At 46.3% G+C, this 144,179-nt stretch overlaps 1 protein-coding gene across 1 annotated transcript; it reads left to right on the forward strand.

Moving 5' to 3' along the window:
- The first annotated feature begins 46,493 nt into the window (after positions 1-46,493).
- On the forward strand, positions 46,494-100,122 carry LOC146813235 (olfactory receptor 2AP1-like). Its single transcript, XM_085615326.1, has 5 exons — positions 46,494-46,604; positions 46,712-46,954; positions 50,672-50,741; positions 51,917-52,158; positions 99,193-100,122. The coding sequence occupies exons 1-5, from the start codon at positions 46,494-46,496 to the stop codon at positions 100,120-100,122; spliced, it is 1,596 nt and encodes a 531-aa protein (XP_085471452.1).
- The last annotated feature ends 44,057 nt before the right edge of the window (positions 100,123-144,179 follow it).

Below are 144,179 nucleotides of genomic sequence, written 5' to 3' on the forward strand. Positions count from 1 at the left end.
AATTATGTGGTATGTTGTGCAGTGAAATTATGTGGATAGAAAGTATGTGGTAATTAGTGTATAGGAATTATGTAGAGTGGGATTATGTGTTATGGAGAGTAATTGTATGGTATGGTAGTCTGTGTTATGGAGTGGTAACCTCAGGTTGAGTCCTCCTTGTGTCCATACAAGCTAAACTATAAACTCAATGAGGTGAAAAAAAGAAGGAATCACTTAGGAGCACTTTTGGACATGAGCAGGGCCACTGGAAATATGTGAATGTTTGGCTGCACCAACTTTTGCACAATTATACATTTTACACATTTGCCACATAATCCATCATCTGCTGTCTAATCTGCAGATTTGAAAAAAAAAACTTGTTTCTAGTCAAACGGCTCAAACGTTACCCAAAAGGCAGCGACAAGTGTTACAGTGTGGAGAAAGGCCCTTTGCAAACCTAGAATGGTCACCTCTTATTTATTAGTAAATGTGGGTATTAAATTGGTACTAATGGTGTGTAAACCACTCTTGCTTCTTTCTGCACCTCTCATGCCTTTTTCTGCACTTCTGTTGCCTCATTCTGCTCATATCTTGTACTTATTGCACCTCTCTTGCCTCTTTCTGCACATCTGTTGCCTCTTTGTGCACCTCATTTGCTTCTTTCTGGACCCCTCTTTCCTATTTCTGCACCCTTCTTCCCTCTTTTGCCTCTTTTGGGTACCCCTATTCCCTTTTTCTGTACCTCATCTGCATGTTTCTGCACCCCTCTTGCCTCTTTCTGCACCTCTCTTGCTTCTTTCTGCACCTCTGTTGCTTATTTCTGCATCACCCTTGCATCTTTCTGCACCCTTCTTCCCTCCTTGTGCAACCCTCTTGCTTCTTTCTAGACCTCTCTTCCCTCTTTCTGCACCCCTCTTGCAAATGTATTCACCCCTCTTGCTTCTTTCTGCGCGCCTCTTCCCACATTCCATACTTCGCTTACTTCTGTCTGCAAACCTGTTCTCTCCTTCTGCACCTATTTGGCCTGTGTTAGAAATGGGGGTCTCTAGTTGGCAAGGGCTTGCACCATTGTCCAAATAGGGACCCTTCTTCCTAGTCAGGATAAGGGACTTACACTCCTAAAGTAACCCCTGCTCATCCCCTTGGTAGCTTGGCACAAGCAGTCAAGCTAATCTTAGAGGCAGTGTGTAAAGCATTTACACATAACCAACAGTAATACAGTGTAAGCACTAAAAAAGGACATCACACCAGTTTAGAAAAATATTCAATATTTTTATATACTTAAGACAAGACCAAAAACAATAAAAATGTACAATACAGTATTAAAAATTTTCAGGTATCAAAATAAGCTTGTAAAACAGTTCCTTGATGTCGATAGCTCCATCCGGGGCTATCACGGCATCATGAGCAAACAAATCCAAACAGTTCTGGCTGATCGCGGCGTCGCAGGCCAGCTACGGTGTTGGGAAGACCCGTAAACAGTACCTTTCAGAAATGCAGGGCGTCGATGACCTCTCGTTGAGCTTCGAAAGACACTGCATCTGAAGGCGTCGGTTCCGGAGGTCGGTGCAGGACTCGTCGGGCCCTCGAAGTCACACGCGTTGGGGGTCGATCTCCTCTTTGTTGAAGTCAGTAGCGTTGGCGTCAGCCGGTGTTGGGTACTGCGGAGCAAAGTGCTGCGGTGCAGCGTGCGTCGCCCTCAGGTCGCGGTGCGAGCAACAGCTGTAGGAGAGTAGGATCTGCTTCACATGGGTACCCCCACTTTTTGCTGGTGTTTCACTGTTTTTCAACATTAGTCTGGCTGTGGCCCTGCTAATCAGGACCCCTGCCTGGCTGCTTCCTCTCGAAAATGGTTTCCATGTACATTAGGTACATTTCTAATTGGATTCTGGAGTGCTTTATAAGCCCCTAGTATATGGTATACTGTGTACCAAGGGCATAGGTACCTCAGAGGCCTACCAGGGGCTGAAGCATGTATTATGCCACCCCTGGGAAGCACTCCAAAATGACACCACAGGTCTGCTACTGCAGCCCGGGTAAGGAGGTGCCTGCACCCCTTACTGTGGTATAGGCTACCTATATCACTACCATTGCGCACACATATAAAACCTATAAGTCACTCCTATGGCAGGCCTTAACAATCCTGAAGGCAGAGTGCTTGGTTTTTAAGTGAGAGGTGCCCCTGCATGAGCATAGCCCCACTGCAGCGTTTGGAGTACCTCCTCTGATGCTGTTTGTGGTCAGCCTGACCATATACTCTTAAGTGCATTATAACCTCACGGTAAATGCTACCTTTGGGATGGCTGCACGGAAACATGTTGTGTTTGGTGTCAAACACCTTGGAATCATACCCCCACACCAGTAACTGGTGTGGGAGTATTGTGGTAAATAATTTAATTACCGGGACTTAATTTGATACAGAACATAATAAAAATAGCTCAGTAAATAAGAGGCAGAATCCGTGGTATTAGAGGTTCGGAATGGGCTTTATTCTAATGGACGATTTCGAAATCGTGGCCTCCAAGTTCCATCACCACGGAGGTTCAGGAAGTGAAGTACACACATTATTGATAATTAATTACTTTTATACAATAGGCATTACAGTGAGGCAAAGGCAAGAGGCGTAACAATTGATAGTAAAGATAACATTTCACATGCGTAGCTGAAGGAGGCGTAATTGGGAGTAACAAGAAAACGTCATTGGTTGTGATGTCACATATGGGTGGATCTATGAAATAATTTCGCAATGTCAGCAGAAATACTTGGCAGAAATGCGCACGCAGCAGCATGACGTGTGATTGACGTGCAGCTAGGGGGTGGAGGGGACTTGACATTTAGCTCTACATGTGGCGACAGATGTCTGGAGGGTCAAGTCAACCTAATCCCAAATCATATCTAACATCCTATGTTTAAAGAACTATGTTATCCAAAAGAGAGGCCTTCTTGGAGTAGAATCTTATTCTATACTGACTATACTGACTGTTAGTGCGTGTACAAGCGTCTAAGTGTCTACACTAGATGCGAGGGCAGGAATCTTCCATAGTAACAGGACTATGAATTACTTGTATAAAGACAGAGAAGCCGGGCCTTTGCTCGGTAGCTGGCAGAATGTTTACTTAAGCTACTAGACAGGAATGCATTGGGCAGGGATCGGAGCAGATAATTTCGAAGGTGAAATACAGTTCTTGGCAGGCAGCAAGCTGATGTCAGGCATCGTGAGCCGCGCAGAGGATGAGACAAAGTTCATGGTCACAGATGCAGGCTCGGACTGGAGCTTCAGAGACAGAAAGCAAGAAAAGCTTGATGACAGAATCAGGGCCTACTTGCCTGGACTGAAAAATAGCATAAGTGAACCATATAAAGCCGGTGGCCTTTCGTACTTAGGAATGGAATATCCGGCCCATTCATGGCGGATCTGAAAGAGGACATGTTAACGGTGGACGCACATGTATTTGCGTCTTCATAACTGGAACTGGAGGGAACATACATGTACTTGTAACATGCACATAGAACCGTTGGGGTCCAAGATAGGGGACATAACTGACCAAGAAATCCATATTTCCACAGTATGATCCCACCCTTCTAGAGGGAGAGACATGACAGAACTGGTATATCCGGTAGAAACTAAATAGAGCCCTGGCATCACAAAATGAATGCTGCAGCCACGGACACAGGTCTGGCCTCCTGCTGCTGACCAAAACTCTGGCAGGAAAGGCCTGAACAATAGGTTTCCTGTCACAGGGGGGTGTGACCACCTCCCAGACAGGCTTATGCGTACTGGGCTGGGTGGGAGCACTCTCTGAGTGCTTTGCAGTCCTGCACTGGGGGCACATTTGGTGTCCCTGTGCATAGTCCAGCTCAAACGGGTTCAGGGGCTTCCAGCCCCTGCTCTGGCATGAAACTGGACAAAGGAAATGGGTGCAGCCACCCCTCTTTCCAAACCCTCCCATAGGTGGGTCCCCAGAGCTAGTCCAACCCCCTACCTTATTATAAGTATGGGATCCCAGTCCTTAGGACTTTAGATTACCCTGGATGAAACTCTGAAGATGAATCCTGGACCTTCAACGCTCTGATCAAGACCAGAGGACTGAAGAAATCTCCCTTGGGGTCAAGGAGTGACTCCCCTGCTTGGCAGGCACCAATGAAGCAATTTGCCAGTCTGCATCATCGAAGCTCCCGTCGGACTCCGAAGTATTTGCAGCCCAGGAAGAGGATTTCCAGATGTCGCAGAGGCAGACCTGAGTCCCCAGCAAGCTGAGACCCGCAGCCCTCGTGAGTAGCGTGGAAATGGAACTCCTGGTAACCGTGCATTTCTGCAAGTGCATTAACTTCTCGGCATCTCTTAAAGTCGTGCTTGGGTTGACTTGTAGCCCTCACCTCGAGCACTGAATCTTCTGAAGATTGTCAGCCTGGTCATTCCGAGTGACCCGTGGGCTGCCATTTTGTGCTTTGTCTCGAGGTCCCTTTGCGATCCCTGGTCCATTGAGTGGTGAGTCCCTGAGGGGATAACTGTGCATTCCCTTGGACTTTCCTGGTTGATCAATATGTGCCCTGACTCCCAACCAAGTGGTGAGTCCCACAGACCTTGCTGGTCTGCACCAAAGCATCTTTCTTGCTTCTGCGTGGGTTGCCATTGCCAAGGCTTGTTGTGTCCAATCCGGGCACCCATGCTGCAGCACTCGACATCCTTTGTGGGACAGCTCAAATACAGCTCCTGGTCATCCTCGACGCCTACTGGACCTCGTGGCTGAAGAGTCAAGCTTCACCTCTTACACCTGAAATCACCCAACATCTGTGGCCATCTGCTCATCGCCTTCCTGGTCAATGTGACCCAGACTCTGTCCCCTCTGCTTTCAGGTTCTTCTCATCTTTGATCCTGGCTTGGATCTCTTCGGACACTTTGCGTCTTCACGGCAGCAGCACTTCTTCGCCAGCTCTCATTGAAATCAACGACGCGACCCGATACCAAAAGACACCTATGCACTCGGTTCCCCTGTGTGAGGTAACATGAGTACTCCAGTGCTTCTGTGGGTGCTAGCCCTAGAACTTCCTAAGTCCAAAATGTTTTGGCCCTGACTCATATATAAGTGTCCCTAATCTTTAAAAATCTAACCACGACTTTCCCCATAGAAGCTAACAGGAGCTTGCGGCTGTGTTCACACGCTGCACATGGCCCCCGTGGGTCCCCTGTGTCACTACCTTGGGTGGGTCCTTGGGGCCCCAGTGATTATACAGGCTCTAGGCCTTGTGTCTAGTTAAGTCGTGGTTCTTATACCACTATATTAGTATATGGTTTGGCTAGCCCCTGGGCCTGACATGTATTTGTGCTATTTTACTGTGATTATTGAAGTGTAACTTATGTGTTTTGAACTCAAGAGATTATAGACTAGTAAAACAAGCTGTTTTACATTCCTTCAAGACTTAGCCTGAATGCTGCTCTCCATAGCTACCACTAGGATAGCTTTCAATAAAGGTTGTCTTTAACCTGTAGCCAATAAGGTGTTGTTTGGACTGATACAAGGTGCCCACTATAACTAGTGGAGAGCATATATCAGGCCAACTTCTCACATGACACATAAATCAAATAGGTCAATCATGGAAACTCCAATCCATAACAAATTTTACTACAGAAGCACATGCACTTTATCACTGATCAGCAGTGAGAAAAGTGTGCAGAATCATTACACCAGCAAAAACAGTGTCAAAATCGGGAGGTCAGAAAGCAAAAACTCAGTGGAAACACGCCAAAAGATGCTAAGTCTAACAGCCTGTTTCTGCAACTTTCTTGTCCCTTTCTGCAGTTCTTATGCCTCCTTCTGCACCTCTGTTGCTTCTTGGTGTACTATTTTTGCCTCTTTCTGCACCTTTCTTGCTTCTTTCTGCACCCCTGTTGTTTCTTTCTGCACTTGTCTTCCCTCTTTCTGCCGCTCTCTTGCTTCTTTCTGCACCCTTCTTCCCTTATTTGAAGTCCTCTTGCCTATTTCTGCAGTTCTCTTGTCATTTTCTGCACCTTGCTTGCCTTTTTCTGCAACTCACTTGCAGCTTTCTGCACTTCTCTTCCTTCTTTTTACACCTCTGTTGCTTCTTTCAGCAACTTCCTTGCTGTTTCTGCACCTCATGTGTGCCTTTCTGAACCTCTGTTGCCTCTTTCTGCACCTCACCTGCTTCTTTCTGCACCCCCTTGCCTCTTTTCGCACCCCTCTTTCCTCTTTCTGCACCTCTCTTTCCTCTTTCTGCACCCCTGTTCCCTCTTTCTGCAATTTTCCTGCCTGTTTCTGCACCTCTCTTGCCTCCTTCTGTACCTCTGTTGCTTCTTTCTGCACTCCTCTTGCTTTATTCTGGACCCATCTTCCTTTTTCTGTACCCCTTTTGCCTCTTTGTGCACCTCCCCTACCTCTTTCTCCACCCCTCTTGCCTGTTTTTTCACCGCTGTTGGTTCTTTCTGCACTGCTCTTGCTTCTTTCTGCACCTCTTTTGCAAATCTCTGCATCCCTCGTGCCTCTTTTTGCACCCCTCTTCCCTATTTCTCTACCTCTTTTGCTTCTTTCTGTACTTCTCTTGCTTCTTTCTGCACTGCTCTTGCTTCTTTCTGCACCTCACTTGCAAATGTATGTATCCCACGTGCCTCTTTATGCACCCCTGTTCCCTCTCTCTGCACCTTTCTTGACTGTTTCTGCACCTATCTTGCCTCTTTCGGCTCCTCTGTTCCTTCTTTCTGCACTTCTCTTGCCTCTTACTGCACCCCTCTTGCCTCTTTCAGCACCTCTGTTGCTTATTTCTACACCCCTCTTGCCTCTTTCTGTACCCCCTTAGCCTCTTTGAGCACTTTTCCTGCATCTTTGTGCACCTCTCCTGCCTTTTTCGAAGTTATCTTGACTCGTTCTGTACCTCTTTTGCTTCTTCCTGCACTTTCTGCACCTCTCTTGCAAATTTCTGTATCCCTCTTGACTGTTTCTGTACCCCTCTTCCCTTTTTCTGTACCTCTCTTGCCTCTGTCTGCACACCTGTTCCCTCTTTCTGCACCCCTTTTGCCTGTTTCTGCAACTCTTTTTCCTCTTTCTGTAGTTCTCCTTTCTCCCTCTGCACCTCACTTGCCTCTTGCTGCACTTATCTTGCTTCTTTCTGCACCTTTCTTCCCTTTTTCTGCCCATCTCTTGCCTCTTTCTGCACCTCTCTTGCCTCTTTCTGCACATCTCTTGGTTATTTCTGCACTGCTATTGCCTCTTTCTGCACCCCTCTTGCCTCTTTGTTTACCACTTTTCCATTCTTTCTTCACTTTTCCTTCATCTTTCTGCACCCCTCTTGCCTCTTTCTGTACCTCTGTTACTTCTTTCTGCACTTCTCTTGCTTCATTCCGCAACCTGCATCCCTTTTTCTGCACATCTCTTGGCTATTTCTGCACATCACTTGGTTCTTTCTGCATTGCTCTTGCCTCTTTCTTCATCCCTCTTGCCTCTATCTACACCTATTTTGCTTCTTTCTGTACTTCTCTCCCATCTTTCTGCACCCATCTTGCCCCTCTTTCCTCTTTCTGTAGTTCTCTTGCCTCTCTCTACACCTCACTTGCCACTTGCTGCACTGCTCTTGCCTCTTTCTGTACCCATCTTCCCTCTTTCTGCAATTCTCTTGCCTCTGTCTGTACCCCTGTTCCCTCTTTCTGTACCTCCTTTGTCTATTTCTGCAACTTTCTTGCCTCTTTGTGCAGCTCAATTGCCTCTTTCTGCACCTTGTTGCCTCTTTCTGCACATCTCCTACCTCTTTCTGCACCTTTCCTGCCTGTTTCTGAACCTCTCTTGGTTCTTTCTGCACTGTTCTAGCTTTTTTCTGCACTGTTCTTGGTTCTTTTTGCACCTCTCTTGCAGATGTATGTATCCCTCTTACCTCCTTATGCATCCCTGTTCCCTCTTTCTGCAAATTTCTTGACTGTTTCTGCACCTCTCTTGCCTTTTTCAGCACCTCTGCTGCTTCTTTCTGCACTCCTCTTGCTTTTTTCTGGACTTATCTTTCCTCTTTCTGAACCCCTTTTGCCTCTTTGTGCACCTCTCCTGCCTATTTCTGTAGCTCTCTTGCCTTTTTCTGCAGTTCTCTTGCCTCCTTCTGCACCTCACTTGCTCCTTCCTTCACCCTGTTCCCTCTTTCTGCACCTTTCCTGTCTGTTTCTTTACCTCTCTTGCCATTGTCTGCACCTCTGCTGCTTCTTTCTGCACTTCTCTTGCTTCTTTCCGCAGCATTCTTTCCTTTTGCTGTACATCTCTTGGCTCTTTCTGCACATCACTTGGTTCTTTCTGCCCTGCTCTTGCCTCTTTCTTCACCCCTTTCTGTACTTCTCTCTCATCTTTCTGCACCCCTCTTGCCCCCTTTCCTCTTTCTGTAGTTCTCTTGCTTCCCTCTGTACCTCAATTGCTTCTTGCTGCACTGCTCTTGCTTCCTTCTGCACCCCTCTTCCCTCTTTCTGGAAATCTCATGCCTCTGTCTGCACACCTGTTTCCTCTTCCTGCACCTCTTTTTTCTTTTTTTTGCAACTCTCTTGCCTCTTTGGGCAGTTCTCTTGCCTCCTTCAGCACCCTCTTGCCTCTTTCTGCACCTCTGTTGCTTCTTTCTCCACTGCTCTTGCATCTTTCTGTACCTCTCTTGCCTCTTTCTGCACCCATCTTCCCTCTTTCTGCAATTCCCTTGCCACTATCTGCACCCTTGTTCCCTCTTTATGTACCTCTTTTGTCTGTTTCTGAAACTTTCTTGCCTCTTTGTGCAGTTCAATTGCCTTCTTCTGCAACTCTGTTGCCTCTTTCTGCACATCTCCTACCTCTTTCTGCACCTTTCCTGCATGTTTCTGCACCTCTCTTGGTTCTTTCTGCACTGTTCTAGCTTATTTCTGCACTGTTCTTGGTTCTTTCTGCACCACTCTTGAAAATGTATGTATTCCTCTTACCTCCTTATGCACCCCTGTTCCCTCTTTCTGCACCTTTGTCGACTGTTTCTGTACCCCTCTTGCCCCTTTCAGAACCTCTGTTGCTTCTTTCTGCATTCCTCTTGCTTTATTCTGGACCCATCTTGCCTTTTTCTGTACCCCTTTTGCCTCTTTGTGCACCTCCCCTGCTTCTTTTTGTACCTCTCCTGCCTTGTTCTGCAGTTCTCTTGCCTCTTATTGCACCTCACTTGCTTCTTCCTTCACCCTGTTCCCTCTTTCTGCACCTTTCCTGTCTGTTTCTGTACATCTTTTGCCTCTGTCTGTACCTCTGTTGCTTCTTTCTACAGTTTTCTTGCCTCTTTCTGCACCCTTTGTGCTTCTGTTGCTTCTTTTTGCACTTCTCCATCTTCTTTCTGTATCCTGACTGCTTCTTTATGTACCCATCTTACCTCTTTGTGCACCTCTCCTACCGCTTTCTGCAACCCTCTTGCCTCTTTTTGCACCTCTGTTGGTTCTTTCTGTACTGCTCTTGCTTCTTTCTGCACTCCTTTTGCAAATTTCTGCATACATCTTGGCTCTTTCTGAACACCTGTTCCCTATTTCTCCATTTCTCTTAGTTCTTTCTGCTCTTCTCTTGCTTCTTTCTGGAGCTCTCTTGCAAATTTATGTATCCCTCTGTGAGAAGTTGGCCTGGTATATGCTGGCCACCTTGCACCAGTACAATTTGACTCTTATGGTATATAGGCTTAAGACAACCTTTTGAAGAAAGCTATCCTAGTGGTAGCTGTGGAGAGCAGCCTTCAGGCTAAGTCTCTGAGGAATGTAAAGCAGCTTGTTTTACCTTATAATCTCTTGAATTACCAAATGAAAGGACACCACACAGGTATATATATAAAATATATATGTATTTATTTCTAGACACACTCTACTAATCTCTTTATGAGATTAGAAGTCAGGAACATATGCACAAATCAATGTTTCACAACAAATTAATCACTTATGTGGCTGGGGCCCTAGGGGCGTACCAGACCATATACTAAAAAAGAGGTATAAGAAGAACGACTTGAGAAGGGAGAAGGCCTCGGGCCTTCAGAAGCGCTGGGGCCTCACTAATCCACTAAAAGGTAGGTAAGTAAAGGACTCACGGGAGATGCATGCAGTGTGAGAACACAGCCGCGCATCCCAATAGACTTCAATGGAGCAAGTCACGGATGGAATTTTAAAGTTTTAGGATACGTCGGGAGAGTCTACAAGCAAGTCACTTACAGGGTAAGTAGTTTTAGAGCCAACACACACAGGGACACCGGAGTGCACGAGTTACCTCATCCAGGGAAGCCGGGTGCATAGGTGTCTTTTGGTGTTGGGTCGCGGCGTCGTTTTTAATGGGAGCCAAAGAAGACTTGCTGCTTGTGAAGACAGAAGAAGTGTCTGGTGGAATACAAGGCTGGATTCAGAAGAAAGAAGACCTGAAAGCAGAGGAGACAGTGTTCAAAGTCACTTGCCAGTGACCCGGGCCCAGGAAGATGGATGCCCACAGTCATCGGGTGATTTCAGGTGATCACGGGTGTCTTGACTCTTCAGCCACGAGGTTCAGGAGGTGTCGACGATGACCAGGAGCTGGATTCGGATTGTCCCACAAAGTCTGCAGCTTTCTGACGTGTCGACAGCCGGAGTGGAGCCAACAAGCCTTAACAACAGCAAGTCTTGTGAAAAGGGAAGAATGTCAGCGGTGCAGGTCAGCAAGGTCTGAGGGACTCACCCAGCAAGGGTAAGTCAGGGCAGGCCTGGGGAACCCAGGGGAGCCCTTTGGTTTGATAGAAAAGTCTTCAGGGGATCCACAAGCCAGCCTGCAGGGGATCGCGAAGATGCCTTGGGAGGATTCACTTCACAGGAGCCCCCAGTCACTCTGGATGAGGTAGGCCTCTGATGTTCAGGGGAAATTCTGCTGGAGGTTTGGACCACACATGGTCCAATGCACAAGTTCGTAGAACATCGTGAAGGGGTTGCACTTGAAAATAGTGCACTGTACCCGGGTATTGCTGTTCCTCATCACTCGTGGGGTCCACTTGCCTCAGCTCTGCTGGGGACTCATGATGGCTGTCGATAAGTCAGGAAATCTACTTCTGGGGCTGCAGGGACTTCGGACTCCGGCGGGAGCGGGAAAGTTTGCGACCGTTGATTCAAAGTGTTGGTGCCTGCCAAGCAGGGGAGTCACTCCTTGATTCCAAGGGAGATTCTTCAGTCTTCCAAAGGTAGTGAACGGTGAAGGTCCAGGATTCTTCTTCAGAGCATCATCCAGGGATATCTAGGTTGCAATGGCAAGGGTTCCCTATCTTATACTAAACGAAAGAGAGGGACTAGCTCTATGAGCCCTCCTATGGAAGGGTCAGGGAAGTGGGTGGTTACACCCACTTCCCTTTGTTCAGTTTCGCACCAGAGCAGGGGCAGGTAGCCCCTGAACCGGTTTGAGCTGGCGTATACACAGAGGAGCCTACTGCTCCCCCAGTGCAGGACTTCAAAGCACTCTAGGAGTGCAACCACCCAGCCCCAATACACTAAATCCTGTCTGGAAGGTGGTGACACCTCCCTGTGACAGGATGCCTACTATTGGGCCTCCTCCACTGCGAGTTTTGGTCAGCAGCAGGAGGGCAGCCCAGTGTCTGTGCTGGTGGCTTCCATTTGTGATGCTAGGGCTCTTTCAGGATTCTACGGTGTTTCCACAGTAGGTACATGTCTATCCCTCTAGAAGGGTGGGATCATACTCCCACACCAGTTACGGGTGTGGGGGTATGATTCCAAGGCGTTTGACACCAAACACGACATATTATAATGCACTTAAGAGTATATGGTTTAACCGTATACACAAACAGCCACAGAGAATAGACTCTGAGAGCTGCAGAGGGGCCCTGCTCAAAAACCAAGCACCCTGCCCTCAGGATTGATAGAGCCTTCCTTAGGGGTGACTGATAGGCTTATATGTGTGTGTAAGGTGAGATATAGGGACCTATATCTCAGTGAGGAGTGATAACACTACCTCACCCAGGCTGCAGTAGCAGGCCTGTGGTGTCAGATTTAGTCTGCTTCCCAGGGGTGGCATAATACATGCTTCAGCCGCTGGTAGGCCTGTGAAGTACCTATGCCCTTGGTACCTAAGGTACCATATACTAGGAGCTCATAAGGTACCACAGTATCCAATCACTAGTGCATCTAATTTGCACTCCAAATTGTTTAGAGAGAACAGAGAGACTGGGGCCCTGATTAGCAGGGACCCAGCCAGAATATAGCCAGAAACCAGTGTTAACATCAGAAAAAAAGTGGGGGCAACATAAGTGCAGATCCTACTCTCTTACACCCTCCTACCGCTTTATGTACCCCTTTCCCTCTTTATGCATCTTTCTTGCCTGCTTCTGCACCGCTTTTGCCTCTTTTGACACCTACGTTCCTTCTTTCCGCACTTCTATTGCCTCTTTCTGCACCCCTCTTTACTCCTTCAACACCTCTGTTGCTTCTTTATGCACTTCTCTTGCTTCTTTGTGCATGCCTATTGCCTCTTTCTGTGTGCTTCTTCCCTGTTTCTGCACCTTTCTTGCCTCTGTCTGCACACCTGTTCCCTCTTTCTGCACCCCTTTTGCAAGTTTCTGCAACTCTCTTGCCTCTTTCTGCAATTCTTTTGCCTCCTTCTGTACCTCACTTGCCTCTTTCTGAACTTCTCTCTCATCTTTCTACACACCTCTTGCCTCTTTCTGCACCTCCAGTGTTTCTTTGTGCATTGCTTCTTTCTGCACCTCTCTTGCCTCTTTCTGCTCCCCTCTTCCCTCTTTCTACAACTATCTTGCATTTTTTGGCACATCTGTTCCTTCTTTCTGCACTTCTGGTGTTTCTTTCTGCCTGCTCTTGCTTTTTTCTTCACCTCTCTTGCAAATGTATGTATCTTTCTAACCTCTTAATGCATCCCTGTTCTGCACCTCTCTTGCCTCTTACAGCACCTCTGTTGCTTCTGTCTGCACTTCTCTTTCTTCTTTCAGCACCCCTCTTGCCTCTTTCTGTAGCTCTGTTGCCTCTTTGTGCACCTCTCCTGCCTCATTTTATGCCTCCCTTGCTTTTTTTCTGCAGTTCTATAGCCTCTCTCTGTACCTCTTTTGCTTCTTTCTGTACTTTACTTGCCTCTTTCTATACCCATCTTGCCTCTTTATGCACCTCTGTTGGTTCTTTCTGCACATCTGTTGGTTCTTTCTGCACCTCTATTAATTCTTTCTGCAACTCTGTTTCACATTTCTGCATACCTTTTTTCTCTTTCTTTCTGTACCCCTCTTCCCTCTTTCTGCACCTCTCTTGCCTCTGTCTGCACACCTGTTTCCGATTTCTACACCCCTTTTGCCTGTTTCTGCAACTGTCTTGCCTCGTTCTACAGGTCTCTTGCCTCTTTCTGCACCTCACTTTCCTCTTTCTGCACTTCTCTTGCTTCTTTCGGCACCCTTCTTCTCTTCTTCTGCACATCTCTTGCATCTTTTTGCACCTCTCTTGGTTCTTTCTGCACCTCTCTTGCCACTTTCTGTACCCCTGTTCCCTCTTTTTGCACCTTTCCTGCCTGTTTCTGCACCTCTGTTCTTTCTAAACTTCTCTTGCTTCTTTCTGCACGCTTTGTTCCTCTTTTAGCACCTCTGTTGCTTCTTCCTACACTTCTCTTCCTTCTTTCTACACCCCTCCTGCCTCTTTCTGTATCCCTCTTGCCTCTTTGTGCACCTCTCCTACCTCTTTCTGTACCCCTCTTGCCTCTTTCTGCACTGCTTTTGCTAATTTCTGAATTTCTTTTGCCTCTTTCTGCACCCCTCTTCCCTATTTCTACATTTCTATTTCCTCTTTTTAAGCATCTTGTGGTTCTTTCTGCACAGCACTTGCATCTTTCTGCATCTCTTCTGTTTCTTACTGTACTTCTTTCTCATCTTTCTGCAATCCTCTTGCCTCTTTCTGCACCCCTGTTGCTTCTTTCTGCACTGCTCTTGCTTCTTACTACACCCCTCTTCCCTCTGTCTGCAATTCACTTGCCTCTTTCTGCACCCCTGTTCCCTCTTTCTTCACCACTTTAGTCTGTTTCTGCATCTCTCGTGCCTCTTTGTGGAGTTCTATTGCCTCCTACTGCACCCCTCTTGCCTCTTTCTGCACCTCTGTTGCTTCTTTCTGCAGTGCCCTTGCTTCTTTCTGCACCTCTCTTGCCTCTTTCTGCACCCCTCTTCCCTCTTTCTGTAATTCACTTGCCTCTGTCTGCACCCTTCTTCCCTGTTTCTGTGCCTCTTTTGTCTGTTTGTACAATACTCTTGCCTCCATGTGCAGTTCTCTTGCCTCTTTATGCACCTTTGATGCCTTTTTCTGCACCTCTCCAACCTTTTTCTGCACACCTCTTGCCTTTTTTTGCACCTCTGTTCGTTCTTTCTGCACTGCTCTTGCATTTTTCTGCACCTCTTTTGAAAGTTTCTGCATCCCTCTTGCCTCTTTGTGCACCCCTCTTCCTTGTTTCTCCACCTCTCTTGCTTCTTTCAGCACCTCTCTTGCTTCTTTCTGCACTGCTGCACATTTATGTATCCCACGTACCTCTTTATGCACTCCTGTTCCCTATTTCTACACCTTTCTTTCCTTTTTCTGCAATTCTCTTGCCTCTTTAGACACCTCGGTTCCTTCTTTCTGCATTTCCCTTGCCTCTTTCTGTACCCCTCTTGCCTTCTTTTGTACCCCTTTTGCCTCTTTGTCCACCTCTCCTGTCTCTGTCTGCACCTCGTGTTCCATTTTCTACAGTTCTCCTACCTGTTTCTGTGCCTCTTTTCCTTCTTTCTTGTGAGAAGTTGGCCTGATATATGCTGTCCACTAGTTATAGTGGTCACCGTGTATCAGTCCAAACAACCCCTTATGGTGATAGGTTAAAGACAACCTTTATTGAACGCTATCCTAGTGGTAGCTATGGAGAGCAGCCTTCAGGCAAAGTCTTAAAGGAATGTAAAGCAGCTTGTTTTACCAGTCTATAATCTCTTGAATGAGTAAATGAAAGGACAACCACACCAGGTATATAATTAAAATATATGTATTTAAGATAAAAAAACACCCCTCTAGTCTCTTTACGAGGCTGGAGTTTGAAGTACTTAAGTTACAAGTCAGTATTCAACAGTAAAAGCACAAATACACGTTTGGGCCCTAGGGGCGTACCAAACCATATACCAATAAAGTGGTATAAGAACCACAACTGAACTAGACACAAGGCCTATAGCCTGTAGAAGTGATTGGACCACAAGGAACCACCCAAGGTAGTGACACAGGAGACCCACGGGGGACGCGTGCAGTGTGAGAACACAGACGCAAATCGCTGTTAACTTCTATGGGGAAAGACTCGGTTGGAAATTAAGAGTTTAAGGACACTTAGAGGATGACTACAAGCAAACCTTTTGGACTTAGAGGTGTCTAGGGCCAAAACCCACGGGAGCACCAGAGTACTTGAGTTACCTCAGCCAGGGAAGCTGGGTGCATAGGTGTCAAATGTTGTTGGGTCACGGCATCGTTTTCAATGGAAGCTGGCAAAGAAGTGCTGCTGCCGTGAAGAGGATAAGTGTTTGGAGAGATCCAAGCCTGGATCGAGGATGGAAGGAACCTGAAAGCAGTGGGGACAGAGTCTGTGTCACGCCAGTGACCAGGTGTACGATAGTCCAATGCCCACAGATGTCGGGTGCTATAGGTGATTTGACGGGTGTCTTGACTCTTCAGCCAGAGGTCCAGGAGGCATCGAAGACAACCAGGATCTGGATTCGAGCTGTCCCACAAAGTCTGTCGAGTGCTGCGGTGTCGGCGACCAGGCTGGACCCAACAACGCTTGGCAAAGGCAAGTCAGGGGGAAATAGAAGAAAGACGTCGGTGCAGACCAGCAAGGTCTGAGGTACTCACCCAGCAAGGTTAAGTCGGGGCACGTCTGGAGCAACCAGGAAAGCCCAATCAGAAGAGGAGTCGATGGGCCGGTAAAAGTTCTCGGTGTCCAGGGGTCAAGGTTCCACGTCACCCACGATAGCCACCGGCCTCAACTTTGCTGTGGACTCACGGTAGGATTGGGGAACTCTGGAAATCCACCTCTGGTGATGCAAAGACTTCAGCGCTCGGCGGGAGCTTCAGAGTTGCAGAACGGACAGTTGCTTCTTTGGTGCCTGCCAAGCAGGGGAGTCACTCCTTGACCCCAAGGGAGATTTCTTCAGTCTTCTAGCGAAAATAGAAAGTCGACGGTCCAGGATATATGTTGCAGAGTTTCATCCAGAGTAATCTAAAGTCTCAAGGACTTATGCCAAGTTTGGGGGTTGGACATACTCTAGGGACCCACCTTGTAAGAAGTTGGCCACTAGTTCTAGTGGGCACCTTGTATCAGTCCAAATAACCCCTTATGGTGAATTGGTTAAAGACAACCTTTATTGAAAGCTATCCTAGTGGTAGCTATGGAGAGAAGCCTTCAGGCTAAGTCTTGAAGGAATGTTAAGCAGCTTGTTTTTACCAGTCTATAATCTCTTGAATGATCAAATGAAAGGACAACCACACAAGGTATATATTTTAAATATATGTATTTAAGATCAAACACACCCCTCTAGTCTCTTTATGAGACTAGAGTTCGAAGTACTTAGGTTACAAGTTGGTTATCAACAATATTAGCACAAATACATGTTTGGGCATTAGGGGCGTACCAAACCATATACAAAAAAGTGGTATAAGTACCACGACTGAACTAGACACAGGGCCTAGAGCCTGTAGAATTGATGGGACCCCAAGGAACCACCCAAGGTAGTGACACAGGGGATCCACGGGGGCCGTGTGCAGTGTGTGAACACAGTCACGGGTTCCCGTTAGCTTCTATGGGCAATGTCGCAGTTGGAAATTTAAAGATTAGGGACACTTAGTATCGAGTCAGGACCAAACCCTTTTGGACTTAAGCAGTTCTAAGGCTAGCACCCATGGGAGCACCGGAATACTCATGTTACGTCACCCAGGGGAGCCGGGTGCATAGGTGTCTTTTGGTGTCGGGTCGCGGTGTCGATTTCAATGGAAGCTGGCAAAGAAGTGCTGCTGCCGTGAAGAGGAGAAGTGTCCGAAGGGATCCAAGCCTGGATCTAGGATGTAAGGAACCTGAAAGCAGAGGGGACAGAGTCTGGGTCAATTGCCAGTGACCGTGGGCAGGATGGACCACTGCCCACAGAAGTCTGGTGCTTTAGGTGAGTTGATGGGTGTCTTGACTCTGCAGCCACGAGGTCCAGGAGGCATTGATGAATTCCACAAGCTGGATTCGAGCTGTCCCATAAAGTCTGTTGAGTGCTGCAGTGTCGGCAACCAGAATGGACCCAACAAGCCTTGGCAATGGCAAGTCTCATGGAAAGAGAAGAAGGATGTCGGTGCAGACCAGCAAGGTATGAGGGACTCACCCTGTGAGGGTAAGTCAGGGCATGTCTGGAGCAACCAGAAAAGCCCAAGTAGAAGAGGAGTTGCCTTTGTGGGGACCTACTAGCCAACGGGCTAGTGATCGCGAATGAGCCTCAAGCGGTCGCACTAGGAACTGGCTCAGGGGTCACTCGTGGAGTGGAGGCCAGAGATCTTCAGTGCAGTCAGTGCTCAAGGCTGGGGCTACTGGGAGCCCAAAGCAGAACTTCAGGAAAGCAAAAGAAGTTGATGTACCAGCAATAGTACGCAGTGCTCAGGGGTCATGGTTCCTCGTCACCGACGATAGCCACGGGCCTCATCTTGGCTGTGGACTCAGGGTTGCCTAAGGGAAGTCAGGAAATCCACCTCTGGTGATGCAGAGGCTTCGGCGTCCAATGGGAGCTTTGAAATTGCAGACCGGACAGTTGCTTCTTTGGTGCCTGCCAAGCAGGGGAGTCACTCCTTGACTCCAAGGGAGATTTCTTCAGTCTTCTAGTCAGGATAGAAAGGTGAAGGTCCGGGATATATATTGCAGAGTTTCATCCAGGGTAATCTATATTCACAAGGACTGGGTTCCCATACTTATACTAAGTTTGGGGGTTGGACATACTCTAGAGACCCACCTATGGGAGGGTTTGGAAAGAGGGATGGTTTCACCCATTTCCTTTTTTCAGTTTCACGCCAGAGCGGGGGCAAGTAGCCCCTTCAACCGGTTTGAACTGGACTATGCACAGGGACACCAAGTGTGCCCCCAGTGCAGAACTTCAAAGCACCAGAGAGTGCTCCCGCCCTGCCCCAATACACATCTGCCTGTCTGGGGAGGGGACAGGAAAGCTATTGTTCAGGCCTCCCCTGCCGGAGTTTTGGTCCGCAGCACAAGGCCAGACCCATGTCTGTGGCAGAGGCATCTATTTTGTGATGCCAGGGCTGTAGAATGTCCTACCGGGTTAGACCAGTGTGAACATGTCTCTCCCTCTAGAAGGGTGGAATGCTACTCCCGCCGCCAGAACTGGTGGGGGGGAGTATTCCAAAGTGTTTGACACCAAACACAACATGTTTCCGTGCAGCCATCCCAAAGTTAGAATTTACCGCGAGGTTATAATTCACTTAAGAATATATGGTCAGGCTTCACCACAAACAGCATCAGAGGAGATACTCCAAATGCTGCAGAAGGGCCCTGCTCATGCAGGGGCACGCTCTCACAAAACAAACAAGCACTCTGCCTTCAGGATTGTTAAGGCATGCCATAGGAGTGAGTTATAGGTTTTATAGGTGTGTGCAATGGTAGTGATGTAGGTAGTCTATACCACTGTAAGGGTTGCAAGCACACCCTTACCCAGGCTGCAGTAGCAGACCTGTGGTGCCATTTTGGAGTGCTTCCCAGGGGTGGCATAATACATGCTTCGGCCCCTGGTAGGCCTCTGAGGTACCTATGCCCTAGGTACATAGTATATCATATATTAGGGGCGTATAAGGCACTAAGGAATCCAATTAGATATGTACCTAATGTACATGCAAACCATTTTAGAGAGGAAGCAGCTAGGCTGTGGTCCTGATTAGCAGGACCACAGCCAGACTATGGTCGAAAAACAGTGAAACACCAGCAAAAAAGTGGGGGTACTCATGTGAAGCAGATCCTACTGTCCCACACACCTATGGTAGGGTTTCGAAAGATGGGTGGTTACACCCATTTCCTTTGTCCAGTTTTGTGCCAGAGCAGGGGCAGGTAGCCCCTGCAACTGGTTTGAACTGGACTATGCACAGGGACACCAAGTGTGCCCCCAGTGCAGGACTTCAAAGCACCAGAGAGTGCTCCCGCCCAGCCCCAATACACATCTGCCCGTCTGGGGAGGTGGTTACACCTACCTGGCACAGGAAAGCTATTGTCCAGGTCTCCCCTGCCGGAGTTTTGGTCAGCAGCAGGAGGCCAGACCAGTGTCTGTGGCAGTGGCATCCATTTTGTGATGCCAAGGCTTTAGAAAGTCTTTACCGGGTAGACCAGTGTGAACATGTCTCTCCCTCTAGAAGGGTGGAATGCTATCCCCGCCACCAGAACTGGTGGGGGGGTAGTATTCCAAAGTGTTTGACACCAAACACAACATGTTTCCGTGCAGCCAGTCCAAAGCTAGCATTTACCGCGGGGTTATAATGCACTTAAGAGTATATGATCAGGCTGCACCACAAACAGCATGTACTCCGAATGCTGCAGAGGGGCTCTGCTCATGCAGGAGCACCCTCTCACATAAAAACCAAGCACTCTGATTTCAGGATTGTTAAGGCCTGCCATAGGAGTGAGTTATAGGTTTTATATGTGTGTGCAATGGTAGTGATATAGGTAGCCTACACCACAGTAAGGGGTGCATGCACCACCTTACCCAGGCTGCAGTAGCAGACCTGTGGTGTCATTTTGGAGTGCTTCCCAGCGGTGGCATAATACATGCTTCAGACCCTGGTAGGCCTGGTAGGTACCTATGTCCTGGGTACATAGTATACCATATACTAGGCACTGATAAGGCACTCCAGAATCCAACTAGATATGTACCTAATGTACATGGAAACCATTTTAGAGAGGAAGCAGCTAGGCTGGGGTCCTGATTAGCAGGACCACAGCCAGACTAAGGTAGAAAAACAGTAAAACACCAGCAAAAAGTGGGGGTACCCATGTGATACGGATCCTACTCTCCTACATTTCTGTACTTTTCTTGCCTCTTCCTGCAGCCCTCTTACCTCTCTCTGCACCTCTGTTGATTCTTTTTGTTGATTCTTTTTGCACTGCCCTTGCATCTTTTTGCACCTTTGTTGCACATTTCTGCATCTCTCTTGCCTCTTTCTGTACTTCTCTTGCCTCTGTCTGCACACCTGTTCCCTCTTTCTGCACCAATTTTTCCTGTCTCTGCAACTATCTTGCCTCTTTCTGCAGTTCTCTTGCCTTCTTCTGTACCTCACTTGCCGCTTTCTGCACTTCTCTTGCTTCTTTCTGTACCCTTCCTCCCTTTTTCTTGTCTCTTTCTGAACCTCATTTGACACTTTCTGCAAATCTCTTGCTTCTTTCTGTACTGCTCTTTCCTCTTTCTGCACCCCTCTTCCCTGTTTCTGCAATTCACTTGACTTGACTGTTCCCTTTTATCTGCACCTCTTTTGTCTGTTTCTGCAAACCTCTTGCCTCTTTGTGCAGTTCTCTTGCCTCTTTCTGCACCTCTCCTACCTCTGTCTGCACCCCTCTTTCCTCATTCTGCATTTCTCTTGCTTCTTTAGGCACCCTTCTCCCCTTTGTCTGCACATCTTTTGCCTCTTTCTGCACCTCTCTGTTGCCTCTTTCTGCACATCTCTTGGTTCTTTCTGTACCTCTCTTACCTCTATCTGCACCCCTGTCGCTTCTTTCTACACTTCTCTTGCTTCTTTTTGCATCCTTTGCGCCTCTTTCAGTGTCTGTCGATTCTTTCTGCACGTCTCTTCCTTCTATCTGCACCCCTTCTGCCTCTTTTTTTACCTTTCCTGCCTTTTTGTGCACCTCTCCTACCTCTTTCTGTACCCCTCTTGCCTCTTTGTGCACCTTTCCTGCCTATTTCTGCACCTGTCTTGCCTCTTTCTTTACCTCTGTTGCTTCTTTCTATACTTCTCTTGCTTCTTTTTTCACCCTTTGCGCCTCTTTCAGTATCTCTGTTCATTCTTTCTGCACTTCTCTTCCTTCTATCGGCACCCCTTCTGCCTCTTTATGTACCCCTCCTGCCTCTTTGTGCACCTCTCTTACCTCTTTTTGCACTGCTCTTGCTTCTTTCTTCTCCGCTTTTGCTAATTTCTGCATTCATCTTGCCTCTTTCTGCACCCCTCTTCCCTATTTCTCCAACTCTCATGCCTCTTTCTGCAAATTTCTTATTTCTTTCAGCACTGCTCTTGCCTCTTTCTACACCCTCTTGCCTTTTTTTGCACCTCTTTTGCTTCTTTCTGTACTTTTCACTCAACTTGCTGCACCCCTCTTGCCTCTTTCTGCACCTCTGTTTCTTTTTCTGCACTGCTTTTGCTTCTTTATGTATCTCTCTTCCCTCTTTCTGCAATTCGCGTGCCTCTGCACCCATGTTCCCTCTTTCTGCACCTCTTTTGTCTGTTTCTGCAACTCTCTTGCCTCTTTATGAAATTTGCTTGCCTCCTTCTGCACCCCTCTTGCCTCTGTCTGCACCCCTGTTCTCTCTTTCTGTTTGTGCAAATCTCTTGCCTCCTTGTTATGTTCTCTTGCCTCCTTCTGCACCTCTGTTGCCTCTTTCTGCACCTCTGATACCTCTTTCTGCACATTGGTTGTTTTTTCTCCACTACTCTTGCAAATTTCTGCACCTCTCTTCCCTATTTCTCTACCTCTCTTGCTTCTTTCAGCACTTCTCTTGCTTCTTTCTGCACCTCTCTTACAAATGTATGTATCCCTCTTACCTCTTTAGGCACCCCTGTTCCCTCTTTCTACACCTTTCTTGACAGTTTCTGCATCTGTCTTGCCCCTTTTGGCACCTGTTAGAAAGGATAGACGGACCGGGAGGGTCGGCCGGGGTCAGGAGGAGAGGTCTCCGGGGAGAGCCGTCTCCAGCGATTGTACAGATAAGTAACTTCCCCCCCACAGACAGATACCACACAAGGATAAGGTTCAGTGTTCTTTATAAGCACTTCTTAAGGTACGGTCGAATGGTACAAGGAGGTCTGGACTCCGGGGTCCCCTCGCTTCAAGTCTCTCAAAGCAGGGTACGGGGTAGCGGGACAGTCTGTCTACCAGTCAGGTAGTTTGGATGAGATGATGATTAGCTCACAATCCTCGAGCTTAGTTGGTGCGGGCCGCGGCAGCGCCAGCAGGTCCCGGAACGATGGTCGATGTACGGTCCGCGGCGGCGCCAGCAGGTCCCGGTGAGGGTGGTCGTTACAACGGGCCGCGGCAGCGCCAGCAGGTCCCGACGAGGATGGTCGTTACAACGGGCCGCGGCAGCGCCAGCAGGTCCCGACGAGGATGGATGTTGTAGAAGGCCGCGGCAGCGCCAGCAGGCAGGACGATGGTTCACAAGAGCGGGCTACGGCAGCGCCAGTAGTCCGTCAAGGCTGAGTTCTCTCGGTGTCTCTCGACTCCAGGATACAACTGCCTTCCTGCTCCGGAGTTGCCCCAGTTATAGGGCAGGCGCTCTTTGATGTCCGGACCCTCGCACTTGGAGGTTGGAGGGCCCGGGATGAAGGTGTCCAGACACCCAGCAGGGGGTGGAGCCAGCGCCTGGGGGAGCTGGGGGCGATCGACACCTGGCGGGGGAAGAGCTCTTGACACTGCGTCCTCCCATTGACCTGCCAAGTGGTCCGCTCACCTCCTGGGTGGATGGTGGTGCCGGGATGTCGGGGCCGGACAGGCCCGGGGTTAGGGTCGGGGCGAGGCCACGCGGCCTCGTGGTGCAGGGCCCAAGATGGCGGCTTGAACCGGCCGGGGAAGCCGGTGGGGCTGGGCCTCGTGATGAGTAGAGGTCCGAGGGCAGAAGATCCGTCGGGAGACGGGGTACGGGTGCTTTTCGTGGGTTATACCTGGTGGGCCGGAGCTCGGGCCCTGTCGTGCGGGGAGGGAGCAAGCCCTTCGTGTGGCCTGTCCAACATGCGTCCCCCCCAGCTGAAGACGGGGAGAGTCACCCATCTCCTTGGGGACTCTCTTCGTCGAGGCGGAAAAAGCGGGACAGGCCATCCGCGTTGGCGTGGTCTTGGCCTGGTCGGTGCTCCACAGTGAAGTCCATTCCCTGCAGGGAAATGGACCAGCGCAAGAGCTTTGGGTTCTCCCCCCGCATCTGCATCAGCCACTGCAGGGGTCGATGGTCGGTTTGTACCCGGAAGTGGGTACCGAAGAGATAGGGCCGGAGCTTTTTGAGGGCCCACACCACTGCGAAGGCCTCCCTCTCGATGGTGCTCCAGCGCTGTTCTCGGGCCAGGAGACGTCGACTGATGAAGGCCACCGGCTGGTCATGACCTTCGGGGTTTAACTGAGAAAGGACGGCTCCGATGCCGTGGTCGGAGGCGTCGGTCTGTACCATGAATTCCCGACTGTAATCGGGGGCCTGGAGCACAGGGGCGGTGCATAGAGCGGCCTTCAGCTTCTCGAAGGCCGCTTGACAATCGGGGGTCCAGTCAATCCGCTTCGGCTGGTTCTTGGACGTGAGACCCGTGAGGGGCCCCACGATGCTGCCGTAGTCTTTCACGAACCGCCGGTAGTAGCCGGTGATCCCCAAGAAGGCTCGGACCTCGGTCTGGGTGACGGGGGGCTGCCAGGACTGGATGGCAGCAATCTTAAGTTGTAGCGGGGCCACCAGCCCGCTTCCCACTTGGTGCCCAAGGTAGGTCACAGACCCTTGGCCAATTTGGCACTTGCCGGCCTTAATTGTGAGGCCGGCCCGCTGGAGGGCCTGTAGGACCTCTTGGAGGTGACGGAGGTGGTCGGGCCAGTGGTGGCTGTACACAGCGATATCGTCCAGGTAGGCAGCGCTGAACTCTTCGAGCCCCGCCAAGACCTGGTTCACGAGGCGTTGAAACGTGGCGGGGGCATTCTTCATGCCGAAGGGCATGACCTTGAATTGGTAGTGGCCATCGGGGGTAGAGAAGGCTGACCGTTCCTGAGCCCTGGGTGTGAGGCCGATCTGCCAGTAGCCCGCTGTTAGGTCGAAGATACTGAGGTAGCGGGCGGCCCCCAGCCGGTCGATCAGCTCGTCTGCTCGGGGGATCGGATGAGCGTCGGTCCGGGTGACAGCGTTCAAGCCCCGGTAGTTGACGCAGAATCTCAGTTCAGGTGCGGTGCCGGGGGCAGCGGCTTTGGGGACCAATACAACCGGACTGGCCCAGGGACTGTCCGAGGGCTCGATGACCCCGATTGTGAGCATCTTGGCCACCTCCTCCTGTATGCAGGCCCGTACCCGATCTGGTACGCGGTAGGCCCGGTGTCGGACAGGGGGACTGTCCCCGGTGTCCACGTCGTGCGAACACCAAGGGGTGACCCCGGGGGTGAGGGAGAACAGGGTAGCGAACTGCAGCAGGAGGTTCCGGCAGCCCTGGCGTTGCTCCGAAGTGAGGGTGTCAGAGAGCCGGACCCCGTCCACGGAGCCGTCATTCTCCTGAGTCTTCAGAAGATCCGGGAGGGGTTCGGAGTCTTCCTCTGCCCCACTGTCCGTAGCCATCAGGAGGCTGAGTTCTGAGCGCACAAAGTGTGGTTTGAGTCGGTTGGTGTGGAGGACCCGAAGGGGGTTCCGGGAGGTCCCCAGGTCGATGAGGTAAGTGACGGGGCTTTTGCGCTCGACCACTTTGAAGGGCCCCGTCCACTTATCTTGCAAGGCACATGGTTCGGTGGGGGACATCACCCATACTTGTTGTCCAGGCTCGAACTCAACGGAGGAGGCATTGTGATCATACCACCTCTTCATGTCCTCCTGGCTGGCCTCGAGGTTCGCCTTGGCCATCTCTCTGAAGCGCCGGGTCTGATTGCGTAGGGCCAGGAGGTATTTGAAGACGTCTGGAGGGGTCTTTAGGGGGGCCATCTCCCAACCTTCTTTTACTAGGCTGAGGGGCCCTCGCACAGGGTGCCCGTACAGGAGTTCGAAAGGGCTAAAACCGAGGGACTTCTGGGGAACTTCGCGGTAGGCGAAGAGGAGGCACGGGAGTAGTACATCCCACTGGCGACGGAGGGGCTCTTCCAATCCCCCAATCATCCCCTTGAGGGTGCGGTTAAAACGCTCCACTAGTCCGTTCCCTTGGGGGTGATAGGGGGTCGTGAATCTGTAGGTGACCCCGCATTGTTGCCAGAGGGACTTCATGTATTTGGATATAAAGTTCGTGCCTCGGTCGCTGACGACTTCTCGGGGGAAGCCTACCCGGGAGAAGATCCCCATTAGGGCCCGGCCAACCACCGTGCTGTCACGGTCCGTAGGGGCACCGCCTCGGGGTAGCGGGTGGCATGGTCCACCAGTACTAAGATGAACCTGTGTCCTTGTGCCGTGCGGGGGTCCAGAGGCCCCACGATGTCTATCCCCACCCTCTCGAACGGGGTGGTGACCACAGGGAAGGGTTGCAGAGGGGCTTTCAGCTTCCGACCACTCTTCCCGCTGGCTTGGCATGTGGGGCAAGATCGGCAGTGGTTCAGGACGTCATTCCTCATCTTCGGCCAGAAAAAGTGGGTCACTAGGCGGTTGTACGTTTTATCTTGGCCCAGGTGTCCAGCCAGGGGGACATCGTGGGCCAGGTTGAGCAGAAAGTCTCTGAAGCGGAGAGGTACCACCAGTACTCGACCGGCCCCCAGCTCGGCGATTCTTTGCTCGCTGTATAGTAGGTCGTTATCCCAGTAGACCCAGTGAGTTCCGGTGGAGTCCCCTGCGTTCTGGGCGCTGGCTTGTTGGCGGAGTCCCTCGAGGGAGGGACAGGTCTTTTGTTCCTGGCGGAACTGTGCTTGGGTGGGCCCCCCCTCTTGACGCCACTGAGCCAGGTCAGGAAGGTCCTGGGGTTGCGCGTCCCCTTCGGCCGTCGGGTCTGGGAGGCTGGCCTCGTCGGTGTCTTCTACTGGGGCGACTGGGGGCGGAGGTGCTGGCCATTCTGGTTCTTCTGATCGAGGGACGGCACGGGCGGCCATGGACCGGGTGGTTATGCAGGCCCAGTCCGGGAGGCCCAGCATCCCCAGGTGCTCTCTTCTCTCAACGGTGGCCCACGGGGAACTCTCGAGGTCATTTCCCAGGAGGCAGTCCACGGGGGCATCGTCCCGGACCGTCACCTTCAACAGGCCGGAGACCCCTCCCCATTCGAATGGAACGCAGGCCATTTGGCACAGACTTTCAGAGTTGTCTGCCGAGCGGACGGGGCAGAGAATGTTCGGCAGGATCTGCTCGGGCTTCACCAGGTGACAGCGGACGGCCGTCACACTGGCGCCTGTGTCACGCAAGGCCTCGGCTCGCTGTCCATTAATGGTCACCCACTGCCCATATTTCCTGGTGTTAGCGGGTACGGGAGCCCGCGGGACCATGTCTCTTCCCCCTAAGCACGCCAGGACCATGGCGGCCGGTTCCCACTCTTGCTGGGCCGGCTCATACTCCTCTGGTTCCTCCAATGATCGCTCTTCCCCCAGGGCGGCGGCAGCTACCTGGCGGGGCTTGGGTGTTTGGTTCTGCGGGCAGCTCGGGTCATTGGCGTAGTGGCCGACTCGCTGGCATCGGTGGCACGTGACGTTGGCTCGGACCCCAGGACGCCACGGGGGGTTGCCCCGACCGGCCGGAGCCGGGGTGCTGGCCACGGGTGTTGCGGGCAAGGCGTCTCTCCCTCGCCCCTGGCCCCCTCCTCCTCCCCGAGGACGGTGCTGGCCTTGGTTGTTTCTGTTCTGTTCGTGTGGCCCCCTCCGGCCCACTCGGGTGCTTTCCCATCGGTCAGCTTCGGCGGCGAGCTGCCGGGGGTCAGTCAGCTTACTGTCGAGGAGGTGTTGCCTGAGCTCGACGAAGCAGTTGTTTGACAGGTGCTCCCATACCATCAGGTTAAAGAGTTGTTCGTAGGTGGTGACCTGGCTCCCCTTTATCCAACCCTCGAAGGCCCGGCTGAAATAGTTCACGTATTCTACCCAAGTTGTACCTGGGATCCGGGTGCAATCTCTGAACCTCTGGCGGTACATCTCGGGTGTGAGGCCGTAGCGGGTGAGGAGGGCAGCCTTCATGTGGTCGTAGGACGACATTTGGTGATCTGGGAGCTGCAGTAGGGCATCGCGCCCCTCGTTGATAAACCTCCCCCAGAGTCCGGCTCCCCAATCACTCCGGTCGATCCGGTGGGAGGTCATGGCGATCTCGGAGGCTTTAAACCACTGTTGTATGTCGTCTTCTCGGACATACTCGCGGACAACATCCTTGGGGATGTGGACTTTTTTCTCGATTGGCCCCGGGGTGTGTGGTCGCTCAGGCACCCCCAGTTCTTTATTCTGTTTCCGAAGTTCTATTTCCGCCAGTTTGCGCTCGTGCTCGAGCGTTATTTTTTTCTCCTCCAGCTCTCTCTGTCTCTGCTTCTCTTCTCGTTCATCTCGGAGCCGCATGTGCTCGAGGTTGAGTTTCTGTTCAGCTAACTTGAGTTCCCCATCCATCTTGAGTCGTGCCATTTCCAACTCGTGCAATCTGGTTCTTTCTCTTTCTCGGATCTCCTCCTGCGAGAGGCCCGTTCCCCGCTCCTCGGGAGCCGTGGCGTTCCCCTCTGGTGTGATGCCGCTTTGGTCGGAGGGTCCGGCGACCCCAGTTTCTGCCCACGACTCTAGTGCGTGCTTTAGATCCTCTTTGGTACTCAGGCCGGTGGTAGCAATGCCAAGTTCTATGCAGAATTGTCTCAGTTCGCGGTGGTTGTATTCTTCTAATTTCTCCATTTGGAATTTCTCGGTGGAGTTGCTATCTTTGGCTGACATCGTGTTGTTGTCGTGGGGTGAGCTACTCTCTGTACGATTACGCGTTGATTCGGATCGCGCCGCTGGCCACCAATGTTAGAAAGGATAGACGGACCGGGAGGGTCGGCCGGTTCAGGAGGAGAGGTCTCCGGGGAGAGCCGTCTCCAGCGATCGTACAGATAAGTAACTTCCCCCCCACAGACAGATACCACACAAGGATAAGGTTCAGTGTTCTTTATAAGCACTTCTTAAGGTACGGTCGAATGGTACAAGGAGGTCTGGACTCCGGGGTCCCCTCGCTTCAAGTCTCTCAAAGCAGGGTACGGGGTAGCGGGACAGTCTGTCTACCAGTCAGGTAGTTTGGATGAGATGATGATTAGCTCACAATCCTCGAGCTTAGTTGGTGCGGGCCGCGGCAGCGCCAGCAGGTCCCGGAACGATGGTCGATGTACGGTCCGCGGCGGCGCCAGCAGGTCCCGGTGAGGGTGGTCGTTACAACGGGCCGCGGCAGCGCCACCAGGTCCCGACGAGGATGGTCGTTACAACGGGCCGCGGCAGCGCCAGCAGGTCCCGACGAGGATGGATGTTGTAGAAGGCCGCGGCAGCGCCAGCAGGCAGGACGATGGTTCACAAGAGCGGGCTACGGCAGCGCCAGTAGTCCGTCAAGGCTGAGTTCTCTCGGTGTCTCTCGACTCCAGGATACAACTGCCTTCCTGCTCCGGAGTTGCCCCAGTTATAGGGCAGGCGCTCTTTGATGTCCGGACCCTCGCACTTGGAGGTCGGAGGGCCCGGGATGAAGGTGTCCAGACACCCAGCAGGGGGTGGAGCCAGCGCCTGGGGGAGCTGGGGGCGATCGACACCTGGCGGGGGAAGAGCTCTTGACACTGCGTCCTCCCATTGACCTGCCAAGTGGTCCGCTCACCTCCTGGGTGGATGGTGGTGCCGGGATGTCGGGGCCGGACAGGCCCGGGGTTAGGGTCGGGGCGAGGCCACGCGGCCTCGTGGTGCAGGGCCCAAGATGGCGGCTTGAACCGGCCGGGGAAGCCGGTGGGGCTGGGCCTCGTGATGAGTAGAGGTCCGAGGGCAGAAGATCCGTCGGGAGACGGGGTACGGGTGCTTTTCGTGGGTTATACCTGGTGGGCCGGAGCTCGGGCCCTGTCGTGCGGGGAGGGAGCAAGCCCTTCGTGTGGCCTGTCCAACAGCACCTCTGCTCCTTCTTTGTGCACCTATCCTGCCGCTTTCTGTACCTCTCTTGCCTTTTTAAGCAGTTCTCTTGCCTCTTTCTGCACCTGTTTTGCTTCTTTCTGTACTTTTCTTGCCTCTTTCTGTAGCCTTCTTTTCTACTGCTTCTTTCTGCGCAATTTTTGCCTCATTCTGTACCCCTCTTGCTACTTTCTGCCCCTATGTTGGTTCTTTCTGCACTGCTCTGTCTTCTTCCTTCTCCTCTGTTCCAAATTTCTGCATCCCTCTTCCTTTTTGCTGCACCCGTCTTCCATATTTTTGCACCTCTCTTGCCTCTCTCTGCCCACCTGATCCCTCTTTCTGTACCTCTTTTATCCTGTTTCTGCAACTCTCTTGTCTCTTTCCTCAGTTCTCTTGCCTCTGTATGTACCTCACTTGCCTCTTTTTGCACCTCTGTTGGTTCTTTTACACTGCTCTTGTTTCTTTCTGTACCTCTCTTGCAGATTTCTGCACCCCTCTCATGCAGTTAAAAAAACACCAAAGTAGTCGCCATGCAGTCTTACAATGATACCGGCACTAGATATGTAGTGCTGTAATCATACAGACGTTACTGCTGCATTTTTTTCTGCACCCCTCTTCACTTATTTTGCAGCTCAGGTGTAATTGTGACAATATTCCGAAAACCATATATGCATTTGTTTTTTAGCTTTTGAATAGCGCGTGTTTCGTTAGTAATAGGTACGAATATTTGTTTATAATTTTTTTAATATTTCATTATTTTTTAAGTTATTTTTTTTCAGATATTCTCCATTATTATTAAGAAAGTTTTACCACGACAAAAAAGTGCAAAAGAAAAAACAAGAAAAAAAACCCAGTACAATTCAAAGAAGAAAAAAGCAGGAATTAGATGAACTACAACATGTTGCAAAAAAGAAAAAGTCTTGTGGTAAGTGAACAAAATATTTTATTAAAATACTTTTAAGGACTGGAGGATTTTTAAAATGCTGAAAATAGAAAGCATACTTGTAGAATGAAGAAGAATGAAATAAAAAAAGGACACATTAAAGGAATTTCAGGAAATGAGAAAACAATCTATGTTGAAAGAAAGATGAAACAATATCACGATATTAGAAAACGTTAGTATAAAAGTAGAGTAGTACAATATGTATTTAAATATTTAAAGAAATCTAAAAAAATCTGCATTTTATAAAAAGTATCAAGAGATTGAAAGTATAGTCAAAAAAGGCTTTTTGAATTGAAATGGAGAGTGTTCATATTAGTTCTGAAAAGAATATAAACATTGGCTAAACCAATGCTTTCTATGAAGGACAAAAGGAAAAGACTAATTAACAATACTAACTTTTGGAAACATTTTTGGGGTGAATGGAAGCACAGTTCTAGTTCAGAACCTTTTTTTAATGAAGAGAGATATTTTCAAAACAATACATTAGTTCACGCAGTTGATACCAGTGGTTGTGCTTATGAAGATAAGAATGGTTGTGCAATTGAGAAAGAAAAGATAGTTCCTAGAAATGTGGAAGAAGTGACAGCTGAAGAAGTTCAAGGGAGACATACACAAGCTCCAGTGTATGCGTGGGATTGTAGAAGTATTTGTAGTATACAACAGGAGTCTATTGATATACTAGGACATTTCTTACAAGAGTATACTAAAAAAAGTACTAAACAAAAGATTAAGATGTTGTAAGGACTAGATCCTTGTAAAGTGAGAAAAAATACTGTCTTGCAAGGTCATTCTCTGGCTTGACTTTCTAGAAAAGTGCATCAACGTGTTTTTCATCATTTGAAAATTTTAGCAGCACATCACTCTGCAATGGGGAAGTTAGTAAGGAGATTGTACTCTGTAAAAAGACCTGCTTCATTTTTAAGTGAAATAAACAATGCTCTTTTGCATGGGTCAGTATCGATGTAAAAAATGTTTGTGATGATATAGAGTTTCATTTCTTTAGTACTGAAGAAGAGTGTAGCGAAAGTAAGAGTTTAAGTGTAGGTTTTAAAGAGGAGGTGGAAGATAGTACTACTGAGAAGTTAGCAGAAGAAATTACAAAGCTTAAGGTAATTTGTTATGAAAAACCAAACTATGTTTGTATTTGTTGTCGATGTACTCACTATAGAAATCAAACCAGGAATGTTGATCTGTATTTAACCCCGTCAGCGCGGCGCGGATTCCCGCGCCACGCTGAAGGTTCGTTGCGCGGGCGGGCTCATGACGGAACAGTTCCGTCATGAGCACAGCCCAACCGACGCTCATGATTGAACCGTTCCGTCATGAGCGCCGAAGGGGTTAAAAAGTGGAAAGGAAAACAATGATCAGTGGAAGGAATATGGTGCTTATTTGTTGGTGGAAGGGCTTTTTGAGTTGGGTAGTGATCAACGTATTTGTAAATATTGTTACAGCAAATTAGAAGAGAAGAAAATGCCAGCTAGAGCTGTACATAATAACCTAGAGTTGCTAGCTATTCTTCCTGAACTGGTAGATTTAAATACGTATGAGTCCATTCTGATTCAATCTGTGCACCCGTTTTAGGCTATTGTATGTATGGAGCTTAAAACAGGCAAGCTGCCTCAATCAGATTTACAAAGAGGATTAAAAGAAAGAGTTTTGTATTTACCTTTAGATTTTTTTTTTTTTAATTTCTTTTTATTTGCATTTTCAACAGCAAAACAAATACAATTTACTGCAGGTTGCATAGGATATAATAGTGACGAGACAGCTCCCCACCCCCACAATGTTACCCAGAGGATCGACAGGTGTCCAATCGTGAGTGCTCGGAAATAGTCACACGCCTCCTCCGTCGCAGCCCCCCACACACCCCAAGTAACCCTCACACCCCAAGCGTCAATTGCAGTGTCCCATTGTCCAGCCCGGTGGCCGTCTCCTCCCAGTCATCTGCCGTGAAGATCAGTATTCTACAGTGCTTGAAGCGGCGTGTGAGGCAACCAATGTGTGAATGGTTCCCATATGTCCTTTGGTCGTGTACGTGCCGGCAGGAGCTCCCAGTATAGGGTGAGTTGTGTCTGGCAGTATACTACACTTTTAATCCATTCCCTAATGGTGGGTGATGTGGTAGCCCCCCAGTGCATCGCCACCTGACGCTTAGCAAGCAAAATGAGCATGGCCGGCAGCCGCCGGTGTTTAGGCTTAATCATATGTAAGATCCCCAGTAGCGCAGCCTGCGGAGTGCATGGAATCTGTAGTCCAGTGATGGTGCATACCAGCTCCATGACCTCGGCCCAAAAGGAGGCCAGCCTGGGACACTCCCACGCCATATGCAAAAAGGCAGCTCCGCGCGCAGCACATTTCCAGCAATTGTCCGTATCTCTCAAGCCAATACGATGAAGCCTGCTAGGAGTGCGATATGTCATATGTATGTATTTGAAATGTATCAGCCGGAGTCTATAGTTAGGGGACAGGGTCTCAAGCATTTTACAGCATAGGTCCCTTTGAGCGTCAGTGATGTCAACACCCAACGCAGCAATCCACATACCGCGCGCCGCTGGGGTCACTATTGGATGATCACTTTGCATGCGCCCGTATAGGCGGGAAATTAGTTTGCGCCCTGATTCCACCTTCAGTACATTCTCCAGGGCCAGCAGGCTCGGCGGTGGCTCCGGGAATGTAGGAAATAGTGCCTGACAAGTATGCCGAAGCTGATAATGGAGCAGGGTATCAAGCATCGTCGGGGCCTCCGCGGCGCACATTCGTTCCAGCGTGATGAAAATATCGTCAGGGAAGATGTCCCCCGCCGTATGAAGGCCGCGCGACGCTGCGCGCTCCCCAGTTTTCATGCGTTGCAGCGGGGGCCACATGGGGTTTCCGCGCAAAGGTACCGATGTAGTGTAGAGGAGGTCCAGCTTGGCCCGGCGGCGCAACCCGTCCCAGGCCCATTGGAGCGCGTGTGCCGTGTCAATTTCATTTCACCTCCTCTTGTGCGGCGCATATAGGGCAGTGTTGAGCGGTAATGGGGCCACCATATCCGACTCTATCACCACATGCGGCTGAAACGGCGTGGGATGCACCCAATAGTGCAAGAATTGCGCCTGCGTACAGTAAGCATACAGCGTAAAGTCTGGTGCCGCCATGCCTCCCTGTCTCTGTGGAAGCGTAAGGGTCTCCCAGGCCACTCTCGGCTGTTTTCCCCCCCACACCAGTTCGATCATCAGCGAGCGTACCTTGTTCAAAAAATGCTTAGGCAAGGGAAGTGGGACGTTAACAAATAAGTATAGGAGCTTTGGCAGGATGACCATTTTGGCCACAGCGATCCTACCCGCCAGCGACAGGGGCAAGTGTTTCCACCGGCTGACTCTTTCCTCTATCCACCGCAGCGCCCGCCCATAGTTCTCTATCCACAATGTTTGCATGTCAGTGCTAATCCATACCCCCAGGTAGCGTACCGGTCCCGTCGCCCAATCCAGCGGGCAATCTGGCGTGAAGCGGGGTGTCCCAGCGGTCAGAGGCAGGACAACCGACTTCTCCCAATTTATGGTCCCTCCCGACAGCAGGCCATACCGTATCAATTCACTCGTCATGGGGGAGAGATTGTCTTGTGGGTCGATTACATAAAGGGTAATATCATCTGCATACATTGAAATGGTCAATGCCCGGGATGAAAATCCAATGCCCCTGTCCGCATGGTGCTGTCTAATCCGGGCCGCCAAAGGCTCGGTGGCAATCGCGAATAGTAGGGGTGACAGGGGGCAACCCTGCCTCGTGCCTCTGCTAATAGCAAAGGGTTCGGACACAAGCCCGTTCACCCGCACACGGGCAGTAATGGTGGTATAGAGCAGTCGAATATAACGGATAAAAGCTTCACTGATCCCCATCCGCTGTAGCAATGGAAATAGGAACCCCCATTCCAGGGAGTCGAACGCTTTCGTGGCGTCCAACAACACCACCGCGGCCTTTACGTGAGGGGCTAAATAGTGCAGTACCCCAAAAAGGGTTCGTAAGTTGTGGGCCGTGGAGAGGCCTGGCACGAATCCCGACTGATCTGGGCGGATCATGAGTGGCAACACCGGCTGTAGCCGCAAAGCGAGCATTTTAGCGAATATTTTCACATCCGTGTTTATTAGGGACAATGGCCGATACGAGTCGCACTTCTGGGCATTCTTATCGGGCTTTAAGAGGGCAATAATGAGAGCCTCTCTCATCGTCGCAGGGAGTACACCTGTCTCCACCGCCTCAGCGTATACAGCCAGCAGTCGGGGGGCCAGGAGGTCAGCGTATTCCTTGTAAAACTGCGCTGGAAGGCCATCCGGCCCCAGCGCTTTGTCGGGCGCCAAGGACCCCAACGCTTCCTTGACATCCTCTAGTGTGAAGGGGCGATCGAAGTACCCTTTTTGGTGCGCATTAAACCATATCAGCTGAACCGTGTCTAGGTAATCGGAGAGATCTTCCGACGTAGGCACTCCCCGGGAGCGGTATAGGTCTTTATAAAAAGACCAAAATGTATCCAGGATCTCCGGAGGGGAGCACGCGCTGTCACCCCGCGACGTTTTGATGGAGGGAATGTACGAGGAGCCTCTCTGCGAGCGTAGCAATTGGGCAAGTGTTTTGCCCGAGCGATCCCCCTCTCCATACCGGCGCGCCGTGGCATGTTTATGTAAAAATTTAACCTCTCTATCCGCCTCAGTTTGGTATTCCATGAGTGTGGTGCGTGTTTCCGCCAGCGTGGTCGCTGAGGGGTCAGAGCAGTACTGTATTTCTAGGGCATGTAGGTGGCCTTCCAGTCTCTGGAGTGTATTTCTAATGTCCTTCAGCACTCTGGCCTGCCCCGCAATGCAGTGGCCCCGGATGACCACCTTGAATGTATCCCATAGGATGCCCACAGACGCCACGAGTTCGTGTTGAGCTCGAAATAGTCAAGTATGTGTTAGTGCACCTCCTCGCGAAAAACCTGATCCAGCAGGGCCTGCGCCGGCAGCTGCCACGTGAATGGGGTGATGTACGGCTTGGGGACCTGTAGCACCAGTTCAGCTGGGGAGTGGTCGGAAAGTGTGCGCGCTCTGTGGTGAACTTCGGACGTCCAAGCGTGGACATGCAGGGTTAGGAGCCAAAAATCTAATCTGGACCACGCTTTCCTGTGTGGGGTGAAGCATGTGCCCTCCCTCCCGTCGGGGTGCAATATCCGCCACGAGTCTAGCAGGTTGTATTCCTCCATTAGACCTCGAAGAAGGTCCGCCGTGCATGGGTGATGTGTGCGCGACGCCTCCTCACTGTCGTGTTCCAGCGAGAGCACCGCATTGAAATCTCCTCCCCATATGTACTCTCCTTCGCCAAATGACAGCGCCTTGAGCCAGACGGTCCTGAAGAAACTAGGGTCATCCGTGTTAGGGCCATAAGTGTTAATTAGTATTATCTGCTTGTGAAACAGTTTCCCCAGCAATATTAAATACCGTCCATCCGAATCGGCATGCACTTTAAATGTTTGCCAGGGCAGGCACCTACGAATTAATATGGCCACCTCCGGGAATAGCCGGAGCAGCCGGACGTATGCACCTCACCCCACCTGGCATGTCGCAATCTGTCCCCAGCTTTCTGTAGCAGGTGGGTCTCCTGCAGGAGACAAATGTCAATGTGGTGTCTGGCCAAGTGCGCGTGAGTCAATCGGATCTTGCGGTGATCGTTGAGACTGCGGATATTCCATGTCAGGCAGCGCAGCGCGGTCAGTGATGCAATGGGCGATGTGTCTGACGCATCAGTGTGTCCATCTGCGGTGTAGGGGGCAGAGCAGACGGCAAGAGACCTATCGTAGCATGTCTCGCACTCAACTGGAAAGTGTGTGTGGTCAGGGATAATACTGTGTCATCATTGAGTCGTACATTATAATGCTGCAGTTCAACAATACCAAACAATACAAACCCCCCCTCCCCTCCTCCCACTCCAACCCCCCAATCAGGTTGAGATACAATACCCCTCCCAAAACTGACCCAAAAACAGAGCATTTGCACGGGAATCATCCCTTCGAGGGCGTGGGGTTACCGGCACACTACCCCATCCGAAATCGATAGGGTGGCCGAACATTTGTACCTTCCAAAGTCACAAGCAGACCAAATGCAACAGTCAATGCCCTGTGCAACCCCCAGGACAGCAGCAGTGCCCACCCTGGTGTCCTAAAGCCTCAGTGGCCCATGTGGCACCGGCCTCGGCGGCCGCTCCCCCCATCCCCCACCCACCACAGCGATCAGGACGCGAACAGCAAGCAGAGCAGCGTGTACTTATCAGCAGAGTCTCAGGGCACCACTCAGCAATGCAGGAGTTCAGGGTCCCCAGAATTGTTCGTCAGTTCATTCCACATCGCTCAGTCGGTCCACCGGGGAGGCCGCACGATCGACGCGCAGCTCCCCGTGCATTCGTTCTGCTTTTCTTGCAAATTTCAGCGCCTCCTTCGCCTCCGTGAAGATCAGCGGCTTCCCTTTGTGCTAAATTTTCAACTTGGCAGGGTACAGCATGGCGTATCTGGTCCCCACTTTTTGGAAGATCTTTTTGGCCGGTATGAATTCGCGCCGTGCCGCCTGCACAGCCTGCGTAAAGTCAGGGTATAGAGAAATGGCCATGTTCTGAAAAGTGAGCTCGCCTTTTTCTCGGGCTAGCCGCAGTATGGTGTCTCGGTAATTTAGAACACGGGCAAGGATCGGCCGCGGCGGTGCCCCCGGAACCGGGCGCGGGCCCAGCGTTCGGTGTGCCCGCTCGACCAGGAACATTGCCGACAGCTCTGCCCCAAACAGGTCGCGGAACATGCCCTCCACGAACTGCTCCATATTACCAATGTTTGTGGACTCCGCAATTCCAATAATACGCACGTTGTTTCTGCGGGAGCGGGCTTCTAAATCCTCGTTGCGCCCCCGTATTACCTTCAGAACCTTGTCCATGCGGAGCAGTTGTTCCCGGGTGTCACTGTGGCCCTCCTCGCAGTCCGCGATCCGTGCCTCCGCCGCCACAAGCCTCTCCTCGTGCTGATCGACTGTGCGCAATATGCCCTCCATTCGCTGTGCCATGGAGTCTAATTTGGTGTCAATCTCCTTCAGGCAGCCCTTGAGATCGCGAAACATACTTTTTATGTCGTCTTCTGGCGGGGGTACCAACTGCGTCTCAGGGACCACCGTCTGCGAGGCCGGCTCCACCTCAACATTCCGAGTGGATTTCCTTTCGAAATGCAGCTTCGGCTGCTTAGTATCCGGCTTCCCCATAGTCCTGCAGGGGAGACTCCTCAGGAGGGGCGCAGGGGAGGAGGCCCCAGCCAATCACCCCAGGAATTTGTTCACTGCCACACAGGTAGGCTCCGCAGGTGCCCGAGTGCCGCCGCCACCGGCCACCCCCCGCGGCCCTCGCCACGGTCGCAGCGTCAGCCAGACGTCCGGGCCCAGCAGGCCCCCAGCGCACGAAGCAATTCGTTATGTCCGTTTCTCCGCCCAGAGCGCGTGTCCTTTGGCCGCTATGAGTACAATCAGGCACTCCAGGTCACCCCAGTTCTGGCTTGTCGCCTCCTCCTCCGGACATCCACAGCCGGCAGCGCACTTGTGCAGGGCGGGCAGAGCAAGAGGCAGGCAGCGAGACCATGCAGATCCGCAGCAGCCAGGCAGACTCCGCCACCGCGGGCCCCGTCGGCCGTTGTCCGCACCCCGGCGGGAGCACAGCACAGGCAACCCACACGGGCGTCTCCGCAGTGCACAGGTTTCTCCAGGTCTCCCCGCAGTTCCCCCAGCGCAGCGTCACCTTCCGGGGGCAGCCAGCTCACCGTCACTCCGGTGTCCCAGAGTAGCGATCAGGCCACACAGGTTGCGTCCGCAGCAGCGCCGCAGGTCCCCACCGCCGCTCCGCCCCACGCGCCAGGCTGAAGGCCCGCGACCGGGGACTCGCGTAGCGGCGACGGATGATAGGAGTGATGTGGGCGGGCCGCCGGCGTTGCGCAGGGCCAGTTCTCTGGTTTCAGTCGCGGAAGCCGCCAACGGGTCTCCGGATCGACGACTCCACGTTCCGCAGCTTTGTCTGCCCAGACCAGGAGGCAGTCACGGATGGGCCTTCGGATAATGCGTTCGGCCCGCAGAGCCCCGTTACACGGCGGCCATCTTGCGGCTCGGCTCGGCCACGCCCCCATTTACCTTTAGATTTAAAGAAAAATATTGAAACTATTAGTGTAGAGAGAGAGAAAAGTGAACCTGTAGATATTGTAGTTAATGGTGTTCCAACAAAGAGTCGGAAATTATGGCAAGAGTTAGCAGGTGTCAGCAAAGTTCAAAAGGCTACATTATATCTTATAAAAACAATCTTCATTACAAAAATGTATATCTATAAAAAGAAGAAATAGATTTAGGAGATGATACCGAAATTTCAACTTACCAAATCGAAACAGTGGAAATCTCCAGGAGTGAAGAAATGTATGAACATTATAGTGTGCATCCTTTACATTCAAAGGAAGTGATTAGAAATACTATTAAATTATTTCAAACGAAGAAAGCAAAGGGAACTCCTATGAGTGTTTAGGAAAGAAGTTTAGAAGCCCTTTGTTTTCCACAGCTCTTCCCCACTAGAAAAGGTGGACGATATGATGAACGACCCATGCAGATTGAGCTTCAGAATATCATACAACAGGATTGTACCCAGAAGATCCAAAATTTGGAAAATTTATTTCATATATATTTCATCTTTTTGAAAGTGACTTGTCTGGACTTTCATATGCAGTGAACCACATATTAAAAACAGGAGTTTGTCCTCAAAATGTTTCTGCAAAGGAATTCATGGACAAAGTACAACAAAGAGACTTCCAATTGATTAATTTTATAGCATATCAACGTGTTACTAATGAGTATTGATATCATCATCACAGAGAACTTAAATGTATGTTAAGGAACTTAGGAACCCCCACATGGTTTGCTATGCTAAGCTGTGCTGAATACGCATGGGACGATTTACTTGAATTTCTACGAGAAGCAAATTCAAATATTAAAAACAATGAATTCAAGACAGCTGGAGAAGTGTGTTAGTGAATACTTATAATATAAAAAGAAGTGAACATTCAAAGAATATTAATGATTACAATCCAGTGATTCTGACGATGTGGAATGCAAATATGGATATCCAGTATGTTGCAGATAATTTGGTTGCTGTTATTCGCTATGTTACATCATACATAACAAAATCTGAAAATACGGAGTTGAAAGAAATGTCGGAAGAAATGTCACTCAGTAACAAATTGTACAGCTTTAGTTTGAAGATGCTTTCCCATTAAGAGATTGGATCCTATGAAAGTTCGGATCGGTTAACATCTGCAAGATTATATTCAAAGTCATAAGGAATCGTTTGGTCAAGTCTAGGTCTTGCTACAACATGAAATCAGGTATTGAAATCTGTAAAGGAAATGGAATACTTAGCATTAAATGAACCCGAAAGTACAGATATTATTATAACAAACATGTTGGATACGTACTATCCTAAAAGAAGTCCACATCTGGAAAACATATGTCTCTATGAAGTACTGCAATAGTACAACTTTAAGAGAAACTTTACAGAAAATATAAATGAAGAAGAATAATGGATGTGATGGATGTTTGGTAAAACATACCAAAGGAAATCTCATTACTCACAGGAAACTCAGTTGTGATACTGTAGATAAAAGTGAATTTTCTATTTAGCACTTCTGCAACTCTTCAAGCCTTGGCATCCTGAAAGGGAATTACTTGGAGATTTTCAGTGGTATGAAGATTCTATTAATTTGTGTAAAGATAGCATTGAATGCACAGTTTTTCCAAATGATCCACAAATGTTGAATGAAGAGATTGAACAAGGAACTACTGTTGCAGCTGAAATTGCGAGAGACAGTTCTCAAGATAGTCAAAGTTCGGCTCCACTGAGTCAAGATACACTAGGAGAACCAATTCTTGAGAATGAAACAGCAATAGCTCTGAGTGGAGTAGAAATGGCAATGCAACAAGCACAACAGGATAGTATGGAGTTGGCAAACTTGGAATAACAACTTAGGGGCATATCAGCAAGGACCGGCGATAATTATTTCTCAGTGCTCTTAGCATGAGGATAATTATCGCCAGCCATCTTTGAATTATATCGCTGAGATAGCGTGCTATTAGCAATGCTTATCTCCACAGTGATAATATTCAGAGCCCAAGCTGCCAAATGTATGAATATTGCTGGACATCCAGCAATAATCACACAACTTTTGGCGATAGCTTGCTGATAGTGCCTCACATACTTAGCCATGATACCCACCTTCCATAGACTATCATGGCTAAGTCCGTTTCAAAGCAGGTGTAAGGAAAGTAACGATAACAGGGGTTATCGCTACTTTTCTTGTCACTATGCTGCTTTGCGTGAGGCTTGATAAACATTATCCTGGGGAGGAAGGCCCACTTTGCATCTCATAAGAGATGCAAAGATGGGCGTTAAGGGAAATGGCTCTAAGGCAAGGTTTCACGCGATAGCGTGACCTTGCTGATAAGGCTCCGCTTTTCGTCTGAAAACGGACGCAAAAGCGGCGATAATTTTTTATCGCCTGTTTGCTGATATGCCCCTAAATATTGAACAGAAAGAAATATATCAGCAAGTTACACAATAGACAAACCATGGTTTACTTCATGAAAACAATAATGCAACTGCTCATCATTTAAAACTATTTGAATGTATATCAGTGGTCAAGCTGCTCCAGGAAAACATTTCTTAATTAAAGTTTTCACCAGTTATCTACAGAAAACCACTGAATCACAATTATCCTGTGTTGTAACTGCTCCAACTGGGTTAGCAGCACACAACATTAAAGGGATTACATTACATCATTTACTGATGCTACCAGTTGAACATGAAAATAAGTAGGTATATCACAAGCTATCTGGAGAAGCTTGTTATGAAGTTTCAAGAGTACTCAAGAAAATGAAACTTCTGTTCATTGATGAAGTTAGCATGGTCTCAAACTTAATGCTTGCCTTTGTTCATTTAAGAATGCAGCAGATTTTAAAAACAGATTATCATCTTTTATAAGAATTGGTATTTTTACAAAACTTGGTAAAGAAGCTTTACAAAGTTGGATACTAACAAACTTGTTTCCAAATGAAAATGTTGGTCCTGAAATAATGTACAAAAAAATTTGAATATAAAATCTGTAATTTGCCTAATGCCAATACTGCAACAGTGTTCTACATTCAATCAATAACCTTTGAAGCTGAAAAACAATAAATAATGAAAATGGAAGCCATTGTTAAAATAGAACACAAAGAAATTATTATTATTCTGTCAGAAAAATGTAAATCAAAATTTTGAAAAAGTCTATATCTAAGACTGCTGGTTTTATAAAAGAATTTATATGAATGTGAACATTGTTGGGTAATTTTATGGTGTAATTTGGATATAGAAAAAGGTTTAGTAAATGGAACAATGGGGAAAGTTGTTGATTTTGTTAATTATCGAAATAGAGATGGAATTTAATTCTTGATCAGATTGAAGAGTTAAAACAGATTGGACGTTGTGCTGTTCATTTTTTGCTTGCTAAAGACGTGTATGTTCGTAGAAAACAGTTTATCTTTCTTTAGCATATGCTGTGACCATTCATAACCCTCAAGGTTTAAGTGTAGACAGTGGTTTGGTAAACATTGGAAGTACAGTTTTGAAAGAGGGTATGGCATTTGTTGCATTGTCCCGAGTAAGGACCTTATCCGGATTGTATTTTATTGATTTTGATGAGAAAAAGGTTAGTGCAGATGCAAATTGTGTAAGCGAGTATAATCGATTAATAAGACTGTATGCTCCTAACTTAGATGAATATCCCTTATTTGAAAAGTGTGTAGTGTGTCCATAATGACCATATGAGAAACACCCTTGTGAGGTTGGAAAAAAGAAATCAATTCAAGAGAATGTTGAGGTTGCAAAGAAAATTAAAATGGACACTGATGATGATATTGTAGGATACAGCTAGAAGATAGTTCAGGTATCATTTGCTATGCTAATGTAATTGTGAACGTCGTGTTTTTTCTAGAAAATAGAGAAAAAATATATTTTCTTTGTTGCTTTATATTTTGTAAAAATTGACAACTGATAAAACTAAATCCATACTGTTACTGGCATTCGGCATCTTTTGGATATATGTTCTGGTTCTTCACAATTTACTCTTAATGTACACGATGCTCAAGAATTTCTTATGTTTATGCTTGCAGTGTTGGAAGATGGAGGAATAGAAATTGAGAATTTCTTTGAACTAAGTTACAGATGGAATCATATATGTGAAGACTGTTCATTTTCTTCTACCACTGAAATAGACACTGAACGATTCATATATTTGACAATACCAGATTGCAAAACAGTGTCTTTTAACGAATTGGTAAAATCAGCTAATCAAGATTTGAAATGTACTCACTATAGATCTGAAATGTTGTCAACATTACTTATAGAAAGATTTGGACAATATGTCATTTTAATGCGACAACGCTGTAGAGCAGTTGGAAGAAAATTGGAAACCAAAATTAAACATTTTGTGGCAAGTCCAGTGTCAATTTCAGGAAGAACTTTTAATGCAGTGGCTATTATTTCCCGTCATTGGCCTTGTACAACATCTGGACACTATACTGTGTATTTAAGATGCAATAAAGAATGGACACATTGTAATGATGCCCATTTGGAATTCCATTTACCATTACCATTATTAGTCTTTATTTCGGCAGCAAAGGCCATAAAAGCAACATATAGTATCACAAATTACAGTTAAAATAAAGACATAAAATCACATTTACAATTATAAAAGGAAAAAAAAAATTACAAAAGTTCAGTCATCAAAAGAAACTTAGTGTAGAACTACAAGAAATGCCTACGCTTTAGCCACATTGCGTTTAGAAACCGGGAGACTGCAAAAACTATAGGGGGGTGAGTGTCATGTTTGAGGACTCTCAGTGCATACTCACACTCTCTGAAACCCAGGTTATTACAAATGGGTTTAACCCAGCGTTTTCTTTGAGAGAAGTAGGTAGGACAAAAAAAGAGAACGTGTTTTTCGTCCTCCATACTGTGTCCGCAAGCTGGACAGGATGTATTATGAGTTGAGTCCCACCTAGAGGTAAACGATCTGAGTGGCAAACAGCCCAATCTGAATTGACAGTAAAGCTTCCTGGCTGCAGGTGGGCTGACCAAGTCTAGATATTCCTCCTTCCTGTAGGTGTCTTTGATTTGGAGGAACTCGATCGTCAGCCTCCCCAACTCAGAATGTTCATGTAGACACGTGAGATTGTAATTTTTGACCTGTGCGATAAGTTTTGCTTTAGGTAAGACCAGGCACGAAGCCTCCGGGGAGGTCCATAATTCTGGTAGGCCAATCTTAATACATGAGTCTTTGACAAAACTTAGCCAGGGGATGTTCTTGTGCCTTAACTGAGGCCAGACCCCCAGAAGATCCTCCCGGTAAGAGGCTAACTCTGCATTAGACCAGAGCCGCTTCCAATATACCAATGGGCGCAACATTACCACTTGTTCCAGTGGTACTAGGCCAAAATCCAGCCTGACGGGGATCAGCGGGGTGCTGGGGGGTAAACCCAACAGACTCCTCATAAAGGAGTTTTCGATCCTGGTCAGGCTGCAGATTCTGGAGTGACCCCACAATTCTGCCCCGTAGATGGACGCTGCTCTCACTTGGGTCCTATAAATTTCAATCGCTGGTCCCACCGGTTTCGAGACCAAGCCTCTAAATACTTGTGAAATTCCCCCCGTAGTTTGAGCAAGTTTCAGGGCGGAGTTGGCAATTTGGCCCCCCCATCCAAAATTTTCCTGTAACGTGATCCCCAGATAACTGAACGTTGTCACCCGCTCAAGATGTACACCGTTCAGAACTGGGTTTGGACGTGTGTGCTTGGGGGGATTGAGAATCATAAATTTAGTTTTGGCTAAATTGATCTCAAGGCCTCTTTCCGCACAGAAATCTACAAAGCCGTCCAAGATGCGCTGGATACCAGTTGATGTTCGAGACAACAACAGAGTGTCGTCAGCGAACATCAGCGCTGGCACCAGGCCCGTGGCAAGTCTTGGCACATCTGTGTCCCGGATCCCTTCCAGATGTTTAATGAGCCCATTGATATATAGACAGAATAGCGTGGGTGCCAACACGCATCCTTGTCGGACTCCTCGGTTAACAGGGAAACGGGAGGACAGGTCGCCATGTTTTCCACATCTGACCTGGGCGAAGTTGTTCCTGTGGAGTCTACTCACAATGTCCACAAGATATTCTGGGACATTGAGAGCCCGGAGTACCTTCCACAGATTTTCTCGTGGTACTGGGTCAAATGCCGACCTCAGGTCAACAAAGATGAGATAGAGGCTGCCACCCTCTAAATTTACGGTCTTCCAATATATGATCTGAAGTCGAAGGATCTGGTCGACAGTGGAGATTCCCTCTCTAAAACCTGCTTGCAAAGGGCTTAAGATGTTATTGTCTGACTCCCAAGACTGTAGTCTATCCAGAATTATGCGGCCGAACAGCTTTTGTGTGGTGTCAATTAAGCTGATAGGCCTGTAGTTGGAAGGTTGTAAGGGGCAGCCTTTTTTGAATATCGGCACTATTTCTGCTCCAAGCCAAGACTCTGGTGGTTCAGCACCCAACAGGATGGAATTGAATAGAATGCAAAGATACGGAGCCCATATCTTTGGTTCCGAGCGGTAAAGGTCACCGGGGATTTTGTCCAATCCCGGCGCTTTGTCGGGGATCAGCAGGCGTATGGCCATTTCCACCTCCTTTAGTGTTATCTCCGAGTAGACTTCAGATTGACATACAGGTCTGTGAGACAGAGTGGATGTGGACGATACAGTGCCATTAGGGCTGGAATAGAGACCCCCATAGTGGGCTTCCCATGCCACTGCAGATATATTTGGGAATGAGATGGGACCGGATTCTTTCTTACCCGTGCCCACAATGGACCAAAAGCTCTTATAGTCTTTAGCCAGCAAGGTAAGCCTTAGCTCTTCCCACAACTCGTCCTCCCATGCCTTTCTAGCCCTTTGTAGAGTTTGTTTATAACTTGCTCTCAAGATTTTGATCCTACTTTTATCCGAGGCCTTAATAGCAGTAAGCAATTCGCTCTTCAGTTTCCGACACTCTGCGGAATACCATAGTTGTCTTTTAGGTGGATGGAGCCTGGCATTCCCTTGCGAACAAAACACTTCCAACAGTTTTCCCACTAGCTGAAGGTGAATGCCTGTGGGTTCAATCGCCTGTTCTATAGGTTCGGTCGCCTGTTCTATGGTGGTACGTTTATGGCCAACCTCAGACATTTCAATGAAATGGGGTAAGGCGAGACAATAAATCTATGAAATTGAGTTTTGGCTTGTAGCAATACGGGGCCATCTAACCCTTCGACCATTATTGCTCAGAATCAAGGGTTGCGCAGATAGGGATACTGCGGGGTCATTGCTGCTGCTGCCAATACCCCAACTTCCAGGTTTGAATTTTACGACCAAAGCATTGTGGTCGCTATCTTCGCGATCGATCACAACGAAGTCTTTAACCTTATCCCAAGATCGAGTTTGGATAAAGATATAGTCTAGAATAGAGGTGTGCCCTGATCTATTGAAAGTTGCTCGGCCAGGTCTATCAGAGTCGAATCTCCCATTGCATGCCCTCAAGGAAAATGAGAGAGCAAAAGCCGAGATTTGGAGGACCAGGGGAGTCCAGGCTTTAACCATAGGAATCAGGGGGTCAAAATATTCCAATTTTCATTTTCAGCGGTTGGATCATCAAGAGCCGAGACACTAAGTGGTTCGTGTTGGCAGTTTAAGTCACCTCCCACTATCACAGAGTAGCCGGGATCCAGGGACGAAGTAAATGTGGTGAGCTGTTCAATGACCGTGGATTCCCGACCACCCTGTGAGGGTCTAGAGTAGACATTCAGAAGAGCCAAAGAGTTGTTATTAGGCAGCTCAAGCAGGACACACTGAATGTCATCTGAATGGGTGTCGAGTTGTCTAGCAGTTACACCCAAGTGAAGCCCCACCCAGATACTAAGGCCCCCAGAGGGTCTACCCTTGCCACTGGTTATTGCTAGTATGTTAAAGGATGCAAAACCTGCCCTATGGAAATTTTCAAGGGCCCACGTCTCCTGCATTAGACAGATGTCAAAATTGTCTATAAATGAGCCCCATTCTTCACAGAACAATTTGTTCTTCAGACCTGCCACATTCCATGAGAGCAAGCAGAAGCTCGGCTTTAGATTGGTTATAACTGGAGACTGGTCAGCAACTGGACTAGTGTGTGGAAGTAAGATAATTGACCTACTTGGTGGTTCTTGGCCAAGCCCGTTTAACGATTTTCCCAGATCCGACTGCCCCCCCAGAACAATGGGTGGGTGCAGGGCGCTGCCATTTGGGCGTCAATCTACTTGATCAAGGATACTATACCTATTAGTGTGCTGGTGGACTTCAAGTGGGGGTAAAGTAAATCGGTCGAGCAGGCGGGTTTCTTGGATAGGGCAAAGGGGGGGTTGGCCAACCCTGCGATTTGGAATTCAAATGTTGGTTGCCTTACGAATTGAAGAACCTTGGCAGGAGACACACCTGTTGAGTTATTTATTCTTCTTCAGTTTTTTTGTGTGTTTTTTTGGAGCAATATTGCAAATATGACATCTTCAACTGCACCAGTGGACCTTCATGAAGAAGATGAAGATTTGGAGGAACCGCCACGTAAAAAAAAGAAAGTGTTGTCTGGGCGTTCTTCACTTTACCGGAGGGTGAGAAGAAAGTAAACATCCGCAAGGTGACCTACAGCATCTGTCACCACATTTTATCAAGGGGCTCTGAGAAGAAGTACTCTTGCAGTACTTCTTCTATGTTAAAGCATCTGCAAACTATCCACCCTCTACAGCTGGCCCGAGAGCAGAGAAAAAGAGAGCTCGAACAGCAAGCTCTCCAGGATGACCGGCAACCAGGACCAAGCACATCTTCTGGTCCTGGCTCTTTCAATAGAGGACCAGATATCATTCCCCAACTTGCTGCTCTTGAACACCGTTGCATCAAATGCAAGAAGAGGTTGTGGTCCGGGGAGCAGTCTGTTCTTCAAGGACTGACAAAATTGGGTGGGGTATTGTAACTTCCAGAATGAAAAGGTTCCCAATCAATGAATTTTTTTTTTTACAAGTCACATGGATTCGCGCACAGAGCACGCACGCAGTGTGCAACCATCGCGAATTAAAACAAAATATATAAAAATAATTTATCTGTATTCTACTTACAAATATATGATTTTATAAATAAATTAAATAATCCCTTGCTTTAATATACATATAAAACTTTATTTATAATTGTAAAACTTACAATTTTGATTCGGAGTCTTCCACCCAGCGCGTCCTCTGCAACTACCTACGTTACTTTACGTGAGGTCATAATTCAAGCACACGTCGCTTACGAAGCGTGCATCCTACATGACTCTACCAATATGGCGGCTTGAATTCACGCACCGATCGAGACAGATACACGATTGGTGCGCAAATCCACTTTTTAATTACAAAAAAGAAAAATGTATATTTACTTCTTAAAAATTTGAAAATAATACATTATTGTTATAACAATTACAAAAATAAGAAAAAATAATTTTTAGACATTATAATAACAAATTAGCATTTAAAAATCCTTAGAAAATCACTAAAAAAACCATAGGTTTCAGGGACGTTTTAGTTAGAAATTAGTATAATGTCCAACTTACTATAACGTCCCTGAACCTATGTTTTTTTCAGTGAATTTCTAGGGTTTTTCTAATGCTCATTTCTAACTATAACGTCTCTGAAACCCATGGTTTTCTCAGTGAATTTCTAAAGTTTTTTAATGCTAATTTCTAACTATAACGTCCCTGAAACCTATTTTTTCAATTTCATATGTATATATGTATACATGTATCTCAGCCACGCTCATGGGGATGGTTCAAGAGCAAGCACCCATCAATAATTTTCGAACAGACACAGGGTTGGTAACATAACACTCCAGTAAGACTTGTAATCTACATTTTCTGAATTTCAAAAGGTTTATTGCAGCAACGGTTTTCACCCTTACTCTGTGTGTCTGGAGCACAGATTTATTGATTTCCTTCTTGAAAAGAATCCAGTTTCCAACTATTTCATGTGCTTCTCTAAATGCACCGACTTATGAACTCTGCATAAGCCATGACTGAATCACGTACCAAAAGTGCTGAGGCAGCACAGTGCCTATTCAATGAACAGAGCAACTATTAGGATTTGGGCAATACGATGGAATCTCATGGGGCCCCAGCCAAAGATAAAATTTGTGAAACAAATATTATTTCATTATGAAAAACTTTCCAGAAAAGAAATTAACAGATGCTGGAAAGTGATGTCCTTGGAGAACTACATTGAAGTGGGGCAGGTGCCGCGAGGCTTGAGACTACTCCCACAAACCAAAGCCCAAATCTGAAATTATTGGAGCTGTAATAGGTCACTAAAGAGATTAGATTTCTGGGTTGAAAGATACTCTAATAAAGATCCAAGAAGAGGAAGAAACCCTCAATTTATTCATCCAAGTGGAGGAACGCCGTGAAAAATATGAAGGTGCAATTAAAGACAAGAAGTGACGTAAATGTCCATAAGACCAACACAACTATGTAAATGAGTGGATTCTTGCTTTCTCAAGGAAATTTGATGGAGCCATTAGACAGTGTAGACAAGTAGGTGCTAAGACACAACAAAAACCAGCTACCTCAGAATCAGGTTTTGACATTTATTCATCAGATGATCAAGCATCAAATTCGTCAAGGGAAGCTCCTTCCCTTACTGCCATGAACGAATAACATTTTTTACAATCAAATCTGACTGGAGGTTGGTAGAGCTAGTCTGGCAATCTCAGAAAGAGATTTTCTGGCATCTTAATATAGATCTAGGTAGAACGAGTCCCAATCATGTTAAAGGTAAATCCCTTCACAACCCTAATACCCTGCATGCCATGATAGACACATTCCATGAGGTAGTTATTTGTGACCTCATGAACTTATGAAAAGTATCAAGGAATAATTCTGCCTCCAATCTAACCAGTGAACAGAAAAAATCTCTGACAAGACTGTCTAAAGATTTAAGTATCATTATTTAGCCCACAGATAAGGGGAGCAATGTAGTCCTCTGGCATATAAACACATACCTGAATGGATATAAACAAATACTTGAGAGAGGGATACAGTAAATTACATTATAACAGCTATGAGAGAAGCACCTACAGTTCCAATTGCACTGTAATAACCTTTCCATGACATGTTGCATGAATGGAAAATGAAGTAATCACTGAACACTGATAAATATTAGTTAATTCTGACAAATACATTGTTGCTCCTCATTTTTTTATGCTGCCTAAAGTGCATAAAAGCAAGACAGAGCCAACTGGCAGACTGATAATTTCAGCAAATGGCAGCTTTCTGGAACAAACTTCTATCTATCTTAATTTCCACCTGCTCCCATACATCCTTTCACTGCTGTAATATTGCAGAGACAGCACAGACGTCATCTTTAAAATTGCAGGAATATCTTGGCAGCCCAGTTTTACTTCTATCACCTTACATGTGCTATCCCTTTAAACATGTATTGACCATGATTTGGGCATAAGGGCATGTAAACACTTCTTTAGGGATAAGTCGATACACAGATTTGATCATTCTATGATGCTATTGGATATGTTTTTTCCTTGAAAACATTTCTTTGTATTTAATGATGTGTGGTTTCAGGACTGCTATGGGAAATTGCTTTCCTTCATGTTACGCCTGTATGTTTATGGGATGGTGAGAGAAGTGATATGTATGGACAGAGGAGAATGAGAGATGGACTAACCATATTATTTTTTGGACTCACTACATAGATTACTTTTTTCTGATCTGGTAGGACCTATATCTGAATTGCATGCATTTTTTAAGCATATTGGCCACAACAATTTTAACCTGACTTTCACACACACATTTCACGGCACTGAGATGGACGTCTTAGATGTATCTATAAGGATACTGGTAGAACATATTGAAACCAGTTTATTTCACAAGGAGAATGATAACAACAGCATCATCCATGCCGAAAGCCACCATCCAGAGAAATTTAAGTGGAGTATCCCTTATGGGGCGCTTCTAAGGGTAAAAAGAGCATGTAGCACCATACAAAGCTTCAATGATGAAGAATGTTAGATGACATCCAGGATTAGAGATAGGGAATATCCCTATAAGATCTTGAAACAAGCTAGCGTTAAGGCAGCATTAACATCAAGAGAATACCTCCTAACCCACGAAAAGAGAGAACAAGAGGATCTGCATATCGTCAGGATGATCACAACTTACAACAGTGAATCAGGTGCCTTAAAAAATATCCTTAATAAACATTGGCATCTGATCAAAACTGACCCAGTGATTGGTAAAGTGATGCCACCGCATCCTGCTGTGACTTATCGTAGGGCGAAATCTCTGCGGGATCTCCTTATTCACAGTCATACTAGCACTTTCCTTGACATAAAGAGTTGGTTAAAAGAAATGTGGTAACTGCAAAGCCTGCAGAGACAGCATGATCAAAAGAGAATACACATTATCCATGTGGCAAACAGGCTGCGTTGGTAAATTCATTACACGTGACAATGAGTATGTGGTATATGTGCTTGTCTATCCGTGTGGATACCAATATGTGGGGAGTACTATCTCCTGCCCTGTAAAGAAAAGGGTATAGGAACATTACAGGGCAATCATAAACAAGGATGTCAACTATCCAACAGCAAGACATTGTGCAAGGGTCCATAACCATAATACTGACCTTTTGTGTTATTTTGGCAGAATGTGCATGGAGGAGACAGCGAGAAGAAACTTAGACTACTGGAGTCGGAATATATCATCTTGCTAGGGAGTAAATCCCAGGGAGGCCTTCATGAGAGAATGTGGCCTAAAACTAGGGTGGTCGACCTTAGAGCTGGGGAACCAGGTTTGAGTCTCTGCAGGTACGCTCATCAGTCTATGATTCCGGGCAAATCACTTACTCTCCCTGTGCCTAACATAAATGAATGTGTCCATCTGTAACATAACTGGTGCTCATGTAAAGCACTCTGATACCTTTGGGTCTAATAATCCCAATCTAATTTATATAAAATCAATACCCCTCACTTGGACGGATCATGCAGCCATTTTATTTGAACTTAAACAAACTTATCCTAAAAATCGTAAACCACTGGATAGAGTTATTCTAAAATCTAGATGCTGGAAAAATATCGATCCTACCGCTCTTAACAATCCTCTACAAAGCTCACTGCCTGCTCCCATCAATGATATTGATGAGGCAGCTACCATTTACACAGACTGGGTGGATTTGGCATGCAGGAAACTAGTGCCAGACAAACTGTGTATTACCAAACGGGTACATCCTACTGCACCATGGTACTCAGAGAGTTTAAAGAACAAAACGTTAGAATGTAAAAAATCAGAACGACTCTGGAGGAAGGAGTACACCACTACTAGCAGGGAGGCCTACAAGAAAGTTTTGGCCAATTATAAGAAATCATTACACGAAACCAAAAAGCATTATTATGGGGAACAGATTAGAAGTGCCAGCTCCCCTTCTAAAGAGCTTTTTAGAACTATTTCTCAACTAAAGACCCTTGCTAGTCCTAAAATTGAAAGTACCACAGAATTATGTGAATCTCTGGCTACTTTCTTTTTACAAAAGGTCGAAAACATTTTCTCGTCTTTTACATTTTCATCTACACCATTCGACCAAAATGAGCAGGAGTGTAACAGATCTCGTCCCAATCTTGACCACTTTGTTCCCCTTGAACAGCCGGGTTATTATCAAACTTCTCTCCGAGATTTGTTCTGGATCTCCGCTGGATCCTTGCCCCGCATCGGTTCTGAGATTAGCTCCGGATATCATCGGAGAGGCCTTAACTCCATTATTTCGGTCTATTTTTAAATCTGGCTGCTTTCCTACTCTCTGGAAAACTGCTTCAGTTCTTCCCCCACTAAAAAAACTTAACTTGGATCCAAAAGACCCGAGCAGCTACAGGCCCATTTCTCGTCTTCCCTTTCCAGGCAAAATGATTGAGAAAAATATGAATACTGAATTAAGCCAATTTTTGCAACTGAATTCATCCTTGGATCCCACGCAGTTTGGGTTCCGTGCTGATCATAGCACCGAGCTTGCACTGCTGAAATCCACCGATGAGATCAGAGAGGCCCTGGATCAGGGTGGAGCTGCCATTCTCATTCTCCTGGATCTGTCAGCCGCATTTGATACGGTCCATCATCAAGTTTTGATGGACCGTCTGACAGCGGTAGGGGTTGGAGGTAAGGCATGGGATCTCCTAAAATCCTTTCTGACTGACAGATCTCAAACGGTGGATCTCGACAGATATAGCTCTAGGCCTTTTGCTCTTCCTTGTGGGGTCCCTAGGGTGACCTAGCTCTAGGACACCCCCGTGCCGCACGGCCACCAGCTGCTGCGTGCGTCTTCCCCGCCTTCTGCCTCGCTGCCTCGCTAGCCGAGCCTCCGCCGCGTGACCACGCCCCCTGCCTTCTAGCGGCGTGGTCCGTGACTGCCTGACCTGCCCCCTTCGTATTTGCTGTTCTTTATTGTGTTTTGTTGCCTGTCTCCCTGTAACTTGTTTTTTGCCTTCTGTATTGCTTGCTTCGTTTGGCCCCTTCGTCCTCCCTCCCCGCTCCCCGCTTCCCGCCACAGCCGCTAACCCAGCCCCTTTTGCCTTTTGTACCCTCCCCGCTCCCGCCTCCCAGCTGCTCCGTCCCCCGCGCACTTGGCCATATATGGCGACCGTGCAACGCAGGTGAGTGTGACCTAGCTCTAGGACACCCCCGCGCCGCACGGCCACCAGCTGCTGCATGCGTCTTCCCCGCCTTCTGCCTCGCTGCCTCGCTAGCCGAGCCTCCGCCGCGTGACCACGCCCCCTGCCTTCTAGCGGCGTGGTCCGTGACCGCCTGACCTGCCCCCTTCGTATTTGCTGTTCTTTATTGTGTTTTGTTGCCTGTCTCCCTTTAACTTGTTTTTTGCCTTCTGTATTGCTTGCTTCGTTTGGCCCCTTCGTCCTCCCTTCCCGCTCCCCGCTTCCCGCCACAGCCGCTAACCCCGCCCCTTTTGCCTTCTGTACCCTCCCCGCTCCCGCCTCCCAGCTGCTCCGCCCCCCCGCGCACTTGGCCATATATGGCGACCGTGCGACGCAGGTGAGTGTGACCTAGCTCTAGGACACCCCCGCGCCGCACGGCCACCAGCTGCTGCGTGCGTCTTCCCCGCCTTCTGCCTCGCTGCTTCGCTAGCCGAGCCTCCGCCGCGTGACCACGCCCCCTGCCTTCTAGCGGCGTGGTCCGTGACCGCCTGACCTGCCCCCTTCGTATTTGCTGTTCTTTATTGTGTTTTGTTGCCTGTATCCCTGTAACTTGTTTTTTGCCTTCTGTATTGCTTGCTTCGTTTGGCCCCTTCGTCCTCCCTCCCCGCTCCCCGCTTCCCGCCACAGCCGCTAACCCCGCCCCTTTTGCCTTCTGTACCCTCCCTGCTCCCGCCTCCCAGCTGCTCCGCCCCCCCGCGCACTTCGCCATATACGGCGACCGTGCGAACGCGCAGCGGTCACGCGCAGCGGGCGCGCCGATTGTGCGCCGAAGGCGCGCCAAAGGTAAGCCCGTCTGCGCCCGTCCGCGCCTGGACCGCGCCCAGTGCCAGGACCCCTGGCCCACGAGGACCCCGGCCAACCCGCCTGACATACACCGCCGCCACCCTCATCGCACTCAACACCGGCCGAACCCTGGGATGCCACCAAGCCAACCCGAGACGCACCCACGGACCCTTCAGCTGCCACGCCTGCAAGTTCACCTGCATCCGGACCTGCCCGGCACCAGCACCTGCCAAGCCGAACACCAGCAGCAAACACCTCAAGTGCATCCTGCTCAACACTTGCTCCGTCCACAGACACGCCACCGAACTCTGGAACCTCCTAGACGCCACAGCCCCTGACGTTGCCTTCATCACGGAGACCTGGATGAACGCCTCTTCAGCGCCCGACATCGCCATCGCCATCCCAGAGGGCTACAAGATCACCCGGAGGGACCGCACCGCCAACCAGATGGGAGGAGGCATCGCCATCATCCACAGGAACACCATCCGAATCACGACTAGCACCGACAACACCCTACCCACCGCCGAACACCTGCACTTCCAGATCCACACCGACCCGAAGACCACCCTCAGAGGCACCCTGATCTACCGACCCCCGGGACCACGCACTCAATTCAGCGAGGACATCGCCGACTTCGTCAGCCCGCATGCCCTCCCCTCCGCCGACTACATCCTCCTGGGGGACCTCAACTTCCACCTGGAGAACAACAACGACCGCAACACCAGCACCCTGCTCGACAACCTCGCCAACCTTGGACTGAAGCAACTGGTGAGCACCCCCACCCACCTCGCCGGACACACACTCGACGCCGTCTTCTCATCCAGCAAAGACATCGCCTTCAGCCACACCACAGAACTCCACTGGACGGACCACAGCTGCGTACACTTCACCTTCAAAAGAACAACGATCCACCACCACCAGCAACAGGTTGCCCGTAGAAGCTGGAACAAGATCACAGCCGACCAGCTCGCCGCTTCCCTGAGCCAGCACCCTCCTGCCAGCTCAGCGAACCCCAGCCAGGCTGCTGACAACCTCACGAAGTGGATCAGCAACTGCGCGGACGAACTCGCCCCGCTGAGGACCCCGCCCAGCAGACCCGGCAGCAAGAAAGCCCCATGGTTCACCGACGAACTCAAGAGCTCCAAGAAGAACTGCCGAGCCCTCGAGAAAGTCTGGAGAAAGGAACCTACACCGGACAACAAGACCACCCTCAAACTCGCCACCCGGAAGCACCACCAACTGATCCGCGCCGCCAAGAAAACTGCATTCAAGGACCGGCTGGACAACAACGCACACAACTGCAAGGAACTCTTCAACATCGTGAAAGAGCTCTCCAACCCCAACGCCGGAAACAATGACATCACCCCTTCGCAAGACCTCTGCAACTCCCTCGCCTCCTACTTCCACAACAAGATCGCGGACATACACAACAGCTTCAGCACCCAACCGACGCACGCCACGACCACAGCCAAGCCGCCCACCGCCGCCCTCCGAGCCTGGACTCCGATCAGCACCGAAGACACCGTCCGAATGATGAACTCCGTCCACTCCGGATCTCCGACCGACCCCTGCCCTCACCACGTCTTCAACAAGGCCGACGCTGTCATCGCACCCCACCTGCGGGACATCATCAACACCTCCTTCGACACCGCCACCTTCCCCGAGAGCTGGAAGCACGCCGAACTCAGCGCTCTTCTCAAGAAACCTACAGCAGACCCCACCGAACTCAAGAATTACCGCCCAATCTCGCTCCTCCCGTTTCCTGCCAAAGTCATCGAGAAGACCGTCAACAAACAGCTGGCCGCCTTCCTCGAGACGAACGGATCCCTCGACCCCTCGCAGTCCGGCTTCCGAGCCAACCACAGCACCGAGACCGCCCTCATCGCCGCCACCGACGACATCCGAGCCCTGATGGACAACGGAGAAACAGCGGCCCTCATCCTCCTAGACCTCTCCGCGGCCTTCGACACTGTCTGCCACCGCACCCTAGTGCAACGCCTCAGCAACATCGGAATCCAGGAGAAGGCACTGGAATGGATCGTCTCCTTCCTCGACGGAAGAACACAGAGAGTCCGCCTACCACCGTACAAGTCAGAAGCCACCGAAGTCATCTGCGGCATCCCTCAAGGATCCTCGCTGAGCCCTACCCTCTTCAATGTCTACATGAGCCCCCTCGCGGCCATCGCACGCCAACACAACCTCAACATAATCTCCTACGCCGACGACACCCAGCTGATCCTCTCCCTGACCAACGACCCCACCGCCGCCAGAGCCAACCTGCATGAAGGGATGAAGGAGGTAGCCGAGTGGATGACGACCAGCCGCCTGAAACTGAACTCAGACAAGACGGAGGTCCTCATCCTGGGCTCCACGCCCACCGCCTGGGACGACTCCTGGTGGCCCCCCGCCCTGGGCACCGCACCCAAACCGACTAACCACGCACGCAACCTGGGCTTCATCCTGGACTCCTCCCTCTCCATGACCAAGCAAGTCAACGCCGTCTCCTCGGCGTGCTTCAACATCCTGCGCATGCTACGGAAGATCTTCTGGTGGATCCCCACGGAGACCAGGAAGACCGTCACCCAGGCCCTCGTCACCAGCCGACTGGACTACGGCAACGCCCTCTACGCCGGAACCACCACCAAGCTCCAGAAGAGACTTCAGCGGATCCAGAACGCCTCAGCCAGACTCATCCTCGACATCCCACGTAACTGCCACATCTCCGGACACCTGAGAGACCTGCATTGGCTCCCCGTCAACAAAAGAATCACCTTCCGTCTCCTCACCCACGCACACAAAGCCCTACACGATCAAGGCCCGAGCTACCTCAACAACCGAATCAACTTCTACGCTCCCAAACGCCACCTCCGATCAACCAGCCACGCCCTCGCCGCCGTCCCACGCATCCGTAGAGCGACAACAGGAGGAAGGTCCTTCTCCTACCTGGCCGCCAAGACCTGGAACTCCCTCCCGACCGACCTGCGCCTGACCCAAGACCACCTCTCCTTCAGGAAGAAGCTCAAGACCTGGCTGTTCGAGCAGTAACGGCACCCCCCCCCTAAGCGCCTTGAGACCCTACGGGTATGTAGTGCGCTCTATAAATGTCTTTGATTGATTGATTGATTGGTCCCTCAGGGGTCCTCACTTAGTCCTACATTATTCAATCTAGATGTCACTCCGCTGGCCACTTTGGTTAAATCCTTTGATTTCCAGTTGTCATCGTATGCAGACGACACACAAATTGTGTTGTCCATCAAAAAAGGGGCAGAAGTTGAAACAGCCTCCAAATGCCATAATTGTATCCAGGCAATTGCTACCTGGATGAAAGCAAACTGCCTCAAGCTTAACGCCGAAAAGACCGAGGTTATACTCTTCGGGAATATCACCAATCTTTGGACCCCTGATCGGTGGCCGACATCGATGGGTAAGCTTCCTGTTCCAGTCACAAAGGCAAAAAACCTCGGGGTGATTGTAGATGCAATATTGTCCTTTGAAGATCAGGTCAGTAGGGTTGTCTCTTTTTGCTCCTTCACTCTTAAACTTCTGCGGAAAATTAGATCTTTTCTCCCAGAAGACTGTCTAAGAATTGCAGTGACGGCACTCATCCTCTCACGGCTGGATTATTGCAATGGTCTTTTCATCAACATTCAAAAGAAACATCTTTCCGGACTCCAGACAGTGCAAAATGCTGCGGCCAGATTCCTTACTGGTATCCCCAGGTTTGCCTCAGTAAAGGCTGGAATTAGATCTCTACACTAGCTCCCGGTAGCGGCACAAATTCAGTTCAAGGCACTATGTCTAGTCTTTAAAGCCCTTAACGGCACTGGCCCTGACTTTTTAAAACAATCCATTCAATGGTATGTGCCAGGCAGAACTCTGCGTTCAATGCAGTCTAAACTTGCCATCCTTCCTCGCTACCACAAACTTAGCTGGGGTGGCAGAAGTTTTTCTCACTGTGCCATTAAGGCCTGGAATGGCCTTCCCCTTTATCTTAGGAATTCCTCGGAACTTCTTGCCTTCAGAAAGGGGCTAAAAACATGGCTTTTCTCATAAACTTTTCTTTGTGTTTTACTCAGTTGTTTGGGCAGAAAGTGTATAGCGCCAGGACACCTCAGGGTAACAGTGCGCTTTAGAAATCTTGTTAACATAACATAACATAACATTTGTGCTATATTAAGCTCCCCCCCAAACAATGAGAATGAATAACTTTATGTCCATACACATCTGCTGATGCAACATAGGATAAGTTTGTGACTGTTTCTTTCAATCCTCTTGAATGCATTTTTAGTCCAAATGAGATATGAAAGTGTGTTGAATCTCGACGTCTGTGAGGCTCTTGCATATCATTCAATCAGGTTATGTTACTATACATGTCATCTAGGAGTATATTAGTGATGGAGGCAAATATGTGATAAAGAATTTTGAGAAGCCATGAAATAGTTTGTTTTTTTCCGCACATGGTGCAGGCATAATCTCTATGCTCAAAATAGAGGGTCTAAGTCTAGATGCTTCCTAGCTTGTGTTTTGGATTTGATTTTGTTATGTTAATTTCTTGCTTTTTTCCTCACTGCCCCAAAAACATTTCCAACTAAAATCTCCCAGTAATTTTAGAGATGGAGAATGCTTAATTGTGGAAAGTCAGAACACAGATGGACTACTACTCTGCCACTGAAGCATAACAGCAATGATGATTTATTCAGCTACTTGGCTGAACCATAACGGCAATTATAATTTTTTCTGCTACTTGACTACAGTGTATTGAACATGTGTGCAGGTGCTCTGTAAAACACCTAGGTACAATCTTTAACAGGCATTTTGTCTTAACACATGGCAAATATTCTTTATTTCTACCTAATTTTTTTGAAAATATTTCTTTTTTTAATTGCCATGAAAAATGTTTTTCAGAGTTATCAAAACAATTTGAGCAAAGTCGTTGAAAACAATGTTATGGAAAAATATTTCTTTATGTCTATTCAGTCGTACAACCTCTTGTTTTTTAAGGTGAGTGGGCAATATGTTGCTGTGAGGGTGAAATGCGATAAACCTTAGTTAGGACCTTGTTTCCATAAGAAAAGCATTTTTTGACTTGGCTATAACTTTAGAGTTGTTTGACTAATATCGATGAAATTTTCCAAAATAGTGTCAAGGTAGGTTCTGGTTGTTATGGAAAGTTTGGGGGTGAACAATGCAGTGGGGCTGAGAATTTGGGGCATGAAATAAGGGTGCGCTTATAATGTTAATTCCAATAGGAACCTCTGGCCACACCTACAGCCCGGACCTCTGGACGAATTTACATCAAATTTGGCAGAAAGGTAGATGTTGTTATGCAGATTGTGGGCCCGATTCACAGAACTAACTTAAGACAAAATCCTAAACTTACTACCATTTTCGTATTCACAGAAGGCACTTACTCATTTTGGTATTCACAGAAGACACTTACTCACTTCGGTATTCACAGAAGTTAGGAGTCCTAACTTTAGGACTCCTAAATGCCTTCTGTGAATACCGAAAGTCTTAAAATTAGGATTTTTCTCAGTTTAGGAGTCCTAATGTTAGGACTCCTAACTTTGCTACTACTAAACTGAGAAAAATCCTAATTTTAAGGCTTTCGGTATTCACAGAAGGCATTTAGGAGTCCTAAAGATAGGAGTCCTAAGTTTACTACTACTAAATTGAGAAAAATCCTAATTTTAAGACTTTCGGTTTTCACAGAAGGCATTTAGGAGTCCTTGAGTTAGGAGTCCTAACTATACTACTACTAAACTGAGAAAAATCCTAGTTTTAAGGCTTTCGGTATTCACAGAAGACATTTAGTAGTCCTAAAGTTAGGAGTCTTAAGTTTACTACTACTAAATTGAGAAAAATCCTAATTTTAAGACTTTCGGTATTCACAGAAGGCATTTAGGAGTCCTAAAGTTAGGAGTACTAACTATACTACTACTAAACTGCGAAAAATCCTAATTTTAAGACTTTCGGTATTCACAGAAGGCATTTAGGAGTCCTAAAGTTAGGACTCCTAACTTCTGTGAATACCGAAATGAGTAAGTGCCTTCTGTGAATACCAAAATGAGTAAGTGCCTTCTGTGAATACCAAAATGGTAGTATGTTTAGGATTTTGTCTTAAGTTAGTTCTGTGATTCGGGCCCTAAGCTTTTTGTTATTTGGTGCAAATCAGTTCAGTTTTTTTGAGAAAAAAAAATTAAAGTTATAGTGATATCTCTTGCTGTGTATATTTCACAACGATATCACAATTAATTGCAAATGCACGCGCCAACAGGAATGCTCTGATTGGCTGGACAGACAGACCCTGAACAGAAAGTTGTGTCAGCCATTTTATTGCTTGGTAATGGTTCACAGGGCTAAAAAATTCAAAAACAACTGACATAAGGGGTCAGAGGAGGGGTACTCTGATCCCATGCGTGTACCATCACGTATATATTGGTACACACTTGACGGTACATGTACCTACTCACATATTCACTCGGGCACTTATACACCCATTCAAATACCCACTCAGATTCTCATTCACCTATTTTCATACCCATTTAGGTACTCATGCACCCACTTACAGACTCAATCGGAGAGTGACCCAGCCATGCACAAACCCACTCAGACATTCACATATGCAGTCAGAGACTCCTACACCCACTCACAGACCTACTCAGAAACTCATGGACCAGTGCTTAATTTGTAAAATATTATGTGCCAGGGCTCTGACCAGGAGGCCACTGCAGCTTTCACCACCCAGTGCCCTCGTCATAGCTGCCAAAACAACTACTTACCATCTCTCTCACATGTAAATGCGACAGTTCAGATTGTTCCAGGTCCCTAAAGCTAAAGGAATGGCTGGGGAGGCAGGTATTAGCAATGTTAATGCATATTGTGTTCCTAAACAACCATTGTTCTGCTCATCTCTAAATTAGATGAGCAGCGCCACCATGTGGTAGACTGTTCCAAGTAAGACATCAGGTGCCAGTGCCGAGCACTGGAAACCAATTAAGTGCCGGTGCTGAGCACCGGAAAGCACCGCCTCATGCATCAAAAAACAGACCCACTGAGAGACTTATGGTTCCACTCACACTCACTGAGAAAATGATGGTTCCACTCACACATTCACTGAGACATTGATGCACTCAGTCACAGACCCACTCAGACAGTCACATACTGACTCAAAGACCCACTGAGAGACTTATGCTTCCACTCACACTCCCGATAGACATATACACTCAGACACAAATGCAGCCTCTGTCAGACTCACAACAGACTCATTAGTCTACTCTGATATTACTCATAGGCCTATATATGCAGTGGCAGACCCACTCTGAGACTTATACATCCACTCACATAACGGAGTGAATCATTAATACAGACTGGTATAGAGATACTCAGATAGTGATAAATATTTTCATGGATTTAATTAGATAGTTATAATTGTTAAATGATGTGGTGGTTATTGAATTCCTGCATTTGCTCTGTGTTTTTGCGATGTATCCGCAATGGTCATGGGTACCAACGTCATTGCGATCTCTGGCCTCGACACGAAAAAGGAAAATAGGTGTTAGAGATGCGTTTTACACAAACTCTCCAGAAAAACATGACTTTAGAGAATACAGCAAGAAAGCAATAGTGTGTGAAATACTGTAATATGTGTGGATATATGTGTTTTAGACTTTATGGAAATGGTGCGATAGTCAAGTTTAATGACATCACCAATGTCCCGAATAACTGAGAAAAATGAAAATAGGTCTGAAAGATGGATTTTAAATAAACTTAGAGGAAAACTTTGAGTTTAAATAGGGTGTGAAAGAAGAATGTATATAGTAAAATGTATAGTACAATGTTCAGAAGGGATTTATCAAATATTATTTTTGGATGTGTTGTGATCATTGAATGTCTCCCTTGTTTTATGTTTTTGCAGCGTATCTGCAGGGATCACAATGTCATTGTGAAGATCCCCAAAAACTGAAAAAAGGATCTTTTTAAAGAAAGTTAACAATATTTTGGCAACTAGGCTGGCTCTGACAGGAAACTTTGTATTGCTTGTGTGTATATGCCTGCTACAAATAAGAGCAGATGCAGAGTTTTAGGTTACTTAAAAATACCATTTTGCCTTGTTGTTAAAAAGGTATTTTTCATAGGATGCTTTTAACATGAAAGTGAATACAATTAGATAGTGTGCTAGATGCCTTTGCAAGAAGTCTTATTATTGGCTATTGTTTAAAAAAGAAATGAAATACAGACATGGATGCGCTTTTGAATCTGTGGAGTGAAGCACACCTGCAGTATCATATTTGGAAGTAGCTTATTCCTTCTAGAATGTACTGAGAACTTGTTCCACTGGGTTGTAAGATACACTAAGGTAAGAGTGTATGGGGGAAGGGTGTTGAAAAAACAGATTTTTTTTAAGTTGAGGAGCGATGACACAATTTAAATAATTGCAAGCTTTTATTTTCCATATCAGAACTATGTAATAAACTGTTCTGCAGTAAAAAATAAAATAAGCTAGACATAGGTTTGAACATCGGGAATACATAGCAAAGACACTTAGACAGGAATCTGTTCTGAGATAGTGTAGTCTGCCTTTCTCATGATCACAGAGTGAAGAGTTGAAGAGGTTGCTATTTTATGGTTGTTTTGTATGAATGTGTTGTGCCATACTTGTGCTTAGTTATTACAACAATAATATAATCTACCAACTGAAATCACTGGTATGTACATTACTTTTTAATCCTTTATACAAAATTACATTAGAAATCAAGATGTATATGGGAGTTTTATTAAAAAAAGAGTATCAACTTGAAGCAGAATAGATACATCTGTTATCTGCATCTGTGAGTTGTAGTACTTTTAGTAACAATATTTAACAGGAAGAGGGTAGTCACAAATAAAAGATGAGAACATGTTCTCTGCCTGTATATGAATTAGAAAGAAGTAATACTTATTAGGTATATACTGGGAAGTGTTTGTCAATATGGTTGTTATCCTATATGACCTTGTTGCATATGTTTAGATCGTGAGATATGGTGTATGTGGTTGCACATAGCTATAAATAATGTGGGACTTTGTGTTTACTTAAAGATGCCGAGGGGTATATATTTTTGGAAAGATGGCTTCAACTAGTAGTACATCTACTAGGAAATTGCATACATGTTTACATGGTGATCAATGTTCAGTAAGGCTGATGAAAATGTCATGTATATGTTGAGGGTGTTTTTTTTCTTAAAACATGGTTTGTTTAAAATTGAGAAGGATCAAAAGTGCAGAATGCCTCAAGACTTCTTTTGCTACCTTCATTTGGAGTGTAACTTTTGTTTGAGATATGCTGAATATATGGTTCAGAAGCAGAAGATGTATTTGAGAAATGATGTAGGTATGCCATTCACAAAAGGTTTTGTGCTTTGAAAAAATTCAAAATGTTGTTTTCCATTTCAGAAACTTACTGATGCATGTGAATGCTCAGTAAAAAAGCAATGTATGCATCTGGAGAGCCATGTATTCAATTATATATCAAGTGTGAAATCTAGACTTTACTCACATATAGCGCAGTGGAAAAGAATATATACAGTAAAGCAGGTGGTTTGATTATTGACAGAAGGAGATAACCAATCAGTCAGAGATATAGTCACAACCGTTATGTATCTAACATCAATGAAGTTACTTTTACAGTCAGTCAAGCAGTATTCAGGCATTCATGCAATCACCCGGCCACTTGTCAGGCAGTTATAAAATGAGTGGTCCATAATACATGAAGTTATTCAATTACCCAGAGATTGCACATGTACTTTTGCAAACATGCAGGCAGAAATGATGTAGTCATTGAACTTTACAGGCACTATCCATAGATTCATCTAATCACCCAGGCACTAACCATTTATGTATGCAATCAACAAGGCTGTAACTATGTAGCCATTATAATACTTGCGCAGAACCTATACAGTCATCTAAACACCCACATATAACCAATGCAGTCATTGAAATACTGTGGTACTTGCATGCACTCATGAAACACTCAGGCACTACTCATACACTTATCTAATAATGTGGAGAGTACCATTGTAGTAAGCCTATCAACCATCTAGTACTTATGCACTCATTAAATTACTGAGGCAATACACTTGCACTAATACAATCACTCCAGCAGTACACTTACTTTCATCCAATCTCTCAAGCTTTAACAATGGATACATACAATCACTCAGACTCTAGTCATGCACACATCTAATCAGCCAGGCACTACAGGTACACGTATTTAATTATCCAGGCACTATCCATGTAGTTATCTAAATATCCAGGCATTACCTGTTCACTCAACCAAAAATTCATGGGCAGCATCCAATCGTTGAAATGCTATTTGCGCACTCATCCAATCGGCTAGATGCTATGCATGTACTTAAACAATCATGTATGCACAATCCATGCACTCCTGAAATCATCCAGGCACCAGAGTTGCACTCATTTAATAATCCCACCACTATATATTCATGTAATTAATTATTGAAACATTAGTCAAGTACGTGACTACTCCTTCAGGCTCAACTCATGCACTCATCCAAACACCCAGATACTAGTTGTATACTCATGGAAACATGCTGGCAGTAACTATGCTGACATGGAATGACCCATGGAGGTATGACATACTCAGGGAATCATCTTGGTACCACCTGTATTGTCAGGGTATATCCTAGGCACTGCCTATGCATTCATTCAATCATCCAGGTAATATTGATGCACTCAAACACAAACTTATGCATTCACTAGTTTTTGTGAGGAATATGTAGTCTTTTAGAACCATCTGGGGAATTATATATGCAACCTGTCACACACTCTTTGCAAGTACTCAGAGGAATTAGTATGCTATATGCTTGGATAGAGATTAATGTGCAGATTTCTATATGCACTATTTCCAAATTTGTAACTGATACATTAAGTAAAAATTTAGTGTTGAGACACAGTATGTATTTCTACACTTCAGACTACATTTACAAGAAAGTAATGCAGCATGGAGCCACAAGCCATATGGCTGGGCCATGCTGTATTAGTTTCAAAGTATAGGGATGCAGCATATTTACAACTTTATTGTAGATCACAGTGCTCTCCCCTGTTCTGGCACAAAACTTGCTGTCATGTTCCAAAGATGACACCCTTGCACCATGGTCTACAGGTGCCTGTGGTTTGGGGATGATTCACGAGAGGTGTTTTCCTCTTTCTATGTGTGCTGCAGAATGCAGCATGCTTAGACAGAGAAAAAAACGAGGAGAAATTAAGTATTTCTCCTTGTTTTGCCTGCCTACACCTCCCCTGGGGAGGCTTAGGATTTTGACGCATTCCCACGTTTATGAATCATTGTAAATATGAGAAAGTTTCAAAATCCATGGGTGTTACATGGGTACACCATAGCAAAAACCATGGCACACTCCTTAAACGCAATGTGCTGCATTAAATTAAAAGGGACAGTATGTACAAGTCCATGAAAAGCCACACAGAGCGGCTGTATGTGGCCTTGTAAATATGGAGCACCACACTACGCTGACTGTGTATCAAAAAAGATTCATGCTTTGGTGGCTTGATATTCATTTTAAAATGTACTACAGACGGGATACACTGGTCTTTCACTATGTATAAGGAGATATGGTACAGCTGTGTTGTTGGACAGGGTGCTAAAATGTTAAAAGGTATCTAAAAAATACAGTTTTGTTTTTTGCTTCGGGTTTGCTATATAGATGTAAATGTATGTAGTAATGGAGCTAGGTTCATCTGTAGCTTTTAAACTGCAATATATCATAAAAACTATGTTTGCATTATGTGTAAATCAGTAGTAAAGTTGTTGGTATGTTGTCTACGGTAAAAAATATAATATACTTATTTTTTTGACAGAATAATATCTACATAACTACACACTACATAAGCTCAGAGGACAAGCAACAGAAGCAGCTACAGTGTCTCTGCAGAAAAGAGTTACAAAAAGGGCAAAATGCACAAAAGGTGGTGAAAGAACAAAGAGCTACTGGTAAGAGGACAAAGTCATTTCTTAAAAAATGTGTGAACATTTGCAAAGATTGCAAAATAAGGAAAATATATTTATGACTATGAGAAACAACAAGAATGGACAAAGTGTACATTGCAAGAACAGAAAAGATTATACCAAAGATGGACATAACTTAACCATAATACGGCAACAGTTTAAGGAAATGAGAGCCAAAATGTTTTGTAGTACAGTGGTTGCAAATTTACTGAGAATTTTAAAAAGTATAGCGGAAGAAGAGATGCACTGAAACAGAAAGAATGAGTTGAGACTGTAGATAAATAAAGCCTTTGCTTTGAAGAGGAAGCCTTTCATTTTGATTCCAAATAGAATGAATACTCTTGACAACATAGTTTTGTGCATGAGGAGACAAAACCAGAAGAAATTATAAGTGAATGGAGGTTACTATTGTATGGATACATACTTCTAGTACAGTGCTTTTCTTTAATGAAAACAGCTATCTCCAGGATAACAGATTAGTTCATGCTACTGTGGACAATGTTATGAAATGAAGAATGGCATTCTCATAGCAAAAGAGGTGATGGTACCTAGAAATGTAGGAGGAGTTATAGCAGAAGAGGTAGAAGAAAGTAGTAGTGTTTGCAGTATTAGACAGCACACCATTGATATATTAAGAAAATTACTACATATCTTTTAAAGGCGAAGTGTAAAACACAAAAGGTTTGGATCTTTGCAGGGAAAATCATTAGCTTAATTAAAAAAGGAAGTGGGCCAAAGCACCCTTCATCATTTTAGGATGTTAGCATACACCACTCAACAATGCGAAATTAAGTTATGAGGGTGTACTATATGAAAACTCCTGCTTTATGTTTAGGAGAAATGAATAGGGCATTTTTCCATGGTACTGTGGTATGGGTAAACAAGGTTTGTGATGATGTGCAAATTTGTTTCTTTGGTCCAGAAGAAGACTATAGGGAAATTGCAAAGTTTACAACGGGAGGAGTTGCAGAACGTGACACAGGTACTAAAGGTGATAGATTTGAAGAATAGATTACAACATTTAAGTCAGTATGTTCTGAAAAAGCAAATTATGTTTATATATGTTTTCGATGCACTCACTACAAGATATGGTCTGTTGACTTATATTTAAAAAAGTGAAAAAGAGAATAATGATAACTGGAAAAAGTTTGCACTATATAACGGCCACATTTCTCTGGTTTTATACAAGTGAAATGCCCAACCAATTATAACATTGCTAAAACCTATGGTTTTTTCAGGGAATTTCTGAGGATTTCTTAAATGCTAATTCCTAACTATAACGTCCCTGAAACCTATGTTTTTTTTCAGTGAATTTCTAAGGTTTTTTTAAATGCTAATTTCTAACTATAACATAGCAGTCGCGTTTGCAGCGTGGTGGAGAAAGGTTAGCGTGGCCTACAAACACCTCTTAGCAATCCCACTGTGTGGGATTTACTGGAGGTAGCAGGAGGGGTAATTAGCCCCCAATGTCAACCTTGGGGGCCAACTACCCCTCCTATTACCTCCAGTAAGTCCCACACTACAGGAATGCTAACTTCTCAGACCAGGCCACGCCCCCTTTCTCCAACACTCTACAGATGCACCTCCTGGCACGTTCTGGGTTGGGAGATTCAGTACCCTTGAATCCTGAGGGTCCCTGATGGCCAACTATCCCACCAGGTACCTCCAGAAAGCGCCAGAGAGCTGGACTCAAGAGGACCTTCTCACCCCACCAGCAGTGCACCAAGAGGTGTGTTTTCAGAGTGATGTAAAAAGGTGTGCGTCCTGGGACCACCTCTCTGCAATCCAGCTCTGTGGTGCTTACTTGAGGTATCTGGTGGGCTAGTTGGCACCCAGGAACACTCAGTATTCAAGGGGAATTAATTCCTCAACTTAGCACATGCTAGGGGTGTGTGTTTGCACAGTGGTGCAGGGAGGGGAGGGGCTTTGTCGATGCCGGCTTTTTTTTATATTGTTTTTTTTAGACAGGGTGCTGTGTGGCCCCCTTCTTTTAGCATTTTTGTGGCCCCCTCCTTTTAGCATTTTTGTGGCCCTGCGGACCCCATCCCCCAGGGTCTGACCCCTTTTATATAAAAAAAACAAATAAAAGGGAAGGGGGCCACTTGGCCTCCCTCCTGAGGCCAATTTCGGCCCCGGGGACCCCATTCCCGGGCCATGGCCTCGTTTTCAAATTTAAATATTGGGAAGTGGAGCTGCGTGGCCCCCCTTTTCTATGCCACTATTGGCCCAAGGGACCACATCCCCCAGGGCCGGCATGCCATTTTTTTTTCCTAAAGGGGAGGGGGCCCCCTCACACGCCACTTCTGGCCCCAGGAACCCCATCCCCTGGGGCCTGGCCTCACCGTTGGGGACCGTGGGGGAAGCCCCAATGCCCCCATGGATCCAGCTGGCTGCCCGCCTCCTGTGGGAGCCGGCATTGCTTTTGCACAAGGGGAGCTGCTTACATGCAGCTCCCCTTGTGCAAAAGCAAACTGCTTTAGTTTTTGGAAACAGAAGCAGGCTTTCTGCTCCCGCATCCAAAAAACAAAGTAGAGTTTGCTATAGCAGGGCGGGAGCCGTGCTCCCGCCCTGACATAGCAAACGGCAATGTCCCAGGGTGGGCACCCTGGGACATTGCAGGAGCTGGCCCTGGGGGGTGACGGTCCCAAGGGTCATCAAGGGCTCCAGGAGGGGGGCCACTCTGCCCCCCTCCTTAGTATTTAAATTAAAGTTCTGGGGAGTTGGTGGTCCCTGGGGTAGTGTTGGGGGGCAGGAGCCCCCTCCACGCATTTTTTAGAAGCCCCGTGGAGGTGGTGGTCCCTGGGACTGTGGGGTTTACGGGACCCCAGCACACAATGAATAAAGGCCTGGGGAGGTGGGGCTCCTCGGGGCTGTGGGGGCCCCTGCTCCCCCGCTAATTAACTTCACATTGCCACCGGGACCAGGCCCACCGGGGGGTTTACAGAAAACGAAGCGCGGGGGCCTGTACTTCCTTTTTTTTTTTTGCCGGATTTGCGCATCCAGGGGGAATTAGGCAGTTATAAAAATACAAAAAAAGTTGGGGGGTGCTGGGAGTCCTTGTGGGACCCCCTGAGCAGGCCTAGGGGGTCAGAGTGTTTCTATCCTGCAACCCTTTCTTGTTTGTCATTTTTATTCCACATTTTTCTTGTGACTCGGTTATTGAGTCACAAAATGGCTGCCAACACTTACTGGTTTTGAGTGTTGACAGCCAATCAGAGATAAGCTCGTGCCCGGGAGGGTTCACAAATCCTCCTCAGTGCTCGATATATAGAGTTTTATTTTTTAAATTTCTCAGCAACCACTGAGCGGATTTACACCATTTAAAGAAAAACATGCTTTCTGGACCAAGACCTACCTTTTTGCCAAATTTGGTGTAATTCGTTTAAGCAGTTTGGGCTTTAGCCTGTTTCAAAATCCATATGGAAATGAACATGGGTAAAACCTGTTGTGGGAAGCCCCCTTTTTTCTAGGCCCCTGCTTGACAAACCATCCTGAAACTTTCAAGACACTAGCTGACCTAAGGGAACTATTAGTTTTGAAAATTTCACAAAGATTTGTCAAGGGGCGCCAAATATTGGCAAATCAAAAAACGCTTTTCCTATATATAATAGTTCCTAACTATAACTATATATATAATGTATTCACACACACACATTTCTTGCCTTTTTATAGAAGTCACCCCACTGGGTCTGTTTTTGGGCTGTCAACTATTCCCTGAATTGATCAGTTTTGACATTATGAATATACTTATTATATGAACTTCTAGTCATCCTTAACTGTTTGAGGCTAATAATTAGGCTCTCCTGTTTTCATGTTCTATTTTTGGCAAATTCTGGTGTGGATTTCGCAGTGATTTCTATATCTTAAAAAAAAGTGGTTATCAGTGGTTACACAATTTCATGTCATTGAAAACAACAGAAACAGTGTTTTTTGGTGTTTGTGGAACGTTTTGCTTCTATTATTGCTTACTTACTGCACTGATTGTGTATGCTTTATAGTCAGCATATGTACAGTGTGTATGAGGTCCAAATACATTTTTACAAATCAAACTTATTTTTGTACACCATACAATACTTCTTGAGTGAGTCTTTTGTCATGGACGCTCACTCTTTCCTTCCCATGTAAACATTTATCTGTGAAAAAGCCCTCTCAACATTGACACTGGAGATGGGCAGCACCAAAACAGCCAGTACAAAAGTTGCTATCTCTGGCCACTGACATAGCTTTCCATGCAATACTGGTACACCTGAAGACTGTGATTCCCTGGGACAGGTTCCGCAACATGTGCATTGAACTTGTCAGATATGCCCTCAGAGTTACTGAAGCAGTCAAAAATGAAGCAGCTCTTTTGAAAGTCCAGATAAAATTCCCTTTTATGGAAGGGATCTTGTACTTGTGCAGAGTACCGCAGTGAAGTTTCATTGACTTCAAATACCATGGTTGATGAGGGAACATTTCTATGCATCATTGCAAGCCATTTCTCATACATTGAGAAATAAAATGTCCTGAATTGCTCCTCAACATTTCTTTGCTTACCAAGTGGCAAGCACTCTAACATCGAACATATTTGAAGTGACCACCAATACACTTGTAGGTAGAGAAGTCGTCTTTATTACTGCTCATCAACGACAGCCTCCAGGGAATGAATACAAATATCACTCAAGACTCCAAGCATGAACATTCCATCAAGGAGGTGACAGAACATTCAGTATGTCATGACATTGCCACTGTGGATACTAAAATGTTGTAGTGCCAAAGTCACTAAAAGTGTCACCCAGCCTACTCTCAAGGAGATGTTTCACATCTACACCAATTATGCTGACCACTTGGTAGACAATGGTGTTTTCAGACTATATATATAATTTGTATTATGTCCACTACAGTAGTCATGTTTTCCTGTAAAAATCTAAGAATGTGGCAGTGTGTACTTTTTTTTTCACATCACTATCAATATGCGACCGAAGATCCTTACATTTATTTCTTTTGGCATCATCAATCAGCAAATGTTCTGTAAACTCTTACCACATGGATAATACAGCATTCACAGTCTCTAGGACTGAGAACCACCGGCTAAATCATACAGTTGGGTTGACTCTTTCTTTGATGCCACACAAAAAACAAAATGAGAAAGATTTGCATTTCAGTTCCCACACATAACAAAACAGTGCACCAGACAATAAAGTCAATAGCATTCTTTATTAACTCTGAAGAGTGTAAAGACGCTTTCAGCATACCGTCTAGCCAGAGGGAAGGATATCTTACAGAGAAGCACTTTAGCTCATTTATCACTTTTTTCCAAGGCCTCACACAACTTTTTCATATGCGTGGCTGAATCACTGCAAATACAAACAATATCACTCCAATCTTTGTTTAGCTAAGTAGGAACTATCTGCAACAGCATTCTAATTGACACTGCGTTCCAACTGAGGGGCCGATTCCGATCCTGGAAAAAAATTCCCTGTACGAATCGTATCTGGATTACCGTACGAATCGTACAAGTCCCGTACAAACTGGCAAGTACGATTCGTATGTGAAAAAGTCCATACGAATCGCATTGGGTAAATTCCCCGACACGTCCTCGGGTCGGAAAAGGTGTCCGACACGTCCCCGGACATTTTTACGTCCGAGTCGGAAAACTGAAGTCCGAGCACGCAAGTACGATTCGTACCGTCCGTCCGACTGTACAACCGTATGGTAAAAAGACCGTCCGGAGCAAACTCCTATAGCAACCATGGAGACGTCCAAACAGGTGCCCGGTACGCGCCGAACTCCCCGCCAGCACCCCGTATGTACGCGCCGTCCCCCCCAGCCACGCAGATGTACGCGGCGTACCCCCAGCCCCCCCACGGATGTACGTGCCGTACCCCCAGCCCCCCCGCAGATGGACGCACCGTACCCCCAGTCCCATGCAGATGGACGTGCCATACCCCCACCCGTGTATGTACGACGCATACCCCCACCCGTGTGTGTACGACGCGTACCCCCACCCATGTATGTACTACGCGTACCCCCACCCGTGTATGTGCGATGCGTACCCCCACCCATGTATGTACAATGCGTACCCCCACACATGTATGTACGACGCGTACCCCCACCCGTGTATATACAACACGTACCCCCACCCGTGTATGTACGGCGCATACCCCCACCCGTGTATGTACGGCGCATACCCCCACCCATGTATGTACGCGCTGGGGGTCCGCACCGTACCTACGGGGGTAGGGGTACGCACCGTACATACACGGGTGGGAGTAAGCGCCGTACATACACGGGTGGGGGTACGCGTCGTACATACACAGGTGGGGGTACGTGTCGTACATACACGGGTGGGGGTCCGCACCGTACCTATGGGGGTGGGGGTACGCGCTGTACATACACGGTGTCAGAGGCGTCCTTTTATTGCGAACACACAGGAGTAGAATGACGCTAGCTCCCAATGCCCTTCTCGGAACTTTCCCCACCAGGCTTCTTTAATTTCACCTAAGTAGGTGAGTACCAAGGGGGGAAAGGGGATGGGACAAAGAAGAGACAGCTCCAAAACACTGCGGTTCAGCACGAACCTCCTTCCTCTCTGGTAGTGTCTGCTGCAAACATGACATGAATCAAATGGCGAAACAACTATAACTTACTTGCGTTTTAAATCTAAGATAACTTATCTTACCAGGAAGTGTTTTTGAACTTGCCCCTCTTCTACTTCTCAACTTCGTTGTATGTGTCTGGAGAGAAGTTTAACTCTGTGTTTGTTCTATCTTCACAGGAAGCCATGTATTCCCTGCTCTATGGAAAATGAGAAGACAAGGTAAGTGTGCATCGTTGGTTTTTTACATAATCTGTGAATTGCGTCTTTTCCTTTTCACTATGTATACTCACTGGATAGTTATAGAGTTGTATTTTATAATTGGAGTCTATTGGTAAACAGTTCCAGAGTATTCTCTTGCCTTCTTTTGGAACTATTCTTAACTTGGTTTAATATTTTCAGATGTAAGAAAAGACCCTCACGTTATTATAGGTTTAGCCAACCGAGAAGGTATTTATGACTTAAAGCGGACCGGCAAGCATCCACAGTCTTTAAAGTATATTGTTAGAAACGTTGAAGCAAGCGAGAATTTTCCTCAACTTCAGAAGATTGCTTCAAACGTGACCTTATCTATTTAATGGTTTTATTATTGCCAGCTGGTGTTTTTGTCAGAGCGAGAAAAGCCTTTATTTTAAGCTCACTTGTAACATTTAGCCAACAAGAATTCCTGTCAGACAAGCAAGACGTTAATGAATTAATTCTCTCACGTGTGTTAAATCTCTTCCTCTGAACAAAGGCACCAAGACTCTGTGCCTGAAATGCTCTTCGTTTATGCAACTATTTTACACTGAGTGAATTATTTGTAAACGCGGCAAAAATTAAAGTAATCGCCCGCATTTCTTTCCAAATGCTTCAACCACAGTTTTCTTTTAATTAATTCAGAAAGCCTTCTGCTGGAGGATTTTCGTAAATTAATAGTTGTTCACAGTTTTTGTTTCTGCAGGTATATGATAATTATATTTAGACTTATCACCTGACGAGTTTTGAATATTCAATGCTAATTCAGAAATGCTCAATTACATTTTAATATTTCACACTGACCTTAGATTTTAACCGACGAAACTAACCCCGAGAATGACGCCACTACCCTGACTAACTTCCTCGACGCAAGAAACAGGTGCTGCTCCTGAAGAATCATCGGTGAAGTGCACCATGGAATGTTTGAGCACACCTCACCAACTGTCATTCACTGCAAGACTAGACTGCTAACAGCAATATGCTATTGCAGCAAGTTGGCAGCCATGTTGGAATTTCTACGATGCCAACAAGCACTCCAACTCAAAGGATTGACTGCTTTCTCAGTTTGTAATGAGAGCATAGAGGCCACGGAAGCAGAGGGAGGAGGAAACCTTCCGTGATTCCTGACACACGGGTGGGGGCACGCGCCGTACATACACGGGTGGGGGTACGCGTCGTACATACACGGGTAGGGGTCCGCACCGTACCTACAGGGGTAGGGGTATGCGCCGTACATACACGGGTGGGGGTACGGCGTGTCCATCCGCAGGGGGGCTGGGGGTACGGCGCGTACATACGGGGCTGGGGGGGTACGGCGCGTACATACGGGGGGCAGGGCGCGTACCGGGCCCCCTATTCCGCTCGCATCGCGGCGTACTTCGCTTTTCCGGCACTTTTTGGGTGCCGAAAAAATATTGCCGTCCGGACTGCTGTCGGTACAAATCGTACTTGCTGGGACGTGAAAACATGCATAACTCCGTCCGGACGTCACATCCGCGGTGTCCCGGATCACAATCGTATGTATTTTGCTGTCGGTCGGTGTTTTTTCTGACTCGTACGGAAATGGTGTTTCCGTACGAATCGTACTTGCAAGTTTGTATGGTGTTTTTACCGGGTACGAGTCGTACGGAGAAAACGCTCCGACCGACAGTTCGTACCTGGTTTTTCCAGGATCGGAATCGGTACCAAAATGTGCTGTAACACTGCAGTCAACCCTGAGGGGAGTGCAAATTGTGGACTGCATGTATCATTATGCAAAGGAGCAAACCTTTCTGGGATGTGATGTAGTGCCTGGCCACCCTTTTCACTGACCAAACTGATTTTCATGACTTTTCTACCATTTACCTGATGTTCTTTTTTTGTAAAAATGTTGTTCAGGCCTATTTATTACACTTCATCTGGCCTTTGCCAGAGATTCCAGCCCCGATAGGGAGATTATGGCCCGAGCCGGAGAGTACGGCCCAAGATGGAGAGTATGAGCCGAGCTGGAGATTCTGGCCCAACTGGAGATGTAAAGATACAACTCGTATATTAACACTCTTGTAGGAGAGTAGGATCTGCTTCAAAAGGTTAACCCCACTTTTTCTGGTGTTTCACTGTTTTTCGACTAGTCTGGCTAGGACCCTGCTATTCAGGGCCCCAGCCCAGCTGCTTCCTCTCTAAATGTATTGCATGTACTTTAGGTATACCACAGATTGGATCCTGAGGTACCCTTGTGAGTCCCTAGTATATGGTATACTATGTACCCAGGGCATAGGAACCCCAGATGCCTACCAGGGGCTGCAGCATGTATTATGCCACCACCGGAAAGCCACCCAAAATGACACCATGGGTCTGCTACTGCAGCCTGGGTAAGGTGGCACATGCACCCCTTACTGAGGTATAGGTTCACTATCCCGCACCTATCACTGCACATACAAAACTATCAGTCACCCCTATGGCAGGCCTTATCAATCCTGAAGACAGGGTACTTGGTTATATGTGAGAGGGTTCCCAGGCATGAACTGAGACCCTCTGCAGCCTTTGGAATCTCTTCTCCGGGGTTGTCAGTGGTGCAGCCCGACCATATACTCTTAAGTGCATTATAACCAAACTGTAAATGCTAACTTTGGACTGACTGCACGGAAACATGTTGTGTTTGGTGTTAAACACCTTGGAATCATACCACCACACCAGTAACTGGTGTGGGAGTATGATCCCACCCTTTTAGAGGGATAGACATGGCAGTACTGGGTTACCCTGTAGAAACTTAACAGTGCCCTGGCATCACAAAATGGATGCTGCAGCCACAGACACGGGTCTGGCCTCCTGCTGCGGACCGAAACTCTGGCAGTGGAGTCCTGGACAGTAGGGTTCCTGTCACAGGGAGTTGTAACCACCTCCCAGGCAGGCTTATGTGAATTGGGGCTGTGTGGGAGCACTCTCTGAGTGCTTTGAAGTCCTGCACTGGGGGCACATTTGGTGTCTCTGTGCATAGCCCAGCTCAAACAGTTCAGGGGCTTCCAGCCCCTGCTCTGGCATGAAACTGAACAAAGGAAATGGGTGTAGTCACCCCTCTTTCCAAACCCTCCCATAGGTGGATCCCCAGAGCTAGTCCATCCCCTTCCTTAGGTATAAGTAAGGAACCTCTGTAACCAGAACTTTAGATATCCCTGGACGAAACTCTGAAGCTGAATCCTGGAACTTCGACGCTCTACACAAGACTAGATGACTGAAGAAATCTCCCGTGGGGTCAAAGAGTGACTCCCCTGCTTGGCAGGCACCAATGAAGCAATTTGCCGGTCTGCATTTCTGAAGCTCCCGCCAAACATCTCAGAGACCGACCAGAGTCCCCAGCAAAGCTGAGACCCGCAGCCCTCATGAGTAGCGTGGAACCGGAACTCCTGTTCACCGTGCACTTTTGCAAGTGCATTAACTTATCGACGTTTCCTGAAGTCATGCTTGGGCTGACTTGTAGCGCCAACCTCAAGCACAGAATCCACTGAAGATCTTCGGCCTAGTCACCCCGAGTAACCCGTGGGCCGCCATTTTGTGTTTCATCTTGAGGTCCCTTCGCGACCCCTGGTCCATCAACTGGTGGGTCCCTGAGGGGGTAACTTTGAATTTCCTTGGGCTTCCCTGGTTGCTCCAGACATGCCCCAACTCCGTACCAAGTGGTGAGTCCCACAGACCTTGCTGGTCTGTACCGAATCATCTTTCTCATTTCTGCATGGGTTGCTGTTGCCAAGGCTTGTTGAGTCCAATCCAGGCACCGACACTGCAGCACTTGACATGCTTCATGAGAGAGCTTAAATCCAGCTCCTGGTTGTCCTCGACGCCTCCTGGTCCTCGTGGCTGAAGAGTCAAGCTTCACCTTCTTCACCTGAAATCACCTGACATCAGTGGGCATCTGCCTATTGCCTTTCTGGTCACTGGCTAGTGACCCAGACTTTGTCCCCTCTGCTTTGAGGTTCTTCTCATCTTCAATCCAGGCTTGGATCTCTTCGTACTCTTCGCATCTTCACGGCAGCAGCACTTCTTTGCCAGCTGTCATTCAAATCGAAGACTCAACCCGACACCATTTGAAACCTATGCACCCGGCTTCCCTGGGTGAGGTAACATGAGTACTCCGGTGCTCCCCTGGGTGTTGACCCCAGAACTTCCTAAATCCCAAAGGGTTTAGTCCTGACTCACTTCTAAGTGTCCCTAATCTTTAATAATCTAACCGTGACTTTCCCCATAGAAGCTAACGGGAGCTTGCAGCTGTGTTCACACACTGCACACGGCCCCCGTGGGTCCCCTGTGTTACTACCGTGCGTGGTTCCTTGGGGTCCTAGCGATTCTACAGGCTCTAGGCCTTGTGTCTAGTTAAGTTGTGGTTCTTATACCACTATTTTACTATATGGTTTGGCTCGCCCCTAGGGCCTGACATGTATTTTTGCTATTTCACTTTAATATTTGAAGTGTAACTTATGTGGTTTGACCTCTAGTCTCATCAAGAGTCTAGGAGGGTGTGTTTAGTAATAAATACATATATTTTAGCTATATACCTGGTGTGGATGTCTTTCATTTAGGCACTCAAGAGATTATAGATTGGTAAAACAAGCTGCTTTACATTCCTTCAAGACTCATCCTGAAGGCTGCTCTCCATAGCTACCACTAGGATAGCTTTCAATAAAGGTTGTCTTTAACCTATAACCAAAAAGGGGTTGTTTGAACTGTTACAGTGTTCCAACTATAAATAGTGGACAGCATATAACAGGCCAACTTCTCACATTGGTGTGCAGCCTGTGGGATTCCAGCTTACTTTTGTTTTACCAGATAATCTCAATTGAGTGACTAACTGGAAACCACTAAAGGTACCCTCGGTACATATAATACAAGCTTTAGAATTCAGTAAGTTCTACTGAACTTAGAGTTGCGTGTTAAGGGCTTAGCACACCCTTTTTACAACTCAAGAGAGTTTAGTAGGCCACACTAGAGTAGGTAGTGCAATACACCACAGCTCACTAGTAATGTATTCAAGGCCAGGAACCAGTGGGTCGTTGCCAGAAGCCAATGGGCTTCTAGTTTCCAAGTATGATAACCTCCCATTCTTGGAACTGCGAGCATTATGCACAGCTAGGAAACTGAAGACAGGAAAAAGTCCAACCACCCAGCATCTCATACAGGTACTCAGGCTGGATGATCTCAGAAGACCTATAGGGTCTGAAGGGGTAGGCAGAGTGGGTGGGACAGCACCAGATGAAGGGCTTAGGGGTATAACTCCAGATGACCTGACCTCTGAGGCTGGCCAGGCAGATGACAATGATCTGGACCTGGAAAATCCAATTCCCCTAGAAGGTGATGGAGAGGACCAAAATGGACCCCTCTTTGTCCCTCCTGGAAGAGGTGGTGGTGTGGCTAGAAAGTCAAGATCTCTCTCAGTGGAGTCTAACCATTCTTACTCATCCATAGGGACCTCTATTTCCTCTCATATGAGGGAAACCTGTCAGGAGAGGAGGGAAATACTGCTTAAGTATGAAGAAGCTCAGCTGGAAATCAGAAAGAGGCAGGTAGCACTACAGAGCTAGAAAAAAGTTAGGACTAGAGTCCCATGGAGGCAGCAACATCCCTAGAGATAGGGAGAGGTCTTATGACCATAGAAGCCTGAATAAGATTGTCCCTCCCTACCAGAGTGGAGATGACATCCACAAATGGATAACTGCATTGAAAAGGGCCTGTAAAGTTCAAAATGGTCCCCTAGGAACAGTGGTCAGCAATCTTATGGCTCTCCTTTGAAGACAAAGGTAGAGATAAACTCCTCACTGTTAGAGAGGAGGAGGCAGATGATTACAACAGTCTGAAGAGTGCCTTAATTGAAGGGTTTGGCCTAACCACTGAGCATTACAGGTTAAAGTTCAGGAATACCCAAAAGGTACTTAATCAAGACTGGGTATTCTTTGTAGATTGTGCTACCAAGGCTTTGGAACGTTGGTTACTTGGCAGCAAAGTGCATGACTTTCAAGGATTGTACAATTTGATTATGAGAGAGCAGATCCTTAATAATTGTCAGAATCAGCTGTTGCACAAATACCTGGTGGACTCAGATCTGACCTCTCCCCAAGAATTGGGAAAGAGGGCAGACAAGTGGGTCAGAACCAGGGTGAGGTAGAAGGTACAGAACCAAGGTGGTGAGCCCAAGAAGCAAGATCCTAAAAACTCTGACAAGGGTGGGGAGAATGGTAAAGACCAGAAGTCTTCACAAGGGCCCCACAAATCTTCTTCAGGTGGGGATTCACAGTCTAACAAGGGAAAAGGTCAAAAGAAACCATGGTGCAAATCTGTGAGCAGAACACTCACTGGACTAGTGACTGTGTTAAATGGTAGCGGCACCTTCAGTTGATAACCTTCAAGTATTGCCCGGCGGTAATCGCCTCTTATACCATTCGATAATTAACCAACAAAAGAGGCAGGCGCCGGAGACTGGAAGGCAGGAAACAAAGTTTTATTCCGTCGGAGCAGAACACATCAGATCAGACAGCAAGGTATCATCACGAGGTGCTCTCTCCACATCTCTGAGGCCTGGCCTCTTATACACAGGTTTATTGCTTTATTACATGTTACTCATTCTTGTTGAGCCTTTGGTGTACGGAAAGACATCCTTGGAATCCCCACTTCAAGCTCGTTCCCACACATATCTACAGTGGAAGTCCCCACCCCACCCACAGTAGGAGATGGCTATCACACAGCTGGACATTCTGCCAATTCCCGGGGGTGTGTGCGACTGGCAGGGTCTCAGGGGGTGGGGGGCCTTGATCTACTGTAATCCCTTTGATGTGGGGTGTTTCCCTTACAGTAGGGGCAATAAACTGCATCCGCAGGGCTAGGTGATGGCCTGGGATCGGTTCGGACAATCGGGCGCAGAGGAAGGGGGTTATCAAAGGGATGTATGACCATGTATGGGATGAAAGAAGGTGTCGGTCAGGCGTGGGATGTGGTTCCATGGCAGGGTCGCGCAGAAGGAGAGGGTTTATGGCCCATGTATGAGAGAGCAGGGGTGGCCGGCGCGCGGGGGGATGTTCGCAGCGCCAGAGGGACGCGCTGGCGGTCGGCAATGAGCGGGGAGAGAGACCAGGGTGCCTAAAATGGCTGCCGTGCGTTTTTCTGTGTGTGGCGCTGGGGAGAGACAAGATGGCGCAGATAATGTTCAGTTACGAGCTACATTTCCACAGTCCTCCCTTTTAACATATCTCGCCAGCTTGTTTAGTTCGGATCTATCCCCATAATGCCACGTACCTCTACCTCGTACAGAACTTTTATTCTTTCTGCTTCGAAGTTCAGAGTCTTAGGGCAGATGCAGTTTATGAAAAGTGAACATAAGGGTGGCAAACACTGAATCCCCAGGCAACATCCACATAGGATCACAATCGGTATTAGGATAAACGTAAACAACCTCCACCCCCAGTTCTTTATCGAGTCCCAGAACCAATTCCCAAGCGACCACCCTTCTTGTTCCTGATGCACCTCTGAGGAAAGTCTGTGGAGGTGTTCGATCACCTTGTAGACTGAGGGTGAGTTGTCCGGTACGTAGGTACAACAGCTGGACCCAATGATGCGGCATGCTCCTCCACGATCAGCCAGAACCACATCTAGAACGAGGCGGTTCTGAAGAGCCACCAGGCGGACGGCCTGAAGCTCGGCGGTGTTGTTGGTGAGGATGCCAGCCGTAATGTTCATTGTTGTTTCGACTGCCTGGGTTAAGTGCCGGATGACACGGCTGTTTGCCATCGGACCCCAAAGTGGAACAAGTCCTTTTACTGCGTCCATGAACTGTGCTCCGGTGGAGTCGGCTTGCACAATGTCCTTGGCACGTTTCTGCCGGTGATGGTTTGCTGAAGCCACATATGTTGGAGGAAGGATAAAAGCGATGTAACAAGTGCCTCCCCAGCCTTTCGGAAGCCAGGTGTAGGCCTTAGTACCACAGACGAAGTACATATTTGGGGAGCTAACAAAGGAGGGTGGGTCTGGCTGGGTTGTTGAACACCTGCATTTCGACTCGCTCTTTGGCAGGGATGTCCATATGAAAGGAAGTGTTTGATCTCAGAGGACAGAAGGGAGCAGAAGTTTTTCCAGTTCTGTTCAGCCAGAACCCATGGTAGAAGTGTGACACAGTTTTGCCGGAAGTGGCATTGTCCTTGTAGCTTTCTTGCAGGAGGATTAGCCAAGCGAGGCAGGAGCCATGGACAGAGAAGGGCGAAGGGATGAAAGGGATAGAATGTCCAGTGGCATGTGGCAGCAATCCACAGATCCAGCAGTTAGTGGCATTGGCGGCAAGATTGTGTTGGTGGAGCAACTGCACAAAAGAGTTATTCCAGAACTCCTTACGCCTTTCTCGGAGTTGGGGTGAAAGTGAGATCAGATGGTGTTCTTTCATGGTGGTAGGTTGGACAGTGGTCAACAATGTCTCATGAGCGGGTGCACTCTCTTCCACGATCCAGAAGGTGATCATGAGGAGAAGGCAAAAGAGAAGGGTAATAAAAAGTGCAATAGTCTTTGAGCTGTGCATCTTGTCAGTCTTTGGGTTTTGATAGTGGATCTTCGGACGTCCGGTTGCTTCCATCACCTTCATGGGACTTGGTAGCGGGCAGAACCACAGACTTTGTTTAGTTTCTCTCCTGGAGGCCTTGAGGTGATTAGGCTACCGATCTGAGATTTCAACTCAGTTCGTGGTCTGCTTAGCCGAAGTTCCCTCCTTTCGTCGCAGATTATACCCTTCTTTGGATGGCACAGTGGGATCGGGATATTTCGTTAACTCAAGTGTCTCTGTATTCGGGTAGCAGTTCAGGGGTGGTCGGCCTTTGTCCGGGAGTTCTTCTTGGCCGGTGATGTTGTCGGCTGTCGTCAGGGTCGGTGATACCTTTTTGCAGTGATGTGCATGCAGCCAGTTGCGCTTCCCCTCCACTCGAAGAGCTGTTCTGGTGGTGATCAGGACTTGCAGGGGGCCCGTCCACCGGGGCTCCAGACTCCTTGCACGCTGGAAATTGCGCACTAGGACGTAATCTCCGGGTTGGATATCGTGTCCGGGGCCCCTGGAAGCATCGGGAATGGCTTGCAGCACCTGCTGATGGATAACAGACAACGTTTTAGTTAGGTTGTACAAATAATCAGACATGAAGACGTCCGGGACGTCGTGGATGGACGTCGGTTTCGGTGCAGTCCAGAGGTTCATGGGTCGTCCGAAGACGACCTCGTAGGGGGTTAAGTGGTGTTTGGTGGGAGTGGTACGCATTGATAGCAATGCTAGCGGGAGGGCGTCTGGCCATTTTAGTCCTGTGGTGGCAACTATTTTGGCTATTTTGAGCTTCAATGTGGCATTATGTCGCTCAACCAAGCCTGCGGATTGGGGATGGAAGACTGCGTGGAAATTTTGTTTTACACCCAACCCCTTCAAGATGAGTTGGATAACTTCGGCTACGAAGTGGGGGCCGTTGTCGCTCCACAGAATTCGACAAAGGCCGTAACGGGGGAAGAATTCCTTTAGTAGTACCTTGGCGGTAGTCATAGCAGTGTTGTCGCGGGTTGGGTAGGCTTCCACCCACTTGCTGAAGGCAGACACGACGACAAGTACGTATTTCAGGCCTTGGCACCTTTCTAATTGGATGTAGTCCATTTGTAGGACCTCAAAGGGATGATTAGGAACCCCAAATCCTCCCCGGGGCATACCAGGCATTGTTGGACTAGGCGTCTAGCCGAGTCTGGGATCTTGTTGTTGTGCCAGACTTTGGAGATGAGCTCGATCATGGGGGCAGACCCTATGTGTGCGGGGGAGTGTGTCGTGGTCAGCATGGGGATCAGGTATGAGTCAGGTAGCAACCATTTGTTCGTGTCTTTAGTTCGCCAGCAGCCTTCATCGTCTTTCAATCCCACCCGTGCCCATTCAGTCAATTCGTGTGGTGAGCTGGCTAACTGGATGTCCCTAATCGTTTCCCTAGCATCCCTCCATTTCTCGGTTTGTGACCTGGTCACGTACATGCGTGTCGTGGACCTATTTTCGGCTGTGGTTCGGGCAGTGCATTTCCCTGTCCTATAATGTCTGTCACCTTCTTGTGTGCCTGGCATTTGATCACAGCCAGCCATGTGGGGAGGAGGACTGCTTCGGTCAGAGCGGAGACTAGATCTCCATGTAGGATGGGTGTGCCATGGGAAGTCAGAAATCCCCTCTCCTTCCATAGGAGTCCAAAGTGGTGAACTACCCCGAAGGCGTACTGGCTGTCTGTGTAAATGTTTGCGGTTGTCCCTGCTGCTAGGATGCATGCTCGTGTAAGGGCGATCAGCTCAGCCGCCTGTGCGGATCGCTGTGTGATGCGGGCTGTCTCAACAACTGTTCGGGCCGTGGTGACTGCATAGGCAGCTGAAGTGGTGCCATCGGGAAGCTTGATGCATGAGCCATCTACCCACAGTTCTCCGTCAGGGTCAGGGAAGGCAGTATCTCGGAGGTCGACCCTACTCTTGGTTTGTTCGTCAGTGAGGGTCACACAGTCATGTATAGGGGACGCATTGGGGTCTGTGTCAGGGAGAGGTAGCAGTGTGGCTGGATTCAGAGTGGTGCATCATTTCAACGTGATATGGGGCGCAAGCAGAGTCAGTTCATAACCCGTCAGTCGTGCACTAGTCAGGTGTTGAGTCTTGGTCTGGTTCAGGAGAGTGTCAACGGAATGGGGCACTAGCACAGTGAGGGGGTTCGAGAGCACGATCCCCTCGCTTTGTCGGATAGAGACCGCAGCGGCAGCTACTGCTCGAAGGCAGGCGGGCAAAGCTCTGGCTACAGGGTCAAGAGTGGCAGAGAAGTAGGCAAAAGGGCGTTGTTTGGGACCTATGGGCTGGGTTAGAACAGACAACGCACATCCCTCCCTTTCGTGGGTGAAGAGGGAGAAAGGTTTGGTGTAGTCTGGGGTTCCTAGAACTGGTGCTGAGCAAAGGGCATCTCGCAATTCTTTGAAGGAGGACTGGCATTCGGGTGTCCAGGGGAGGGGGATGGTGACGTCTTTAGCTAGCAGGGAAAGTAGAGGTTTTATAATAAGACTGAAGTTTGGCAACCACTGTCGACAGAAGGAGGTGAGGCCTACCAGAGACCGCACTTGCATCTGAGTTTTGGGAACAGGGGTTTCTTGGATGGTCTGAATTCGGTCAGGTGTAAGCTTCCTCCCATCTTTGGATAGGAGGTGGCCTAGATATGTCACTTGGGGTTGGCAGAATTGCAACTTCTTCCTGGAGACCTTGTGACCGTTCTCCGCAAGGAAGTGGAGGAGGTGGATGGTGGCCGTGACTGCAAGTGGAGTGGTGTCGGCCGCCAAAAGAATGTCGTCGATGTACTGTATTAACACCACTCCATCTGGCAGTTGGACCGCATCCAGTTGTCTTTTGAGGGCTTGGCTATAAATGCTGGGGCTCTCAGTGTAGCCTTGGGGTGCCCTGCAAAATCTATACGAATGGGCTTTTAAGGTGAAGCCAAAGAGGTAGCGGCTGTCTGGGTGGATGGGGATAGAAAAGAATGCGTTCTTGAGATCAATAACAGTGAAGGTAGTGGCAGTGGACGGAATCAGGGTGAGGATGGTGGTGATGTCTGAGACCACGGGGTACTGAGGTACGACTACCTTGTTAACCTCTCGTAAGTCAACAATGAAGCGGTATGCTTTCTCATCTCCCTCGCCTTGCTTCTTTACAATGGGTAGGATGGGGCTGTTGCAAACATTACTAACTACTTCTTCCACCACTCCTGCATCGACTAGGGACTGGATGATTTCCACCAATGCCTTCTGGCCTTCGGGCGATATCCGATACTGTGGAAGCTTTGGGAGCACCGCGTCCGGTAGGACAGTTATGTGTAAAGGGTCGATCACCATGCGTCCTACGTCTGAGTCGGTTTTAGCCCATATGTGTGAGGGCAACCTGTCGAGTAGAGACAAGTCAGCATCGGTTATAGAGAACATACGTCGTGTGAGACAAGGCCTGAACAGATCTGGATTATCGTGCAATATGACTCGAACTCCGTTTGGGGAACATCTGATGGTGGCTCGGAAATGTTTTAGCAAATCGAGACCCATAATGGCATCAGGGGTGTTGGAGGAGAGCAAAAAGGTTGTGTCAGTGGTGTTATCTTCTAGGTCAAAGGAGATTGGTGCGGACAAGGGGTTAGTGGAGGGCATTCCATCAAAGCCTATTGAGGTTACGTGTGAGCCAGACAAGGGTGCCCTTGGAATCAGTCGTTTAGATAGCGCACTACTTGTCGCCCCAGTATCTACCAAAAATGGAGACTTTGTGCACAAGACCTTAGCCGTGATGTAAGGACCTTGCTGGTCAACACGGAGTTCGACTGGATCCCTCCCTTGCCCCTGGCGGTCCTATGCAAAGTTATGGGTATCTTCATAGTCGGACTGCTGGCACTGGTTCTGTCGGGGGCGGTCAAAGGCGTTTGGTCTGCTTGGCCTGTCGTTGGTGGCGTCGTTCGTGTACCCTCGTCCCTATCCTCTACTTCTGGGGCCATATGCTACGTCCCTGGTGTCTCTATTTTTGTTCATTTCCAGAAGGACCGGGCACTGGGATTTCCAGTGTCCAAACCCTCTACAGAACGCACACTGATTCTCGTCTAAGTCCCTGCGTCCAGCGTAGGGTGAGGGTGCATGGTCTCTAGGGGGTGGTTTTCTAGGGACAGCCGGTTGATAATTTCCCTTGGGAGGTTCCCTTCCTATGGTCACCCCCTGCAACTGTGCGATCATTACCCTTTCCTTCAGTTCCTTTTTCTTTCTCTCGGACGCCCTATCATTCTCATTCTTTTGGTGTTCGTAGTATTGGGCCATCTGGAGGATAGCCGCGGGTTTGGAGGCTGCCCAACTACTCTCGCTGGTCTGCAGCTTCTGGGAGACTTCCTGGGACAGACCCTTCACATAATTCTGGACAAAGAGGTGATGTCCGGTTGCAATGGTCATGTCCTGGCCACTATAATCGGAAAACACTGTCTCGAATTGGGAGAAGTATTCGGACACATCCTCCTGGGGTTTCTGGTGGCAAGCCGTCACTATCGACCAGTCTACCTTTCTTTCTGGGATTAGAGTCTTCAATTTCTGTACAATTTTGTCTGGGAGTTCCAATATGGCTTTTAGGGGTTTTTGTCCAGGCTCTCGCTGCTTATCTATGGTATCGAGTTGTACCCAGGTATAACTGAACGGCTCAGCGTGGTCGACTTTCCGGATTTGCTTCCACACATCAGCCGGTAGACATAGCCCGAAGAACAAGTCGATATCCGCCAAGGTCATTATAGTTGAACCCAAGGCCATACCTAGTTCGGTGTAGAAGGCAGTCGGGTTCTTTCGTAAGTCGGGTAGGGTTTTTCTAAAGGTCAAGATGTCTTGTCGGTCCCATGGCTGATAGACCCAGTTATATACAACCCTTCCCTTCGCATCTTGGTGGTTGATGTCATCGTGTGTTCCCTGACCTCGTGGGGGGACCCAGTAGGGGGCGGCCTCCTTGATGGGCATCATGGTATCAGCCTTTCCTGCCTGGGGTTCAGTCGCTATGGGGGTCTCTGTCTTGGTTGTCTGTCGGTGTTCTTTAAGATGCCGGAAGACTTCGAGTGTACGAGTGAAGAGGTTCGTCACATTGCCCTCTCCTCCCTCCCCAATGTCTACCTTCCTATACAAGGTCGCTAAGCCTTCGGGACCTCTATCTTGGTACCTATCCTCATAGGCATTCAGGGTGTGGTAACAAAGTCGTACGATAAAGTGTCGTCTGTGGTTGTCGGCATGCGAGTTATACAGGTCTGTTACGTATTCCTCACTTTCTTTTCGTTCTACTAGTGTCCTTACTACCTTATCGATTCCGGCTCATTCATCCTTTGTTAGTCGATTCATTCTGGCGGAATCTTTCTTTCTCATCTCAGGGTCATCTAACGTTATTGCTAACGTTGTGTTCAGTACAAGAGGCTCGGCCGGCGCGGAGGCCGTGAGGACCGAGGCCCTGGTACTGCTTTCACTTGCGTTTGGGGGTTGTGGGTGCTGTACTATAGGTTGGGAGGGAGCATATGGAGGGGGCATGTAGATGATCGGGGGACCTAATAGCAATTCGTCATTTGCTCGTTGCTTGGAAGGTAACTCAGGGTAGAGCGTAGCGTAGCGTTTCTCTATTCCACGTTATTTGCAGGCAGAGAATACCTCCAAAGAACCAATATCGAACAACTAGTGTTCGGACAATCAATCAATCAATGGTGAGAAAGAGATGGGCACGACGGGTTACAACGGGGGACAAAAGTCCGCGTTACCTATCGTTCACTATCTGCAAAGATTAGACAGAATAATTCTATTCTACATTATTTGCAAACAGAGAATATCTCAAGAAGTACTATTCTTCAAAACAATCAATATTCGGACAATCAATCAGTGGGGAGGAAAATAGGCACAACAGATTACAATGGGGGACAAAGGTCCGCGTTACCTACCCTTCACTATCTGCAAAGGGAGAAAGAGTATTTCTACTCTTCCCCGTTTGTAGGCAGCGAATACCTCAAAAAGAACAACCAATAAGCAATACTAGTATTTTCAATCAATCAATCGTTTCGTAATTTGTCGTGTTACACGACCTTACCCGGACCGTATGGACAGTTTCTCGTCTTCCGCCTCCAGCGCCCGATCGTCCTCTACTCTCCGTATTTGCCGCGGCACTCCTGATGGTTCCCAGTCAGGACCGTAGATCACTCGAGAGAGGTCTGCTCGGAACCAGTGAAGTTCGGATGATCGGCTGCCAGACGAGGGTCTACCGGGCAGGAGCTCTTCCCGATCGTTGCAGTCGTTCACTCTGTCGTTGGGACCTCTCTCATTGGATCCACGTGTCGCTGATGGGCCCCACGTTTGGGACGCCAATTGTTAAATGGTAGCGGCACCTTCAGTTGATAACCTTCAAGTATTGCCGGCGGTAATCGCCTCTTATACCATTCGATAATTAACCAACAAAAGAGGCAGGCGCCGCAGACTGGAAGGCAGGAAACAAAGTTTTATTCCGTCGGAGCAGAACACATCAGATCAAACAGCAAGGTATCATCACGAGGTGCTCTCTCTCCACATCTCTGAGGCCTGGCCTCTTATACACAGGTTAATTGCTTTATTACATGTTACACATTCTTGTTGAGCCTTTGGTGTACGGAAAGACATACTTGGAATCCCCACTTCAAGCTCGTTCCCACACATATCTACAGTGGAAGTCCCCACCCCACCCACAGTAGGAGATGGCTATCACTCAGCTGGACATTCCGCCAATTCCCGGGGGTGTGTGCGACTGGCAGGGTCTCAGGGGGTGGGGGGCCTTGATCTACTGTAATCCCTTTGATGTGGGGTGTTTCCCTTACAGTAGGGGCAATAAACTGCATCCGCAGGACTAGGTGATGGCCTGGGATCGGTTCGGACAATCGGGCGCAGAGGAAGGGGGTTATCAAAGGGATGTATGACCATGTATGGGATGAAAGAAGGTGTCGGTCAGGCGTGGGATGTGGTTCCATGGCAGGGTCGCGCAGAAGGAGAGGGTTTATGGCCCATGTATGAGAGAGCAGGGGTGGCCGGCGCGCGGGGGGATGTTCGCAGCGCCAGAGGGACGCGCTGGCGGTCGGCAATGAGCGGGGAGAGAGACCAGGGTGCCTAAAATGGCTGCCGTGCGTTTTTCTGTGTGTGGCGCTGGGGAGAGACAAGATGGCGCAGATAATGTTCAGTTACGAGCTACATTTCCACAACTGCACCAAGTCCAAAGAATCTACTCTAGCCACCATTGCCCCTAAGGCAACTGTTCCCCCTAGCACAACTACAATTGGTGGTGGTAATGTTCAGAATAAGGGTGTAGTAGAGTTCACCCTGGGTAATGAGATGGACTCTGGCCTAGTCAGAGTTCCAACTGAGGCTGTTCTAGTCTGTGATCGAGGCATGGATATGTCCTCCTTTGTAAGTCCCAGTAACTTGGACAAATACAGACAACAGTCTTTGATAAATGGAAAAGAGGCTTTGGCATTCAGGGACACAGGAGCAAGTGTCACAATAGTGACCAAAGATCTTGTGAATCCTGTGCAGATTATACTTGGTGAAATGTGCCAAGTGGGCAATGCTAGCAATGTCAGAACAGACCATTCTCTGCCAGTTGTTAACTTCTCCTGGGGAGGGGTAACTGGCCTTAAGAAGGTTGTGGTAAGTGCAGACCTACCAGTACAGTGCTTGATTGGCAATGATCTCAAAATCTCAGCTTGGGCTGAAGCGAAGCTCAGGACACATGCAGAAATGTTAGGGATCCCTGCTCATGTCTTTGCTGTGACTAGGTCATAGGCCAAAATGTCTAACACTGGACAGGCCCTAGATTCTGGAATAATGTACCAGGTGCCTCCCAAGAGGAGGAGCAGTCGGGTTAAGGCAGTGTCTTCCCCCCTGACTCAGAATGCAGATCAGTCTCCTCAGGGAGATGATCTTGAGCCTCAAGAAGTAACTGTACCAGAGGAGCTTGAACCTGATCAGGTTGAGTTCTTGGGGACAGGGGTGCCTTCCAGGTCTGATCTGAGCAAGAAGCAGAAAATCTGCCCCTCTCTTGAACCCATCAGAAAGCAAGCTGCTGATGAGGCTGCTGGGAATGCTAGTGGCACCCATAAAATATATTGGGATGATCGACTCCTTTACTCAGAGAGTAGAGACCCCAAGCCTGGTGCATCCAGGAGGCTGGTTATATGTCTGACGTTTAGGGACTTCCTATTGGCACTAGCCCATGATATTCCCCTAGCAGGACACCTGGGACAGAACAAGACATGGGACAGAATTGTCCCTCACTTTCACTGGCCCCACATGTCTGAAGACACTAAGGAGTTTTGTCGCTCCTGTGAGACCTGCCAAGCCAGTGGCAAGGCAAGTGGAACCACAAAGGACCCCCTGATACCACTACCTGTGGTGGGTGTTCCCTTTGAGAGGGTTGGGATTGACATTGTTGGTCCCATGGATCCTCAGACAGCATTTGGGCACAGGTTTATACTGGTGGTGCTGGACCATGCCACCAGGTGCCCAGAAGCCATTCCCCTAAGGACCACTACAGCCCATGTGGTGGCATGAGCTATCTTGGGTGTATTCTCAAGAGTGGACTTTCCTAAGGAGGTAGGGGCAGATTTATGTTTCCTGGCGCATCCCTGCAAATCAGCAGGGATGCGCCAGGAAAGATGCGTCACACAAGTTTACCCTTGCGCCACCACAGATGCGCTGCATTTACAATGCAGCGCATCGTGGCGCAAGGATAAACAGATACGTGACGCATCTGATGGCATAAGGGCGGCGCATTGCTGGAGTCGTGTCGCAAGCACGACGCAACTCCAGGAATGCTCAGGGGCTGCCCATACCTAACATGCTGCATCATGCCTTATGCCTGCCTCAAGCAGGCGCAGGGTTTTGACGCAGTAGCGTCGGAAAAGTGACTCAGTGAAATCTTGTAGATTTCACTGCGTCACTTTTCCGAGGCTTTTTCCTATGGAATGCCCACCCTGCATACATTAAACCTGATGCAGGTTTAATGTAGCGCAGGGCTATCGAACGTGACGCATTTCCCTAGATGCGCCATGTTGTAAATAAGGCCGCAACATGGCGCATGGTTTACGCCGCTGCTGCGTCACAGAAGTGACGCAACGGCGGCGTAAATGTCTCGCAAGGGGCTTGTAAATCTGCCCCGTAGTATCTGACAGGGGTGCAAACTTCATGTCTAGTTACTTGACTGTTAAGTGGAAGGAGCGTGGAGTGAACTACAAGTTCACCACACCCTATCACCCACAAAGCAATGGTTTAGTTGAAAGATTTAACAAAACCTTAAAGGGCATGATCAAAGGTCTCCCAGAGAAGCTTAGACGCAGATGGGATATCCTTTTGCCCTGCCTTTTATTTGCCTACAGGGAGGTGCCACAAAAGGGGGTTGGTTACAGCCCTTTTGAACTTTTGTTTGGCCATCCTGTTAGGGGTCCTTTGTGTCTGGTGAAGGAGGGATGGGAGTTACCTCTCAAACCACCTAAATAGGACATAGTGGACTATGTACTTGGTCTCCGCTCCAGGATGGCTGAGTATATGAAAAAGTCAACCAAAAACCTTGAGGCTAGCCAGGGATTACAAAAGGCCTGGCATGACCAAAAGCCTGTACTGACTGTTTATCAGCCAGGACAGAAAGTGTGGGTGTTGGAGCCTGTGGCCCCAGCAGTCCTCCAGGACAAATGGAGTGGCCCCCATACAATTGTTGAACAGAAAGCAGAGGTCACCTACTTGGTAGACCTTGGAATTCCTAGGAGTCCCCACAGGATACTTCATGTCAACAGACTAACACCATATGTTGACAGGGCAGACATGGGCTTGCTCATGGCCACTGATGAAGGACAGGAGAAAGAGAGTGACCCACTCCCTGACTTTCTTTCTCAGAAACCTGATGATGGGTCAGTTGATGGTGTAGCCTTGGCAGGCAGCCTCACTGCCCAGCAGCAAACTGACTGCAGAAAGCTTCTCAGTCAGTACAGACATATGTTTTCTCAGACTCCAAGTCAGACCACCTGGTCCACTCATGAAGTGGACACTGGGGACAGACTGCCTGTGAAGAATAAGATCTACAGGCAATCTGGTCATGTCAGGGACTGTATAAGGACAGAAGTCCAAAATATGTTGTATTTGGGAGATATTGAACCCTCAGATAGCCATTGGGCTAGTCCAGTAGTCCTGGTACCTAAACCTTACACCAAAGATGGCAAAAGAGAGATGAGGTTTTGTGTGCATTACAGGGGTCTCAATGCAGTCACTAGGACTGATGCCTATCCCATCCCCAGGGCAGATAAGCTAATAGATACTTTTGCCTCGGCCAAGTTTCTAAGCACAAAATTAACCTGACAGCTGGCTACTGGCAGATCAGACTAGATGATGATGCAAAGCCATAGACAGCATTTTCTACCCCTAGTGGGCACTATCAATTTGTGGTAATGCCCTTTGGTATGAAGAATGCACCCGACACTCTCCAAAGGTTGGTGAATCAAGTCCTTACAGGCCTGGAAGACTATTGTGCAGCATATCTAGATTATATTGCTGTCTTTAGCTCCACCTGGGAGGATCACCTGGTCCACCTGAGGAATGTTTTGGAGGCCCTGCAAAAAGCAGGCCTAACTAACAAGGCTACTAAGTAACAGATAGGGCAGAGTCTGGTTGTGTACCTGTGCCACCTTGTAGGTGGAGGCCAGGTTCATCCATTGCAGAGCAAAATCCATAATGGACTGGGTTGCTCCAACCACCTAGACTCAGGTGAGAGCCTTCTTAGGCCTGACTGGGTACTATAGAAGATTTTTCAATGGGTATGGATCAATAGTGACACCCCTGAATGACTTAACCTCTAAGAAAATGCCCCAAAAGTTTCAGTGGACAGCTAGCTGTCAAAAGTCATTTGATGACCTGAAGCAGGCCATGTGCACTGCTCCCATTCTGCAAAGTCCTGTCTACTCCAACAAGTTCATTGTCCAAACAGATGCATCTGAGTTGGTGGTAGGGGCTGTACTGTCACAGGTGAATGATGAAAGTCAGGATCAATCAGTAGCTTTCATAAGCAGAAGGTTGACCCCCAGAGAGAAACGTTGGTCAGCCATTGAGAGTCCTTTGCAGTGGTTTGGGCTCTGAAGAAGTTGAGGCCATACTTGTTTGGTACTCACTTAATTGTTCAGACAGACCATAAGCCCCTCTTATGGCTAAAACAGATGAAGGGTGAAAACCCCAAACTTCTGAGGTGTTCCATTTCCCTACAGGGCATGGACTATACAGTGGAACATAGACCTGAGAGTAACCATGCCAATGCAGATGGACTCTTCAGATATTTTCACTTAGAATATGAAGACTCAACTGGTCAAGGTTAGTTTAATGTCCTGCGTATGGGGGGGGTTGTGTAGGAGAGTAGGATCTGCTTCACATGTTTACCCCCACTTTTTGCTGGTGTTTCACTGTTTTTCGACTTTAGTCTGGCTGGGACCCTGCTATTTAGGGCCCCTGCCAAGCTGCTTCCTCTCTAATTTGATTGCATGTACATTAGGTACACCACAGATTGGATCCTGAGATACCCTTGTGAGTCCCTAGTATATGGTATACTATGTACCCAGGGCATAGGTACGAAGAGGCCTACCAGGGGCTGAAGCATGTATTATGCCAACCCTGGAAAGCCACCCAAAATGACACCACAGGTCTGCTACTTCAGCCAGGGTAAGGTGGTGCATGCACCCTTTACTGAGGTATAGGTTCATTATACCTCACCTATCACTGCACATACAAACCTATCAGTCACCCCTGTGGCAGGCCTTATCAATCCTCAAGGCAGGTTGCTTGGTTATATGTGAAAGGGTGCCCAGGCATGAGCTGAGCCCCTCTGCAGCCTTTGGAATCCCTCCTCCGGGGTTGTCAGTGGTGCAGCCTGACCATATACTCTTAAGCGCATTATACCCAAATGGTAAATGCTAACTTTTGACTTGCTGCATGGAAACATGTCGTGCTTGGTGTCAAACACCTTAGAATCATACCCCCACACCAGTAACTGGTGTAGGAGTATGATCCCACCCTTCTATAGGGAGAGACATGGCAGTACTGGGTTACCCGATAGAAACTTAACAGAGCCCAGGCATCACAAAATGGATGCTGCAGCCACAGACAGAGGTCTGGCCTTCTTCTGCTGACCGAAACTCTGACAGGGGAGGCCTGGACAATAGGTTTCCTGTCACAGGGAGGTGTAACCACCTCCCAGACAGGCTTATGTGTATTGGGGATGGGTATGAGCACTCTATGAGTGCTTTGAAGTCCTGCACTGGGGGCACATTTGGTGTCCCTGTGCATAGTCCAGCTCAAACTGTTTAAGGGGCTTCCAGCCCCTGCTCTGGCATGAAACAGGACAAAGGAAATTGGTGTAGCCACCCCTCTTTCCAAACCCTCCCATAGGTGGGTCCCCAGAGCTAGTCCAACCCCTTCCTTAGGTATAAGTAAGGAACCTCTGTAACCAGAACTTTAGATATCCCTGGACAAAACTCTGAAGCTGAATCCTGGAAAATCGATGCTCTACTCAAGACTAGAGGACTGAAGAAATCTCTCTTGGGGTCAAGGAGTGACTCCCCTGCTTGGCAGGAACCAATGAAGCAATTTGCTGGTCAGCATTTCTGAAGCTCCTGCTGGACTCCAAAGTATTTGCATCCCAGAAAGAGGATTTCCAGACATCTCAGAGGCCGACCTGAGTACCCAGCAAAGCTGAGGCTTGCAGCCCTCATGAGTAGTGTGGAACCGGAACTCCTGGTCACCGTGCACTTTTGCAAGTGGATTGACTTCTAGATGTTTCCTGAAGTTGTGCTTGGGCTGACTTGTAGCCCCCACCTCGATTACAAAATCCACTTAAGATTGTTGGCCTAGTCATCCCGAGTGACCCGTGGGCCACCATTTTGTGTTTTGTCTTGAGGTGCCTTCGCGATCCCTGGTCTGTCAACTGGTGGGTCCCTGAGGGGGTAACTTTGAATTTCCGTGGGCTTCCCTGGTTGCTACAGATGTGCCCCGACTCCGTACCAAGTGGTGAGTCCCACAGACCTTGCTGGTCTGCACCGAAGCATCTTTCTCGTTTCTGCATGTGTTGCTGTTGCCAAGGCTTGTTGTGTCCAATCCGGACACCGACACTGCAGCACTCGACATCCTCTGTGGGATAGCTATAATCCAGCTCCTGGTTGTCCTCAACACCTCCTGGTCCTCGTGGCTGAAGAGTCAAGCTTCACCTTCTTCACCTGAAACCACCCGACATCGGTGGGCATCTGCCTATTGCCTTCCTGGTCACTGGCTACTGACCCAGATTCTGTCCCCTCTGCTTTCAAGTTCTTCTCATCTTTGATCCAGGCTTGGATCTCTTCGGACACTTTGCATCTTCACGGCAGCAGCACTTCTTTGCCAGCTGTCATTGAAATCGAAGACTCGACCCGACACCATTTGACACCTATGCACCCGGCTTCCCTGGGTGAGGTAACACGAGTACTCCGGTTCTCCTGTGGGTATTGGCCCTAGAACTTCAGAAGTTCCAAAGGGTTTGGTCCTGACTCACTTCTAAGTGTCCCTAATCTTTAAAAATCTAACCGCTACTTTCTCCATAGAAGCTAAAGGGAGCTCGCGGTTGTGTTCACACACTGCACACGGCCCCCATGGGTCTCCTGTATCACTACCTTTGGTGGTTCCTTAGGGTCCCAGCGATTCTACAGGCTCTAGGTCGGGCGTCTAGTTAAGTTGTGGTTCTTATACCACTATTTTAGTCTATGGTATGGCTCGCCCCTAGGGCCTGACATGTATTTGTGCTATTTTACTGTAATATTTGAAGTGTAACTTATGTGTTTTGACCTCTAGTCTCATAAAGAGACTAGGAGGGTGTGTTTTGTAATAAATACATATATTTTATCTATATACCTGGTGTGGATGTCTTTCATATGTAGGCACTCAGAGATTATAGACAGGTAAAACAAGCTGCTTTACATTCCTTCAAGACTAAGCCTAAAGGCTGCTCTCCATAGCTACCACTAGTATAGCTTTCAATAAAGGTTGTCTTTAACCTATAACCAATAAGGGGTTGTATGGACTGGTACAGGGTGCCCACTATAACTAGTGGACAGCATATACCAGGCCAACTTCTTACATCTCTGAATCCCAAAAGTAGTAAAGTTAGACTTTTGTCTCAGATTGACTTTGTGAATCAGACCTTAAGTAATGACTTGTTTGTAGATCAAACCTAAATAGAAACAGATATATGGGTGTGCAGATTACTTTCTGGGAAGGAAAAAGGGCACAATAAGATTGAACATACTAGAGTGTGACTAAAGGTACTTTCAACACATCAAAAAATAATTATTCTTGGATTTAGGTCCAAATAGACCTTTAAAAAAGGGAAATATATTAAATGGAGTTGGATAATAGTAATGAAAACACATTTGATGTATGACATGCAGTTATTGTATTTATCCGTCTCAAATTACCAGAGATTCCTGCAAATCTTTCTGTGTCTAGGAATCCATATACCTTATCCTCCCAGGACAAGAGGTCCAGGAGTCTTGGTAAACTGCCCTCATTCTGCTGGGCCTCAAGGTGGGCTTTAGAGGCTAGGGATCATACTCTCCCCTGCAAATCATTCTAATGCTTCCTCATTTCCTCATTTGAGCACCTATTCTTTGATACAGATTTCTTTGTATGCAATTCCCTCCCAAATATGCCTTGTCTGGGTTCTGGGCCTTAGTCTCATTATCTCATCCACCATGAATATTAATTCTGTGTCTGAAAATCTGAGTTTCTTTTTTCGCTACATAATTCAGATACTACAATAAAATTAAAAAATAACGAGAAAAGTACTTGATAATGAAACAAAGATCACAGATATAAGGAAAGGCAACAAAACACCCTACATCTGTTGAGACATAAGAAAGGCAAAGCATCATGGTATAGAATGGGTATTTTTTATAGTGTGCTGTGTAGGTGTCATTACTTTGCCCATTTATCTCAGTTGTGTGATATATGCATCTGTCTTTAAGACACATGAACTCAGTAAGCCAAAACAGGCTGCCAACATGCCAATATAATAGACATATAAAACTTTTGGTGGGCTGTCGAGCACCACTACAACGGAGATGAAGTATTGCTCTATGGTAGACAAGTTTGTGCCGTAGATGGAGGGGAACTGCTGGTCGCATGGTAATACCTCAAAAACGCTGACAGCTATTCTTCCACCTAATGTACACAAGGAATGGGAGAAGTTACGCCAGCCACTGTGGAGGACTAATGGCCCGACCGCCAAGATAGACATTGGGCCTTAATTCCTAAAGTAAAACTTTCAATTGGGTTGAACCATAATAGGAGCCTAGGTCAAGGTCAAGTGCAAACAAGAGGACCACTGACAGCGCATAATGTTTTTTGGTGTTCATTTTAGTTAATAATTTTAAAACTCTATTGCCACTTCCCCTTATTGAATTTTTGTCATTTTGGTGTCTGTTAGACCTATCAGCCTTAGCTTATGGTGGTCTTCCCCCAAACATTTTGCCTTCCCCTCCTATGTTTTTAATTCATTTTTGCTGCCATTAGTACTAACCAGTGCTAAAAGTGATTGTGCTCACCCACCAAAACCTTGTAAAAGAGGTTAGCTAGGCTACTAGTGGTAGTCTGCAGCCATTGTCACTATAGTGGCTGGCACAATGGGCACAGCAGTCCATTTGTGACATTTAACCTACAGGCCCTGCTACCATTTACTTGGGCCTTATAGGCAAGTTTAATATACCACTTAGGTGAATATGTCTCGTTACAACACGTGGTGTTACCATGCGGTAGGTAACAACCCGGTCGTTACAAAGACCGTGCTCTTACCACGCATGGCTTTACATCGCAAGTCGTTTCTATGACTTGCGCTAGATGGCTCCGCTGGACTTAGGAATAGTATAAATAACTATTCCTACTCAAGTTGGCGCAACAGCAGGGAATGTGTTGGATTTAAAATCCAACACATTCCCTGGTGTTGCATGCCACCTAGCTCAAGTCGTAGAAACGACTTGCGATGTAAAGCCACGCGTGGTAACAACGTGGTCATTGTAATGACTGCATTGTTACCTACCTGCGTGGTAACACCCGAGTTGAAACCGCTGTTTCCCCACTTAGATGTATAACAGTTTCATGATGTGCATAATTCTACTGTTAGCAAAAACAGGCTCCAACAAAAAGGCAAATACATCTCTCTATAGTATCATTCAATTGTCCACACTGCACTCTTCTTACTAAGGCCTTTCCAAGTAATGTAATCAGATATCCTATGCAGGTGGAAAAAATTTGTCTTAAACGTGCTGGGGAAACATAACGGCAATATAAACTCTGAACACGGACAAGACAGTACTAAGCGTTGACTTAATGGCCGCAGTTATACTTTCGCTTTATACTCAATTATTTCACAATATTTAATCATGGATAAACGCGAGCTAGTTATTTTCTCTTTGAAAACGACATGTACGAGGCATTCCATGAATACCTGTTTCTTTTAATATATCTCCTTAGAGAGGACGGATTCTGGTCCTACTCGTCGCTCCAAGCACTACAGCAACGGATACGCCGATAGTGTTTAACTTGAGGCACTTCGTATTAAACATACTTGACCAACCTGCTAAGATTAGGTAAGCAATACCAAATGCATAAATAGACGACACGGAAGTCAACGACGAAGTGATATAAATAACGTAGTAGATGTCATGTCAGTACTGTGATTATAGTTTACATACGGATATATCTTTCTTACAGGCTTTTCTAATTAAGCCATATACATTGAAAACGAACGAAACATTGAATTTTACAAGGTGAGACCTCATCACCTTGAGTAATATTAACCGGAGTACCCCATCGGGTATTCTTTTTGTTTTCATCTGGCACTTGACATGGTTACTCTTATTAACACTCACCTTCTGCATCAATTTCACGTGGATGATTTACTTGGGGAGTTTGAGAATACAGGACCAGGTCACTTTGTTCCCTTTCTTTTACTCACGTTCTGTCCACTTGGGGAGCTTTCTGGCATCTATCTCTCTGCTAAATACGTGATCTAGGGGACCACTCTTTTGGGGGGCACTTTCCCTTGGAGCCGTGTTCCCAATTTTTGTACCCTATTAAGGTTTTTTAAAAAAATTGAATTGTTTTGTACCTGCATGTACGGTGCAATGTAGATCAAAATACTGGTTGCTTTTCTGTATATACAGAGTATTAGATACTATGTTTTTTTTCTTTTCTTGTATGTATGCAGCCTTGAGAAAGCCCGTTGGGCGAAACGCGCGTCGGCTGCGCTGTGAAAATTGGACATCTGTATGATTACCAATGAATAAACACAACATATCCAGTCATATCAAGAACGGATATCGATTGTTTTCTTTGTATGAAATTTACAATTAATGGACTATACCCGGAGAAAAGATTGATTTAGGGGTGTATGTTACTTTTGTGGTGTGCTGCATTGCCTTCTTAACACATCTGGGGAACTTCAGATATCTTGGAAGCCTTCCATTTGGTTGAACAAAGTGAAACCTTGACCACCCTAGAAGCTTGGCTGCCCTTTCAAGTATCTTTAATTATTATCATTGACCTTTTTTTCAAAACTGTGCTCACAACAGATCCTGAGATGAAGGCCAGACTTTAATGTCCATCCACCAAAACACATCAGAGACTTTGGGGGAAAGTAGAAAAAGGTAGGTTGAACTTTCTTCTTCTTCCTCTATACCAACGAAAAGATTTCCAATTAATTATACAAGAAGGTAACAGTACATCTCTCCTACCAAGTTTTACACTTGACCATACATTAACCTTCCATACTTGCCCTTATTGTTTTCATAACATGTGCCTTCATGCCTCCTCAAGTAAGTCAATTGTATTAAAGTAATATGCTTTTAAAATGTGTCTTTTTTTACTGCCAAATTGCAATTTCTACAAAGTGCATCATAAAGGACCTCAAGATAACCCAGAATAGCTAAATGCATCATAGAGGCAGTCAAAAAAGAGCATACCCTTTAATTTTATGCAAATCACAAACAAGATGGTTGATGATTGTTCAACTCTAGTGAACTTTACCATAGCAAAGCATCCTCACTCGCAGACCAGCAACAAACTTACAAAGCCTACTCAGATCCCACACTGTATGTGATGTGAGATTTGCATGGTGAAACAATTGCAAAGTTTAAAAAATACATTTGTAAATTTACACACTAATAGCAAATTCTTACAATTTCTTCTCTTCATTTATTTTAAACATATAAACACTTTTACATGATTATGAACATTGTATCACTTACTGTTATTTTTCATTATAGATGGAAAATGAAAATCAAACTTTATGGACAGAATTTATTCTTGTGGGTTTCTCTGATCTTTTGAAATTGCAAGTCCCCATCTTTATTGGATTTCTGCTCTTGTACCTTATGAGCATTTCAGGAAACCTTACTGTTATAGCTGTTATATACTCAGACTCACACCTCCAAAGTCCTATGTATTTTTTCCTTAAAAACCTGTCTTTTCTAGACATCTCTTACACTTCTGTTACTTTTCCTCAAATGCTGGCCAGCTACTTTCCTTCAAAAAGAAACATCACTTTTCTGCAATGCCTGCTGCAGGTGTACTTTTTATTAGCCATGATTGCAGTAGAAATGTTTCTGCTGACCATCATGTCTTTTGATCGCTATGCAGCCATCTGTAAACCTTTGCAGTACACACTGATCATGAATAAGTCTGTGTGTCTACGTATGGCCAGCGGAGCCTGGATCCTTGGCTTCTTGGCCCCAGTAGTTCATATTGTTCTTATATCCAGATTGTCCTTCTGTAAAACTCATGAAATTAATCATTTCTTCTGTGAACTCATTGCCGTGCTGAAAATTTCCTGCACCAGCACTCGGCCCATTGAAAGAATGACTTTTATCATGGATGCGATAGTGGTGATATTCTCATGGATTTTAATTATAACTTCCTACATCAAAATTATCTCAGCCATCCTGAAAATCAAGAGTAACACTCAGAGATCCAAGGCCTTCTCCACCTGTGCCTCTCACCTTACAGTGGTCATTTTATTTTACGGAGTCATCATGTTTGTCTTCTTCAAACCTGTCTCCATGTACTCAGTGACTGAGAGCAAAAAGTTCTTCTTAGTGTACACTGGAATGGCCCCATGCTGCAACCCCATCATCTACACTCTTAAAAACAAAGAGTTCAAAGATGCCTTGAAAAGAAGAATGCACAAAAGATTCTAGAATTAGGAGCAAGCAGGATAATTAAATACAATGAACCACTTATTTACAGTGGGGTCACAAAAAATGCAATCATTTTTGGATGCATGTCAAAAAAAGAACGCTTTATAGATAGACTTTCAAATGCAGTTTGATTATGTACATGTTGTCAAGAAATAGGGCCTTATTACAAGCTAGGGGGTCGCCTGTACCCCCGTTTGGGCGGTGGTGGTCTGAAAGTGGAGAGCTCTGTGGTCTGACTGCCGTATTATGAGCTGGGTGGATTGGCTTTGGAAAGACTGTAGCTGGACTGCTTAGACAAGCAGCAGACCTCCAGGTTCATGATCAGGGAAAGGCAGCCACCAAAGAGTGGTATAGGTTACTGCACCACTGTGCGTGTTATGATTTGACTGATCCATAAGCGGACTGTGGCTGTCCAATCACCTGCTTCAAGGTGGTGGTGACAGAGGATTTGCGGAAGGTAATCACCTCTTTCTACTTATTCCGGGCAGGGTCTAACGTGGATCCGTGTCTCCAGGTCCCCCTTCACAGCAGGATTTTCACAGGAGGATTGTGGACCTGAGTGTGGCGATATAGAGGTGATTCTTTTTTGTACCATATTCCCATTGCCAGGACTGCCCACATGTGGGCGGAACCCAGGTAGTGGGTATATGGGATTTTTCCACATATATCATGCATATGTGTGCACCTGACACATATGCAGTTGAAATGCACACACAGGCATCGATATATTTGGAATAAGTACTCACCATCAATGCAAGATCCCAGCATCCACACCTCCAGCCCTGTGGTCAACTCATAATACAGCAGTCTTTGGACTGCCAGCGCTTTGGGCTGCAGGTGGGGGCGGATGCAATTCTATGGTGGTCAGATCACCAAATTTGTAACAAGGCCCCTACTATCATCTGAGATGGCCTGATGTGTTACATATGGGTTTCTGAGAAGGAGATGTGTCTCTTATATTTTCCTGTGTATGTGTGTCTATAAGAGACTATTTGGTGCATCTACTTGTTAAATGTGTCACCTACAATGAACAGGGCCCATATCTGATTCTTTGGAATTTGTACTAGCAACATGTGGAAAGAATGCATCATGGTTATTACAAAAAGTTGCACACTTTGACAACCATGTAAGCAAACTTACACATGTTAAACCCCTGCAGGGATATTACCTCTAACGTTCTCTTCTATGACAAATATAGTGAAAGTTATTGCTGCACATATGTTAACATTTCTGCACTTCATTGATAATTGATCTGACCTGGTGTTAATATCAATGGAAGTATAATACAAAAATGTCTTGATTCAGTGAGCTATAGTCAAATATTTGCAATGTATAGGTTCCCTCTTGCAAATGTAGTTTCTAAGCTTGCAGTTCCTGATTTATGATCAGGCCATCCAGAAAGGAACTGGTGACACCACTGGGTGCCGTAATTTTCTGCCCTCCCTACTTAACAAAGCAGTGGATTTAAAGCTCAGTTACGTATTGGCTCCAATAAACCATGTGGGCATGGTAATGGGGGCTTGCTGATGTCAGAAAGTTCTTGGTTTATACCCATGCCACCCCCAGAATAAGCATTGACATGTACAGTCCTTTGACTGACTGCCATGTCTAAACTTAGGTCTGAATCCTCCACTCCTATGTTAAGAGTTGGAATGAAAGTCTGTAAGCCACAAATCTTGTATTTCATGAGTGGTGGAGGAGGAGGTCAGCACTACACATATGGGACAGTTGGGTTCCATGTCTGCATTGCAGCATTGCATAATTTTGTGAGGCAACCCTAAACTAGGTCAAGACTGCCAATAGGGCACATGGACGTGTACCACAAATAGATTCCTACAACAACAGCAAGGTGATGGATACATTGCTTGAATTAATTTCAGCCACTGACAATCACTCTGGGAGTATCCCAGCCCATCATTTTTCACCCACCACACAATCTCAATTTAGACCCAATCATATGCAAATTATTCTTGACCTTTCTTCAATAGGATACGTCCAGCCAAAACCTCCAGGCCAGGTCCTCCCAGAGTCAAAACAGGCGAAACAATACAGTTTTTCCCCTGATTAGGGATCATGAATCAGATACAGCTTGGTTCTAGTGGAACAGTGAGCACAAGACCCACATCTGGACATACTAATGGCATTTGTAAATACAAATGCACTCACCATAAAGGCAGCTAGTGACCTAACAGTCAAACATCAGTTCTACATCATCACAAGGCTCATTATATTGCAATTGTAAAGTATTACCCAAAGGGCCAGAGTTTTGCAGATAGAGTACTCCATTACAAATGTGATGGACCCCCCATCTAGCATATTGTTATGGCCACAGCATATACAGCACTTGTAAAGATGCAGGCAGAATAGCTGTCACATTTGTGATGTAGAATGTCATCCGTAAAACTCTAACTCATTGTTAAAATCTTCCCATGTCAAGGAGCAGCAGTGAAAAAGACCAGCAACCTTTCTCCCCCCATACTTTGGAAATGCAAGTAACTACATGCTTTATTTTTCAATGTTTTGGCAAATGTACCAAAGGTGCGTTCACTTTCTCTCAAAGAAAATTCTGCCATCAAAACATTAACAACAAGAACAACATTAGTTGAGACTGTTGCCTATGTACATTATAGTAATCTGAATTTAGACAACATATCTATAACTTCTCTGATAAGTTAATACTCACCACCAACTCAACACTGCATCTTTCAAGCTCAAACCTGTTAATAACACAAACTGGAGTTGAAAGTTAACTTACTGCAATCCTTGTCCGCCTTTATCTCCAATATGGACAAAAAAAACTGTAACATTTCAAGAATATTGGACAACTTGATTTGATCACAGCCAGTATTTACCTGTGCATGTTTACCCATCATGTGTAAACTCTTTTGCTACTTTTTATTGAAAATTTCAAAACATTAAACTGTCACAATCCAAGGATATTTATTGTAGAGATACAAGAGACTGCAGCCACCATGTAGACTTGCAGACCTCAGATGCTCTGGAGATTGCGGAGAAAGCTGAGAGTATGTTAGGTAACACAATCAATCTAATAGGCACTGGTTACGAGCTCCTGCGAAAAAAAAGCCATATTCACAAATTTATAATAGAAAAAAAGAAACTGAAGATCAAAAAAAGTTTATTAGAAATTCCACAATTAAAAATCAACTATTATCTGGTACAGGAGAGTGTGGCTGACAAGATGATGGGCAGCTGCTACACCTTTGAACTCGTGGACCCCCATTGGTATCCTGCAGCATCCTGGACTCAAAATAAGAGTGACCAATAATTAAATGCCACCAATACCCATCCCCAAGCATGGAAGGACTGATTATATGGAGAGGTAGCTGAGCCTGGGAGAACCTGCCATGAAGATGACGACTGCAATGCTTAATGTACGTGAAGCAATCCTAAGATAGAGCTGTGATTAACCAAAATACCTGCAGTTGAGATGAGAAGCCCAAAAGGGAAGAAGTGCTGGTGCAGCTTTGAGAGCCAACCCCACTGTGCAAGGTCGAGGCAGGGAAGCTCAATGCTTGAGACAGGTGACTGCTGCAACCGCTGGAGCGCCACTCAAGCATATGGAGGCCCCATTGGAGATCCACACTGGGGAGTTGCAGCAACCGCTTGACACATCAAAGGGACATTGACACACAAGGGGTCTTCTGGAGTCCCCAGACACCAGTGGCCATGCTTGACACCAACCTTGGTATACACCAAGGCATTATAGGAAAGGAGAGTGGTTACGGAAGGCTCATGTGGTTGAGCTGCGTAGAAAAGGTCAGCCAGTGTGAGGAACTGTCTGGGGACACTGCCTTCTGAAGGGGAGGAGTGCCAGAGCTGAACCAACTATGCATCCCCCATGTACCCGAGGCACTTGGGATTGGAGTCTATGCAGCTGCTGGAGCATTCCTTGAGTGAAGGATGACCATGGAAGAGCCACACATTGGGGCTCATGAGGAGAGCTCCAATGGCTTGAGGGCACTGCTTGAGTGGGCAGTAGCTCTTAGAGAATTGCATGGCAGGGTCGCAAAAAAAGCTGTAGCTGATGCGGAACTGGTTAGAAACATTCCAGCTTTATGTGCATGGGGGTCTGAAGCACCTTCCACTGCTGTGGGATGGGATGCCCCTTGGCAGGATGTGTCCTATGGGGAGGCAGAGTGAGAGGATCGGCTATTTCTGACTGAAGGGGGACCCCACAAGATGACTGATGGATGTTCATGGCAGCTCCTCTGGAGACACACCCAGTACCGGGGACCCTAAGGTCATAGCAAACTGCCTGTGGGGACCATTCTGTCACAAGCTTCTGATCCTCCCTCTCGAGATCACGATGGGCAATCATAGAACAAACCAAACTGCGCAACAAATAAAGATGCACCAGTTTGTTGCCACCAGAACAAACCCAGTGGGGAACTGGAGGGCCATATAAGCGTCCAAATACTGGCAGCGATCGGAACATTGAACGCTCTGTGCGAGAAACAAAATATACATTATTTCTCAGAATGTTATCCTGCTACACGTGGAGCTGCAAAAAGTGGCAGAATGATCCATGGGTACTGAGAGTAATGCAATAGTAGTTCAAGGAGAAGTCCAAACCCTCACTGTGATAGTGGGAAGGCTCACAGAACTCACTAGAAGGTTAGAAGAGAGGGTTGAGGATGCAGTGGGGTGGGCTGCCCACAATGATGCAACCTCTGCTTTGTGGGCTTCCCTGAGGAAGTGAAGGGGAGACTTTTGGACTGTTTCTGAAGTGATGGATAAAAACCCGCATTGAGCTTTCTGACATCTTTGTGGTGGAAAGAGCTCATAGAGCAGTGGCCCCAAAACTCCTGCCAGGCATACTGCTGTGAGCACTAATCGAAAAACTCCTTAGCTAGAGAGACTGAGATGCAATACTGCATTCTATTCGACAAAACAGGGCAGGCACAGCCACTTCAAGTACCGGGGGAAAAAAAGCTACATAGAACCAATACGACTCATCCCAAGCAAAAAAGTTGAACTAATTCCGCAATACAGCTCGAGAGGGCCACATGACATCTTGAATAGAGGGTCTGTTTTAAAACTCTTAGAAGAATTTCCAGCCCTGCGTCATATAAAATCAGGCGATTTGGAATCAATCGAATTCAAACCAAACCCTCATCAATCAGGCCCAGACTCCACGATTATAACATGGACCGAACACAGCTCTACAGAACAAATTCTGCAGCAGAAGGAGGAATTCTCCGTATGGGGCATAGAGTTAATAAAGGTGGAGCCCACACGATACCCCAGTCCGCTCCAGAAACAAAGTTCTAAATGGAGCCTCTTAAAAGGTGTGAAAGGCCCAGACCAAAGAAGCACCATGGCAGAAGAAGGTCACCTAGCTAGGCAAATTACAATCACAATTGCTCACCATGAAGAAGTCACACTTGAGAGGCACCAACAAGCTCCCTTGGTTTCAAATCAGAGGCGTGTAGAATGAACTCACCCAAGACAAACAGGAGGAAAAGAGCAGGGTTGCAAGATCTGTTCTTGGAACGTCAACGGGTTAAGTACAAAGCTGGAGGAAGACGATTTCATAGAGTTCATCACACAATATAACATACTCCTGCTTCAGGGAACCTGGCAGACAAAAAACTCGCCACTTTGGTGATACAAAGAACATTTCATCCCAGCACAAAAGGAGGCACGGCACGGTAGGGCAAAAGGAGGGCTATCGATCATTATATCCACCGACTTCCTTTGGAGAGATGTCTGCATTGATTTAGATTCGACATGGATGCAATGCATTAAAGTCGAAATCTCCCCTACTGTGGGTCTATTAATTCTGAATTTATACATGCACCCAGTGGGAAAACACAAAGGGAAAAGAATTAAGCAACTAATAGCTGCAATTGCAACATTGAAAACCACCTACTCAAGGGATAATATGATAATAACAGGTGACTTCAACTTGAACCTAATTCAAGGACAGGAGGGAAATTTAGCGACCTTTATACAGCCACGACAGGGCAATCAAAGTAGACAAGATGCAATAGGGAAGAAATGTGCAGCAAAATTGAATGCCTTCTTTCTGCACATGCTAAATGGAAGGGGCCCCTTGGACAGACCAGCAGCCCTAACGAGGGTCACCAGGAATACAGGCTCAACAATAGACTTTACATTAGCAGATCCTGATCTATTTCCTTATATTAAAGATTTCCACATCCTGGAATGGGTTGAAAGTGACCACTATCCCCAGATCTTCACATTATCTATCAATCTAAAAGAGTCGAAGCAGGCGCATTCTCTAACTTTGAACACTCAACTCTTTAACTTACAACGATTAAACTGGAACGAAGACAACATTTCCAATTTAATGGAGACATGTCGCTCATTGCTCTCACTGCCAGCAGAAGCTCAAGATAGAGTAAAGGCCTGGGAGTCCTTCGTAGTTAACATCAACAAAAAATACCAAAACAAGTGCAGAGGACACAAAACAACAAGAAATGGAAGAGGGAAGTGGTACACGCTAAAAATACGTTCAATAAAAAAGCGGCTGAATACATACCTAAGATCATTTCGAAAAAAGGACCCCCAATTATCACAACAAATTCTCACATTGACAGAAAATTAAAAAATGGAGCTAAAACGCTAAATCAAGGCGGCCAAGCAAAAGTATACGGAAAAACTCAAGTTCATCATACTCCATGCCAGCAAGCTGCAAAATTCCAAACAGTTCTGGGCAAAAATAAACCTCATGCTTAATGGTAAACAGCGGCAGTTCAACTCGGACAAGACAGATCAAATCTGGAGCGCTCACATCGATGCAACATACAATACTACACTGGACAAGCGCACAGACAATACAACTGAGGTTCCAACAGAGCTCAATCTGACTCCCAGTTCGAGAACAACCCCAGAAGCTGGGAATTCCAACAAGCAAAAAGATTCATCTCGTACCCTCAGTCCGATATTGGAGGAAGCTTCTGCCCCGGACCCAATAAAGTCATTCCAAATCAAAGAAAGCAGTAAGCCAGCCATTCTGGAGAATACAGGTGAAACAGAGCAGATAACTCCAAAGCAGGTTCTGAGGACTATAAATCACCTGAGAGTGGACGGGGCTCCCCGACCAAACGGCCTACCCAACGCTCTATTTAGGCAAGATCCGACGTTTTGGTCTACCCTCTTATTCCCCTTGTTCTGTAACAGCTTAAGGACCGGGAATATTCCTGACTCCTGGAGGGGCAGCATCCTTCAACCTATTCATAAATCGGGGACACGCTCAGACCCTAACAACTATAGGTTAATAGCCCTAATAGATGTTGAGGCCAAGATCTACGCATCCAACTTATTGGCAGATCTGGAGACTTGGGTTAGAAGCAAAAACTTGATCCCAATGACACAAACAGGATTCCGGGTCGGCATGGGCACCCTAACAAACTTATCAGCACTAACTCTCCTAGCTAAGAAAGCAATTGACAATTCTAACATCCTATAGAAATACTTTCTAGACTTCAAAGCTGCTTTTGATAAAGTGCCAAGATCTAAACTATGGGCTAAAATTAAAGCTTGGGGCGCCCCTCCCAACTTATTGGGAGCAATTATAAACTTATATTCGCGTACCTGGGTCCAAATAAAAAAAGGGGATGGTCGGCGCCTAACAAAGAAATTTCCAACAATTAACAGGCTAAAGCAAGGATGTGTGCCTGCCCCTAGCCTATTTAACATCTATACCGCCAACCTAGAGAGTGACCTACGCACAATCCAGGGTGACCCACCAAAATTGGTCCAAACACCCATAGCGAGTCTGCAATACGCGGATGATATTGTTCTTCTCTCACAAACTCCACTTGGTTTACAACGGCTGATCTCACAACTCGCGCTGTACATCTCAAATGCACAATTAACAATAAATCTTAAAAAATCTAATATCCTATGCTTCTCCAGCACTCATAAAAAACAACCAAAATTTGTTTGGAGGATACATTCTAGTACTCTAACCCAGGTGGATGCATACAAATATTTGGGCATCCTACTAGATCGCCAATTAAACTACAAACATCATTTAGACCTTGGGAACACAAAATCAAAAAACTTCAATTTGCTTTCAAAACCATACAAAAAAAACTAAGCGGAAGTTCAACCTGTCACTTGCTAATGGTTGTAGCAGCACAATTTCTGCCTTCAATCACATAGGGCTCGTAAATGATGGTCACCAAGGACTGTAAAACGCTAAACCTTGCCCAATCAAGATTGTTTAAAAAACTCTTCTCAATTCCGTGACATATTTCCCAAGCGCAAATACACCTGGAATTCGGATTAACAATCCAGATACTGGCCAGACAAGGGGTCCTGGCCAAATATTTTTGGCGCATGAGGGACGCTGAAGATAATACTCTTGCCCATCTCTGTTGGGACGAGGTTGAAAAACAGGCTAGGCAGACCAATTCCACATGCAAGTCACTTAGGCAAGCGCTTCTATCGCTAAATCTGGAAGAAGCTTGGCATTCACAATTGTCATATTCTGCTTTTAAACACACTACCAACAAAGCCGTCAAACAAGCATTGTTGCAAATAAACAAAGCATTAGTGGCCGGTAAAAGTCATGCCTGGTTCGTGATGCCAACATATAAACCACTGAAACAACAATCCTATTTAGAAGAATGTTTCAGGGGTCACTATAAGAGGAAACTAAGCTTACTGAGGTTGGGGTGGTTTCCGAGCAAAGATCTTACCCCAAAATGGTTACGGACCTGGCCAACTCTGGATTGTCGCCTCTGTGACAAGGGAGTAGAGTCGCTATTGCATCTATTATGTATCTGCCCGGCCTTACAAAATCTAAGGAAGATCCTTCTGAGTCCATTCCTAAGAGAAACACAAGTCAGGACCTGCAGGGCTGCTGTGATAAAATGCCTCAGTGGGTCTTCGATACAACTTTCCTGTAAAACAATAAAATTCCTGACATTTGCTGCTCAAGAGCTCGAAAAAAAGGTAGCAGCAAAAGAGGAACTGGGACATATGGACGCCTTGCAGTAGGACCCAGATCCTCTTTCATTCTCTTTACAGCCATGCTCCTCCCCCTCCCCTTCTCGTTTATTATAAGACACTGCAAGCACTTTATTTGAGACAAGAGTGGACAGTTACATCTAATCAAATATAAGCCCTTATGTGTGCAGCACCCCCTGTTATAACAGTCATTTGTTGGCCCCAATCTTTTAATGAGAGGGTCATTGCCTTATATGTGCTACCCCTGTTTCTTATACCTTTGTACATTTAAATACGCTCTCCCTGTTTTTAGTTATCATGTATTATCTGTGCAAAGTCACTCAGGACACGGGGCATGTTTTATGCTGTTTTACGTTGATTTAATACGTTGATGTTTATCACATGGTGGTAAGTTCCACCCTTTTACGATTTTAACAAATCAAATAAAAGTATTATGTTGTTGTATTCGACAAAACAGGAAACTGACTTTTGATAATCATGTCATTTGTATATTCCTGAATAAACACAAATAGTTCCCTGCCCCAGACAGTTCTACCCTGTGATCAAACAGACATTTAAATCTATGACAATGCAGCACATGCTCCTTACACCTATGAAGTTAAAGGTCAACCATGAAAGGAAAGCATACTTCTTTACCACACCAGAAGAGGCATGGGACTGGATAGAGACCAGGAAGAAGATCTCCCCCAGCCTTGATCGAGTGGAGTGATTCAGCCATGGACAATGCAACATATTCGAACACCTGGATGACGCATGCACGGGAATCAGAAGGGTACTCAGTGGAAGCCTTGAGTGGTGGTCCGTAGGGACAAACATTGGTCCTCCATGGGCAATAGATGGAGCAAAAGGAAGCCAGAGCCTTAGAGGAGGTGGTCATTGCCACTACTAAAACTGAAATAATGGAGGAACTACTGGCTGCCAAGCCAAACTCAACTGATATGATTAACCCTTGACGTTGATGTCTGATCCTTTCCAGATGGAGCAGAATGTGGCAGGCATGACTGTGAAATGTACAATCAGAATTTGTGGATTCCACTGCTCGACACCAATGACGATTTGTATGCACTTGTGACCGTGGACTATGGGCAGTGATGACAGACACTGCCGGTCAACCTCCTCTGGCCTCCTCCCTCTCCAGGGGAGTAGGGGCTAGTCTAATAACTGGGTAACCACAAGAGAAAATCAATGATCTGCAATGCCCAAATTTGCAACTGGAACAATATTTGTACTCATACAGAGTTACCTAATGGCTTGTTTATATTGATAGTGGTTTAAGTGCACAAAATAGGGCATCTGGACTGACATCACTCCTCAATCTTAGGCGTGTACACTGACAGGTGCTGGGTAGTTGACTAGAACCCCTGTAAATTGCTTTACATAGCTAGAAGAGAGGTAAGCTATACAGTGCATCACACAATATGAGGTGGATAGGGGGATGGGAATTGGGATTACTAAGAGTGGGAGGACACAGTTGGTGAATGAATGTGTTTACTTTAGTTGAGGAGTGAAGGAAGAAAATGTTCAGGTTGCTCAGCATCATCCTAGGTGTGGTAAGATGATGTTTGCAATAGGGGTGGGTGGAATTTGCGTAGTCGCACTACGCAAAGATCCGCAAAATGGTAAAAAATCTCAGCGAGCATGCCGAGTTCCGCGAGCACACGGCATTGCTTGTTCCGCCCATTCGCGATGCTTTTTTCTTGTTCACGAATGCTGTTTGCGCGATCGGGGGGAAATATCTTGCAAACACGCAATTTGAAAGCAAAAAATTCTGCGAAGCAGAATCACGGAATTTTTAGCAATTCAACGTTCTCCGCGGAACGCAAAATTACTCAAATTCCTCAAATTCCGCAAGAGGAACGAAATGTACTGCCCAGGTTTAGTTTGCAATTAATATGGTCACCTTGAATGTCTGGGGGATAAAGACATTCAAAAATACATAGGGTACAGTTGTTTCTGAGAGGACAGTGGGTCCAATTATAATTTCTCCCAAAAACTCACTTGTTAGATGGGTAGGAACAGACACTGGGGAGAAACTAGGGGGGGGGGGGCAATTATATTATGCAATCTTCTCTAACTATGCAAGAGGAGTTTTGATCTGGATCGTGCCGAGTGTCCCAATCCAGATGCACTGCTTCAAAGCTGTTATAGCAGGCAGATTGTGTTGTTGTATGGCACACTAGGTGGCTGTGAAATGGGGCTGCTAAACCTCTATGCCCCCAACATGGACAATAGAGACTTCTATGTAAAAATCAGGGAGGATGTGGTCCCCTACTTGGATGTGAATCTCAATTGAGTCAGTGATTTAGCTGTATTTTGTATGGCCAAGCAGATCCGTCCCCCCCCCCCCAAAAAAAAAAGGGAACAAAACCCAACTTGCCTGCCGCACTCAGGGACACAGCAATGACAGGTATTAAATATGTGGATGTATGGATGGTAACACATCCTGACAATAGGGTATTCTCATGCTACACCTGGGTCATAATGCAAACAGCAGGCTGGACAATTTTGTGCTTAATGAGACGATTGTGCACATGGAGGATGGGGTGCCATACTTAGCAAGTTTTCTCTCAGACTAAGTACCATTCCTGCAGGACTACACTGTGGAAAAGACAGGACACTTGTCCCCCTTTGGTGAGTGACCCCTGATGCCCTCTTAGAATATGTTTATAGAATAGAACTAGGTGAAGTGCTGACTGGCTATTTTGAAACTAACTGGATGACTGTGACTGATAGAGAAACAGAGTGAGAAGCCCCTAACCTGGTTAAGTGGAGGGATGCCTCACTAAGATTTATCTGAATACATTACAGAGGTTCTAGGTAAAGGGGTATCAACCCCAGGTTTTGAAATAGCCAATAATTAGAAGTTTACAATCAAGAATTATACAAAATAAGGTGCGTACAGAACAATTTTAAGAACGGAATCTATTAATATTACAACATACAGAAAAAATATATATAAAAATAGAATCCAAAGATAAAACAGTGCTCACTGATCACACAACAAGTGAAACATCCGCTTTTTTCTGTCAGACTAGGTGGCAAAAGAGTCTCTTCAAATCCCCTTGTTGTTGTTATTGTTTGTTAATGTAGTTGTTGTTGTTTGTAATGTTGTTAAAAAAAAATTGGTAATAAAATGTTTAAAGTTACTACTGATTTTTTTCCTTAATAGCTTTTGAAGATTTTAATATTATTACAGTCTTGTAATGTTGACTTAAATTTGCAGCTCCATTTTCAAGAACTGTAACTGTGCTGCTTGAAGTATATGTATGTATAAGGCACTATAGAGAGATTAATGCTTTTACCATTGTAGCATAAATTATAAAGATTTTTATACAAGAGAGAGTATCTATACACCACTACACTCTATGCCACTCCACTCTATGCTATTCCACTCTATGCCAGTTCACTGTTCACCACTATGCACCCCTGCATTCTCTGCTATTCCACTCTATGGAACTGCACTCTGTGTCATGTCACTCGCTATTCAATTGTGTACCACTTGACTATATGACACTCAACACTACTCCACTCTATGCTATTCCATACTGCGACACTCCACTCCATGCTATTCTATTCTCAACCTCTTCACTTCATGGCTCTCCAATCTATGCCACTCCACTCTGTGGAACTTAAGGGGATGCTATTCTACTCTACACTTCACTCTCCATCCCTACACTCTGAGATGCTTCGCTCTACGCCACTCAGCTCTATGTTATTTGCAATCTTCTACTGTACACACTTGACACTATGCCACTGTACACCAATTACCTCTACTCTTTCTGCTCTATGCTGCTACACTCTATGACACTCCACTCTATTTCACTCTGTGCAGTTCCACTTTATTCTACTTCCCTCTACGCCACTCCATTGTATGCCACTACAGTGAACACTACTTCACTGTAGGATTTTACACTCTATACCACTCCTTTTTAAGTCACACCACTCCACACCACTACACTCTACGCATTACACTCTACACTATACCACTTGACTGTACATCACTCTATGTCACTACACTCTATGCAACTCCATTCCAATCGATTCCATTCTACACCACTAAAATCTACGCCACTACACTCCATGCTATGCCACTTGATTGTATGACACTCTATGGAACTCTACGCTATTCCACTCTACCCCACTCCACTGTATGCTACTCCCCTCTACACTGTTCCACTCTACGCCACTCCACTTTATGCTTCTTGATTTTCCACCACTCCAATGTGCGCCACTCCAGTCTATGATAATCCACTCTACGGTGCTGCTCTCCAAACTACTTCACTCTACGCCACTGCATCATCTTTCAGTCCACTTTACGCCACTCCACTCTATGCTTTACCAGTCTATGCCATTCCATTCTACACTAGGCCTGAGTGACAAACTCCACTCCGCAGGCAGAGTTCGTAGAGTTTTGCCACTCTACTCTCCTCTTGGAACATGGAATTCAGCAATAATCTCTGCCAACAGGTAGGTGGAAATTTCCCCCACCCATAATTTATTGCATACATTTTGGGTTCGCATTTCATGTTGCGCAATCATGTCTTGTTAATTGAATGCTTTGTGTGCTCAGCATACGGTATGACTCACTCAGTGTCATTAATTGAACATATAGTTGTGTGTTCAGCATTTCTTGTTCAACATTTATAACACAGTCAATAAACATGTGTTCTTCTCATCACAGTTTATTCTCGATCATGCCTCTACCACTGAACGCACTTGTGAGGCATATGTACGAGGAAGTGGCAGAGTGAGGCATTAGCCGTAGTGGCTTAACAGCTTCTGAAACGCAAGGCTGCACCATATTTAAAAGGATACGTTGCAGCCTTATGTTTCCCCCTGTGCTGGCGCTACACTCAGCAGTGTAGAACCAACGCAGCCACCCTTGCACCATAGTGCAAGGGTGTCTGCATGCAGGAGAGGATTGTTTATGTGTAGGAAGGTGTCCCTTCCTTCACATAAACAATCTTAAAACAACATTATGTCACTTTCATGCATGCTGCTTCATGCAGCTCACATGAAAGTCAAACAATGGAATTTTGTTTTACAGATTGTTTATGTACAGGAGGGGGGACCTTCCTGTACATAAACAATCCATGGCAGTTTGCTTTTTCCATGTGTGCTGCAAAAGGTAGCACACAAGGAAAAAGCAAAAGCTAGAAGAAATAATGCATTTCTCCTTGTTAAGCCTGTTTAAGGCCAGGTGTTTTTCTGATCTTAATTTTGGTGCTGCCTCCTATGTTTGCTGCCCTTGTACATAGGGGGCAGTGTCAAAATCAATGAGTGTTGCAAGGAACACCCACTGCAACACCCACTGCCCACCCCTTTCATGCAAGGCGTAGCCTAAAAGGGGGCATTATTTACAAGGCAGCATTAAGCCACTTTAAGCGGCTTAACACTGCCTTGCAAATAAGGCGCAGGTCTATCACCACCCCAACATCAGAAAAAGTGAGGTTGTGGTGGCAACAGTGGCTTGTGCGCCCCTGAGTGTGTTGCAGGGATTCTGCTCATTCACAGAACTATGCGCAGGAAACCAGGACCTCAGTGAATTGTGGTGTACCAAAAAACTCTCCTCAGAACCCAGAACCCCTATCCGACCAGCATCAGAATCCCATTCGTTATCCGTATTATATCGGAGCTCCCAATGTATAGACAACCCAGAACAAGTGACTTAGAGTACTCTCAGGAATGGTGGGAATGAGACATACCTGTTTGTTATTATTCTCATATCAGTCCACAACAAGAGTAATCAGAGACACAGTAAAGTTTCAAATGTTTATTTTATAAACTACGTGTCCTAAGATGCAGTACTTTGGCTAACATAAGCAGACAAATGATTAAAATTAAAACCATCAGCATTGTTACTATACCATAGAAAATGAAAGGAGAAATCATATTATAAATGACAGTGGAATACAGCCACCTTCCCTTCACTAGTAAGCTAATATTATTAGACTAATATTAGGTCTCTAGGTTTGAATGGGGAGCCCCATACTGTAAAGATCAGCTTAGGTGAATCACATCACAGGATCAGCTCTGCTCTGCACCTGGGAAAGTTCTTCTCCAGAATGTGTATAATGCATGCAGACTGTAATATTAAAGGCTCTCGACTTTCAGGTATTTGCAACTGTGTGCGTGTTATGGCTAAAGAGTGGGCCGATCAACCTGAACTCAAAAACATGCATTGTCTGGCGGCTCAGACTGTTTCTTTACACAATGTTCAGACCAAGGTCGCAGTGCACATCTAGGGATGTGAACAACAGACAGTTCTCATGTGAAGAAAAGGCGAGCAAGCAGTTTTCAAATAATAACATGTATCTGCAGTGTCGTGTGCAAAAGCAGCAAAAGAGGCAAGATGGCTTTCTAACATCTAACGCGCTTATGCTAAAGTAGCAATGTATGTATCTAAATCGCAGCCTTCACTACACCCCCCCTTGATCGAACCACGAACAAAAAGGGATACAAACAAGAAATGCAGAGTTCAAGTTCAAATTGGAAATCCATATAAAGGGCAGTGAAGGTTCGAAAAGAAAAGAAAAAAAAATGAGAAAAGGAAAAAAAATGTGAATGTTAAAAAAAATGTGAATACTTAACATCTTGGAAAGGCTCAGCGAGCCCGAATCTCCAATCAGAAACAAAAAAAATAAAATGTGTGTGTGACACAAGTCAATCAATCAACGTTTAAGCACAGTAAGTAGCAACAGATTCCATAGGAAGTCATTGGAATGTTCAGTAAAAGTGTCCGCCATCCAGTTTAGCAAGGTAAACGAACATACATGTTCTTAGACAACTGGGGCCTCTAGCACAATCAGAGGACAACTGGCGTGTTCTTCAAGATAACTTCTTGCCAGGAAGTCATATGCAGCCGTACCGATGTCCCAATTCCCTAGGACTCATTGTGCCGCTCCACAGGCCATAATCCTTGCACCAGAACAGTCCAACTCATTAGTCGATCATAATACGGGGCAGGAGACACCGAGTTTGACAAGCACAAATCCAGAGCCCATTCGAACAGGCAATCTAGGCAATGAAAAACAGGTTGCACGCAAGTAAAGTAGGAAAACCGGAAGGACAATCCGTAGGCAATGCTCAGGGTTGCCAGTGGTAATGTTCCATAGTATTCAAGCATCTGGTTACGAAGATGTGACCCAATTTGTGCAGCCATTGCGCAGCAAGCAGACCAACAACAGCACCCCAGCAGCGAGGGCGAGAATCAACGGGAGACTGCCAAAGACGCTGGAAAAAACAGAATTAAAAAATGCCGGTATCACACCAAAAGTAGTTTGGAAGGAGGTCACGAGGCCGGAGCCCACAAGTTTGAAAAAATGCGCCAAGCCAGTTGTTGACGAGGCATTAAATATAGTTTGAATCAGGGCACCAAAATAAAGTGGGAGATCAGTATTCAAAAGCGCATGCACTTCGGTGAGCGTATTTGCCACGTGAAGGACAAATGTTTCACGTGAAGAAGTCAGCGCGACTTCTCTTTGAGACAATAGAGCCGTTATTCTGCTCATCTTGTTGAACTCTGCTTTCAAGGTTGGAGTAGAAGGCCAGATGGATACATCCAGCCACCCATGCGGGGGTGGGAAAAGGACATTCTTATAGCAGACTACTCTCTGTGATACAGTCACTATGTAGGGAATTCCCACTAGCATCCCGCAGCAAGCTTCGTTATTTAAAAGCAAATAACTACCGTTAGCTAGCAACGTGAAAGAGGGTTTAATAGCTGGCACTGGAATCCTTTTCAGGACGCATGCTAAATTAGGAGCTAACACATTGCACGCGCCATGCAATTGAATGTGCCTACAGACTACAGAGTGATCAGGTGTGGAAGTGCATTCCTCACCTTTCAAATAGACTTCTTTACCATCTCTCATGCACCTGTATGTAAATGGGAGTGACCAAACTTCATGCAGGAAGGCAGTACCCAGTGGTTCATATCTGCCTAGGGCATAATGTTTCATGCAAGAACTGAACTTAAACAAGGGGACTGGTAGTGTTATTAACCCGTGGATAAGACACACAGCGGAGGTCAATTCGGCCACAGAGAAAGGTAAAGGTTCTATCTTTTCAATATGCAGTAACGAGTATGTTGCATCCTTCATGGACATGAATTGTTGTTTCGCAGTTAGATTAAAGGGAAGGAACAAAGACGAAGTATTCATGTAGTCCCATGGGACTTTCCCAGCTTTTAACATTTGCAACGTCCATGCAAACTGCATTATAGAACGCAATTGATTCTGACCATGATACAAAACAGACAAATCATCCTGCACAATATAAACAACAGATGAGACAATATTATCTAAAGTGTAAATTCTGGAAGACAGGGTGTTAATGCTATTATCTATAACAGCTAGTACTTTTTCCAGATTTGCTTGATCAATCGCCCTTAATCTGGAAGCAGCTTCAATCTGTGATAACTTCCAAACTTCGTTATAAATAGCATACACCCATCTTTTGGATCTACCACCTACAGGACCCTTAACAAAATCATTCAAATCTATTTTGTCATGTAATTTAGATGAATGAAGTTTAACAGATGCCAAGGTGGAATGTTGCAGCCAAGATTGGCATAACTTCCCTACCAAGTAGGTAGTACCCGAATGAGAAGATTCAAAACGGGGGTCTACACGAACCTGCGTATACCCAGGTTTCAGACCCAGAAAACGATGCTGACATGAATCTGAGCTCGTCTGCCATGTTAACCATCCTTCCTGATATAATTTGGAAATATTGAAGGATGTATTGAAGATGTATGACTGCAATGCATCAAGGGACAGATCTGTATGATTATCCCAATTTGGAAAAGCACCCAGATCCGGAGTAGAGGGAGAATTCAGTTTTTTAGAAGTAGACAATCCAAAGCAGGTGGTCTGAAAAATTGTTGAATTCAAAAACAATATGTGGTTCGGGATGAGGCAGGCACGATGCAAAGCTTCGGTCCCTTGTACCTGCCACGGTTAAGAACCCCAAACCGATTTCAGATCAATAGTATTTTTCCACAGATCATAACCCCTGATCGACAAATCAGCCATAAAGGATTTGCAAAATAATAATTTTGTGTGTGTCAGCCTAACCTTCGAGGCAGACTCTGCTGCCACTTTAAAATAAAAGGAGGCAGGATTTAAAACACTGAAATCAGTAAAATATGTGAATTTGTTCACCAATGTGGTGGAGCTGCCTAGCATGGGCGTCGGACAATGTTCCCATTGCGTATAATTTACAAAATTTCGATACGTATTGGCTTTATGTAGGAAATGATTGCCATAATGTTGATAGCAAAACTGCTCACCATAATTAGCAGTATCTAAATACAAATCCTCAGCATCAAAAGCGGCATAAAATTTCAATTCAGAAAACAGTGCTTCTATGGCCTGAACGTCCCAATCATCAGAGCGGATGTTTTGCTTAACGACATCACCCATAGAAACACGAAATCCATTTCACGCAATCCCATCTAACACAGGCCAGGCAGTAATATTCACAAAAGTCTGGTCCCTCTTCATGATGTGTGATGAGGAGTGGGGGGCCAAAGTTCCATCAATTAGTCTAATTGTAGATCTTTCTTTAAGGTAGTGTCCATTCACAAGACGAAAAAATACCACCACAAATCCAATGGACATGAACAAAAAAATACATATGAGCATCAGCCAAACATAAGTCCAAGGGGGAATTAAAAACATGTCTTTTAAACCAAACAGCAAAAATAGAAACTTTTGATGGGGCATTGGAAGTCATAGAGTTAGTATCAAAGGAGAAACGTGACTGGTTAACTGCGGTGGATTGTAAAACAGGCAATGGTAAATGTGCAGGATAAGCATACTCAGTATCTTCAGGTGGACCACCAGCCGGTGGTAGCAACAAAGGATCAGTAACTGTATGCATCTCGATGGCAATATCGGACATGGTGGTAGAAACTGGAGCCAAAACAGAATTTCTCAGCATCGCAGGGCAAGAAACCGCTGGAGTCATGCTAAGAAGAATCGGCCGCTCGCTGTAGTTTGACATTGTCAATGGAGATGTACCTGTTATCCTTGCGACCAGGAAGTGGAGGTAAAATGACTGTTCTTGTACCCTGCACGCCAAGCACTGGAACCGGGGCATGATAATAGGGGCCAAACTCCTTCTTGTTCTCCACCTTCTCACAGACCAGGTCATCAACTCGAGGTAGCCAGCCGACTACCGGAATCTGAAGCACAGCATCAGATGTGGAGGGCAAGTGTTCCTTCGCGAGACTGTCTCTGGATTCTTGTAGATTCTGTAATACAGCACAGTGATCATCTACGTCAAAGGGTGCAGCAGACGCCGCCATGTCTAGACCGTCATGGTCCGGAACAAACCTTTTTATGCCAAAGAGCATCATGTATGGGGTCAGAGACCTTCTAGGGAGATTATTAAGTGCACGTTGGACGTTATACAGATGGGCTAACCAGCTCCGGCCAGTGCCTAAAACCCTAGCTGTCAAGGATTGCTTTAAGTCACGGTTCATTCGCTCCACCACACTATTTCCCTTAGGTAGGGAGACGAAAATTTGACTTGGACCCCCAAATTTTTCATGGCTTCTTTGTACGCCTTAGAGGTAAACGCAGGGACCTGATCAGAATGGAAGGTATCACACGCAAAACTTCCCCCAAAGACACGGAAATCCCTGATGACAGTACGGGCATCAGCACTCCTTTGTGGCCATACCCACAGAAAACGTGTGCACGAATCCACTGCAACTAAGATATACTTGTACGCAGTATCAGAGGAGAAAGGACCGCAGTGATCTAGATAAACACACCCAAGTGGTTTATTAGATATGTACAACTGAGTTTGTGGTGGGCGTGCAGCAGTTGAAGGTTTAATCTGCTGGCAAATGTCACAATCAAGAACATAAGTGCGAGCCTGTTTATATAACCCGCGCCACCAGTAACGTTGTTGTAACAGAGTAACAGTTGCTGCAACGCCGGCATGGGCAGAGGCCATACCATCGTGAGATGCTGTTATCAAGGATTGTCTGCAGTCCGCGTTGGGAATCAATCTGTCACCAACGTCGTTAATTCTCACTAATGGGATGTTATCAGGACTTAAATGATAATGGTACCGAGAAGGGAAACCTCTGGGGTAATTACTTCCCTTCTCTGTAGCAGCTATAGCTGCCAAGATGTCATCATCGATCTTACTTTTGGATCTTGTAACTGCTGCTACTAGATATGTCACCATTGCTGTTTTCGCTGCTTCGTCAGCCAAGCTGTTGCCGACAGCGTGGACACCAACTCGCTGGTGACCAAGAGTGTGAATTACATTCACGAGAGGCAGATGTTCTTTAATTTCTGCCACTCGAACCCAAAGCATTTTATGCTTAATTGTGCTACCTTTGGAATCACGATCTTCATTTTGAGACCAAAAGAATAATTTGTCGTTAAAGGACTGAACACAGTAAAACGAGCCACTTACAATAAGAGTAGTAACCTGAGGATCAGCAAACTCCAGTGCAAGCACCAGAGCACGGAGCTCTGCCAATTGTGTGGTACAATCACCCAATGACTGCGTATGCACGACATCAGACTGGAATTCACCTTTCACGAAAGTACCCACCACAATTGCGCAGGCCCCGAATAGGCATGCTTTGATTCCGTCGCCGGTTGCTCCGAACCGTCAGTGTAAATGACACAATGGTAATCTTCGAGCGGGCACAAAGACGGATGAACAAATTCATACTGCAAAAACTCCTGAGTCTGCAATGAGGCATCAAAGATATAGGTGACATCTGGCTATGTCAAAGAAGTGGGCCATTGTATCCAACGTGGATGCAAAGCTTTAGAGTTAGGTACACTGGCTTTTGTCACCGCTTCTAGAGTAGGATATGGTGTAACCACCAACATGCGTTTTCCTTGCGACAGCGCTCGTTCTTTAAGAATCGCCATCTGCGTCGCAGTCAAAACTTTTTAGACCGTGGAAAAGCGCAGTTCAGCCGAAGTGTACAGGTGTGATTTGTAGGCAATGGGGACGGTGTCGCCCTCATTGAACGTCAAGTACGTGAAACCCACTGCTCCCGGCACAAATCTTATTACCAGGTTAGTATGGTTATCATGTGTCAGTAAGTATTTCGAAGCAAAAAGATCAGCCTGCAAAGATTGCAAAATAGCTGAATGCTCTGGCAGACAGCTTGATTTGGAAAAAGTAGGTGGTACCAAGGCATAAAGCGCCTTGATAAGCTGGGCATAATCGGGAATGTACGTACGACCGAAATTCAGAAAGCCCAGCAAAGACTGTAATTTTTTCAGTGTTGTAGGAGCACGCAAGCATGCGCACTTCTCCAGAAAGTGAGGAGCTAATCCTCGACCCTCATTGTTGAGCTCGTAGCCCAAAAACAACACTGTATACTCTGCAATGTGAGACTTCGCAAAATTGAATTTGTAACCGAAGTCTGCAAACATAACAATGATGCGATCAACGCGACACAGATGCGGCCACAACTCATCGTCTGTGAGATAGATATCATCGACATATGAGTATGCATCAGGGTCAATGCTCTCTAACAGAGAGACAACACGTGTGGCAAAGACGCCAGGGCTGTTTTTATAGCCCATGGCTAATCTCTTAAACTGCTTTTGTTTGCCGCCAGAAGTAAACGCTGTCCATTGACTGCTAATAGAGGACAGGTTATGGCTGTAAAAGCCATTGGAAATGTCAAGCGTGGTTTTAAACCTTTTTCTCACAAGACTATCGACGATAGCAGAACTGTGGGTATTCTGAACAGCACACATCCAGCAATGAGAGTTCAAATGCCGGTAATCCAAAACTAGGCGGTACGACCCATCAGGCTTCGTTACAGTGAATAAAGTATTATTCATTGGTGACACACATGTTTCAATAACACCCTGATATTCCAATTGCTAAAGGATTTCTGCGACGTGAGATCTAGCTTCGCGGCGCATGGGATATTGGGGCTGTGGCTGGGGCATAGACAGCAAGGGAATCTCATGGCTGGGGGACAATTTATCCCAGCCCACCTGAGTACGATACAAAGCCGGAGCAAGCACCTGAGCCCACTCCTCAGCAAACTTTTCAGCGTGTTCGTTTGGCACTATGTGCGCAAAGGATGGGAGGATTACCTCCTCCCCTCTAGGAGCATCTCAAATGAAAGCCGGGGGCCAGTCCGCCACCGCCAATAGAATGTCATAGGAAGAGGTCAGATTATCCCAAAAAATCCCTTGAATTGTACGTTTTATGTCACCTTCAATTAAGAGGACTATATCATATAGTCTGTCAGGGGGAGCCACCCTAATGTCAGCAGATTCTACAGTAATGAACGTGTCAGTTGCTGTCACCTCCAGATATGGACGCAGTGCTTGCTGCACTACTGTAACCTCTGCTGCGCTGATGAGCAGCGTTAGTGCCCATGTCAGGTTCCGAAGCTGCGTTCTCACTATCTGTGGCATACCTCGCTGTTAGTGCAGCAACTTTCTTCTTCTGAAATGGGGGACGTTGTCGCGCAAACTCGTCTTGCTTGCCTTTACCGTCAGCCTGACGGGGTTGCTCACGTCCTTGTTGGGCACCCCGACCTTTGCCACGTTCTCCGCCACCGGCCTGTGAGGCCGATGTTTCCTGTGAAGAACGAGTAGAACATTGTTCAGTAACCTGAAATCTATCAGGTGACCTAATACTAGTGCAATCACACAAATCATATGTGCATTCACTAGACGGCTGCACGGGAGACGCAGGACGAGACCCCTGTTTCTGTTGCTGCTTCCCCTGTTTCTTTGTTCGCCAATTTTGCTTTGGAAAAGTTGGACGGTCGTCTTTAACAGACGAACTCACCTTAGTGTGTTGTATTAAGTCAGGAATGACTATAGTTGGTTTAACCCCTAAACTACTGCGGTCAATAGTTCTATAAGCCTCCGCAATAATTTTAGGCGACTCTTTGGGCTTATCGAGTTCATTGACGCAGGCTAAGCCATTAGCCACTTGGAACTGTACTGCATCTCCCTTGAGATTACCAAGGACGAGAGAGGCAACTACGTCAAACACTCCGACAAGCCGCATTACCAACTCTACAGCCGCCTCCGGACCGTGGTTATCTTGAACACGTTTAATGACAGAGAGAAGCACAGCCATAGATGGAGTGCCAAAGCACTTCGAGTAACCCGCGGCTAAATCCTTACCCCAGTTGTCACAATCGGACACTTCTGGGAATAAAAGTCTTTCGGCAAACTAATGGTGAGGATCCTGTGTTTCTCCACAGCAGTAGAGTGCGGAAATACTGCTTCCAGTTGGTCAAATTTCTCGGCAAGCCAATAAGGCAAATCGTCCTTATTTTTTTGGCGCTTGCCCATCACGAATTAACTATCACAGGACTAATTGCAACTGCAGGGTGACCAGCTGGTAGTCCCGCACCAGCAGGTGCCCCCACCTGCACCTTGCGTGAAGTGTATTGCACTAAAGCCCTATATACCGCAATGAGGGCTGTATGGAGTACACGCAATTCATCCACCGCATTAGTCAAATAGCGGGGGTGAGGCGTGAAACTGGCCAGCACCAGCCATGTGGCCCCTGAAATTGACAAAGGGCCCAATCTAGCCGGTGCAAACGCATGGGGAAGGGCGCCATTAAACTAAATGCTATGCTGCCAGGCTGAAAGGGGAATCTCTAGCGTCCTATATGGTGTATAATTTTCTGAGACCCGCGTGTGAGTATACGAGTGAAACGTCTTATTATCCGCATTCCTTGCTGGCAGCGTCACCCAAGAGTAAAACAACTCGCAAGGATATGACGTACCCGCACTCACCACAAAAATAACGGCCATCCCATCGTCCGGTCCCCATACTGCATCAAATGACGTCGCACAGGTGTACGGCTATGCGCTGCAATTTTGACTGCCATAAGGACACAGAGAAGAACAACACCCGATTTTACTGTAGCACAAGGGTTCAGAAATATATTTAAAAAACTTTTTAATTAACAAGCTTTAAAGAACCTATTAAGCTACCAATAGGTAGGTGAAATCCGTCACTCCCGTTATCCAGAAACAAGAGTGAGGGAGTCGTGGACTAATATAAGCACTGCTAAGGCGTTTCAAATCAAAATACCAAACGTTAGGTGTGCCATGTTGCAGGGATTCTGCTCATGCACAGAACTATGCGCAGGAAACCAGGACCTCAGTGAAATGTGGTGTACCAAAAAACTCACCTCAGAGCCCAGAACCCCTATCCGACCAGCATCAGTGTCCCATTCGTTATCCGTATTATATTGGAGCTCCCAATGTATAGACAACCCAGAACAAGTGACTTAGAGTACTCTAAGGAATGGTGGGAATCAGAAATACCTGTTCGTTATTATTCTCATATCAGTCCACAACAAGAGTAATCAGAGACACGGTAAAGTTTAAAATGTTTATTTTATAAACTACGTGTCCTAAGATGCATTACTTTGGCTAACATAAGCAGAAAAATTATTAAAATTAAAACCATCAGCATTGTTACAATACCATAGAAAATGAAAGGAGAAATCATATTATAAATGACAGTGGAATACAGCCACCTTCCCTTCACTAGTAAGCTAATATTATTAGACTAATAGAAGGTCTCTAGGTTTGAATGGGGAACCCCATACCGTAAAGATCAGCTTAGGTGAATCACATCACAGGATCAGCTCTGCTCTGCACCTGGGAAAGTTCTTCTCCAGAATGTGTATAATGCATGCAGACTGTAATATTAAAGGCTCTCGACTTCCAGGTATTTGCAGCTGTGTGCGTGTTATGGCTAAAGAGTGGGCCGATCAACCTGAACTCAAAAACATGCATTGTCTGGCGGCTCAGACTGTTTCTTTACACAATGTTCAGACCAAGGTTGCAGTGCACGTCTAGGTATGTGAACAACAGACAGTTCTCATGTGAAGAAAAGGCGAGCAAGCAGTTTTCAAATAATAACATGTATCTGCAGTGTCGTGTGCAAAAGCAGCAAAAGAGGCAAGATGGCTTTCTAACATCTAACGCGCTTGTGCTAACGTAGCAATGTATGCATCTAAATCACAGCCTTCACTACAAGTGCTGTACCTGCAAGCTGTGCTTTGCAAAGCCAAGACAATCAACCCCCTCACTCTGCCAGATGCCCGCTCCCTCACAGCCACCTCACCTAGATGACAGGACCTCTCCAACCCCCTCCCCTCTTTTCCTCCCAAACCTCCTTCATCCCTATGACTCCACACATTCCTCCCCTCTCCTTCGACCCCACTGCCTCGCTCCTCTACTATCTCCCCCAATTATGTCCTTAATTCCTATCCTTCTTGCAACGCCAACAAAGACAACTCTCCTTACACCTTCTGGTGCACCAATGCTTGCTCACATCCACCACCTTTCCCCACCTCTGAAATCTGTACCCCTACTCCCCTTCTGTTCCCCCACCTCTCCCTGCCTTCCACCGCCAAGTGCACCCCCTCCTGTTTCCATCAAGCCAGCAAACATGCCGTGCTCTGTCTTACTCTCTCTGGAAAAGAAGGTAGGCTCTCTTATCACCTCCATCTCCCAACTTGAAGCTACCATTTCAGTTTTAAGCTCCAAGATTTCCACTTTTCCATACACCTCAATTCCTTTGGAAAACACTCACCTTCCCACGAGTTGCACCTCACCCCCACACCCCATAATTGCCAAGCATAACCTGTCGTCTGCAAACATCGCAAACTCACACAAGCCCTCGAACGCCACCCTTCTTCCACTTTCATCTCCAAGTAACCCTACTATCTACACTATTCTGACCATCTCCTCTGTCAGAACTACTCATCCACATAAACCCTCCCGAGCACCCTCGTATAAGTACAATATCCCCATCACAGCCCAAGTGCTCAAGGCACCAAAACAGTCTCGACAGAGCTGCGCTGTATGCTCCACAACTGCAGATCTGCAATAAAACACAAACTTGAAATCTCTGATTCCATCATCCTGCACAATATTGACTTGCTCTTCCTCACAGAGACCTGGTTCAATGATACCTCACACTCTATGTTTGATCTCCTATAACCCACAGGCTATTCTATATTTAGAAATGACAAAATTGACAAAGTTGGGGGAGGAGTTGCAGTCATCTTTAGAAACTCCCTTCAACTTAAGGCTTTTCCTAACAGCTCCTTCCGCACTTTTGAATGCCTATCTCTTGAGCTTCAATTGCACCACCACTCACCTCTCAGATTCCATGCTATTCACCACCCGCCTGGTAGCAGCCTTTCATTTATGGAGGAACTCACTGACTTCATCAGCGACCAATACTCGCAAAGTGACAATCAGATCTTCGTGGGTGACTTCAATGTCCACTGGGTCTCGCCTCAAGACACCTCTGCGAATTTGCTGCCCACCTTCCTCTCTGTAAACGATCTTATCCAACACTGCACAGAAACAACACATTCTAAGGGCTCAATCCTGGACCTTGTTATTTCTAAAGCAGGCTTGCTGACTATCGCTACCCCTATTCATGTAGACTGGTCTGACCACCTCCTCATCCCATTCTCTCTTCACCTATCACTCTCTCTAATTCTCGGCCAACCTAAGAGGGCTACTTCCTGGTTCCGTGAAACTAAAAATATTGACCTCAGTACCCTCTGTGATTCTGCTTTGCTATCACTTCCAAGGCTAGACCCGAACCTAGATGTTAACAAACTCACCTCACAGTCCTTGCAGTCGAAATCAATAATGTTGCTCCTCTCCAAAGCAAAAAGAAAAGGCCTACTCCCTCAGCACCTTGGTTCAACAAATCCCTTTATGAAGAAAGGAAGTACTTAAGAGTCCTTGAGAAACAATAGAGACAAGCGCCCTCCACTGATAATTTGGCCACGCTTCGTTCAGCAAGATCCAAGTACCACAAGCACATCTTCCTTGGAAAAGCTTCGCACTTTAGATCCCTCCTCGACTCAGCTAAAAATAGACCCAAAAAACTTTTCGACCTTATCAAGAACCCAAACTGCTCTCCCCCAACCTCCAAGTTGGAGGATTCTACTAAGAAAGCAGTGGAATTCGCTATATTCTTTGACGAAAAAGTGAAATCACTTGTAGATCAGGTCATTCATCAAACTCCTACAGAGGAACGCAAATCCTTAACCATTTGGCAGAACTTTGACCCCATCTCTGAAGATGCCCTCCTCAAATGCATCCTCGAAAAAAAGCCCTCCAACCATTCTCTTGACCCCATCCCTAGTGCCATTGCCATTGACTTCTATACCCATTCCCTTTCCTATTGGACCACTCTGGTCAACCTTTCCCTCTGTCAAGGCTGGTTCAGTGACTAAATATCGATGGACATAATATAGAATGCCCAAAATATCGACTCCAAATTATAGAAGTACAGAATATAGAATCCCTATCTACAAAGTACTAAAATATGGATTCCAAAATATAGAATGTTAAAATATAGTTATCTAAAATATCGAATTTTTTAAATGTATTAAAAATAATATAAGAGTACTTAAATATCAAAAACAATTAAATAAAACATTCTTAATATAATATAAAAAAGCTTAAAATGTAAAAATAATAAATGTAATGTAAAAAAAAGTAGAGATTTTGTTGGCTAGTGAGAGCATAAAAATTACTATTCCCCTCCAGTGAGTGCAACAGTAGGGAAAACGTTGGATAGCGTAGGGGTAAAAATTACTATTCCCACTCCAAAGAGTGCAACAGTATGGAAAGCTTTGGATAGTGGGAGGGTAAAAATTACTATTCCCACTCCAGAGAGTGCAACAGTAGGGAAAGCGTTGGATAGTGGGAAGGGAAAAATTACTATTCCCACTCCAGTGAGTGCAACAGTAGGGAAAGCGTTGGATAGCGTAGGGGTAAAAATTACTTTTCCCACTCCAGAGAGTGCAACAGTAGGGAAAACGTTGGATAGCGTAGGGGTAAAAATTACTATTCCCATTCCAAAGAGTGCAACCGTAGGGAAAGCTTTGGAATGCGGGAAGGGAAAAATTACTATTCCCACTCCAGTGAGTGCAACAGTAGGGAAAACGTTGGATAGCATAGGGGTAAAAATTACTATTCCCACTCCAGTGAGTGCAACAGTAGGAAAAGCGTTGGATAGCGGGAGGGTAACAATTACTATTCCCACTCCTGGGAGTGTAACAGTAGGGAAAGTAATGATTTAATATTAAAACAAGATTACATTAATTATCAATAACAATAAAGAGTTAATTAAAAATGATTACCAATTAATGAAAATGTATTACCATTGAAAACAATAATTACCAATTATTAAAAAATATTACCAATTATTAAAAATTAATTACCAATTAATAATTAATTCTAAATTAATTATCAATACATATAAATAAAATTAATATTTACTTTATTACAATTAATTTACTTCTCATCCAATTCCCCGATAAACCCACAACCCAATCCCAATAATAAAAAATACAAATAACATTATTATCAATAAATCAATTAATACAAATTAATTAGCAATTAATACAAATCAATTAGCAATGCAAATTAATTAGCAATTAATACAAAATGATTAGCAATTAATTATCAATTAATTATCAATACACATAAATAAAAATTAATATTTACTTTATTACTATTATATTACTTCCCACCCAATTCCCCTATAAACCCGCAACCCACTCCTAATAATAAAAAATACAATTAACATAATTATCAATTAATCAATTAATAAAAATTAATTACCAATGAATACAAAATAATTGCCAATTAATAATTATTTAACAATCAATTATCAAAACATATATATCAAAATTATTATTTAATTTACTATAATTAAATTACTTCCCACCCTATTCCCCTATAAACCCACAGCCCGCTACGGAATTAAATTACACAAAAATTAAATTACATAACATTCATTACTTTAAAAAAATTAAACATACATTACAAAAATAATACATAATTTTAACACATATACTACCATACATAACACTAAATTTTTTTTCGATATTATGGAAATCTATATTTTTTAATTCGATAATATGGAAATCGATATTTCATACCCCAATTTCGATATTCTGTCCTATCTATATTTTGGTAATTCGATATTCTGTCCTATCTATATTTTAGAGTCGATATTCTGTCCTGTCTATATTTTGGATTCTATGTTTTGGTCGTTTACCGTGACGGCTCCCTTCCTGTTTCCTTCAAAACTGGGCAGGTCACCCCTTTGCTTAAAAAACCCACCGCTGATGCGAACGACCGCAACAATTACCGCCCAATCACTAACCTACCTTTTCTTGCAAAAATCACAGAAAGATTTGTAGCGAAACAACTCTCTTGTCATATCAAGGACAATGATCTTCTTGACAATTCCCAGTCCGGCTTCATTCAAAACTGCAGCACTGAAACAGTGATTGATGACGTGCTGCGGATACTCGATTTGGGAGAGTCTTGTCTTCTAATACTCCTTGACCTTTCTGCAGCCTTTGACACTGTCAATCACAACACTCTCCTTAACACTCTTCAACAGAGAATTGGCATGGAGGGCACTGTGCTTAAATGGTTTGCCTCCTTCCTCTCTGATAGATCCCAAATGATCAAAATAGCGAACAGTCTTACATCTCCTCTGGCGGTTGGTCAAGGTGTTCCTCAAGGCTCTATACTTGAACCCACATTGTTCAATCTCTATTTAGAACCATTGGGAAATCTCCTTAGTAAATCCGGGATCCACTATCATCTCTATGCGGACGACACTCAAATCTACCTTAAGGTGGCCTCCACTCACGATCTCTCCATCCTAAGCTCTACTCTTGACTCTGAATTCCTTCTCCTCTCCTCCTCACTTTCCTCTCCCCCGGTTCAATCATGGATGGATCAGATGAATCTACTTAACAATAAACCCATCATTGTCGACAGCGCAAAATCCCTTGGTGTCATACTGGACAAAAAACTCAATCTACTCTCCCTCATCAATTCCATTGCAAAGTCTGCTCGATACCAACTGCGCCTTCTTTGGGGGATTCGTCGCTTCTTCCCGGAGCAAGACCTTAAAACCCTGGTCCAATCGCTGGTTCTCTCCAGATTGGACTACTGCAATTCTCTTCTTACTGGCCTCCCCAAATCCCACCTGTCCCCCCTTAAATCTGTTCTCCATTCAGCAGCTCGCTTCATATATGGGCCAAAAGAAGCGACCACATCACACCCATTTTATCCACCCTCCGTTGGCTTCCCATCGAGGCAAGATCTATCTACAAGACTGCCTGTATCACCCACAAAGCCTTGCACTCCTCCTCTCCTCGCTACCTGGCGGATAAACTGGAACTCTCTGGAGGCTCCAGATCATCACGCAATGCAGAAAATGTACTGCTTGAACATCCCACTTCCACGAAGGAAAGATCGATGGCCCAATCCGTTTCAGGCAACGCGGTGACAATCTGAAACTCACTTCCGCCTCAGCTCCGGACCACCACCTCTTCCCAGGCCTTTAAAACTGACCTCAAATTTCTCCTCCTTCAAAGACACTTCCAAATTGAATTCACGCCCTCTATTATCTGAAGGAAGTCCTTCCATTATAGGAAACTCTGTTCTCCATGCCTATAGAAGTGCCTTCCCAGTGTGTTCTTGTGTTTGGAGTGTCTGCCATTTAGTGCAGTAGTATACCTCTACTTGTACTTTGTACTCTTTTGTAACATGCACACATGTCACCTTTCCTTTTGTAACGTATTGTTTGCTACATCTTGTATTTTATTTGCTTTAGATACATGCACAACTGCCACCATTGCCTCATGTAACGTAATGTTTGTTTTAGTCTTTTGAGTCTCTGCCATTTATTGCAGTATTATACCTCTACTTGTACTTTGTACTCTTTTGTAACATGCACACATGTCACCTTTCCTTATGTAAGGTATTGTTTGCTACATCTTGTATTTTATTTGCTTTAGATACATGCACAACTGCCACCATTGCCTCATGTAACGTAATGTTTGTTTTAGTCTTTTGAGTGTCTGCCATTTATTGCAGTATTTTACCTCTACTTGTACTTTGTATGCTTTTGTAACCTGCACACATGTCACTTTTTCCTTTTGCAACGTATCGTTTGCTACCTCTTGTATTTTGTTTGCTCTTGATTCTTGCACAATTGTCACTATTGCCTCATGTAACGTAACGTTTGCTTTTGTAACATGCTCACTTGTAATTTTCTCCTCATGTATCATTACTGTTCCTATTGTGAAGCGCTCTGACACCTTCGGGTAAAGTCCGTGCTATATAAAAACGCATAACATAAATAAATAAATAAATCGCACCAAGAACAGGTCATACGGATAGAATGCTTGACCAGGACAAAATCAGCGTCTGGACTGTAATGCGAGTGTACAAAAGACAGAACAGCTAATAAGACGTTGGTCGCACTACAGAATTAAATGGCATGTTGCTGCCACCCAATGGCACAGCATGGATCAGTAGTAAACTGCTTAGATTGACATTCAAAAACAATGACAAAATAAAGCGATAATGCTTATCATTTCTGCATTGCACCCACGCAAAGAAGCAACCAACATGTGCTTCTCTTGAGCCCAGGGTGATCGACCGAGGTGGCCACGGTGATGCGCATTGGACTAAAGGGTGTAATAAATCACAGGCGCACTATTGAAGCACTCGAGACAGAACGTTTGAAATGTGACAAACTGAAAGCAAGAAAATCACACACGGATAAATGGATGCATCGTGTTATTTTTTTAGACTTTCTTCGCTTGGTGAGGCAGCTGAAAGAGTTGATGCGTTTCTTGGTGGGATCTGTATGAAGTCCGAGCGGCGTTGGCTCGAATGATGGCAGAGCCGAATCATGTTTCATTCTTCTGAGTCGATTCACTGCTGTTGCACCTTTAAGTGGAGAAATATGACGACTCATTCAGTGCTTCTTCTTGATTTGGTGCACTATTAAATGAAGTTATTAACATTTTACTTGGTAATGTGTGTATACTGGGCGGCAGTTTCCCATACATCAGGCTTTCTTTGGGACATATTTACAAGGCGGCAATAGAAAATTATCGCCGCTTTTGCGGCCGTTTTCAGCCGAAAATCGGCGATAATTTTATCACCTAATTAGCAAGGTCACCTGTGAAACCTTGCATTAGCGCCCGGATTCTTAACGCCCAGCTTTGCATCTCTAATGAGATGCAAAGTGGGCGTTCCTGACCTGACATGACAGGAGAAATGCCGCTAAGCGACATTTCTCCTATCATCAATCCCCACGCTATGAAGCATAGCGGCAGGAAAAGTAGTGATAACCCCTGTTATCGCTACTTTCCTTACGTCTGCTTCAGGACTGACTTAGCCATGATATCCTGCGGAAGGGGGATATCATGGCTAAGTTTGTGAGGCCCTATCATCAAGCTAACGGCAAACTTCGTGAGATTATCGCTGGGTTTCCAGCGATAATCTCACGTTAGGCAGTTAGCGCTAGGATTTGTATCGCTTTTGAGATAAGCGTTGCTAATAGCACGCTAGCTCAGCGATAAAAATCCACGCTAGCCGACAATAATTATCCTAGCGCTAGGTGCGCTTAGCGATAATTATCGCCGGTTGTTGCTGATATGCCCCTTTATTTCTTTGGTTTTATCGTTGTTGTTTGCGTTGCTTAAAGCAGCGCCAGCTCAGAGGCATCGACCGTCTTCATACTGTGTATCTGGGTTGTTTTATTCCACACTCAGAAGCTGAAGAGGAATACCTTGTTTAAAGTTGCAAAAGGTATCGCCCCATGTGTGCTGCATGCACCAGGTGCAAGTGTTATTGCCCCTGACAGCGGGCACTATTATGTGACAGAGGCCTGTGGCAGAGATCCATTCTCCTCTGCCTGCACAGGTACACGGGTCCAGGATGCGCAACATTGGGGAGGGTAGGGGTCTGTTTTGTAGCAGAGGTCTGCCACCGGAGGCACTCCCGAACCTGCACGTGACTTTAAGTGGCAGATGGAGGGCTCTGTTTTGTAGCAGAGGCCTGCCACCGGAGGCGCTCCCGAACCTGCACGTGACTTTAAGTGGCAGATGGAGGGCTCTGTTGTGGTTCGCAGAGTCAGGGGTCTAGGCCCTAGAAGCCCATGGCCCTGCACAATCCTCTCGTGGGGAGTTCTGCATTCTGTCCATCAATTGTTCTTTTTGCAACTGTATGGCTAGGGCCACTTACTTTTGGCAGGTTAGGGTTCTGTTTTGTTGCAGAGGCCTGCCACCAGAGACGCTCCCAGGCCTGCACGCGGCTTTTGGTGGCAGATGGAGGGCTCTGTTGTGGTGCACTGAGTCAGGGGTCTAAGTTCTCGAAGCTCATTGGCCTGTACAATTCTTTTGTGGGCAATGAGCAATATTCTTACATTGTTCTTGCGTTTGGGTAGCGCACAACCTGCCACTGGCATGGCATCACAGCGCTGTTAGAGGTCCCTGGATGACTTTTCCAGCGAATCAGAGGTTTCCACCTTGTGTGACCGTGGCCTGTTTCAGAGAGATGATTTGACCCGCACAAGGCTGTCTTTGTCCATAAGCACAATGACGTGGCAGAGACCTGTGTCATACGTCCACTTCGGCTTCTAGGAGCCTCCCCGTGACAGAGGGCACAATGGAGTGACAGGTGTGTAGTGTCCTGAGGAGTGGACACTAGGACCTGGGAGAGGGCAAGGCCCAGGGCAGGTCACCGGACACCAGTTCCGGTCAGGGGGAGGCCAGGGGCGGTCTACAGGAAGTGAGGACAGGGAGCGGACGCGCAGCATGCTAGCTGCCTAACCAAATAAGAATAAAGAATATTCACACTTACTACGTGGTGGTGATTATTGCAGGGCAAGCGACGTGACAACTGGCGACGAGGCGGGATCCAAATCCACGCGTCGCGGCGACTGTCGGAGCCCACCCGGTCGTGGAAATCAACTCGGAGCCAGGAGCCCACCCTGGTCCGAAGTGCCCAGCAGAGAAAAACATTGGTGCGGGAGCCCGCCCCGGCGCTGCTGACACAAGTAAGCACAGCGCGAAACTGACGAAGCAGCCGAGAAAAGGAAATAAAGGCTCTCCCGCGCGTGAGTTTCAACAAACTCTCGCGAGAGGAGACGGCCATTTTGGGGTCAGGCAAATTGGGCCAATCACAGCACAGGAAGGTGGGAGGCCATTTTTAAGTCAGGCAAAAAAAGAAATAAAGCCTAAAACGACAAAAAAAGGAGAAAAAAAAGCAGAAAATGTGCTAAAGAAAGCAAATAGCAAGAGGAAGAACAAATAAGGCAACAAATAAAGGCACCAAGAACAAAGGAAATGAGTGATGAAGACACAAGGAGCACACAAGCTGTGTTCCGCAGGCCACTGCCATTTAACATATCGGAACCACAAGCAGGCATCAGATGGGAGAGATGGATACGACAACTGGAATGCTACATGCGCGCAACGGACGTCGCAGAGACCAAACAGCTGGATCTGCTGGTTAACCTTGCGGGGGACGACATAGAAGACTTAATAATTACATTCCCGAGTGAAAAGACGACGGACTACAAAGGCGCAAAAGCGTGCCTCACGGAGAAGTTCGACCCCCAACGCATCATCGATTTTGAAAGGTACACGTTCAATACGGCATGCCAACAATCAGAAGAGAGTATGGATGATTTTGCGACAAGATTGCGGAAGTTGGTGACATATTGCGAGTTCGAAAAGTTCAACAATGAAGAAGCAATACGAACACGTCTCATTGAAGGGTGTCTGTCAGTAGAGTTCAGGGCACGCATTCTAAAAGAACCAACAACACTTGAGAAAATACTGACGATGGCCCGCACAGAAGCACGGGCCACGGAACATGCCAAGCAGATACAAATAGGCAAAGAAAAAGGAATGGCTATGGCGCATCGGATCACGGAAAACTTTAAAAAGAATGATAACAGGGAGCAACAACATCCCAGGAAACCATCCATCACATGCTACAGTTGCAGCCTTGATTTTCCACACATTGGCACCTGCCCAGAAATGGGCCAGAAATGAAGAAAATGCAACAGGGACAACCATTTCGCAAGCGCCTGCATGAGCCGGCAATTCAGGAACGAGAGGGGATGAACAGCCAGACCAAGGATGACGAGCACAAGACACGCCCGACACATGGAGACGGCGGAGAGAGGCTCGTCTGAAGAGTTGGACGGAATGACAGCGTCCGGGAGGGAAGCACGGCTATACCTCATGTCCGACACGCCCAAAGAAGGAAGACAGCAAGAACACGTCCAGCTGGTGGAGAAGCAGCAAATCAGAAAGACTGCCACAGTAGACATCGACATCAGGCGCCACAGAGCAAAGTTCGTGCTAGACAGCGGCGCAACATGCAACACAATGTGCATGTCAGAATACATGAAGATGAGAGTAAAGGCAGCACTATCACCATCAACAGTAGACGTGTTCACGTGGGGATCAAAGACACCGGTCGAAAACATGGGCAAATTCACCGAAACTCTGACATATCAGGATATGACATGCCAAGAAGAGATACACGTGTTGAAAGGGGACATCCCTGCACCCTGGCGTCACAGCACAAGCCATGAGGCTGTTGGCTCTGACCTATCACATGGCAGAAAAAGGCAGCATACTGCAAGAGTATCAAGGAATACTGAAAGTCCTGGCAGATCACCCTACATATAAATGAAGCTTGCAAATAAGCCCCAAGGAGAAATTAAAACATTTTCCCTTGTTGCACCTCACTGTGCCACCCCTGGGTTGGCGTTGCATTCGGACCCATTTCGAGCTTTACGATTGCTCGTAAATCTGGATAATACATCAGTGGACATGGGTGTTGTGTGGGAAGACCAACAGCAACACCCACGTCATGTCCCTAACACACAAAGTGTTTCGTATAAAGGAGAAACATGTACAAGCACACGTAAAGTCCACACAGGGTGGCTTTATGTGTCCTTGTAAATATCACGCAAAAGGTTATGCTGCCGGTGTGTCATGCAACGTGATGCACCGGTGGTGCAAAGGCTTGTAATCAGCCCCTCAGTTAGATGTATGATGCAGGGATACATGTGGAGTGAGTGGGTTGTGCTGAGATAAAAGGTCTATTTGAGCACGTGTGCTTATCTGAGTGTATTTAGAACCTCAGTGACGAAGGAACAAGCAGGAAACATATGTTTAAATGGCAGTCGGTGTTAGATGGAAACAATAAATATAGGTCCAAACGTTTTTCATTACCCGTTGTCACCAGCTGTCAAAAAACAGAGACACGGCTAGAGCAACATAAATACATGAAAATGTACTAAAAAAAGACTGCAACGGTGTTCAGTGTCTCTGTGATGCCCTTTTTCAATAAACCAGTTTAGGAGCAGAGGGCATGGTGAATGCACATCACCAGACTCATCAGATGTCTATTTCAAGAGACATACATGAGGCAAACACTGTTCTAGCTTTTTCCACTTGATGACAGATGATTTGATGACCTGTCAAGCACCCTTATTAGCAAAGCAAAGTACGGATCTCTAAAAGCAACATTCTTCACGTCACAGGCCGCTGAAACATGTCACCGGCGGGAAGAACATTGAGCATACATGTCAGCAAATGATCACGGACAGTACTTAACAGTTGGATGTTTACGGCCATATTTTATTCTTGGTTGATTGACGAACTGATACTAATAGGGAGAAGGCAAAATGTATTTCAATTTTGAATTTTGGTTGTTTAGGAGTGCACTTAGATGCCTCAGGGTGGGTGAATGAATGTTTGTTTAGAGGTGGGAGAGACATACATTGGTTTTGGGCAATGCAAATTTTAAATGCAAATTTGAATTTAGGATGTTTTTCTTATATAACTTTCTGTCCTGTATTAGGGGAGAGCAGCATGATTTTTGCTCATCAGTAGGGGAGGCCATGTAGGGTTATCAGGAGTTTTTGTTTTTTTGGAAGACTTTGACACACACAGGGTGCATGTCAATGCGTATTTCACGTAAGATGGATTGTGGTTATTGTAGTTGGGCTGTAGGGGAATCCTGGAGGGTGGAGCACATGGTCAGGTGACACAGACTGTTGACAGCTGGGGAATGTTAAATGTGGTTTTATAAGCAGTTGTGCGGGGTGATTCAAATTTGACTTTGTTCGAGCATGGAGGAGGAAGGCACGCTGTTTGTAACGTGGCAGGTGAGAACCGGGGACTGAAACCTTTTAGATAGCAGACTCGGTCAGCTGTAAATCGGGGAGGATTCTTATAGGTGGCATTAGTGGTTTATATTCAGTTTCATATTTAGTTTTACTAGCGGAATCATCGCACGTTGTACATGTTAGTTAAGGTTATGGAGCACTGCTTAGCGAGTTGTGGTTGGTAGCTACTGGAGGGCAGGGGGTGATTGGTATTAAATATTAGTTCCAGTAGCACAGAAATTTTCGTTTAGGGGAAGGGGTTGAGAGAGGAATGTTTGTTCATTTATTGTTAAATTACTGTTGCTGCACAACAACCATTTTGTTTTGCTGACATATATTTATCAACTATTGTAGATATCTCTGACGAAGGTTGAACATAACTGAAATGCATCGGGTGAATTCAAATGTAAATGGAGGATTCGAGTTTCTTAACATGCCTGCGATTAGGCCCGGATGTGCAATTCCTGAGCAAATAAAATGCATGATAATATGGAACCTCGTACCTTTGATGTGACGGACAAACATTGAAAAATGAGTAGAAGTAAACAGCTTGAACTTTTTTGAATACTTCTGAGTACGTGCATAATGTGGATCACAAATGTGCATAAGGCTGTGCAACTCCTAGATGACTCGCACATCTTTTCTGAGTATTTACACATGTGCACCTGGGACGGGGCACATAAGACTGCATGCACGCCAAATTTGAGGAACATAAAGAGTAAAGAGAATTAAAAAACATGGGTGTGCTTCAGGATACATTCAAACAATAAATATAGGTCACACCGTTTTTCCTTGCCTGGTGTCACCAGCTGTCCAAAAACATAGACACAGCTAGAGCAATACAAATAAATGAAAATGTAATAAAAATGACTGCAACGGTGTTCAGTGTCTCTGTGACGCCCTTTTTTGATAATCCAGTTTAGTAGCAGAGGGCATGCCAAATGCAAATCAGCACACTAATTAGATGTCTATGTCAAGAGACATACATGAGGCAAATACTGTTCTAGCTTTTTCCTAACAGCCGTTTCCACTCAGTCAATTCAACACATTGCTACTGAAAGGTTCAAAAGAGGACATAAGAAAGATGGAATCTCCTTTGTGCGGTTTTGCCATAGAGCAGCGCCGCAGGCCTTCCTGCTGCAATGCCCTAAGGTAAAAGAAAAGGGCAAGAATGCACAATATCTATCAGATACAGCAATCCTGTCCTTTTATGGGCTACCGTGCGCCAATGCAGGCACCTTTGCACCATGGTTCATGGGTGCCTGCTTTGCAGGGATGAATATTTTAGTGCAGGAAGCGAAACTTCCATGTACAATAACAATCTAAAGAGGATTTGTCCTCTTTCCATGTGTGCTGCAGAATGCAACTCACATAGAAAATGAAAAATGAGGAGAAATAAATATATTTCTCCTTGTTGTGCCGCCCTTAAATCTACCCTGGGGAGGTGTACGTTTTTGGCACTGCTTCAGAGTTACAATTTCTCGTAAATCGGGGCAGTGTAAAAAAGCCATGGATCTTACTGGGAACTCTCCCAGCAACACCCATTGCACCCATTGCACCCCGATTTAACACAGAAATCTGTGTTAAAGGGAATAATATTTACGAGACAGTATTAACCCCTTCGGTGCGTCGAGCACATGGGGGCTGTCCGACGCACCAGTGCCCATGTGCTTCGGACACATTGCACAGGGAATCCCTCTGGTTTGGCCACCAGAGGGATTCCCTTTCACCCCCAACAGCCTCGGGAGCTAGGGAAGACCTACCTGTGTGATAGAACATTTGTGCCGGCGTGGTGATTCAACAAAAAATATGTTGAAAATGTTATTTTCCCAACAACACTTGAGGTTTATAGAGGATTCTGGGTAGGAAAACGTTGGGGGAACCATGCAAGCCATACCTGCGTGGGTGTCTAGTTTTCAAAAATGAATAGGTTTACTAGGTTTCCATAGGTGCCGGCAGAGCTAGGGTTAAAAATCTACAGCTAGGCACTTTGTAAAAAAGGGTCAGGTTTCACTGTAAAAATGTGGTGTGTCCATGTTGCGTGTTGTGCCATTTCCTGTTGCGGGCACTAGTCCTACCTACCAAGTGAGGTACCATTTTAATAAAAAGACTTTAAGGAATACGGGGTGGATGGAATTTTGTGGATCTACGCAGATTGCAGAACTTTTCCATCACAGACTTGATATTTCTCCACTCGCAAAATGTGAGAACCTAAAAATCCTCTGCTGATGACGTCAAATATTACATCACTGATGATATATGTGTCTTTCTGAAAAAAAAATATTTTTAATATATGTATAGCTAAAAATTAATGGAAGAAGACATGGGTAAATAAGTGTCTAAATACAGTGATGTAAAATCTGACGTCATCAGCAGAGGATTGCGGTCGCGTGAGTTATAGTTGCCTGCACTAACTATAACGGGGGAATTTCAATGGTTTTTCACGAGTGAAATGTCCAGCTAACTATAACATGTGTGAAACCTATGGTTTTTTAAGTGAATTTGCAAGGTTTTTAAAATGCTAATTCCTAACTACAACGTGTGTAAAACCTATGGTTTTTTCAGTGAATATATATATATATATATATTACCTACTGGCGGTCGCCAGTAGGTAGTTATAGTTAGGACCACGTTTCCATAGGAAATCCGCAACATTCTATTTTGAATAACTTTGGCGCCGGTCGACGAATCCTCGCGAATTTTTCAAAATAGGTGGGGCGCTACGCTCCGCTCCTACCCTGAAAGTCTCGGAGGGATTCGTCAAGCGGGGGCTGAGATAAAAGGGGGGTCCCAAAACGCGTTTTTCCCATGCATTTTTCCATAGGACCTTTAGACACAGCTACAGCCCGAACGGCTGAACAGAATTACTAGAAATTTGGCAGAGAGGTAGTCCTCAGGTCAAGGAAGTGCCTTTTGTAGGTTTGGTGTAAATCTGTTCAGTAGATTCTGAGAAAATAGCCTTTAAATCAATATATATATCTGAGCCAGCTTACGGTGCGATTACGGTACGCTTACCGTACGCGTACGGTGGCGTGCGCGAGCGCGATTCTGATTGGCTCTTAGATCTTAGTAAACATTCGAATCGGCCGAAACCAGGAAGCGGCGGCCGCCATTTTCTCTCTCACACTGAGAGTGTGGAATAAAATACAAAGCAGAAAAACATGTAAAGGGGCTGTTTGGACAGCTCCAAAACACCTAGCCTTATTGTGGGAGTCCCCAATGATCCCCCAAGGCCAAAAACCGAATTTTTATTTTTTCGCTAATTTCGCCGATTACGCTTACCGTACGCGTACGGTAAAAAAATATTTAAAAAAAAAATTATCCACGCTCTCCCCACCCCGTGTGCAAATGGTGCCCGAAGGGCACCATTTGTGCATGGCTTGTAAGCGGTGTGAAAAATTTAAATATTACCTTTCAAAACGAAGTGCATCATATGTCCTCAATGTGCGCACGGTGCGCAAAGCGCATCGTGCGTACATGGCCCATCTAGCGTAACGTGGGCACACCGCGTGCACTATTCGGAGTGAAGGGGACCTGATCTCCGGGGAATATTGGCTTGCAGGACAGCTATCACCTCGTCGCTTTTACCCACATGGGGTGGACATTCAAGCTACAATCCCACATGGGTAGTGGACATTCAAGCTACAATCCCACATGGGCAGATTTGAGAGGATTTGCCAGTTTCTACTGGGGCATTATGGAATCAAGTCCTGGCTGTGACAATATGGACTACAACAACCATCATGCTTATTTGCCGACGCCCACATGGGCGGGACTATGGATTGAAATAGAGGTGATTCCAAAACGTATACCGACATCTCCTCATTTAATTGTGAGCCAGTGATCAAGAGCTACAACGCTCGAAACGCGTATGGCAGTTTTAAAAGAGAAAGCGAGTTGGGAAGCGGTACTTGCAGCTGCCGGAGATGCGTGTGCAGTAACCCCTTCAGGAGTGACCTCTTCTTTGGGGCAACCTTGGTTTTTGATAGTTAGTTCAGCTAAATATAACTCGCGCGACCGCAATCCACTGCTGATGACATCACATATTACATCACTGTATTCACTAAGATACTGTTAATAAGTCAGTTATACAATTAATTTTACCAAAAAAAAATCCATTTAGACCCTTATTTACCCATTTATTCTTCCATTAACCTTTAGATATACATTTATAAAAAATATTTATTTTTCAGAAAGACACATATTCACTGGATGATGTCATCAGTGATGTCATCAGTGATGTCATTTGAGATGTCATCAGTGATGTCATGAGTGATGTCACTGACCATGTCATGAGTGATGTAATATGTGACGTCATCAGCAGTGGATTGCGGTCGCGCGAGTTATATTTAGCTGAACTAACTAACGGGGGAATTTCAATGGTTTTTTACGAGTGAAATGTCCAGCTAACTATAACATGTGTGAAACCTATGGTTTTTTCAGTGAATATATATATATATATATATCGGCGCAATTCGCGCTGGGGTTGTGGTTTCCAGCGTTTTATTTTAATGAGACCCCGGGGTGGGCAAGGTCCTGGGGGCATTCCTTAAAAAAAATAGTGGGGGCTCGCTGGGGCTGCGGGGGCCCGCTGGGATCTCCACAGACCTGGGTCTTCACTCATTTTGGGAGTAGGGTTGCGCGGCCTCCCTCTTGGAGTCCTCCATGTGCTTATAACTTTGGCGTTGTTTGGCGAATCTTTATAAAATTTTCCAAAAAGTTTCTCTTTATTGATCAGCTTATATCTTGAAAGTTTAAAGGTGTATTGAGGACGTACAAGGTTGGTTGTTGATTGAAAGCAAGTTTATAGCGAGATATTTGCACCCACGACCGGAGCCATCAAGCTGCGAAGACATATTATAGGGTGATTTGTCAAGAGGGGACTGAGAAAAAAGGGGGGCCCGAAAAAGTGTTTTCTCAATGCATTTTCAATAGGAAACTTTAGAGAAGGCTACAGGACAAACTGCTGAACGGAATTACGCCAAATTTGGCAGGGAGAAAGGTCTTGGTCCAGAGAGCGCGCTTTTGTTGATATGGTGTTAATCTGTTCAGTCGTTTTTGAGATATTAAGGGGAAAATAGATATAGATATATCTGGACGGTGCCTAACTCCAGAGCACGAGCTTGCCTCTGATTGGCTGTTAACACTTCAAACCAGGAAGTGTTCTCTGATTGGTGCTAACACTTCAAAACAGGAAGTGTTGGCAGCCATCTTGTGCCTCGCATCAAGTGAAAATATAAAAGAAAGGTCCCAGGGGCAATTTAATATACCTGAGCTCTGTCTGTGCAAGATACCCCTTTCACGCTGCGTCTCCCTACATCAGCAGGTAACGCACCCTTTTCCCCCATCAACAGCACACCTACTACAACATTCTTGGGCCCGCAAGTATCCCTCTGTGAACCACTTGTCGGCTTACAGCTCTTCAGGTGTGAGTTCTCGGGCCCGCAGTTGTATCTGTGAAGCCAAGACTGGAAATATATTGCAGGTCTCTCTCTGCGAGATACGCTCTTCATAGTCCCTCTCCCCATATCACTGTTGCGCAGCAATCTCTTTGGAAGCTGATGGCCCGCACCTTTCCCTATACCAGTCGGCCCACAGGTGTTCCTCTGTGAGCTGGCCCGCAGCTCTCCCTCTGCGAACTGAGTGCCACAGTTCTCCCTCTCTGATCCTGCCAGTCGGCTCGCAGCTTTTCATTTACAGGCGAGCCGCCCGGCTCGTAAGTCTCTGAGAACAGATGCAATGGAGGCAACGATCATGCAGGTCGGACACCCAACACTGCTCCGACATCCCCCAGCAGGAGCTCCTTGTCCGCCATCCCCCCACCCCCACCCTCCACAAACAAATTTGACAGTCACGTTAGGGAATCTGGAAAGTAAAAAGTTGGGTAATGTTTTACGATTATTAATAAGAAGATGCTTGTGAGGTTGGAAAAATAAGTATCTTAGTGATGTATTGATTTACATACAAAACATTTTATTAAAACAAAACAGAAACAAATAAAACTATGTACAGCCATGTTGTGTCATCACTGGACCATTTGTGAACCACCGCCTGCAAGACAAAAAGAAAGATAAGATGGTGCGTCATGCATCCAGCAAATGAGAAAAAGAATGAGAGAAGGAGTGAGAGAGAGGGAGAGAGAGAGAAACAAAGAATGAGTGAGAGAGAGAGAGAGGAAGACAAAGAAAGAGAGAAAGAGTGAGAGAGAGAAAGAGATAAAGAGTGAGATACATGGATGAGAAAAAGAGAGAAACTGTGAGAGAGAAGCAGAGAGAGAGAAAGAGTGAGAGAGAAGAGGAGAGAAAGATTGAGAGAGAGGAAGACAGAGAAAGAGTGAGAGAGAGAGGAAGACAGAGAAAGAGAGAGAGAGAGGGAAAAGAGAGAGAGAAAGAATGAGAGAGAAGAAGAGAAAGATAAAGAGAGAAAGTGTGAGAGAGAGAAAGGAAGAGATGGAGAGTGAGAGGGAGTGTTGACACTGGAGAAAATCTTTGCAGTTCACCTTTGTGCCACCGGTGTCTCCAACCACATCCCCGGACATAGTGCACCCTCAAGTTTAGTCATCTGAAAGATAGTATAGAATTAGTAATTGCAGAGTACATACAACTGCACACGCCTAATTCTCTGTTTTGCCAATGCGCACTAAGGCTGCAACAGCCCATCCACTCCCACTGCTCGGAGGTGTCTGTGTGCTCTTGTGCACTCAGGCTGCTGCACACTATCCACTCCCACTGCCCAGAGGTGACTGTCCGCTGCTGCGGAAAGAAGCCTCTCTGCTCACCTTCAACCACCGGTGTGTGTAAGAGGGTCCACCACATGCCAAAGCAACTTTCTCAGGCGTTGTCAGGATGGCCACTCATCATCACATGTTCTACACGTGTTCAGCTGTGGTGGTGTTTGGGGGGGACGTTGATTCGTTAATCACAGACTGTTAGATAAAAAGCAAGAACAGATTGTGCGTCATGTGTCCATCAAAGGAGAGAGAGCGAGAGAAAGAAAGAGTGAGAGGAAGACAGAGAGAAAAAGAAAGAAAGAGTGGGAGGAAGACAG

The sequence above is a fragment of the Triturus cristatus genome, chromosome 7 (genome assembly GCF_964204655.1).
Source record: "Triturus cristatus chromosome 7, aTriCri1.1, whole genome shotgun sequence".
Taxonomy (NCBI): Eukaryota; Metazoa; Chordata; class Amphibia; order Caudata; family Salamandridae; genus Triturus; species Triturus cristatus.

Bases quoted from the DNA above. Each gene is read 5' to 3' on its own strand.
- LOC146813235 (XM_085615326.1), top strand. From the start codon at position 46,494: ATGACATCTTCAACTGCACCAGTGGACCTTCATGAAGAAGATGAAGAT. The intron at 46,605-46,711 runs GTGAGAAGAAAG...TCTATGTTAAAG, and splicing joins GTTCTTCACTTTACCGGAGG to CATCTGCAAACTATCCACCC. The intron at 50,742-51,916 runs GTAAATCCCAGG...TTCCCTTTCCAG, and splicing joins ATATATCATCTTGCTAGGGA to GCAAAATGATTGAGAAAAAT.